We start from the raw sequence: 144,179 nt of genomic DNA on the forward strand, positions 1-144,179 counted from the left end.
CACAATTCCTTTTGTAATCATTGAAAAACGATACTAAAATTTGAGGGGGCACATTATTAGTAATGGGTAATGAATACCTCCCTTCATTAACAAATGTATTCTCTATATTAATGAAACACTTTTTTTTTTGAAGAAAGGTACTGTACCCTACAAAATTATTGCAGTAAATTGTGCAAGCTGGTTTTTTTTTTTTTTTTTTGTAGAAAAACAAGATTAGGAGATGTCTCCAATGATGAAAAAATATTACAGATTTAGTTTGCTGATCACAGAATTGGGGTGATACTATCTTTGGTGAGCTACAGAAGTTCTTCGGGCCATTACTTCCTCATAGATATAACTTAATGTTGAGAATCATATCCAGATCATAAATATCAGATTTTGTTGCATTTTTTAAAAAATTATCTTAATATAGGCTTCAATCTTGTAGATTGTATCAGAACATTTGGGCCCACATCTTGCTCTCAGAATAATGGGTAACTATATAAGATCTACATTTACTACATGTATGTTTGGCAGAAAGCTATAGTTAGCTACAGCTTCCATGTAAATGTAATATATATATTGCTGATTTCCATGCATTTGTTTTATGTTGTTTACACATACTGTCTTGCATAGACATCTTTCTTGTAAGAAGTGGAAATCTGAAGAATCACTTATTCACTGAATTATTTAAGCCATGTATCACTTGTGGATGTTGGCAACAAATACTGCTGCCTTATGCCAAGTTATATTATCTGAATGTTTATTAGAGCTATCAAGCATTATACTCCTTGCTCTGATTTTTCCTTCTGCTCAAGCTACAGAAAGGATAAAGAATAACTCAGTAAGCTTATATCTAGATTGTCCAATATCTTGTAATTGAACAGTATGAACATGTATATATTTAACACTTTGTAGAGTTGTGAAGATGGGTATAGCATCAGAGCATTCTTGGTGAAAGAAGAAGCCATAATGTATATTCTCCATAAAATGGAAAGTATTCTAGGTCATAATAATGGTAAGATGCACTCATTCTTTTTCTGATCGTATATATAATGCAGTTAGAGAAAAGGATTGTATGCTGGCTAATGCACATTTATGTTGAATAGTTGTAGTTGTGACAATAATAATACAACTAGTAGTAGTAATAATAACAACAACCAGCAACTTATTCCTTTAATTTCTATAGTGTATTCTAGATAGCAAATAGTTTAAAATAAAATATTAAAAACTGCTAAAAGCAACTAAAATTATTAATTTTTATATTGGATAGATTTATCAAACATATTTAATGCCATGGAAGGATGTATACAAGTTTTTGTATGTAAAATAGAAAGACTTGCCAATTCTAAGGCAATATGTAGATGCAGAAACAAATGCATGCTAAGTCAAAGCTGGCAATATAATCATATCTAAATGTAGAATTATTTCAGCAAATAACACTGGGAACTGATAGAATAAACTGGGAGAGAGGATGAAATATATTAATGAGATGCTGCCAACAGACCTGCTGACCTTCCAGACTAGTGGCAGGCGAGTATTCTGCCATTATGCAAACAATTTCTTCTTTCAGCCCAATCAAAAATTTCTCCTTTCAGCCCAGCTCAAAAAGTTAAAGAAAACTTCTTTGGATCTTCCTGCTTAAAGCCCCCAAATATAGCACTTAACCAATTTTGTGTCAGGCATAAAACACATGGGAGCCAGCTGTGCAACACACAGCCTTGCATGTATGGAAGGTTATTAAATTATTAAACCAATGAAGCCAAATCTCTAGTTTACTGGGGAAAGAAGAAGATAGGAAAAACAAAGGAAAGCTGCAATCATGCACCCAGAATTCCAAATAACTGCCAAGAGTCAGATTTGATTGTGTTGGTGTACAAATTCAATAAACAAACAGAGTGGTAACCTTCAGCTACCCATCAAAGAAGGCTACCGCTAGAAAAACCAAGAAAAAACAACACAGATTTGGACATTCCATGCACAGAATTTCAGTGATGCACCCACGGAATGAAGATTGAGTTCTTTGCTCTCTGTTGTGCAACCAGTTTCCTTGAAACAAACCCACAGTGGTCAGTAACGGCCAGCTAAAGAGAGTCAAGTTGGATCATTAGAGCAGAGCTCCCTAATGAAGTGAGTCTCTTTTTGTAGGAGTGGGTGCGTACTGGCTCAGGAAACCCGACTAAGGCGAGCTGGGCCAGGAAATAGTGGGCCACCAAGCCCTCAAGGTTTTCATCTGCCTATTTCTCTTGGGATCCTTTCACTGAGACTGCCTACCTGTAGGTTCCTTCCCTATCAGACCAAAATCAGAAAACTCCCAAATTTCCTTCAGAGCCCACAAGTATTTAGTAAAAATAACCTTCCATTTGTGAAGGGTGGGGCATCAAGCGCTTATTTTCTCTCCCCACTCACCTTCCATCCTAGCATTCCAGTAATGTTTGTCTCAATATTTTTAAATTATCCCCAGAATCCTACTGTATTTTCCTGCCCTCCTAAACATCAGCATCCAGTAATTCTCTTTATTATCCTAGGAACGCATTTATGCAAGGCTTAATCCTTAAGCAATGTTCTAGTACGCATGCCTGCATTCTGTCTTGATCTGTGACATGCAGAGGAGACAGGACAGCCACCTGACAATGAGCAGCCCCTCTTGCTCCTTCTGAGGATCCAGAATAGCCTGCCTCTTTTGACATCTCTGTGCTAAGCCTGCTGCCTGGTATATTCCTTCCCCACCAGACTAGCGAGGCTCGCTGAGTTAAATAAAGCTTATTGTACAGGATTTCAATCTTGGTCGGTTCCCTATTTGTTTAGATTACATTACTTTGAATGTGGTTTCATTGAATTATTGTAGGCTTACCAAAAATCCTAGGACTATAGCAGAATAACCATTCCCTGGGTTCCTTGAAAAGAAGCCCAAAACGTTCATATGTGCAATGCATCCATGACCTAACCATTTTATTGGGCATAGCCTAGCAACTAACCACAGTTTCTGAGGTTAGTCAAAACCACCAAGAATAAGGAATAACGTGTTTTCAGTTCCCCAAGGAACTATTTAAGATACTAAATAATATGTGCTCTGCCTTGCATGAAATACTTCAGTTACTTTAAGTTCATATGTTTTATTTGGTCATATAATTAGTTCCCAGAGGCAGGAGAAACTCATGAGCAACATTACCTAACTACTCAACCATTCAGGTATACCCCAAAGTGTAATCTCTATAAACATAACATTTAATGTATTTAAATTTAAATGCCAACATTTTAGCCTCTCCTAAGAATTTAAGTCTTTCTACCTTTAACCCTTAACACAGAATGAAAAATCATTATTAAATCTATGTTATCTTTTCTTCTTGCTTTGCATAAAAGTATACTTGCCTTACCAACAACATTCTATTCTATTAGAATAGATAAAAGGACAAGATATCATTTCACAATAGCAAATTTCTAAATCAACCTAGAAGATATGATTAGAAATCCAAGGAACAAGTTTAAATTTCATCTAGTTGAACATGAATTGGTTTTCATGTTGAAGCAATGTAATATTTTATGTAAATATAATGTACCTGCCTTAATACTGTTAATAAAAATCTGTGTTTTCCTATTTCTTCGTAATGATAACTAGCCTCTTTCTGGAAAACAACTCTTCCTCCATGAATTCTACAACAGTTTTAATGAACCTAGAAAGACAAGTGGCAAGAAAAAAGAAATGTTTTTAAAAAACGGTAAATAATGGTTGGAATTTAAGCGTAAATGATACTCGGTGGAATTCAAATGGGGAAAGCATATCAGCAAAATATTAAAACAAGCTGGCTCAGCATGTGTGTTCCATCAACAATGTTTTCTTCTAAATTTTATCCTTCATCTGAGAGACAGTCTATGCCTACGATGAGGGACTCCTTTGAGCATCCATTGCAAGGTAGAAGGTAAGTTTGTATTGGAAGAAAAGGTACTGTCAGTGATAAAATCTCAAGCAGAAGCGTATTTGGAGCGGGCAGGCAAGCAGGCACAAAGGAGAGAAGGGATGGGCACATGCGTTATGCATTGAAAAATAAGTTTGGAGCAGAAATACATAAATACATATATATGTAAATACATAAATACATAAATAAAATCTGTAACAAAGAAGAAAGCAGGAAGTAGAATCACCGAAATGGAAGCTGGAGGATGATGGAAAGTTGTCATGAGTGAAAAAGACAAACAGCGGCAAAGGGCAACTGTTGCTACTTCTCCAGTGAGGGATGATAAGTTGTTTTACTGGCTAGGGGTCTGGAGAATACTGACTCAGTACAATCACAACACAAAACTGGGTTTATTCATTGGCTTTAGGTATATAGGCTAGATTTTATGGAAGAGAAATGCTAGCCCTTCTCCTTCGTGTATTACCATTTGCGCATGCTAATGAAAAGTGGGGAAAAAAACCAGAATAAGTGAGAAGAAAAGGAGGGCAAAAAACCATTCTCCACTGCATAAGGAGGAGAGCTGAAAGATTAAGAGAAGTGCTGGGAAGCCAAGAGAATGATACAATAATCTTGGTACATTGACACAGTAATTGCTTTTTGAACGGGCTCTAAATGCCTCTTGAATCGTCTGTAATAATGACAACATTGTAGGGAGATAATAATCGTGATAATGAACACCAGATGGGTGGGCAGGCAAGACATTGCTAGGATGAGGCTGCAGCGAACAGCTTTGAATGTGGAAGAAAGAAAGCCCATGAAAAGGCAGGGCTGAAGGATGGAGAGGTCGGAGGGGCAAGTGAGACACAGCGAGAGATTTCAGGACAGGATAGTCCCCCAGGTTGCCAACAGCTGAGCCCTGCTTCCTTTTCTCAGGATTACTGGGTGGTCTGGATAATGTGATCAGGATGTAGCTGGGATTATTTTGAAATACAGCTGTTGGCTAATATTAAAAAAAAAAAAAAGAACCCTGATAGAAATAAAGAGCATGATTTGATCCAACACGAACATGGAGCACCTAGGATTCTCCACTGCTTGGCTGATGTTATTTCTGTTGCTCTGTTTCTTAATCTCCCCCTTCCAATGCATGCATGGCTTTGAGTACTGCTCATACACAAATGATGAGTTTTAAACCCTTGTACTGTTAAGGGTGAATGGTAGATCTCTCAGTTTGATTGATTTTAATTTTCCCTGTACGTGTGTATAGAGAAGTCCTGGGCTGGTGATGACATAGAATATTGTTATCTGTCCTCTGAGACATCAATTTAACAGATACATAATTTTGTGCAGGCCAAATAAATCTGGTAGAGAAAAAGTTATGTGTTCAGCTGCACAAGGAAAACCATAAGTCATTGCAGCAACTCCATGGAAGAGAAGGAAGCTTAAGAGGTGATAAATATGCAACAAATAGTGAAAATCTACATATTCCTAGGAGGGATTCTACATCAATGGCAAAAGCTATATAGTCATTTCTATGAACCATCCAAGACAGTTAGGGATAAAGCTTTGCTATGTCCTTGGCTAAAATAAGGGTGAAATGCATATCATTTCAGAGTATAGGGCTGCCTCAACAGTGAATTCATCTTTGTATGATGATGAAGAGCTTCCCTTCCTACCTCATCCATTCCACCAATAAAAAAACCCAAATCTGTCAACATAATAAATACAAAAAGATAGTGGCTAGGCTTCAAATACAACACAGGATCATGATCCCCTTAACTTAACCCAGTGAGGTCCATTGCGAGGACAAAAAAGTCAAGATGGTGTCTGTAACCAAGTCATTGAAACCCTTTCCCCCTCCCCTCCCTGCTTACATGCATCCATGACATATGTAAAAGGGAACAGGGCTTCAATCACATGGTCACAGACACCATCTTGACTTTTTTGACCAACTTTTCAGACACCCCTGCTCACACTGGAACCCAATGTTGCAGAACTTATTTATTAATTTAAAACTTCCCATTTTAAAAAGGTCTTATAGCAGTGGACATTATAAAGAGCATTTGTATATGAATAGGTACAACTAGCTTGTATGCAATCATAACACAGAATTATGCATCTGCAATAGGATCTATTTGGGATTTTAGTATTTGGTCACACTATATCCAAAGCCAAAGAGAAAACAAGTGGAATTCCTCTTTTGTTTGTTAAAGGAGACATTTGGTCAATAATGGGTAGAATTTTTGAAGTCTGTATGTTTTTCAGTTTCCTTGTGTCCAGATCAACCCCTTATGTGCTTGCATTTAATGTTAGATTCAGGATGCTCTGCAAAATAGTTGTCAAAAAACCACAAACCTCTTCTTTGTTATGGGCTTTTAGGAAAAATTAAGGTGGGCCACTGGAAAAAGTGCTGGATTAGGAGACCAGGACTTTCATTTGTCTTAATCATTAAGTTCTGCATCTGATTTGAAACAAATCAACACTTCAATTTAACGCTATGCTACAGGGTTTCTATGATGCTGAGTTAGTTAAGCACCTGGAAATATTTATTAGTAATCATTGGCCACCCAAGTGATAAATGAAAAAAATACTCATCAATTATGAGAAAAGTAATAGAGAAGGAAAAAATCAAATCCAACAAAATAAGTGGTTATGTAGAATGATGGAAGTGACCAGAGAGACAGCCTTATCTCAAGTGATCACTGCAGCTGAAGACGTGGGTCTTTATCAATCTAATTGGTTCACATAAAGAATGATGAGCTTGAAACTGCTTTGCTTGTATTTTTTGTCACAGTGTTTTATAACATAATTGCAGAGCTTTGGAATACTGATGCATGTTAATGTGATGGACCATGAGCATCATTCCTCATAGAAAAAAAAAATTCCCACAAAATGCAGTTTACATTGTTACTCTGACCAGCTCTTATTCGGCTTGTTGTGCTATCGCCAGAAATTAACTGCTAGAGAATCTTGTTATTCACAAGCTCAGGGAGTGACATTATGTGGAAATATGATGGCCAGTAAGAGGTTCATCAGCTGATTCTAATGTTTCTACAGCATTGCTACTCTTGTTCCAGGAATGCTTTTTTTCATCTACAACCATATTGCATCAGTCTTTGGTCGTCTTACGATTGCATGCATGCTTTCCCATAGAAAGGAAAATGATTTATTGATGTTCCATTTTTGTAACCTGTCTCAATTCACAGATTCTGGGTGGCCTACCACAGAGTAATACTTTAAAGAGAAAGACATAGAAATAATCATTCCCCCTCAAGAGTTCCCCCATTGGGGGGAGATGGGTGGTTGAAAAATCAAATAAATAAACAAACAAACAAACAAACAAATAAATAAATATGGCTGCTATTAAACTTTTATTTTATTTTATTTTATTTTATTTTATTTTATTTTATTTTATTTTATTTTATTTTATTTTATTTTATTTTATTTTATTTTATGTGCCTTTGAGTCAGATTTTTACTCCTGACAACTGCCTGGATGAGTCCCTGCAGTTTTATTGGCAAGGCTTTTTGGAAGTGGTTCACCATTGCCTCTTTCCTAGGGCTGAGAGAGAGTGACTGGCCCAAAGTGACTCAGCTGGCTTTATGCCTAAGGCAGGACTAGAACTCATGGTCTCACTGTGCCTTAACCACTATCCCAAACTGGCTCTCTACCAAACAATTAACATGGGTTAAAAGTCTGGGCTTTTCTGATAGCTTTACAAAACGCAACGGGGAGCACCTTGCACAAAGTTCCAGGGACAAGAAGAGCATGAAGGCCACAACAGATCATCTGGTTCACATCCCCTTAATGTCATGTCTCAGCAGTCCTTCTCACTATGTACTTACTGGCCGGCCAAACTGCATCCTGGCAAGATAATGTGTGATGTAATCCAATGCTATGTCATGTAAGTCTTTGTAGGTGATGACAAGCATTTTGAATTAGGCTGGAGGCCTACCTCTAATTAGTTCAGTGACTGTCAACACCCTAGTCACCACAGACTGGACCAACTGCAGTGTCTGAGCTGCCGCCAAAGGCTGTTAATACAAAGAACTCAAATAACGAGTTCCAATTGCCTTGTGACTGTGTCCTGCTCTTGCAAATATAATCGATGTCAGCCCTTTGCAGTTGTCCACATCAGGAAACAGACTCCACAAGAAGACTAGAATGATACTTTATTGAGAAAGGCTATTGTACTAGAATCTTGCAAGCCTGACTTCATTTTCCCTTCCTTCCCTCTTATAACTTGGGGAATCAGGGAAGACCCAGTCTGAGTCTCTTTTTAATACTTTCCCTGTTTTCTGGGCTTAAAGCATGTTTTGGCACCTGTTGTACCAGTTTCTGAATAGTTTCTCCAAGGTCAGCTCTGTGGCTGCCTAGAACTGGCCAGGAAAGTATTCACTTACAGATGATGAGCCCAAACTGAAATATTGCAGAAATGCAGCTATCATCAGAATATATTTGCCGAATGTTGAAAATATAGCTTTCTTTTCTTAAAAAAACCCTACTTTAATTTTCCTGTAAGATTATGAAATGTAATCCACCTAATATAAAGATGATCGATATACTTACCAATCACATATTTACCAAGAATCACCGTGTGAGATGGGCAGCCATATATATACATTTGACAAAATAAATAAATAATAAATACATTTACACAGTGTTAATTACATCTAAATAATAATTAAACATGTAGCTTTCTTACAGATTAAGTCATGATGCCAAATTCTGAATCTAGGTTTCTCAGCTGAGGATAATGATGACTTGGTAGTAAACAATTGCTTCATCAGTTTGGATATGGAAATCCAGCTTAAAACCTTTGCTTTCAGTAAAATAGGGTATAATCTTGGTATGCACACCAAAACCAGAATGAAGTTCTTATTCATCTCCACTAACCAAATTCTGTAAATATATCAGGGAAACAAACCCATGGTATACATAATTATCTACTGATTCTTGCCCAACTCAAGACATTTCTTCAAACATATATTGTAAAAGGCATACTTTGTAACAAAATATTCTTAGAAATAGATCTTTTTAGAGAAAATCTTTCACAACTGTTTTTAAACAGCTTTTGTTTTAACTGGAATGTAATGAGAAACAGACCTGCAGAAAACAAGGAACCAGAGGTGTTCACATGGTCAGGGGAATACTTTTCCTTGATGAAGCCTTGAGCAAAACACCCCTCAAAGCTGCCTCATGAAGCAACCCAGCTCCCTCATGTTGTATGAGCAAAGCAAAATGACCACACTGGTTTATTTTATCTCTTCCAAGGGCCTCCTCAGGTAGTTGCAATAGCTGGAGGGGGTTTCTGTGTACCCACTTCACAGCTGCGACAATCAGAAGCAACTTCAGCCATGGCTGAAGGTAAGGCTTCAAGCTTTACCACAAAGCACCTCTGGAAAGCAAACTGTGTCACCTCTTTGCTACTGGAAGGAGAATCATGCTACCTCCATAGTGTAAAATGCTTCACTAGGGAAGGTTAGAGCCACCTTGCTCAGCCTAAAATTATCATAGATCATTCCTACTTAAAATATACCAATGGCTTGGGCTGGATATCTCTGAGAACCCTGGTCTTGGGTAAAATCTGTCTGTCCATGCACTCATAAAAGAACTGCCAGGGGTCCCTGCCTATTGCAGGGTTCAGTGGGAGGGGGTACAGAAGTAGGTATTCTCTGCAAGGACTCCCTGTTATGCAAGAACTTGCCTCAGCTCATCCACAGGATCCTGCTGCTTTCATCCGAAGGACCAAAGAAGTGTTGTGGTGTAAGGTTCCCCCTGAGATCTGAATGGCTCCCACCCTGCTGGTGTTTCGAAGGGCCTTCAAGACCAGGCTCTTTGCCCAAGCCTTTGGAGAGGATGACTGATGCCCCTTTCTTTCTGTCTGTTCCCCTCTGAGTTTATTTTCTTTGCCATCATTGTTCTTCTGTCTTGTGCTGTTTTTCTATGGTTCTTTGTTTTTAAATGTTTTAACAATTATAAACGGCCCAGAGTTGCTGGGAGGTGGGCGGCAGATACATTTAATAAATTGTCGTTGTTGTTATGCTGCAAGTTCGGTCTCTATCAGAGATGCCTGTAATGTCACAACAGATGTAGAAAAGGGAGCGGGCATGGGCCACAACATCACAATCCTCTTTCAACAGACTGACTCTGCCTTGGCCCCAGAGGTGTGAGTAATGCGATTGTAACTTCTCAAGACCCAGCTCTTTCAGAAAGCCTTTGGAGTGTAATTTATTTATTTATTTATTTATTGTTCTGAGTGAGATGTGGCTCCGAGGACATTGGACTCTGAAATATTTATTATTGTTGTTGCTGTTTATTTACCGTATTATTTTTACTATGCCGTTTGCTGATCATAACCCTCTTACAGTAAGGTAGGAGTAAATAAATAGGGATTGGGACTTTGAAAAGCCTTAAAGCATACTATCTACCTACATTGAAACTGCCTTTTCTTAATTCCCTAATAACCACACATTTGGTCAGGAAGGAACAAAGAAGAGAGCCAGTTTGGTGTAGTGGTTGAGGCATCAGGCTAGAAACTGGGAGGCTGGGAGTTCTAGTCCCACCTAGGCACAAAGCCAGCTGGGTGACGCTGGGCCAGTTGCTCTCTCTCAGCCCTAGGAAGGAGGCCATGGCAAACCACTTCTGCAAATCTTGCCAAGAAAACTGCAGGGACTTGTCCAGGCATTAAAAAGGGAAACAAACAAACAAACAAAAAACATCCAGCTACTGCAATCAAAGGATTTATGCAGCAAAACTAAACACACCTTATTGCTGGACCATAAAAAATGGCTAAAAATGGCAACATCAAAGAAACATGTAATCACACTTTATTTTGTGATGTTTTGCATTGTGGATTCCATTAGAGTTATACTATTTGTCTTAAATTTGACATTTTCTCAAGCAAAACCTAACATTTCCATTTTGTCGAGTGATTTCTGATCTTTTCTTGGCGACAGTATAGCAATAGTTTGCCTTTACCTTCTTCTGACAATTTTTTCAACTTCCCAGTCGAGCTTATAGCCTTGGGATTTTCCGGTGGTCTCTCATCCAAATACGAACCAGATCCAGCCCTACTTAGCTATGGCCTTGATGCTAATTGTCTGTTGGGATATGTCTGGTGCTGCAAATCTTGCTAGAGAGTATATGATAGTCTGGCCAGAGTTATGCTCATCACCAAAACAGATTCTTACAGGTTTAATAACCTAATTGTTTAGCATACATGAACACAGACTGCTACATATTTTCTCAGAAAGGAGAAGGGGAAGAAGGTACATTGATAGAATCTATTTCTATTCTAAGAGATTTTTGTATCAACTACCTTGGCAAGACTCCATATTGAAGGTTTATTTTTTCATTAAATCTCTGATTCTTGACAGAATAGCTTACTAATAGGAAAGCAAAAATAATTTTCAAGAAGAATCAATGCCCTTCAAATGTCCTCAATCTTAACAATATTGTCAGCAGCATTTTAAGTCATTTCAGTTTTCCTTGCAGGTCATGAATAATTTTGTATACTTCATCACTTTTTAAATGTGTGTGTGTGTGCGTGTACATACACACACACAAATGAGAAATAACATGGAAATGTCAAGTTGGATACTGATTCACTGCTTTAACAATAAGGTTTCTTAAAATGATATAGTGAAAACAGACATGGAAATAAACAAAAATAAGCATCATTTGATCCACATTATTTATATGAATGTTATTTATAGGAATGAAAGGTAGATTAAAGGTTAACAGTGATTTTCTCATGAACAAGAAATCTATGTAACTAGGTGTTGATAAAAGACAGACGGCACAGTGACTTAAAGTTGCTAATGTAAAACATGCGATATGCAGCGTAGGAGTTGAAAAGAATACATCTGGGCCAGATCAAAATGCCAAGATAAAAATGTATGGATCACAAGGCCGGAAGATAAATGGCTGTTTTCTTTTTCCACCATTATATAAACTTCTTAACAAAGGTGCATTATTTTTTTTCTGTCCAGAACCTTAAAATTAAAGCTGTTTACCTGAGCTGAGTATTTTGATGAGTTGCCCACTTAAAGTGATGTATAAATGAAGAGGTGTGAGAACATTGGGCTGTATCAGTACCTGGGAAACAGGACTGCATTTCGTTTCCACCTCCAGCTTTGTGCCAAACTGATTTTGAGTGAATCTAGTTTTCAGATTTGTGTTTTTGTTTTGTTTATTTGTTTTAAGGAACTGCATATGACAGTAGGAAGATTGTAGTATAGATTTTTCAGACTTCAGTTTTCAATTAGATGGTGAATGGTCCCTCATCTGTCTGTGCAACGATCATTGTAGTATACGTGGTGTAGTCTTTTCTGGTTATATTGAAAGTAACAAGTTGAAACGGCCAGGCAATTATTTTTGATGGGACAAAACTGCCTGATTCTTCTCTCAGTTTAGCCTCTAATATGCTATTGTTCACACCATTTTGCAGCAAGGAGATATGACAGCATAATAGCACCTGGGGCCATTGTGCAACACTGCATCTACATTCCTTCTCAAAGGGAATGACACAACTTAACCTAATTCATTAATTGGATCAAATGGCAATACGAATTTTTGCAGCAAGTCCTTCTCTCTTATGCAAAGCTATAATTTCAAATCTTCAAGTATTGTCAACCTGCCAGAGCCTGCTATTCACGCACAAATGGCCTAGTAGGGTGTTCCCAACATGATATTGTGATAAATCACAGAAGTGCCAATTAAAATGGGACATTTATTGTGTCAGTCAGGTGGTACCAGAGCAGCCTTTCATACTGCTTTAAAACAGGAAAGAAAGGATAATAAATGTTTTATGCTCAGTGCTTGCTTTTCATATATTGGTCTGCTGGTATTGAAGTTCGGTCTATAACCAGGAATACAATAGAAATTTGGCTGGTCGTATTTCATTTCATGCTTCAGATACCATTGATTTCAATAGTGGACTGAGGTATATTTTGTTTCTTTGATTACCAGCTTTTACTTCTAAGCCGTTTTTGTTTTTTAAAGGAAAAAGAACTTTACTGAAACATGTATGTGGCTGTCTAAGAACATTTTTGGAGAATTTTTTTAGTTTGTTTAAACCAGAGACCAGCACAATTTTACTGAAGCACAAATTGGTTTATTGATCAGTACCTTAGATGAAGAAAAGCCTGAAAAGGGGAGGGATTTACAGTCGCTCTTTATACATGTATGCAAATTACAATATACATTTAATTACCTTTTGATTTATTGATTGGGTTACAGCATAGGTGGGTTAATGTGTACGGTAATGAGATGAGATAGATGAGATGATGGGTCTGAATACAGTGGCATCCTTGACTTAAAGGGTTGAATAAACCATATTTGAAGCTGTTACATTCCTCTAGCCGCTATCTAAAAGCATTGAATTTCCATCGCTATTTGTTATTTTCCTAGTTGCCCTAGTTAACATTCTGTGCAGTTAACACTTTCACTATCTGGTTACCACTTACAGTATTCCTTGTGCTTGAGTGTTCCTTGTGTCTAATTGATTTTTAACTGAGCTAGCATTTTTGTTTTCCTTGGAAGATATATTTGGGTTAGGGGCTTTTTATCTTAAATCCAAAATTTCTACTTTAATATCAACTTTAGAGCAAGACAGTCATAAAGTTTCCCCTTTGCTAGAGGATGAATACATACATACAGACACTTTTCTTTTTTTTAATTAAAAGATAAGGTGAACATTTTGTTGATGGCAGAGTATTTGTATTATGACCTGATGCCCCTTTTAGATTCCCAGGTGCGTCTGTGCTGTTGCAGTAGAGATTTCAATTCATATACACTTTTCCTAATACATATACACTAAAAATATGAATATATTTTTCTACATTTTTTTTCTGTTTAAATAATAAAATACATCACAACATTAAGAAAAGAATTATGAGGGAAAACTCAGGTTCGATTTGCATGTTGTTTCGGAAGCGAAATATTAGGTATTGAAATGTAAGGCGAATAAAGATATCTTTAATATTTGAAGACTCACCCGAGTCTAAATGTACTATCTGCTGACACCACAGCTTAAAATTGTACAAGACCTCACATAAACAGCTTGTTTTCAAAATGGCTGCTTTGCAAAGCTGGTAGACAGAATATAAAGGGTGTTTTTCTCTTGAGCTACCGAAGTAAGCAACGTCCCAGCTGCTCTTCTTTCTGTTCTACAGTAATTCCATGTAGTGGAAAGAGCAGAGGAAGAATAAGGGGACACTTTTTCATTCCACTTAATAATTACATCAGGGCTTTTTGAACTATGGCCCAGCAGTGACATATGCAGTTCAAGAAGGGAAATATTTAACGTTTGTTGAATTTTAAAAAACTGAAACTCAGTCAAGGAAAAGCTGATCTGCCAGTTCACTTGCAATTGTTGAACTAAACCCCCCTCTTTGTTGCAATAACATTGCTGTGATCATCCCCGATGTTCCATACAGGGGAGATATCCCCAAAGCAGATTGATGCTCCACTGTTATTAGCGTCAACCTTTCCAAACTGAAGCCAATAAAGGGAAAAGAAGAAATAAAGAATAAATGTTTACTTCTTAGTGGCCTATAAATAACAACAAACTTTAAACCGTGATTTGTGGGCTACCCACAATCAAGTGAAAGAAACTTGCTATATCTGATTAGAAGGGGAAGAGCGGTAGAGGTTCTTTTTATTTTCAGAAGTGGGGTGTACCTGGCAGCCAAAGTAACATGGGAAGAATTCAAAGTGTTCTTTTTCTGACAGTCTTCATTGTATAGCATGAAAAACAGCCTTTTATGTCATAATCTTTCTCACTTCTTACACTTCCGTCCACTTTCTTTTGTTTGTTTGCATACTGTTTTTGATTCCCTTCCATTTTTAAAAAATTCTGATCCAGTCAAATCTTTTTGTATTTCTCTGGGTTAAAATCATTAGGGAAGAATGAAAGTAAGGTTAACTGGCGTTGAGTGCCATGTTTTGAAAGAGATTTTAGTGGCTTCTAAGGGTAACATGGAAATCTTCATTAACAGTAGATGTTCTTGGAAACTCTAGCTCATTCTTATTCTTCCAAAGGCCGCTCCTAATAAGTGGCACAGAAATAGCCCTCTTTTATAAATAATTTCCAAAGCCATTGGCTTTATCTAGATCAGAGGTTCAAATAGTTTATAGACAGTAAGGTGGGGGAAAAACACGTATTAGCTGAATGTAGCACTTTTTCACCTTTTGGAAACTAATTCCAAATTGAATTTTCCTTCAAACATGAATACAGATTTGGGGCAGAAATGATTGTACATCATACAATGTACAACCATTTCAGTGCAGAACTCTTAATGAATTCTGAATGAATGAACAGTGTCCTTCATCATACAGGCTTCAATCTTGTAACAAATAAATCTGGAACCATTGTGTCTATGTGTATGTATGTGTGTGCATATATGTGTGCTTTTCTTGGGATTACCCATAATTGAAGGCTTGGGCCCTGTAAAAGCACTGACGAAGGCCTTGTTCAAGGCCTTATCACCATGAGAGTTGAAACAACATGGCCCAGAGAGGCCTGCTACGGTATCTTCAATACTGTGAAGAATACCCTCTTTGTTCTTAGCATTCTTTGAAGGATCTCCTTTTTAAAGTGGGCATTTGATATTTTAAAAAAATAATGTCATGTAGTGGGTAGTGAAGGGGGAGAAAACACCTCAAGAGGAGATGTTTGAAGGAGTTAATGAATCAGACCTAAAGCTGTCAATCTAGATAGTAGTCTAGGAAAGGCTTTATTACTCTGAGTAACCAATCCAAAGCAGGAAGTTTTCCCTTCTCAAGTGGGCTTTCAAATGAGGATGGAAATGCTGTTTTGTCTTTGTTCTTCTGCGTTCCATCCCTCCAGGAGAGGGCATGTCTTCTCAGACTGGCTCCTGTGAGGGAAGGAAAAGCAACCCCACCCAGAGGGAGGTTGGAAAATCAGAAGAAAATAGTAGTCTAGGGGAATATTGAGCTAGATATGAATTAGGCTCAAATGGATTAATCTGTGCAGTGACCTTAACCCCTTAGTCCTATTTTGTTCTACTTGTAACGTGGGTGTGGGTGCCTCCTTGCCTGGAAGATTCATTATAATACTGTAATTCCTTTTTTCCTTTGTCCCATTGTCCTCAACTCTCAGTTAGCTCCTTAACCTTAATCTACATAATGAATGATTTGTTATTTTTTCTTAAATCAATATTCTCATTCTGACACAGCAATTAGCATACTACCAGGGAACAAGGGGAGATTTCATCAAAGTGAGGACACATCCATTGTGACATACTGATCCCAGCTCTGCCTGTTAGGTACTTGCATGCAATGTCACAGCGCAAGTACAAAATTGGCGCTAACATCCTGAAGCATTTTTGTCATTTGCCTCCTTCCTTTGCCCCCTGTGGATACCCATGCCTACCACATATCCTGGCCACTCTGCTAGTTATAGAAAAGGTAAGGAAAGATAACAACAGAAGGCTTCACCACTTTCTTCCCACTGAGCAAAGGTGCAGAGAGGAATTTCCTCTGTAAAAAAGTGGTTGGTAGCCTGCCCAGAATGGTAGGAAGGGGCAATAAGGGGCAATATGGAGGAAGGAGCCATGCTTGAAGAAGCCAGAGTAGCCAACTTGCCACATCCATTTGTGTGTGCACATGCATGTAAGTATACCTTCCATTACAGAGAGGCCTGAGTTTTAATTTAGTAATTGTTTTTTAATGTTTTTAGTCTTTACTACCCAGAATTGATTGACTGGAATGGTATAAAGTATTGCAGATAAATAACTATTCAGATGTCTGTGCTGTCAAAATCTGGATGACATGGATGGGAATTGGGTCCCTGTTTTGACAAAAGCCTTTCAACACATGCAAAGTTCTTCATAAATGGGGCAAAAATAACACAAGGGTTAAACCATCTGAATGTGAAAGAAAGCAGAATGGATAGATATGGCCAGTCAGAGCACTTTAGAGCGCTTAGATCTGAAAAGCCTGTGTTTGTACCCTGGTGAGTTCAGTCACATTTGCTGTGTTGAATTAACATCAACACCTCTCCCCCCACTCCCCCCCCCCCCACAGATTGGCTCCTTATCTTTAAGAACTCCATGGCAGGCCATACAATACTGTGTGTTCAATTACGTACTTGGAAAAACCATTCATATTGACTTTGGCTGGTTCAGATAAGGAAGAATGTCATTCAGTACTTTGTTACTAAGAATGTACTAAATTTCCCAAATGTTCTTCATAAGAGCTTGCAATTTTTTTTAAAAAAAAATTATTTATAGGATATTATCTACCCATTTGCCTTAACACCTCAATACACCCTGAATCTTCTGTAAACTGAAACCCAAACTCCCTCCTTTATTCCACTTGATTTCCAGAGACTTATCTCTATGGAGAGCTGGAAACATCAGTGGTAAGTCTTGGATACTATTGCTCTTCTTAATAACATCTTTGCTGAAGTTTTCTTGTTTGTATGCTCACTTTCTCTTAGTCCAGTGGCCTTAAGATGCAAATAAACAAGTATGTGAATAATTCAGATTACAGCAGGTGGTGGATGCATACATAATAACATTTTGCACATGTAAATTCATCCACAGTGTTTCTGGGTTTTGATGCCTTTTCTTAATGTGTGACTGTTCCGTGACTGTCAACTATGTGGTTTGAGAAAGGGAAAAGAGCAAAGGTGGATCTGATGACTGCTCCAAATGTCTTGGAAAGTTCTAGCTATGACCAAAACAATATCAAGAACAAAACCTATTATGGTTTAGCTTGTTGCACAATTGGCTTTGGTCATTGGTACTCTAATATTGCACCCTGATCCTGAAGGACTTGTATTCTGAATGCATTTGAAAGTGCATTTCAATGCAGGTTTGGAAAGACGTTCCGTTGAGTGAAAAGTACAGTTCACAAGCATTAATGCCTCCAGGTACATTCCAATCTTTTATTTCATTCTGCATTTAGAGTGGTACAGGAGATGGTACTATGCCCTTAGAGAGGGTCACAACCAAAAATTGTACTCAGTGCTTTAGGAACGTAAGTACCCAAAGAACACTTTGCATACACCCCTGATTTTCATGCACTGATCACACATATTAACAGAAGTAACTGGGCAGAACAAAGTGATGCTTTAACTGTGAATTTGTTTGCTTTTGCACCTCGCTGTTAATATTACAAGGAATCAAGCAGCTGAATCCCAGCACACGGCATTGAAAATACCCCCTTAATGTTATTTTAATGAAGATCCTTGTATGAGTAAATTATTTCAGAGTCGCTGAGCAGTTATTATCTTCTTTAGTTTTTAGCGCTCCCCCACAGGGTAAATGTTCTTTTATATTATGTTTCAGGCCAGCATTTTTGCAATGCTGTTGTGGGGCTTTTATAGTTATAAATGATTTTTATAGAGCTGTACAATAAGAGACTAGCTGAATAAAGCAGCAGGGCTTGGTCTAACCTATTGTAACCACACATCCATGGAGACTCTTTAATTTATTAAACATATGAGATAAGCATGCATATGTGTATGGGTTTGGGTTTTAATTAGCATCATTAACTCCTTAATTTTATTTCATTTTCTTTGCTGTTACCAACATCTCATTTTTAGACAAAGATCGCATCCACCTTCCTACTAGTCAGCCTTGTAACAGTCTGGGACATCTTCTATAGAGTGACTTATCTAGGATGGCTATCCTTAAAGACTGTCCTGAAGCTCCAATTGATGTAAAATTAGCACCTGTTAACTGTTGCAAGCTTCCAGGATCACATCATGCCATTTTGAATGATCAGCCCGGGTTGCTTTCCAGACACAGTTTAAGGCTTTGGGGTTAGCTGTTAAAGTCCAAAATAGCTTAAAGCCTAATTAGAAATTTGTCTGGGCAGTAACTTCTTAGATATATAGCAGAGAGCCTTCTGTTCTGCCACTTTCAAGCTGGGGATATACTATTCCTCCTGTAAAGATATCTTTCTTAACAGCCGTTTAACAATAATGAATTAATCATCTACAGTTTTTCATTTTCATGCTGCCTTTCTTGTATTTAAGATATTAGCTACCTTGGCTACCGAACTTAAATACAGAGAATACATTTAAATAATACATCTGCCTGTTTTGTTAGGTCAGCAAGGGAAGGCCAGCTTACAGTGCTACTCCAACATGAAAAGAAAGGGCTGTGGGTCAGAAGAAAAGCCTTTTCAGCTATGCCCCCAATTCTATGGCACATGTTGCTCCTGGAGATATGACTGCTCTCTTTGCTCTGGCTTTTGAGAAGTTTAAACGCTTCCTATTAAAATGAGGTCTTGTGTGGAAGAAGGATGGTGATCTTTTCATTTCTTTTTTATTCTTTATTACGAGTGCAACAGATTCTTTTATACTACCCAGAGTTGTAAGATACAAATAGTATAGAAATAATATTTTTAAAGGGAGTAAGTAATAATAATAGTAATAAATATATAATGTGCCATTATGAATCTCAGAGAGATTCAGTGTTTGTAAATAGGGCTGGGTCTAGACATTTTGGCGCCCTAGGCAAATTCATATCCTGCTGCTCCCTATGGTTTGGCTCATCTTCTGATTTTGTTAAGGATTTCAAAAAGGTGCCCTCTTGTTTCTTTTTTTCTTCAAGTTTTTGAGCTCTATACTTTTGACTTTCAGCCTCAAACAATTGTTGTTGTTGTTTTCCCCTTTTGTCAGACATTTTCACCCTATTTAACACTGTGAAATTATATTTTACCCTCGAATGGGTGCACTGGCTCACAGAGTGTGCTGTTACTGCTTTTTACTTTTTTATTGTGTTTTGCGGAAGTCTTTTCAATTCCCCCCCCCCCAACTCTTGCCTACTCAGCCTTAGCCTAGGGCCGACCCTGGCTGAACTGATATAAATGTGGTCAATCAGCATTTTCATGGCTGTATTGAAATCTGAAATTTCAATTTTTATAATCTTACCCCAAGATTGTAGCTCAGCAATCCTAAACTGATTCTCTTCAGATGAGACAGAACTACAGTTCCAAGACTTCCTAGTCAGCTTTGTCAAAGTTCAACTCTGGCCTAGAAATTAGGAAAATCATCTTAAGGGTTTCAGATTGGAACAGGCCCTCTATTTTCTGGACTACTTATTGTTTTTACTGTCCTCTTTTCTGCAACATCCTAATGCCCTTTATTATTAATCCAAATACTCCTTTGGTCACATTTTCTTTTATGCTGGTCAACAAGTCCTAGTCATTGGTTCAAAAATTCGGCAGTGGATCAGCTCCCTCAACGTTGGACACCCATCACTCAATGGGCCCCCTAGCTGAACATACCCACTTAGCACCATTAAAATTGTTTGGTGCTGCTCCCAACCTCATGTTCATATAATTCATCCCTTTTGTTCCCCAAAGCATCACTAGGCAAGAAAATTATCTCCTGGTCTTATTACAAGGAATGTCCCCATATAGGAAGGCCATCTTACACTGTAGAGGTAATGTGATAGAAGGCATTCTACAGAAAAAAGGTGTTATTTGGGTTTTGACTTCTAGTGATGAACCAAAAATGATGAGCCATTTTGACCTCCCAATTCAAAGTGGCCTGGCATTTTTGGTGATTCCTTTTAGGAGAAATCCTAGAAAAATGGGAATGGTAAAAAGGGTAAGGACATTCTAGGACAAACAGTGGCAGTTCTTTTTTATTATAATTATTATTCTGGAGGATTTTATGCTGGCATTTTCCTAGTATTTTACGCTGTCTTCAGAATATATCTGAGACTAAGAAAAAACAATGTTTTGCTGAACACTATTTATCCTGAAACTATTTTTTTTTTTTTGTTATTTATACAAACTAACATCACTATAGTAAGCAAGGCTATGTAAATTTCTTTTTAAAAAAAAATCTCAATGGCTCAAGTAAGCTGTGGTCTACTTCAGCTAAGCATAGACAAAATTCTTTATGTGCTGGAATATTTACAGCAGTCTTTCCAGTGCGGTATTCTTGAGCTCAGCTCCCATAATTCTCAGGCAGCAAACCACGCTGTCTAGGAATTAAGGGAATAATTAGAGGAATTATGGGATCTGAAATTCAAACATATCTCCAGGGCACTAGGCTAGAAAAGACTGATTTGTAGATTCTCCTTCCAAGAAAATAATAAAGACTTTGCATTTAAACTTTAACCCAGACTTGCAAATCAATATTTGACTTTTATTAGTTGGCTTAGAATTTCCTTTTGGTAAATGTGAAAAAAAAATAGGGGAAGCAGTTTGGGCAGATGAATACATGAAGACTGATTAACTCTTATCGACATTGGTGAACTCACCAATTTACTTCTTGCCACTTACTAATTAGAAGTTCATGTGATATGCCACAGCGTATGATGATGGTAATGAGGACTAATCTAATTGTATGCCCCCCATTGACTTTGTATCATGCTACCCTTAAAGGCTGCCATCTAAGAATACTGAGCTGAAAAGTATGGTAGGGGGAGAAGTATTGGGGGGAGTGCTTCCATCATTCTCAGGGGACAAAACCTCAGCTACTAATACATTCAGGCTCATATTTGCTTTGGAGTGAATGAAGGAGTCTAATGCTAATTTCAGAAAAAAGGCAGTGAATTAAATACATAGATTCACTCTACCCTGTGAGACTATATAAATATATATATATATATATATATATATATATATATATATAGTATTTCTAAAAGGCATTCTAATTATAAAAATCCATGTTTCAGTTATTCTAGTCAACCATGCCTAAATGAACTCACTTTAAGTGTGATTTTGCTTGCTGGATTAATTTCAGACACTCTGTCTCCTTTCTTTGGTTTCCTTTATTGATTCTTGGGGAAAAGGGAGAGAGAAAGAGAGAGAGAATGATATTTGATTAGAAGAAAGTGTATACCCCAGCCAATTTTGATATTTTCATTTGCAAGTAGCTTTGTGTAATGCCTTGCTCCTTTGATCTAATAATGAAAATGTGTCAGTAGATCCTCATTACAAAAGCAAAGTAAGGCAACCTGAAACCCTTGGGGTCACTTGGACTGCAATGCATGAATTTGAAATCTTTAAGCTCTGCTCTCAGTGGCTGGTAAACAGTGTAGTGTGCCCCTTCCCTCACTCTTTAGCTGTAAAGAGCTGAGGATTTAAAGGCCATCGAAGCAACATATGTTCAATTCATTACGTAATCCAATATTAAAGGGCTGATCTTGATTTTCTTTCCTTTTTCTTTTTCTGTTAATTCCATGACAGTTTTTATATCTACAGTATTGTTCATCTGATATTAAGAAATTTTGCATTGTCTTATATACATATAAACCACAGAAAGAAATCAATTGGATGTCCAGTATAGAATATATTCACATCTTACAAAATCCTGTTTTGAACCTTACATACTGGGGTGCCGGGTGAGGGTGGAGGTAAAAAAGTCAAGATGGCAAATGTAACCATGCACATAAAAAGGGGCGAGGCTTCAATCATGTGACTGCCATTTTGATATTTTTGACACGCCCTCGGCAGATACCATGACTTCTGTAGAAAGCGGTCTATACAAAACCAGACTCTTACTCCATCTAGGCTGGCATATTTTTACATCAAGGGGGATTGTAGTCCTGCTGAAATAAGATTGACAGTTGCATGCGGCCTTAATGCCACCGGTTGCCCACTCTTACCTTATATTCTCAGACTCTGGAATTATATGAATCACATTGTTGTAGCCAAGATGGGTTGTAATCAAGGCATAGGCAACTGCTGCTCAGACAGGCCAGCTTAATCCAGGTTGCAACAGGCACACAAGCTGTAGCTGTGCAAACATGCTACTAACTATGAATCTGGTGCCTGTGGCATTATTCTTTCCTCAAGAATGCAGCTCTTTCTAAAAGAGGCCATCTCCAAGACAATACTTGGATGGGAAACTCTCTGGTGGTTCCCAGGAGGCAGCCTCATCTTGAGGAAGTCTAACTAAATTTCTTTATTTCTTCAGAATGTATAAACATAGCATCTTTTGTTTGTGGGACCTGCAAAGAAACTGTACCTCTATTATAGGGTTTTACATTTGGCTTAGCCCAGTATTTCTCAATCTCAGAGCCTTTAAGATGTGTGGACTTCGACTCTTGGAATTCCCCAGCCAGCATGCTGGCTGGGGAATTCCAAGAGTTGGTCCACACATCTTATAGTTTCTGAGATTGAGAAACATTGGCTTAGACAGAATGTGATCGGTCTTGTTAGAATGGATGAACCATTCTGGACTGAATCATGGCCCTATGCCTTAGACCCCTTCCAAATATTGGCAGTTGTTGCTGGCAGAATGTGCCATGTGCAAAAAGGAGAGAAGGAGGCATGTTTGAGTTCTCTTTTTCATCCTTCAAAAATTAACTGTTCAAGGGACAGGTCTTATGAGGCCAATGTAGCATCATTCACCTGCAAAAGATTAAAATATATAAGGTTGGGAGAATGTCAAAGTCTGTGGAAGGGCACAAACATTCTTCAGGACAGTTAAAACTTGAAAGAAGATTATATGTGGCAGAATTGAATAGGCACTGACTAGCATCTTAAAGAAAACTATTCCTACTTGTGTTATATGTAACCTAAAATATTATGAGTATTTACTCAGAAGCAAGCCCCAATCAGTTTTAATGAGAATGATGCCAAAGAATATGTGCATAATGTGTAATCTTCTGTTAAGGAACTCTGAAATCTGTGAGATCCACAGCAGGATCTCTTACTGTTTTCTGATCCTTTATATGTTCTATCTTCTAAGGTGCTAAGAAGGATATGGGGTAAAGTGAAAGGGAGCTCTCCAAATGATCCCCACACTCCTGCCTCAGCACCTGTGACTTGTCAAATTATTTCTGGTTGTTCATAGCACTCAAGAATGCAAAACCCTATGGTAAAAATTTGCCTAATTGAAAGGGATGAGGCGGTGAAGGGTTATGAACTGAAGTAGGGGAGAGTGACTAATAATGACGAGCTCAGTCCTTGACTAGGGCTGCAAAGGAATGACACTGCTGGTAGCAAATGACCAAGGAATCCAGTTCTGACCAGTTGTGGCCAGTGATTGGCTGTGGAGAACACACACTTGTGATTGGCCCAGCCATAATAACAGCAGTCATCAGCAGGGTACCTCATGCCACCAGTACCAGAATGGAATAAGCACAATGGAGTAGGCTGCATAGACAGCCACAGAAATGGCTGCTGATACTGGTACAAGAATATTAGAAGAACTATAATGCACCCAGTGGTGACAGAATGAGCAAGACAGCAATCTTTCCCAGTTTAAACTGAGCTTTTGTGTAGCCCAGGACAAGCTATGTTTCAAAAATAGGCTTCGTGCTCTCTCAGAAGAGAGTATTTATATAGAGTCTGTGCTAGACAGGCAAACTCATGGGCAGATGCAGTAGCCAAAAGTCTGGTCTTTCCTGCAGACCAAGCCCAAATGCCCAAGGACACCAGGGCTCAGCAGCATGTCCTCAGGGTATAGTAAAAAAAGTCAACATGGCAGCTATGATGCACATAAAAAGCAGATAGAACTTTGATTGCACCATTATGGCTACCATTTTGACTCTTTTGACTACACCCTGGGATACCCCTGATACCCAGCAATTGGAGGGAGAGAGCATGCCCACCCACATGGTTCTGAGCTGGGCAGATTCAAACTCTAATTGCATCAGCAACAAAATGTTCCATGTGACATGCCAGGTCATATCCATGGTAAAATTGTGTTGTGAGAAGACCGAAAACACTGCTTCACTGGAACAGCTAAGGCTGATTTTATACTGGCTCAGTTATGGGTTAGGGCTGGGGATGAGATGGAAGCAATGTCATGAGGACATGAGAGAAAAAAATGTTGCTAACAGAGCATGTTTGTGCTATGGTGAAGGGCCACAAGGCCTAATGCCCTGAGTCTGTGAAAGAGCTGTCTCCTGGCTGTATTAGCACTGTTGATTGTGATGTTTTCCTCAGCTGCTATGCATTTTTATTTTTATATTTATGGTGTAATTGTTTTTATTTTTACTTGATACTGTTTGCTGCCCAGAGTCACTTGTTGAGATGGGCGGCTATACAAATTGAGTAAATATATAAATAAAAATCCAGGGATCCTGTTAGCTAGCTTCTGGTGGCTAAAATAAGCTTTTAATGAGTGGATTGTTTAAGTGTTTGGTTTTGTTTATTCTTACACATCAGCTTTTTTTAAAAAATAAAATAAATCAGCTTTCTTAGACATAAAGAGAAAAATAATTGATATTCCATGTTCTTTAGAAAGGGGAATGCCTCAGAAAATGCATTTTTCTTTTCTGTTGTACACTGTGGCTCCCATCTTTTAAATCTGCTACAGTGAAATCATGAATATATGTCATCATAATCTAAGTCTTATATTTCAAATTCAGATTGCAGGTGTATAAGATGAAGAGATTCTTTTACAATTCCTTTTAAAGTGTGCAGATTACAGATGGTAACATTCAGGTCAGACTCTCCTTTTCAAGTTCCAATTAAGTTGAGATGGCCACTTATGCTGTGTGTTGGTCTCACAGCCCTGCTGTAAGGAAACCTCAACCTTCTGCAATTGCCTGTGATTGATTACTTCCTGAGAACTCAAAGCCAGAGCAGAAATCATAAAATGTCTTCAACTCAATGAGATTCTCCAACACGCCCTTCAAGCAATGATTTGAAAGGCAAAGCAATAGCATTCATGGCCTCTACACTGCTGCACTGTATCAGTAAATATTATGTTTGTCGTTTTTTTTTTAATAAAAAAGCCTTTTTCCCATTGTTTCTATGTATAAATAAAATTTCATGTTGTATAATTAACTTTCCATAAATAATCATCATCCTTCGTAGAGGTGTGCAGAACAAGAAGTCTCATGCAAAACCTCTTTTAGTAAATTGATCTTTATTTAGTTAAATTTCATTAGTTAACATATGCGTCACTTAAACAATCTGCACACTTAAAAGCCCTTAAGTATGCATAAAACTTCCAGCATTTTTTAAAAAAGCTTATTTATTACACTTTTCCATGGCCCAGTAACCAAAGTTTTCTGGGCAGTGTACACATAAATTAAGACATACAATATAATACAAATCAATAAAAATAATAAAAATAGCACATGATTAAACTAACTTTAGCATATAATAGAAGCAAGATTTTTTTTTAAAAAAAAAGAAAAATAAATAAAACATATAACATTAAAGTAAACCCACTCACAAAGTTCTAAGAGCATTAAAACCCTATCTTGAAACACCTGGGAGAAGAAGAAGAGAGAAAGAGAGTGAGAGAGAGAGAGACAGACAGAAAGAGGGAGAGAGAGAATGAATATATAGATGGAGGATATACAGTATATACAGTGGTACCTCGGGTTACGAACGCCTCTGTTAACGAACTTTTCGGGTTACGACCAGCTCCGGCCGCAAAAATTTACCTCGGTTTGCAAACTCCGCCTCGGGGTACGAACAGGATACGCGGCCATTTTCCCTCCCATGACACGGTCTGCGGCCATTTACACCCCTGACACATGGTCGTAGGGAGGGGGACTCTCCCTCCAAGCAATAGCCGCCTCCCTGTCCTCCACGCCAGAACGGATTAATGGTAATTACATTGAACCTTATGGGGAAATTTGCTTCGGGTTGCGACCAATTCGGGGTGCTACCAGAGTCACGGAACGAATTAAGTTCGTAAACTGGGGTTCCACTGTATATAGAGAATATACAGATATATGTATGTGTGTGTGTGCATATATGTATTTGTATGTGTATATATTGCTGTAGTCTCCAGGTGAGCCTCTCCAGAAGTGTCTCACTTAATTGGAAAGAGCCTGTTGAAGCTTCTGAGATGATGAGCTTAGATGATGGGTCTTGGGTGATGATCTGAGAGCATGGGCATCTGTAGAAAGGTCCTGCTTTTGTCAAAATGATGAAAGTGGCATTATACTGTTGTGCCACATGCTATGCCACTTTGGAGCATACAAAAGGGGCATGACTTGAATCACGATAGCCTGACACTGCTTTTGTCATTTTGTGCCCCCTACCTGAACCTCCCTGCAATGCCATTGCCTTAGTGGTCCAAGATCCATATCCAGGAGGTGGTATTTCTTCAAGTCATATAGCCTCAAGCCATTTAGGGGTTTAATGATGAAAAGCAGCAGCATTTTGAACTGGCCCCAGGAACAAAGTTTCAGCCAATTCTGATGTCAAATCCATGTCATAATCAGATCATATCAGCCAGTCTCAGTTAACTATCTAGAGTAGCTTTTCTGTTCTCAGCTGTTTTCAAAGATAGCCACATGAATTACACTTTGCAATCATTCAAACGGGAAGCTATCAGAGAATGAATCACTGTCACAAGACTATCTCTTCCAGGTAGGGTTGTAGCGGGTATATCATCCTGAACTACTAAAAGACATGCTGCGATATTAAGGCTCACTCCTGTGTCTTTAGGACAGAGAGCAACTGTAAAACTGATTCTATACAATCACCTCTAAAACACAATGAAAACCAGTTCAGCAGATTAACAAATCTTGAACACACAGTACCTCCATCTTGCCTGGGTTGAGTTTCAATTTATTGGCCTTCAGGCAAGCTATTAACCTGCTGAAGGCTTGTTTTACAACCTCAGCTGACTCACCTATAGGAGTTGGAAGGAAAAACAGAAATTGATATCCACTTTTGGGATGAACCTCAGTCCACATCCTCAAATAACCTCTCCCAGAAACATCATGTGGATGCTAAGAAGCATGGCAGATCAATTTGTGCTTTGAGATCAATTTATTGACACTGGGCAGAGTAATTTGTGCCATGCTTACAAACAAACAAATTGTCCTGCTTTTCTTCAACCAGTTCTTATTCTATTTCTTGGAAGAGAATTGTTTAGAAATTCTTTCAGGACAAATTCACATGAGTCGAATAGAATATTCTTGTGCTTATTGCCAAGATGTGCCTGTGGGTGCCCTTTCTTTGTTCTGAAATCATGCCTTTAGTGAGGTGTGGCCTCCAGGACTTCCTGCGCATAAAGAGAACACCTCACCAGGGAATTCCTCCCACAAACCTTTTTTTAGTAAAGGTATCTTTGAAAACTGTTGGAAAAGTTCTCCTTCCCCTAGAGGAATCCTGAGAAATCATCCACCCAATCTCCCTGCTCTCAAACTCTGTTGTGCCTTTGATGCCTAACAGTAGCATTTTATTCATCATTTCTTTGTCAGATTTATATCCAGCCTTTCCTCCAGGAACTCAAGGCAGTGTAGATAGCACAACCTTGTGCAATTTTCCCCCACAACGACTCTGTGAGGTAGTTTGGCTGAGAGTTTCTAATCCAGAGTCATTCAATGAACTTTCTAGTAAGTTAGCAACTAATAACCTTCACTTAACTATGGTTAAACCCCAACTTAGACAAATATACTATGGGCAACAGTCTTGAAAGTCAACGACAGGTTGGAGAACCAACATGATCACATTCTCCTCTTTCACCACATCGTCCTACAGGATAACTCTGATGGGGGTGGTTTCAAAACCAGGGCTGAAACCAATTTAGGGAGCCTTGTGACTTCCAGTTTTACTATGAACAAATAAAAAAGAAGAACAATGATCAAGCCTCCTCCGCTCCACCTGTTTAAAATTAAGGTAATCACAAAGCAAAAAATATAGTCTGTCCAAATTTGTGGTGGAAGGGAGCAAGTGTCAGGCTTTCAAAATTCTGTTATTATACCCTATAACAATATAGTAGATCTTGTGATGTCTATTTCCCTGACCCAGCCTTCCTTGAAAGATTTCAGCAAATGACAAAATATGCTTCATGACATTACTTATCTACTTTTGTCCAATCCTACGATGCAAATATGAAAGTTCAGGGTTTGCATTATGATGTTGTGGATCACGTTTCATCCCACTTCCATCCTCGTGCTTTGTAGCAGATGCCTAACGTTAGAATCTTTGGCAGCAGCCTAAAACTGAAAGTGATTTTTTTCCAAGCGTGATTCACACAGAGTCTTTTTAGCAAGATTTATTGAGAAGAGAGGGAGAGGGCCACAAACTTCCAGCGACTTAAATTGTTTCCCATTTAGAAGCAGTGCTGTATATCCCTGATGTCAAACCCAAGAAGTGGAAATCACATGGACTTCAGAAAGGCATCTTTAATGCTAGCTGGGGTAAAAACAAAACCTTGAAAATTGTAACAGTAGATTCCCAGGCAGATTTAAACTAAGGCAACTAAGGTCTCTTCAAAATGTTCCCTTCCCACATTTGGGATGTGCTGTCTCTTCTCACACAAACTGAACTCCTCATTCCCCACCTGCAGGGCATCTTCACAGGCAGATTTTTTTCAGTGTTAACAGAGAAGCTTGCAATTAGCTGTTTATGTAATGGTCTCCTGAATCTTTATCAGTTTGGGAACCCACTGTTATAACTAGGCTGGTAGACCTTCTCAGCGTAGTAGTGATTTGCTGCTAGGCTGATGAGGAACCTGGGGGTGGCCTAAGGGTGGCTACATGCTCAGTGTAACCATGCCTTCAGGCTACAAACTGTTTATGCATACACAGAGACATCTGTGGTGTGTGTCTGTGTCTGTGTGTGTACAGTATGTGTCAATGATATCCAAATGGTAGGTGCAACAATCTCTTTTACATGTGCATGATCAACACATGTTAAAAGAGGTGGTGCTTTGATTGCCTGGTCATCAATGCCACTTTGACTTTGTTGACCCCTACTCCCACAGACTCCTCTACCCATACTTTAACCCTTTATTGTGGTTACTGTGTTTACTTTGTTTCATTTTTAGACTACAGCATTTTCCTCTCCAGTAAAGAAGGGATGCCTTTCTGGATGAATTTCTGGATGAAATTACTTTCCATGAAATTCAGCATCTCACTGCTGTAGATTTGAGTGACACTTTGATAAATCCGTTTCTCTATTCTGTATTGGGACAGAGGAGCCAAACTATTCTGAAGGGGGAAACTGGACTTCATGGTGTTGTCAAAGCCTTTCCACTAGGTTTTCCAGCACAGGATATCTTTTAAATTTCCTTGGTGTGATTCATCCAAATGCTGTGTCGGATCTTGTTAATATCAGCATGTCACTTTGGATTCAGTGCTGTGAAATGGTAACATAATAAGGTGGCTTGCATCACACTGCTGCAGCAGCTGTAGCAGCAACATGATTGTAAAATATTGCCTTTGCACTAAAGGGTATGAAATCCTCTCCTCCCTCCCTCCCTGCCTTTTTTTTTTAATTGGACGAGGAGAGGGAGGGAGAGGGAAGAAGGGAGAGAATTTAATCTTACATTTAAGGCATTTAATCTGTACTGGAGATTTTTTAAAAAAACCCAAAAACGCTAATATCTTGTCCTGGGCCAGTGTTGTCTGTAGTCAAGGATACCCTAACCTGTGAAGGAAAAACCCATATCTGTTCCCAAAGTAAACAATATCCTGAAACAGTTCAGATCGAAAGGTCCATAATCCAGAGCCAGCCCATAAAAACAAAAGAGTTATGCATCTCATTGATAATAACTTGGGAAAAATCACACCATCTGGAATTCTTTTGCTTTTCAATTTATTTACTTATTGAATGTATCTCCCCCTCTTTTCCCTTCATTATTAAATGGGATGAAATTTACAGAAATATGAGATTGCCCAGTGAAAATGTGAAGACTGCTCAGTTACAGGAGAATTTGGGGGGGGGGGGACAAAGAGAGAAAGAAAGAGAGAGAGAGAGTTTGTACAGAATTTCAGACCAGGTTAACAAGGGGTTTGTCCAAAGGGAGATTCCAAAATTTGGGGGCTATTCATTACTACCCTCAGTTTCTTGTTTAATGAAGACTACAGACATTGCATAATTGGCCTTTGCTAAGAAATATATCCTTAATCAGAGAATTCCGGGAGGGGGGGTACGTATGCTTATACATGTTGGGGGGGTGTATTTTATAATAACATTTATTACCATTTTATTGCATTTGGACAAATTACATTATACTGGTAAACATTGTCCCTTCAAAATGGATACATTCTACTCAGTTTTGTGTAGATTGGTTGAATGAGTTCACAAGAGGAGTCTTTTCAACTTTGGGGGAGAGGATTCCTTGTCCACTAAGGTGTTGAAAATTGCAAAACTGGAAAGTCCTGAAGAAACTTGGCACCTACGAGATACCCCAGAGACATGGTGAAAGCAGTGCAGTGCATGATGGATGATGATACAGTAAGGGCTGCTATCTCCAGTCTACTTGGGAAATGTGCTAGGGAGGGCCATGGCACCTGTGGCTACATGAACTATCTGCTCCCAGGAGGAGGGAGAGGTTAAATGGGTCCAAATAATGAAAGCGGCATTCCACCATCCATGCCTTTTGTACATGCATCATGACGTTGCACCCATGTTTAGCAGGGTGGAGCTTGCATCACAGTGACACTGTTTTTGTCATTTTGATGAGAGAATCAGATCCCGCACGTGCCTCTGGGTAAGCCTGCTCATCACTTAATTCTATTTGTTCCCTCTTTTCTCTACTTTGGCATGTTACTGAAAAACAAAAAGAATTTAGTCGATTTTGCTGATGCCTCTTCTGCCATTTTGCTGTGTAGAAAGTGCCAATTCATCAATGAAGCCTCTCCATTTGTTCTGGTTCATTGAGTTATGGTGCCATCAAGTCAATGTCATCTCTTAGTGACACATAGATAGACCTTCTGCAGGATCTGTCCCCAACCTGGCCCTTCAGGTCTTCCAACAGTGCACCCATCATTGCTGTAATCAAGTCCACCTACATCCCTTCTAGTTCTCCTTTTCTTCTCTTTCCTTCCATCTTTCTCAGCATTATGGGAATCAGCACTGTTTCTGAATAGCTCATAAGTATTCTGCTTTGTCTTGTACAGCCAACAATTTAGTCTGAAGCAACCAGTTTTGACTTATTTTTGGAGTGTAGCCAAAGTCAATGCGTATTCCTACTATTTGCATTTAAATATGTACACACATCTTAAATACAAAACTTATTTAAAAATAATTTCTTTTGGCCTACAGTGTGTTTTGCTTCTAAGAATATATGAAAGGAGAGGGGAAAAAGTGTATTTTCAGATACCAATAAACAATTCTACTACTGAGAAATTGTGAAATATCTCTATAAAATGACAATTTTCTATATTTATCATAGTCACAGACAGAAACTGCTGAGAAGCGATAGCTTTGTTACTGAATTCTACATGGAGTGGGCAAAATAATGAATGTATACCAATGTTGTCACTTGGAACTAAGTTGTATTCTTAGAAAAATAAGGTCTCTCAAGATCCAAGCATTTCTCACCTTCATATTGATTTCCTCTCTATGAAATTGGATGGGCTTTACTATATGAAAATCACTGTACCAAATGAAGTAAAGGTCACCTATTTTAAAAGCATTGTAACAGAAGTATGAAAAACTTACTAAAAAAACATACATGCAAACATTTTAGTAAATGTCTTGCAAACAGTGGATATCGCCATTTACAGTGAGTAACCAGCAATTTACATCAAAGAAGTTTTACCACATAAGAATGCATAGAGTTGTAGTCCAAGAGCATGTGTGAATCAATGTAAAAATGGCAAAAAAATAAATTTACCTAGTTATAATGATATAACTTTAATAATTAATTTTAAATTAGTTTTAACTAGATTGGATTGTTAAGTGTTGTATGTCAAAGCATTCAGCTGAGCCTTTGATCTGAATAGGAACAGAAACAAAATTTGTTACAGTCTTCTATGGTAGCTAATTTTCAAGACATGCCAAAATAAAGCCAACAATAAAACATACAAAAATAGGGGAGGTATTTTGTACATATGCACTATTTATAGGGACAGCTGGGTGATAATGATTATTATGATTATGTGCCATCAAATTGGTGTCGACTCTTAGTGACCACATAGGTCAGTGTTGTCCAAACTTGACCACTTTAAGATGAATGGACTTCAACTCCCAGAATTCCCCAGCCAGCATGGCTGGGGAATTCTGGGAGTTGAAGTCCACTCATCTTAAAGTGGCCAAGTCTGGACAACACTGACATAGGTAGATTTTCTCCATGATGATCTGCCCCTAACCTGGTCTTTCAGGTCTTCCAACATTGCACTCATCGCCACTGTAACTGAGTCCATCCATCTTGTTGCTGCTCGTCCTCTTCTTTTCTTTCCTTCTACCTTTCTCAGCATTACAGCCTTCTCCAGAGAGTTAGGTCTTCATATAATATGTCTGAAGTAGGATAATTTGAGCCTCTCCATTTGTGCTTTGAGTGAGAACTCTGGGCTGATTTGTTCAATGATTCATTTGTTTGTTCTCTGGGCTGTCCATGATATTCTCAGGAGTCTTCTCCAAAGTTTTGAACCAGAGTTCAAAACTATCAATAGTCTTTCTATCCTGCTAATGTGAAATCTTTTTCTATGCATCCCTTTTGGTGTGAGCTCCTAAGCTCGGGGAATGCTGGTGCTCTCATGCTGTTCTAGCCTTGGATTTTCCTAGTGTTTCATTATGATGTTTTTCACAATTACAAGGATGCTTAAGTAATGTAAAAGAGGTTCTGTGCAATTTGATTATATTGTAGCAAAGTTGTACAGCATTTATATATACCAGAAATCTCATGCTGTTGAAATAAAGGTCAGAAAAACTCTTCTCATTCATGCATTTCCTTACAAGATATAATACTGAATTTTGGAAACAAACCATTGGGGAGAATTCAAGAAAATGTGCTTTCTTGGGAATAATGTAGTCCTGGGAGCAATGGCTTTTCTGTGAAGAGCCTGACCAAAAGTATTAGGTTAACTACAATAGCATGGTGCTTTCTTGTAAGGATGTATCATATATAATAAACTCTTGATTTAATGGACCTTGGTTTAACATCAGGGTTTTATAAGGAATAGAAGGAATGTTATTGTGGCTGACACAGTACCGCCCCAGTTTTAACAGACATTTAAATGCAATAGACACTTCTTTCCTTCCATTTTATTGTAGATTTGTCAAGATTGTTTCCTTAAGGTTATTATCCTTGTATCAACACTGGCATGTATTTATATTAGTTGTCTTTTTAATTCTGGAACATTCTTTGTTTTAATATTCCCAAGCATGAATATTTTCCAATCTCTTAAGTGAAAACTAATTAGGGTCAAACAGTTCAGTTACTATAATTTTTATATCAGCCTTCATCAAATTCAGATTTCAGGGCAATATACAGTCAACACTCAATAATCCAAGCAGAGATAGAATCAAAATCATGAATGCATTAATGCAGAAATTTCTTATCAGGAATTGGGGCAGTAGGGAAGCTACAGAAGGAGGAAAAAGTATGCAGAAAAAGCCATCACCACTCCCTGTTAACTCCAAACAATAATATTAAAAAAACAGTGAGTCTCTTCTTTAAGACAGGTTCATCAAACATGAGTCTCTAATCATCAAAACCATAAATCATATGTTCATTTTTTTTCTGCTTTACACAAAAAGTCCATAAGGGGTTTCCATTCAGCAGTAAACGTAAATATTATCTTTTCTCTGATAAAAGACGTCAGTTTAGCCATCTCAGCAAGTTCCATCATCTTCGCTAACCATTCCTCTATTGTGGGTAGTGCTGAATCTTTCCATCTTTGTACATACAATAATCTTGCTGCAGTTATCATGTACAAAAACAAAGTTCCATGACTTTTTTTCCAAATATTTGTCCATCAGTCCCAAAAGAAAAACCTCTGGTCTCAATTGTATATTAATCTTTAAAAAAGATGAGTCTCTTCTTTAAGACATTTTAGATTTTAAATTCTTAATTTAGTGATTTTAAGTGCATATACAATATTGGGTTAACATCCTATGTACTTTATTTCTTTATTCCCTGAGCTAATTATTATTATATCATATTTTATCTGTCTTACTTATTCTTTTTGGGTCTTTACTTTCTACTCCATTCAATGAACTTTTGTTATGGCTAGATTTAAAAGGCAATACATAAATAAACAACTAAAATTGTTTATTGTACATCCCGTGCTTTTCTCTGAATATGGGACATTGCCTACGAACATCAGTACATGCATTCATAAAGACAGATCCTTGCTTGTATTATAATCAACACTTTTTATATAGAAAGAATCTTGTTTCCATCAATGTTTTTATACAGCTGGATTGAGATACACCAGGTGGCCCATCTAAATGAATAAATAATAATACGAATTTGACACATGAATTTCTTAACAGTTTGTTGCTCTCTCACCGGTTGCATTTGTACCTAGATGAAACTTATTTTGTTTTTGAATAAAGCAACAGGCACAAGCACAAATATGCTTGTAATGTGAATTTCACTGCCTGTTTGTCATGTACTGTTTCTCTTTCTTTAGTATTCTTCTCCAGCAATGATATGTTCACTTTAGCAGTGGGAATCCACATGCCAAGCCTTGAAATTTCTCCTCCCAACAGAAGCAGCATCTGGATTTTTGTGTAGGAGTGTATTCAGACCATTCAGCTGGCCTTCCTGACATTTTGTTTAATCTCTGCTCATATAATTTTGTCAATTTATGAGAGAGTTGAGAGAGAAGTATTTGCAGGAGTTCATCCATTAACCATTCATAAAACCAACATGTTGGACTGTTATACAGTGTAACAGGTTAGATTCCCCAAGATACATTTTTGGTATAAACATATCAGTTGAAAGAATGGTTATTCATATTACCCATGTAGATTGTCTTATTTTCTTTACTAATATTCTTGGTATTCTGAGATCCATATCCAACCCTTCCCAATGAGATGTCTAAGATCACAGCTTCAAGAAATGGTCTGATTCTTTTCTAGGTCACTTCAGATGGAATCCAGTCTGATTTCAGTGCCCTAATCTGGAAGGAGATTCAGGAAAGGGAGTTTTGTCTTCCCATAGTTTAGCACAAGGAAAAGAACAAAAGGCTGTTACTTTTTTTTAAAATGACCTAAGATGACACTTGCGGAGAAATTAGAACAGTAAGAACATAAGGGCTAAGGTTGTGCATCAGGAGCACCCAAAGGGGGGATCAAAGTAATTAAGTTGGTGGGTGTGGCAGTGCAATCGAAACTTCTCATGCAACATCAATGCACATACAAAAGGGATGGGGCTTTGATCATGTTGCTGTACCTGCTATGCTGCCTCTTTTCTCATAAATACATACACACACACACATACACACACACACACACACACCACTGCAGCTGATGCCATTGCTGTGTATGCTTCAACATTGTCTGGAAGAATGGCTTTGAACCATGCACAAGGTCCAGATATAACACTCCTCTGCTGTTCATTACAACAAGCCATAATTTTTCAGGCTTTGGTGTGAACTAAAAAAGATATGTTTTTGCTTTAAGGAACTGGCTTGTGATGCAACTCTTCAAGTAGCCACAACTTTTTACAGGATCAGACAGAAGCTTGGAAAAAGACTGGCGGCTTTTATAAGAAGCAGAGAAGGGTGGTGCCTGCAATGGAGGAAGTCAAAGGCATGTCTTCTGAATCATTTTCAAAATGTTCACTGCTCTAGCAAGAACTATTCCAAATGTTATCAAAATCACCAAAGAAGGGGTTGAACTATACCATCTATTTTCTTGTTTGGGAACTACAGTGCAGTCCTTGGAGAAAGCAGCCCCTATACAGTAGTAAGGGGTTATAAGAGCTGAGGGTTAATGGTGACAGGTGGTGAGAGAACCAGAAGTGGAGTCAGGCAGAGGGAGATATGATGGGAGGTGTCCCCCCACTCTTGGGGAAGTGGGGTTTGGTTTCTTATGTTGATCTACCCCTTCTGGCCCCCCTGTTCTCATCTCATGTTCATGGATGTGGGCTTTTCAGCAGCCCGGGTCTTTGGCTGTTGCTGGTCAGTGTCAGATAGGGCTGTCATAAGTCCTCCCTTATCCATGAGAGGCTGACCTGACATGGTGGGCACAGTGTCCATCTCTCAGAAATGTATCCATCTGGGTTTGTTTTGGCTTCAGTCAAAGTCATGACTCCAGGGCATGTGGATCTGTGTGTGTGGGTAGTAGTAGTAGTAGTAGTAGTTGTTGTTGTTATTCAGGCTGCTCTTATGGTAATCAGAGGTGCTGTGCCTCCTAACCAGATGTGAGACTCTTCAAGAAGGTGGACATTAAGGAAAGGTTGGTATTGCTCCTGCTGCTGCACTGGCCTTCCTGCTGTGCAGTGGTGTCCCTACCTGACTTGCCCTTGCTGGATTAGTGAGTGAGTTCCCCAGACTGATGGCTCTGTGGGATTTCAATCTTCTCTTAGTGAGACATTTGATGCTGCTCAGGAGTTCATGACATCCATGAACTTGTCTAAGGCTATTGAGGGCCCCACACATATAGGTGGGGCAGACATAAAGTGATCTGAAGGGGGGGGGCTTTAACATCTGTCCTTTGTCATGGTTGGATCATTCTTGATGTTTTAATCTTATTGTGTAAGCTGCCTAGAGTCACTTTGTGATTGAGATAGTATGCAAACTGATCAACCAGCCAACCAACCAACCAACCAACCAACCAACCAACCAGTACATTCTCAGAAACTACCCAAGGCCATCAAGCAACTTGCCAAGGGTCTGTTGCAGTGCAGGAGGAAGAAACCTAAGGTTTAAGCTCTGGAGCGCAGATATGTAAGGTTTCTGACTTTTTTACAATGCAGTAGATAATCATTTGTTGTGATATGAGGCTTCATTCTTGGCTTCAGTAAAGTTTCTAATCTAGGTGAGTTGTGTCTGGAGTCTTCTGCCAAATCCCTCTGAGAGCTGAATTGATGTTTATGTGTCTGGAGACTTGTGATTTACCACCAAGCCTGGGTATGAAGCCTGACAGGAGGATATATTTCAAAGTTCAAGCCCCAAGATAGGTTGGGGAGTTTTTTCTGCAACACAGTTTCATAGCATCATAGAATACATGAGTTGGAAGGGACCTATAGGACATCTGGTACAGCCATCTGTTCAATGCAGAAATCCACAAAGCCATCCCTTACAAGTGGTCATCCAGCTCCTGTCTGAAAAGCTCCAGCGAGGTGGAGTCCAGCACAGAGTGTTCCACTGCTTAACAGATTTCGCCCTCATGGAAGTCAGCATGAATTTCCTTGCTTTTAATTTCAGCTTTTAGGTCCTTGTCCTGTTCTCAAGTTTCAGCTGAAAACAGGTCCATCCCTTAAAATGTGACCACTTTTTAGGCACTTGTAGACCACTCTCCTAACTCTCCTAGTCTTCTTGTCTGCAAGCCAAACATGTCCAGTTCCTTTATCCATTTCTCATAGGATTTGGTTTCCAGATCCCTTATTGCCCTAGTTTCTAGAGTATTATATTATTTACCCATGCTATTCCACCCCCAGCTTTTTCACTGTTTCTTCTGTATTTTTCCTAATCACAGAAAAACTGCTAAGGAGGGAGAGATGGATTAGCTGTACAATTTATTTTGATTGGTTGCACTACAATCCATCTAAAACCATGCTGAAACTGTCTGTTTTAAACCATTATTTTTGCAGTGAGATGATAGCTATGCTTCTTCTTGCAATACTTTTAACTCTGCATAGGCTGTAAGCCATATCTGAAGACACCATTTTTGTTTTGCACTTTTCATAAATATTTGTATCTGGACTGGAAATATACTCTTCGTTTTGTTGGCAAAGAAGTGGTTAAGGTTACTTATTTATTTATTTCTGTATTTACAAGAAATTCCATAGTCTTAATAGGGCTGCTGAGATAAGCAGTCTTTAGAAGCTCACTAGACTCTGTTGTAATTAAAATACAGTATAATCAAGTAAGCATTTTTACTTCTATGGCCATTAGAAAGTGAATAACTGGTCTCTTAACCATGCTAAAAAACTCCTGAGGGCAATTCACATGGCCAAACACCATTACCTTCAAATAAGTACTGCTTTCCAGAAATTCTTGAAGAGAGTGGTTCATGAATGCCAGGCGAAAGGGCTTTTTAATGTGTAAATTGTTAATTTGCCACTAAACCTCATTATTATAAATTATGCACATAATATTCTACTATTCCTGGTGACTGCAGGTAACCATTTAAGCTGGTCAAAACCTACTTATCATTTTCTCCTAACTGCTACCGAACCATTGAACACCAAGCAAAATATCAGCTTGTACTGAGCATTTGATTTGAATAGCGTGCTGTTGCTTTCTATAAGAGCTGGCATGAAATTCCAGCTTTATTAGCTTAGCTGGTTTGGTAGCCAGCTCAGAATGGCTGTTCATAATGTGACTTGGTGCTGAATCATGTGAGAAAAAAAAAAAATAACACTGTGTGCTGAGATCAGTTTGCATCATAGCTGCTGGACTCTATCTGTCATCAGATTGCTCTGTTGTAGGCCACACTTGTGATGCACTCAGCCAAATGCCACACATTTTGGCCTGCAATATGCCTATCAAGATATTGATTTCCTTTTTCCCTCTTAGGCAGGGAATAAGAGTAGGCTATGCTTGTTGCTTATGGCTGGTGAGAGCAATGGGTTTAAGCATACTTAACTTTGTCATTGCTCACAGCTAGACCAGCATCTTGATCATCGGAGTTGCCAAATGCAAAAGAAGATGCAAAAGTGAAAAAGAAAAAGAATTGTCTTCTGGAAAATCCATGTGATCAAATGTTCATATGGAAGAACAGTTTATTCCAGAAGTTGGGGAGTGAGGGACAGGAACATGCTCTGTCCTTTCTTTTTGGCAAGTTTGGGTAATCTGTAGTGATATATTCCTAGGTGGCAATTCCCATCAGCCTCAGCCAGCCTGGTTTCAGATAGTATTCTTACCCTAATTCTCCTCATGCCATTTATTGAACTGAGAAGGAAATTAGAGTAGAACTATCTATATGCTACTAAAACTCTCCTGTCTGTTGTCTGTTTGTAACCTTCAATTGGTTGAAATAGTGCATCATAGGGCAATAATTTTTGAAGCAAGGTACCTCAAACAGGCTAACTTAGAGAATGCATCCAAAATCCAGGACCCATGTCTGCCATGGAATTGAAATTTCAAGGATCTTCATACCAGTTCTATTTGCAAAGTTGCGGCCACTGCAATGTCACTATGGTTAGTTGCAGTTATGTAGTCGTGATTTATGATTACACTTCCCAGAAACCTATAGGTTGCATGGTTCAAGGGAAGATGGGAAAGGCATATCCCTGCCCTCTTTCCCACCTCCCTCTGTCCCCTGCACCCAATTGGCTGGCAGCAAGGCCCAACGGGTGAGTGGCGACTGGCTGCTTTGGAACTGAGGCCCAAAACTGAAATCTGTTGACAGTAGTAAGTGGTGAGGGAAGGACGAGGGAGCAACTCAGATACCTGCTGGTGAGGTAGGGTTGGCTGGGGGGCGCTGGCAGTCGATGGGTGAGCCCTCTTCCTCCCTGGAGGGAGAGGGCCCCTGAGGACATGCTGGGATGGGGAGTTGGGGTATAGTTTTCCTTGCAGTCTGTGGTCCCCTTTGTTCCCCATTCCCCCAGCAACATGGGAGGCAGTTCCATGGGTCAGCCAAGGAGGAAGAGAAGGAGGAGGCTTCACTGGGGCTCTGCTGAGGGTCATGTGGGGTGGGGAAATGGCACCAGCCTATATTATATGTGGAAAGAAGGATGACCCAACAGGTCATGGGTTGTCTAGTACACACTAATGTTGAGCCTGAATGGTTCATTCAACATTCCCTAGATACTCAGCAAGTAATACTCACCTTTGGATATGGTGAAGGTAAACATGTTTCAGCTGATACAGACAAAGTTGTGTAAATGATGGAACCTAGCATAGTTTTGTTTGCAGGTACACCCTGACAGCATTACAATGGGATACTATCAATAGTTGTTTTCCATTGGTTAAAATGTCCAATAAATTAAGTTTCCTCCATGGTGCTATAGTTTATCTCATGGCTCTGTAGTTGTTTCCCATCACTGCTGATACAAAATAATTCCCCCTCCTTTTCTATAAGGTCAGATCAACTTCACTTTACACATATAAACGCGCATAGTTGAATGACAAAGGAAAGCAATGCAATAGCAGTCTTTGTAACATTTTTACACCATGCTGAAAGCTTGCTTCCCTTTTTTCTTTGATAAAACCGTAGCTACTGAGAATGAAGATGGTACAGATGATTTATACAGCTGTACCACAATGCTTCATTCACATTTATTCATCATTTTATATTAATTCACATTGGAAAAACACTAAGATTTACTTGCTGAGTATCTAATGTCAATAAAAGATCTTTTCTTTCCAGAGTAGACACTATCTTCAAATATGACCTATTCATTACATTCTCAATGCCTGCTAGCTATGGCAGCTATACCTCGGATATTCAATTACTGGAGAAAAATAATGGGAAAAGATTATTTTCTCTATATCCTATTTTTGGGTCTTCAAAAATAGACACCTTGGTGGTCACTGTGGAAAAAGGAAGCTTATGTTTCTGATGAAGGAAATCCTAAGCTTCCATGGAGAAATTGGCCAAAACATCTTTGTTTTGTGTATGAACACGTTTGGGTATTCTTAACAAAAAAAAAAAAAAAAGGAGCATCTGCAGGGATGGGGTACCTAAAAAAGAGAAGAAAGTGGATTTAATTACAGAGCCAGGGCTATCATTTTCACTTTTTTGACCCTCCCCTCCCTGTACACCAGTCTGAAAAAGTGTTACCCGCCATTTGTTTGCATTCAGCTGCTAGAAATGAGTCCTTGCTAGTTATTCTGCATATTTAATTTCTCCCTACTAGATAGTCATTAATAAACTGGCTGATGCAAAGAAGAGAAAAATCCTTGAATTCAAAGGCTGCATTCATACAGAATGCTGGACCAGATATTTTTAACTGCTGTTTCTTGAGCAAGGCCTACCTACCTGACTCACATATGATGACAACTGCAAACCAGGCCAAAGTATAGTTCTATGGGACTCACTGAGCATCAGCAAGACATAGTGATGTAATATGGCAAGCAGATATTGATACTAGAAGAGGCAGTAAAAAGAACTAAAATAAAAAGGAAGTGATAAAAGAAGGAGGGTCTTGGGATCACCGTTGTCAAGGATAGCTTGCCTCCGTTCTGACTATTCAGAAGAGCTCAGATGGCTTTCATTTCATTACTCTGCTAGCAGATTCTCCAGGTAACAGATCAGTTGATTTCTCAGACCCCCAGGAAGCATGTGCTGCTTCCCCATTCTGGTCAATTCTTCCTTAGCTTTCAGAACATCTCAGCATAGCTATAGGACCAGGAAGCCCTACTGCTTCCTTTGGTACACTGTATGTTTATTTTGAGAGATGAAAAAGAACATGGGAAATGCTACGTAAGGCTTATTGCCTCCTTTGGTGTGTTTCTTAGTTTTTGAACCTACTGAAAGATATAGGTGATATTACTGCATGTTTAAAAAACAGGAAACATTTATTAAATGCAGTTATGGATATTTTAATGTATGCTTCTTAAGTATTTTAGGCAGAACAATAAGGCCACTTTCCTAGTATACATTCCCATCATTTATGCACTTTTATTTGTTAGGTGAATTCAGCTTGTGCATTGTAGACATACTCCCAAGCTCTTGCATGACCTATTTTCATTTGCCGTTTCTTATTGTAGCTGTAGGCTTGTGGTTATTTGTGTGTGTGTGTGTGTGTGTATTATATAACCACACAATACACAGCTGCTACACACACACGTAATGTTTAAACATTGTGATTTGCCCTGAGCTAATAGGTTAAGTTTGTCTCACAATGTGAACAACTGAGTTGAAGCAACCTCTGTCATACACACAAAACCCCACAAGAAAATATCTATTTCAGCACAATTTATTGTAAGATAATCAAACACAACAGAGATATGTTCTTATTAATTTCAGGATTTATTCATTTAAATCCATTGTCAAATGCTTACCAGAGTGCTTTCTTGATGGCCACATTAACATGTACTTCTTGAGCCCTTCATTCAGGAGAAAAGTAGACCAACTAAAATTGTGTTGCTTTAATGGCTGAACTTTATTCTGCCTCAGTATTGAGCCTGGCAGCTGGTGCTATCCTTTTTAATGTGGGAATATTAAAGGATAGTGATTAGTGCATTCCCCTAGCTGTATTTCCTTTCACACCCGGCATTACCTGGTGCCAGCAGGTGGGAATGGGTTTCCCCTGGTGGGAAAACTACTAAATCATGGTCCTTAACATGTGGTGGGGCAGGCTTAGGCAACTATGGGTGGGTATCTGGAATGGAGGCTTTAGCCATCTTTCAAATTATCTGAGTGACAGGTTGCTAGCATGGAGAGCCTTTGCACCACTGTTCTGTCACTTGGACTATTTCTGAATGTGGGTCTGGTGCTCTTCTGGAAGAATGCTAAAATCATGCTAAAATAAAAATTGGCTGGCTGGCTGGTCACATATGTGATCAGGGATACTGGCTGAAACAAGGGAGAATCCTTCTGGGAGCTGTCTCTCACTTGGTCCTCTGTATGCAACATACCAGAGAGGCTGTTTTTAAGACACAGATTTAGCACTCTTCCAGAATAACACTAGATACATGTTCTGAAATAGCTTGACTCTCAGGTTATAGGTGCAATAGAGGGGTTGCAAGAAGCTTCAGGAAAGTTCTGTCTTGCTTCAGCCAGCATCACCCAATGTGTCTGCGATCTGACAGTCAGTTGTGAAGTGAAGTGGGAAGGAGTGATCAATAAATGCTACAAGGAAATGGTAGCAGTGAATGGCTATGGCTGGCAGTACTCAGAGTACCCCTTCAACATGCAAAACAGCACTGGAGTAGGAAAAATGCTGCTCTCCCCTCCCCCCGCCCCAACTAGCAGAAAGTTTGAACAAGAAAAACCTCTTATTGGCAGAAAGAACAGCAAACTTATAAAGCAGTCATTTGAGACAAAATCAAGGCAGGTCCCCATCTACCCTTTTACTTTTCTTACCCAGATGCAGAACTTTATATTCCTCCTATGAACTTCCATCCTATTCATCTCAGTGCACTACTCCAGCCTGCCTAGTTCTTTTTGGATCTTCTCTCTCTCCTGTAAAGAATTTGCTACCCCTCCCAGCTTTGTGTTATCTGCAATTTATCCAACCATGGATAAAAATGTTGAACAGCACAGAGGTCAGGACATTCCAGGCATCATGTTTTGTAATGAAACAAAATACAGTATATTTGAAATTGATGGGATGAGTGGACTTTAGGGCTTTATTAACTCTAGGACATAATAGAATTCAGCTGTGGGACAAGGTTTCACCTTTAGCACAAAAATACAGGCTGGGAAATTACTATAGTTCCATGAACTGGTTTAGTCCTTGAGAGTTTCCCATATAACAGTTTTGTTACAAAGGTTGTTGAGTCTAAGATGGATTTCAAACTTTGAATAATACCTGTTCTTGTTGATGGAACATCCTTCCAATTAGCCTTGACCTTACTAAGCCTGCTTAAACCCTTGTTGCCTAGCAGTTTAGCACTGAATAATGATAGCAAGAAACACAGAAAACATTTTAAGAAGAGAGCTTGCAGTTTATTCATTCTAAATTGATAATAACTGTTTTAGCTAAAACAAGTGATTTTTCAGAATCCAGAAATCTATTTCTGGGAGCCAGGCAGGATTTGTTTATTCAGGAGTACTGACAACATTTTTGGCACAGTTTCATTTTTCATGCAGGTTTCAAAATCATGCCTTAGAAAGTGACTGCACATTGATAGTATTGGCAAAAATATTGTAGCATCTTTTACAATTTATAAGTATAATGAACATATTTCAACCACTAACCAGCAAGAATCCTATTGCCTGAGATATATCATAGATTGATCATATGTATATTTTTGAACACATTCAGATTTGGTCCAACGTTGGATTGTGTAATCAATTTTTCATACAGGATCATTAAGATGCAATTTATTTTGGAAAAGCTTAATGCCAATCCTCTTCCTTCTCCTCCTCCTCCTCCTCCTCCTCTCTAGACGTTATCTGGGAGCTGGGAAATAAAACCTTTTTAGTTTGCATGACTATAAAAATGGTAAAATGGTAAAACTCTCGCCTTACTAAAAACAAAAAACAAAAGAAAATTGAGGGGAGAATGTCTCAGTCCAGAAAAATTGTAGTTTTAAAAATTTTCTGTTGGCTTTGGAACCAGCAACCTTCTCTAGGCTAAGCAAATGTCTTAACCACTGTGCTATTTCTTTAGTGCTGGTAAAGGAAGGTGTAGAACCTTTTAGAGTACATGCTGGCAGGAAGTTGTGTTTGTTTGTTTAAAGCTGCTCGTTGTGCCTGTGTATTTGCATTTGGATTCTTTAACCTTATAAGTGTAAATTTAACTTAACTTTGTAGGTATATGTTTATATAAATGTGTGAATAAATGTATGTGTCTATACACACACACACCAACACCCAAAGGTATATAAAGTACATATATATGTCCAGAAAGACCACCCACAGGAAGAAAAGTGATTGGCTCTTGCTGTCCTAAAGCAGAAAGGTGAGAGGGCACAGAAGCAGAGGAATGGTCCAGTGGGAGGATATGGTAGCCTACAGTTCAAACTGAATAATTTGCAAGCTGCTACCAAAGCATTTTAGTCCACACAGGATTTTCTTAAACTACCTTATATATTCCCTGAGACACAGGATCAGTTAGGCTTTTCAGCAAAACTGCAGTTAAGGGGAAAAAATGCTTTAATAAAAAAATACACCCTTCTTTTTCCACATAGGCAACTGTCAATCCTTCAGCATTATACACAGGGTTTCCTTGCAGATATGCAAATAGTGTACTACTTACTCCCATCATTACATGGAGGATGCTCCTTCCTTAAGCTTATAGATAAACTGTTATCATCATCATCATCACCACCACCACCACCACCATAACAACATCACCAGAAGTGGCAAGGCTGATTTGAGAGAGGATGGTCCTCATTTTTTTTTTAAGTTGGGAATGGGACTAGTAAATCTTTGAAAAGAAATAACCCCCCATTCCCACCTTTAACCCCACTCCCTCCATTCCCTGAAAAATAAGCTGAATCATGCCACCAGAACTGGGCTGCAAAATGGCTGAAAATGTTTTCGTGGGTATGGACTTCCGCGGGAAATATGGCAAACTGAAGACAATGACTGCAGCAAAGACCAAGAAACTGGTGAGTAGACTGGTTCCTTGGAACCTCTCCAGATAAGGAGAGATTGCCCACATGTGCTCCAGATGTCTGTTTCTCACAAGGACACCACAGGAAGTAGTTTTCCATGGGTTTGAGTGCTGGGAGATCAAGAGATTAGCCATCTTGCTCACAACTGTGGTGGAGCCTTTTAAAGGAAAGTTTCCAAACATCACTTTCTAATTACTTTTGGAAATTGCCTATTAACTACCTTCAAGCTATTAGAGACCTTCAGAACAATGTAAAGAATATGAAATAAACAGCAACAAGCTAAACACGATTTTGATCTAAGAAAGTTATAAACAAATTAAGGGTCCAGATAAATTTGGAATATTGACTTTTACTATAAGATTTTGGAATTAATTATAAACAAATAAACAGCTTCTCATGGGAAATAGACTTATTTTGGCTATCCTGGTTATTGTAAGCCATAGCAAAAATAAGCTACTTTATGATTTTAGAAGTGAACACTAGAGGGGACTAAAGATTCTAAGCATAAGGGAAAAAAAAAATACAAGCCTGTTCTTGATGTCAGTTAATACTGAAACTTACAAAATGACACTAAATGTTATAACATCAGAATCATTAAAGGAGATCGTTGAAGAACGGAGCCAGAAATTAGTAACTACAGTATCAATAGTGTCAGTAATGATGACTGCTTCTAGGGATAGACTATGTGCAAAAGACGTTAATGAAAGAATGACAGATGGTGAACAAATTTTATCTGACAAGAAGAGAAAGTACCAAAAGTGGAACTACAAATAACAGAGAATGATTTGGAAAAGGATGTTTTACTGGACGTACAAAAGAAATGGGTTGAAGCTTTAAAAATTAAAAGGGAAATACAAATGATAAACCAAGAGAACAATCTGGAAATGTTTTCTTATTGGATTTACAAAAGAGGCTTGTTGAAGCCTTGAAGAAATCTGTGCGATGGGTTAAAGAAGATTGAAAAAAAATAAAATCCTACGACAATATTTTATTGAATTAAAGATTAAGACTATTAGAAGTAAAATGAAGAAATATAAAGTTTGTTTATTTTATCAAGGTTAAAATAAGACTTTTTTTGCAAAGTTCTGGCAACCCTTTATGGACTTCTTGCTGACACCAGGATTGAAAAGTTGATGTTTTATGGATTTGCTTATAGATAAGGGATGGGATTTGAGATTAAGAGATATCTGTTTGTAACCTTATAGGGGGTGAAGAGTCACTACATTTCTGTGCACTCGTCCTGATGAAGCTTGGAAATCACTTCTTTATATATATTTTTTCTTTTTCTTTATTCTTTTCTTTCTTTCTCCTTTCTTCTGCACTTTTTATTCTTTTCCTCTATTCTCTTTCTCTAAGTTTAGTTTGTATTAGTTTTTACTATTGTAATCAAAATCCTTAATACAAATTATATTAAAAAAAATGTTTTTGTCAGTTGGAGGATTTAAAGGATAGAATAAGAGTAGTTTTCCATTCAAAGGCATCCTGCTTCCATTCTTATGCTTATCTTTTTGAAAAACAACAGAGAAAAGAATCACACTTGCAAAATCATCCTTGAATCTCAGCTCAGTGTGATGTTGAACTGCTGGATGCCATTGCTATAGATTGCCCACCCTGGTCTAATCCATTTCTTTGTATTGTTATGATTCAAATTGCAATATGTACTAACATGGGAAAGGAATAGATATTCAGCTAATATGTATGTATTGATGTAAGTAACTGTGCTCTTCAGTTATCTTACATTTTGGGGATCTTTTGTCTTACGTTTAGACTGAATTTTATTTACAAATTTTCCCATATGATTAAAATTCACTTCAGTGTATTAAGAAGAAGGGGGTTAGGGCATACTACAATGTTTTTGCTAATATATGGACTTTAACAAATTATTTTAAAATATATGATATACATTGATTTCTAACATCCCACATAATTTGTCTTTAAAAGCCATAATACATCTGCCTTGGTCTCCTCCCATTATACATGTGTTAAAAAGAAATGGGGATCATTGTACTTTTGTGTCAATTATAGTGAATTACAGAAACTGTGCTCAGAATTGAGAGCGCTACATCGCTAATAAATTCCTCTGCGACATGTCCCTCTTGCTTTTGATTCCTATATGGCTAGCGCTCAGCATTGTTTAAACTGACAGCTTTCGTAGTATTAGTCATTTTTCAATGTTTTAATTTAGAGTGGAGTCGCTTGTTAAAATTTGAAGCACTGAGTTCTCCGGAGTGGTATGTGGGTTGACTACCTCCTGTACCACAGAAAGAAATTCCATCTCCGTCGACTTCCCTGTGACCAGACTCTGCTTTTTCACAGTACGTTAACAATATCCCTGTCATCCCCACACACCCCTCCCCATACAGAGTTTTCTGCTGTTGTTATATTTACGTGGCTATTTAGATTCAGGTGTAGGTAAAGTAAAGAAACACAAATAAAGCTGGGCCGGTGATATTCCGAGTGGAAGAACATTCCTGCGATACTGTTTATTCCTGCGATATTGTTATTGTCTTTCTGCAGCAATGACCATGTTGTATGTGAGGTTATATGTTACATCTCTTAACTGGTCACAGGTCTCTCTACCCAGAAGCATTTATCGGTTTGTGAAGAAAGAGTTTAAAAACCCACATCCATACAAAGAATTCAATCTAACCTTAATAAAAGGCTCCAGTAGAGAAATCGTCTGCAGCAATTATCTGCCTAGTTTAATAACACTAAGTGGTTTTTCTGCTTTCTTTTTATCTAGGTTTTGTCATTTGTAAGTTAACATATTTGCCCCTGGGATTTGTTAGTTTCAGTTCCTGTTGATTACCATACTCTAAATGCTATTTTAGATACAAAGCAAAATAAAACAAAGAAATGGCCATGACTCCCGCTCACTTCCAAATACAAAATACATAGCAGGAAAACATGTTGATGTTCTCCTCCCAATGATTCTAAAATTGCTTTTTTTTTTTTTTTGCACCCCCCCCCAATTTAGTGTCTATGTTCATTCTGCAATCATGTCATTTAATACTGAGCTGCATTTTAAAAGATTTGCCTTGGGCAAATTAGCACTCAAGTGAAGACAGCAATGATCTGTACCATGTCTCACGTAGCACCAAGCTGACAAGAGATAAATCTGTGTGTGGCATTGGAATGATTCGCATTGCCATGTTTAAAAAGTGTGCCACTGAATCCTTCCCTTCCCCCTTTGCGATAGCTCTGGATCAATAGCAAAACAGAGCAGACCATCCTCTCACAGGGCAATGGCCCTGGGGCTGTGTGAGGAAGAAAAGGTGGAAAGCACTGCCATGTTTACAAGCCAGGAAGAATAATTTGCTCCACTGCTGTTACATCCAGAGTTTATGAGCTGAATAAGCTGGTTTGTTGTAGGCCCGAGGGCAGCCAGGGTGTGAATTATGCTTTTACGCGTCCTTGCTGTAGATGTTCTGGGAGCACCAAATGTCAATGAGACAAGAGTAGATGTTTAAGAAATGGGGGGGGGGAGGGGAGACAGATGTTTAAGAAAGGGGAAAAAAGGGGAGGAAGTTTTTTTTCTCCTGAAAAAAGAAATCTTTGTAAATTAGACCAGCCTAAACTGAGAAACAAAGAGACTTGCTTCCACTCTATTTCAGTGCCACTAACTATTGCACAATCAGAAGTACCAAAACCAAGCCACGTGGCTTTGTTTCTGTGAAGATTGACAGCTCCCTCTGCTGTTTCGTGTTGTACCGTGCCAGTGAGAGATTCACCCTGTGTGTAATTTGCTGCACACCATGGTGGACTTTTGCAGCTTCTCAATTAACAGCCATCAAACTGGCTGCCTGCAAATGCTGGCTGTTATTCAGATGCTTGATGGCACCTTCAGGTTGTCTGCGTAGAAGGCACAGACACTTCAAAACCAAGTGCGACACTGTTATTAAAGTGAGGCAGGAGAATCACACTCTTTCTATTTTTGTTCTATCCCATCCAGTCTATTTACAACAGAGGCAAGCTTATGAAAGTGGTGCTGAACTTATATCTTCAGGAAATAATTTCACAGAACTACTCAGGCATTTGAGGACTGAAAGAATTCTATACACAAGACATAGACAAAGATGCACAAAGGACATGGTTTTCACCTGCCTCCATATGAAACTCCAAAAGTATGGTATCAACCATGAATATAATTATGGAGCTTTTTATTTTATTGTTTTCTCTTCAAGGTCATGCAAACTGCTAGTTGTTGGCACATAAACCTGAACAGAACACAAGCTTTTACAAAAGAACATGCTAGAATGAAGGGGAAGCATGCATGAGAAATGGGAATTAGTGTAGATTTATATACTGAATTGGTCTTATGGAAGACATTTTGATAGAATTATGGAATAAAAAAAAATGGAAGGAGCCATTTAGATTACCAAGTCCAACTCTCTGCTTAGTGCAGAAATCCAAATTAAAACATCCTTAACAGATGGCTGTCTAGACTCTGCTTGAACACATCCTGTGACAGAGAGCCCACTACCTGTCATTCCACTATTGAGCTGGTCTTTCTGCTAGGAAACATTCAATAGCAATCTGTTTCCTGTAACTGAAATCCATTAGTCTTCTATGTCTTGCACTTTGGGATGATAGAGCACAGATTGTGACTTTCTTCTGTGATATGCAGTTATTTAAAGAATGCTTAGTTTTTTCTCATGGCTAAATGTACCCGGCTTCATCAGTCTCTCTTCAGAGGACTTCATTTCTAGTTTATTGTTTATCTGTGTTGGCCTTCTTTGAACCAATCTGAGGGCTTATCTGCATTGCCCAGTGGCCCCAACACCAGAATAAGTAGGAAATGTTTCTGGAGGGCAGAAGCAGATTATGTTGCTCTGTTAAGCTTCCCTTCTCTTTCAAAGTGACTTCATGGTGTGCTTCTCTGCTCTGCTTCCAAAGTACCCTTCTCTTTCTAATGCTGTTCATTTGGGCTAGAGTTCTTCATTTGTTTCAGACTATCCTCAGATGTTCACTGGTTACTTTGCAGAGAAGGACTGCCCTTCAGCTGAGTCAGTGTTTATCAGGTGCTCCACCTCCTTTTACCAGCACTGCTGGCATGACATAGTGGTTAAGATCTTCATTTAGGAGAAGGTCAAATTCCAGAAAAAATGTGGCTTTTGTAAAATTATAACTGACTGTCCAGATTTCCCCCTAGGCTTTTAAAAAAATGATTTAATGTTTTACATTTTTTCTAGTCACCTGAGGGAGAAAGGTTCACCCTCAGCTCCCAGATAGTCCATAGTTTATCTGGAAAAATGATAAAACCCTGGATGTATCTTTTTTTAAAAAAACGATACATTTCTATTCATGAAAAGAAAAATTGTAGTTTAAGAAAACAAAATGCTTCTGCTCAGTTTTGAACTTCTGTATGCTATACGGTCTTCCAAAAAGTGTTTAGTAATTAATGGTGGGCACTGTGTGATTACCCCATTCTTATATTTTACATGTTTTATCATTTTTATTGATTATATATGTCTACCATGGATGCTTTAAATCTATAGAGTGGCTTTTTTAAAAATTAAGTTGTTTGTATTACTGTGAATAGCTAGGAGTTCTTAGTAGATTATGGTAGTGGAGAAAGTTAATAAATAAAGTGAAAGCGATTTTCTTCTGTAATATTCAGGTATTTAAAGAATGCTCAGTTTTCTTCTTATGCCTAATATACCCAGTGATTCTTTGATTTTGAAACTATACTTCTATTGATGCATTTGCCTTTTTTGCTGCTACATCTCACTGCTGACTTATATTCTGTTTATACTAATTTACTATTCCAAGATATTTATTTGCAATTACTAGATCAATTTCTATGATACATATTTGACTTTTTTTTTAATCTGTTCAATTATATCCGATTCTCAGAGACTGCCTGGACAAGTCCCTGCAGTTTTCTTGGCAAGGTTTTTCAGAAGTGGTTTGCCATTGCCTCCTTCCTAGGGCTGAGAGAGCGTGACTGGCCCAGCTGCCTTTGTGCCTAGGTGGGACTAGAATTAATGGTCTCCTGGTTTCTAGCCTGATGCCTTAACCACTACACCAAACTGGATCATAAATAAACACTATTTATAAAATAAAAAATAAACACAGGTTTATTCTTGCTTAAAATTAGAACTCCAGCAAAACATGGTCACTTTTTCATACTACTTAGACTACAGCTACCACCTAGAGTTAGACCTTCCATAATGGTTAATAAATCAAGGATGATTGGTTTGATTGTTTATGACAAAAGATTGAGAAAATTAGTGAAGAAAGCAGAAGTGGATTTGGGAAAAAACAACAGCCATAAGGGGGAAAAAAAGGCAGGCATTGCCCGCCCCCCACCAACCCACTCTGCAAAAAAGGGGAAAGATGGTGGGGGAGAGGAAGTATCTCAAGTGTCAATGAAAAATTATTTATTGTGTAGAAGTCCAACACATTTCAGAAAAATCCTTTATCAAGGGCACTATGAAACCACGCAAAGAGCTTATACAGTTTTGTACATGTAAAAGCACCTGTATCTAAAATAAGAAACAATAAAACCAACATTCAGCACAAGATACTGTTTGAGTGATGGGACTCATGGAACACAATATATTGTTTGAAATGTTTTAGCTGGTAAGCACAGGTAAGATAAATGTATTTTTAAAACAAAGTGTCACCCCGCCCCCACTCTCTTTCTCATGATTAGGAAAATAGCAAGAACACTGAGGCATTTTTGAGGGACCTGTTGGAGGTATTGTGGGTTTATTTTGTTTTAGTATGAGACTGTAAAATATAAAAAAAGCAAAACTATTATAGGAAGATGAGGCAAGAAGATATTTTTACGACATAGATTTAGGTCAGCCTTTTCTTCCCTAAAAGTGGATATATTTCATTTCTGCAAAAGCTGCTCTTTTTATAGCTCCAAGTTATTTGATATGATTATTGTTCTCAGTATTTTAGAGATAAAATAAGAAGAATCATAAAATCTTATTCATTTTAAAATGTGTTGTTTTTGTTGTAGTTTTAAACACTATACTCTGTTAAACATTGGTTTTATCATTTGTCATTTCAGATATGGATGTTTTTACATGGATACAATTACATCAGCTGTTTATATAGTTTTGTTTTGTAGTGCCCTTGATAGATAATTGGTCCCAAATGCATTGAGCTTCTACCCAACAAATTATTTGCCAATGGCATTAAACATACTCTCCTCCATGTCTTACATGGGTGGGGGAATGGACACAGAAGAAAAGAAAGAAGTGAAATAATTGAAATAAAAGTGGAATGACTGGAAAGTGGAAAATAAATTATGAGTCCTGTATTAAAATGTATTAGCAGACAGATACATTTCCCAACAGAATGAATGGAAAGTGGACATAAGGAAAGATGATGTGAAAGCAGCTGGAAACACAATAAAAAGAATTTTGTTACACAGTGCAATAGAACTGCGTGGAATAATGTTAATGGGAAATATGAAAAGGATTGCCTGATGGAAAGATGAAGCGAAAGGAGCCATGGATGAGAAAAGCATACGAATGGCTGCTGAAGAAAATGAGGACAGTGGAGAGATATTGAAACATGTACTGTATATAGAGAGAAAAAGTTACAAAGAATATAGTCTATGAGAGCTAGGAATGGATAAGTTTAAAAGAGGCAGAAAAAACACAGGGCGATTTTGATGGAATAAACATTTGCTTTGGAAATATGTGAAAAAAGGAGCCTCCGACAGAATGAATAGAATTAAAAATAAAAATGATGAAATTATTTGGGATGAAACTGAAGCAAAGAAATGAGGGAAGAAATATATAATAGATGAATGATAGTGATAGTGATATGTTGAAGTGTAGAACTGAAATGAATGCTATCAACGTTAGTCTCCAAAAAAGAATCATAAAATGGAAGTGATAAAAGCTGTGGAATTGTTGAAAAATGGTAAGATTGTCAGTGTAAATGTTGTAAGTAGCAAAATGTTAAAATATCATTTCCTATTAATTGATTGTGTGACTTGTTTAGCATGTGTAAAGACTGCATCTGTGCCTGAAAATTGAAAGGATGACATCATTTTTCTCTTATACCAAAGGAAGTTAGCAAGAGTAAATGCAAACATTTCAAAGAGATTTGTTTCTTAAGCAGGCCTGGGAAGGTCTTTGGCAAAGTGAGCAAAGTTTAGGAAGTGCAATGCAGCTTTCTGCAGACCACAGTTTTGATACTTAGTTAATTACTGCAAAATATATGAATGTGAGAAAGAAATGGAATGGTATGTTTGATGATTTAGAAAATTGTATGGTGCAATGCGTACTCTAGGTTAGAAACATGGAGTGTTTTGTGTTGTATGATATTCTTTTGATTGTTAAATCTATTTATTGATAAATGTATAAGGAATCTTAGAGGTGTTTTGGACAGAACGTGAACATTTGTGGTTTTGTATGCAGATGATGCCATTGTCATGGGAAAAGTCACTCAACCAAAATGAGAACCAGAGCGATGGAGATCTGAGTTGGATTTTCTTTATTAAGATACCTCTACAGTGATCACTGGAACCCAACCAAAGCAAACTGAGTGCCCTGAGCTGACATCAGTTAGGATTATGTAGAAACAGAGATAAGTATGCTAATCCACAGTGCATAATTAATGACATAGGATAGCCCTTACATCATTAACGGGCAAAGACCTGGATCCAAATCTTGAGGCTGATACTTAGTTTTATTCTTTCTCTGATCTGCCCCACTAAGCATGGAAGCTGGGCATTCTGTTTTTTCCTGATAAGGTGGCCTCGTTCCATGCTTCCCCTTGCCTGGCAGATTTAGCCTCATATTTTCTTATTCAGTTCTTTGCCTCAGGGTCAACTGTGGTTAGTTGCAGTGTCAAAAAGCATTCTGCATTCCTTGCTTGTTATTTGTGTTACTTGGGTGAATATACTATATTACTATTAGACAGAAAGGATCAATTTCTTGTTTTCTTTGCTGTGCTGGCTCAGAATAAAATCCAAACTTCTAAACCCCACATCATGTTGTTGACTGAGAATCCAAATTATATGTTATATTGTATGATGCCATAAGCAGTATGGATTCGAACATTAATGTATCAAAGGCCAACATAGCTGGGTTTCATAAGGAAATTGGAGTGATTATTGCAAGTTATACATCGTGAAAAAGGGAAGCAAGTAGCTGAATTTAGGTACCTTAGTAGAACATTTATAAAACATGAAAAAATGGATAAATGTTAAGACATGCAAAGGCTGGTAGAATAAAATGGGTAGCATGTGGTCTGTTGCAAGGAATGAATGTTGAAATAAGTGAAAATGGCTGTGTATAAAAATGTGCTTTTCCACACTTTTTTATAAGGAAGTAAGAGTTGAGTATGCAATGAGAAACATAAAAGTAAGTTGAATATAGCAGGAACAGGATTCTTAAGAAGTGTGTATAGTAAAAGAAGAAGTGATAAGACCAAGTTTAAATGAGGGATGAATGAATGTGATTGAATAAAAAAGTGAGTGAGAAATATAAAGAATGTCTCTCGTAGGGATTCCTTGCATTGAGTTGATAGATATTTATCCTTTTTTAGCAGATGAAGTATGGTCAGTCCCTGCTCCAGTCTTTTTATTGATGAGTGATTATGGCTTGTACTGCAGATAATCCCAAAGCCACCCAGCCTTGAAGTTCATCAGCCAGTACTAGGGGAAAGGCTGAGAAGAACCTGTCAGATGGCTTTGCCAAGGTGAATTGAGGTGGCCTCTCTCTTTGCTGGAGCAAATTACATCACCCCCATGGCCCGAATAATTTTAATGAAGCAAACTTCAGTCACTTTACATAGTCATACTATATTGGCCCTGATGCCACTTTCACACAGGGTAAGGTACACTAGCAAGAATGATTAAAACCTTTAATCCTGAGAAAGTGAAGTAATACATGAATGAAATTGTATAAATCAAGTAGCAGAGTATACTTTGAATCAAGGGGAATATGAAGTTCTTCAGATTGCTTGAAAATACAACTCCCAGAAGCCCATGCCAGCCCGCCCACCCTCTAAATCAGTGTTTCTCACCCTTGGGTGGCTCTGGGCAAACTTTAAGATTGCCAAAGTCACTTTTTTTGTGAAATGGGCAGCTATACAAATATGATTGATAAATAAAATAAAATAAAATAAAATAAATAAAATAAAATAAAATAAAATAAAATATGTGTGGACTTCAACTCCCAGAATTCCCCAGCCAGTGTGCTGACTGGGGAATTCTGGGAGTTGAGGTTCACACATCTTAAAGTTGTCAAAGTTGAGAAACACTAGAACTACATAACTTATCTCCAGGCAGGCACCTAGAGATGGAAAGTAACTTTCCAAAAGTGTTCTGGACGTGTGGGAATAGATGCTGAGTTCTCCATGATCCCCTATTCAAAAGCGTAATTTAGCCATTAAGCCTACTATAATTCTGGAAAGATGGAAAAACAGAGGCAAAATGTTGTAATTCCATCCTCAAGCCTATTAGATTAGTTACTGATATATGGCTTAGAGAGAGCAAACAAACTGAAAAGCAGCATGGAAATCCAAGGAAGCTGTAACAGCCTGCTGCTATTCTGCCTCACACCTTACAATAATAACTGTTTAGGTAAATGTGTTACAGATCTGCATCAATTAATCACATAATGTTGTAGGTTGATGGGCTAGTTCAGTATAATAGTTTGGTATCCTGTAATACATTCTCATTAGAATAATAATATTAGCAATATAGCTGAAGAACTTAATATTGAACCGATTTGCACACTAGCTCTTTATTGGTGTGTTTTGCAGATAAGGGCCTGATAGTAATCATTTGCACACAGTAGATTTAGAAAGACTTATGGATGTGTTGCATTTAACTATACATTTATGTAATCTCAAGCGCGTGTCTCATTCTCTTGATAGGGATTAAACCCCTCCCCCTGCCCCTCCCCCTATCTTTGTAGATCATTGGGCTCATAGGGAATATGTAGGATAAAAGTTGAAACAGAATATAAAGCAGGATTCTATGGCTAAAAGTGTTGCTTTTACAGAACATGCTGAACCAGATGAGTTTTTATCCATTCCTTGAAATTATGACTTTAAGAGCTGTCTCCTCTTGTGTATCATAGTCCAAAGCCTCTTAGTGGGGCCGCTGAATTGTTGCTGATCATTGCAGCCCATTTCTCATTTATCCCCCTTTTCCTGCAACATCCATCTTGGGGCCTTCAGATCCAATAACTTAATTTTTCTGATTTCAGGAAAAGGCCCCTCCAAGCAATCAAATTGTAGCGCATGACAGAAATGTATCTGCCCGTTCCAGAGAGACTTGCAGCACTGTGCTGTCTCTCTAGCTGCGTGACCCACTTGAAAGGAGCTGCAGTGTAACGACTAAGTGTGCAGAATGTCAAAGATTTATCTACTAATCCTAGTGATAATTGCTATGGAAGGATATTTATGGACCAGCTCTGTAGCACAGCAGTTCACAAAGCCATTTATTTATTTGCCAACCGGAGCAGCTGTTTCCTGAGAAAAATGCTCAGCTCTTCTCAGCCTTTTTACAAAAACTGCATTAGAAGAGCCAGATGAAGTTTGGCCTCCTGTGCAATTTTGCCCCACCCATTTCCTTCCCTTTGAAATCCCTCTCTCCTCTGAAGGCAGTGGGTGGTAAACAGAGACGCTTCAAATCTGGTTGTATCCAGCATAAAACTGTCAAAGCCCTCATGAAATCAAACCAAAACTTCTTCTACAAATAAACCTCTTAACATTATGCTTCTGTGCCATAGATTGCTCCTTGTTACTGAACCCTTGTTATATTCCAGCTTGTAGCCATAACATTAACTTTTGGGGGGAATTGTCAGAGGCTGCCTGATTTGGGTGGAGAAAAAATCTAAAGGTCCAGTGAGTGGAGTAATGATGGGGTTTGGAGAGGGCTGCATTATGAATGCAGATTATATAGGGCTTTCCAAGGTTTGAGTGGGAAAGACAGTTGGTTTCCTGCATGAAATCTTGTTTAAGGTTCACTTCACAATGGTGAAAATTGTGAAGTGAATCAAATTCCATTGATTTTTGATAGCATGATGAGAGAGAGCTCCAGGGGCTGCAAAAAAAAGGGGGGGGGAAGGGATGCTGCAGAGAGTTGCCCACTTCTATTCCACCATTCTTACAAATGTGTCATCAAAACAGGGCTCTTTTGATGCAGGGAGCAATTTCCATCAGGGTGAGGGTTCCGTAAAGCTTGCAAAAGATATCAAGGACTGTACAGGGGGCCCTCAGTTAACGGCTGTATGTTCAGTAACAGTTAGAAGTTACGATGGTGCTGAACAAGGAGACTTACATCCAGTCCTCGAACTTGCAGCCATCACTGCTTGGCAACCAGCCCAGATTTCTGACCGTCGCAGGGTCCCATGGTCACGTGATCGCCATTTGCCAGCTTCACTGCCTGCTTCTGACAAGTAAAGTCAATGGGGATGCCGGCAGGAGGTGACAAATGGCAATCACGTGGCATTGCACCTAACAACCACACAGGGTTCATGTAACAACCATAACTGGAACTGCCAGAACTGCCATCGTAAGTTGGTGCAGTCATGTGACATTGTGGTTGATGAGTGCGTTACTTAGCGGCAGAGTTCCCAGTCCCAATTACTGTCATTAACTGTTTGAAACAGGAGCGCTTGAGGCTCACTGGCATCCCTTTTGAGGCACCCAGAGTAAGGGGGCCCCAAAAGCTAACTCTCTGCTTTATTGGGGGGGAGGTTGGTCATTTTAAACCTATTTATCCTCCTTTCAAAATCCTCCCCCCATAAAGCAGAGAGCCAGCTTTTGGGCCCCCCTTACCCTGGGTGCCTCAAAAGGGATATCCATGAGCCACAAGCCCTCCTGTTTTCAAAGAGGTGAAGGTGTGTCCTTATGCACGTTACAAATAGTCACCCTCTCTCCAACTGTCTTCAATTTTGCAAACACATTTTTAAAAACTCATGCAGCTATTCCTGCTCTTTGTTTTTTCTCTCGGGGGCTGATCTACAAGGAATAGCTTTTTTCTACAAGGAATAGCCTTGATTTACAAGGAATAGCCTTGATTTTTTCTGATACATGAATGACCACCTCCCAGATAAATATAGCTTCTGTGGTAGTCCTTCAATAGGAGAACTGGCTGCAGGCATGCAGATATATGGTACGTGCTTTTCGCTTTCCGACGTCTTACAGAGGTGGCCCTTATCCAGCACTGCTGGAGTGCAGCCTCACACTGTGCATTGTCTCCTAATATAAGTGGCTCCCAATCCAATTAAAATAACACACTGTATTTTTTTTTTTTTCAAGGGGGACAGAAAGTGAATTGCAAAGCCTGTGAATAGCTTTTTCCTTGGAGCATTTTCTCTGCATTTGGACTGATAATGAATTGGATGAGTCATGTGATGACAGCTTCTAGTACAGTTGCTGTGCATTAAGGGAGACTGCAACATGCTAATCTGTTGGTCTGCCTTGATATGAAAGGAACATACAAAAAGATCTTTCTTTCTTTCTTTCTTTCTTTCTTTCTTTCTTTCTTTCTTTCTTTCTTTCTTTCTTCCTTCCTTCCTTCCTTCCTTCCTTCCTTCCTTCCTTCCTTCCTTCCTTCCTTCCTTCCTTTCTTTCTTTCTTTCTTTCTTTCTTTCTTTCTTTCTTTCTTTCTTTCTTTCTTTCTTTCTTTCTTTCTTTCTTTCTTTCCTGCCCTGAATACTGATGTTTGCACTGCATGGCTCTGTTCTGCATAGCTCTACATTAATTGTTTAATTCTCCAGGGATCACAAGTAATGCATCTTGTATTTCCATTACACTAAATGTGAGAGAAAGAAATGCAATTGCTTACCCATTTGCATCCCTTACTCTGAGTAGGTCTCAAATATAGGCTTTCCACTTTTGGTTTATTTATTATATCAATTTATAGAACCACCCATCTCACAACAACTCTGGACAGTGAGCACAGGATTGAAACCAACAGAACAAAAAGAATAAATAAAAACAATGACACAATGATAGCACAATGGCACCCAAGGGCAATCAAACTCAGACCATATAACTACCATCAAGTTGGAGAAAACCACAATGATGGGCTCACTCAAGCTACAGTATAGGTCCAATGCCTGGAGGAATATCAAGTCTTCAGGGAGTTACAAAACACAACAGGGTCAGGCCAAAAGATGTTGGCATGGTATGATGTTCCAAGGAGCTAGCACTGCAACAAAGAAGATCCAATCCCCACCAGATAGCACTGCTTAATAGATGGGACTTGGCAAATGTCAGATTTTTTTCCTCCTCATTTTATTCTACTTTAATTTTCCCTCCTTGCGACTGGATTTTGCTTACTGAGATCTGGGGTTACCTCTCTTCAAAATAAAATTCTATTACTAGAGATTAAGGCATAGAATACCCAGGCTGCAAAAGTCTAAATGACTGCTAGAGAACAGAAAAATCTGGAATGGTCTACATTTCTTTGCTGCCATATAGAGGTTGTTCAGAGTTTTGCAATCCAGATATGTTAATGCCTACTCCAGAAAAATCTTGTACCCTCCATTCCTACCTTACACACACATTTCTGTATTCATTTATCACATTATGCAGGCAAACTAGCTCAAACTATCCACTGATATTTGGTAAGGCAATGATGAGCCCCTTTTTTCAAGCAGATGATTTTCAATCCTTTTCTCTTCATAGGCATATGATAAAGTACCTTACTGCTGCCTATTGTTTTGCACATCAATTGCTAGTTTATCATTATTGTACTGTCAGTATTACACGATAATCCTTTCTTCTATTCTATATTCTAAGGCTCACCAAGTCTTAGGGTCATGATAAGCAAGCCATTAATCATTCATTCACCTGAACCTGACAAATCCTCTTTCATTTGGATCTACTTCTGTTGTATTTTGCTTCTATTTAAAAGGGGACAACAGGTTAAGATGAAAGGGATTGAAGAAGACAATTATACAAGCAGAAATCAGACAAGCACCCAGAAATACCAAACCAACTGCCACCTAACAAATTTAGAGCTCCTTGTTTTAATAATTGATTATATTTGAAATCCTGTTGCATGTGTTGATCCCTCTGCTTAGACATCATGCTGAGAATTAATGAATAGCAATGAATAATAGGGGAGAACACTTGCTTACATTCCCATCTAATTTTGTTTAGTTTTAGGGTATACTAATCCATGTGCTTCTTGCAGGATTTACCACATATTCATGTCTGCTTGTGTATGACATATATACATAGAACACTACTACAAATCACGAAAGCACTAAGATAGATTGTTCTCTTAGCACTCTCAAAGCAGTAGCAACATAGGAAAATCAGAATATAAGAAGAGCCCTTATGAATCAGACCATGGGCCACTTGGTACTAGACAGACATTTTTGAATTTGTTGCTTGCTTTCTATGTGGATCTTTTATTACCTTTACAGTGACACAATCCTAAACATGTTTGTATTGTGCTGAAGCTCAAGAAGATAAATTATTATAATATTTTTGCCCTGTTGATCCAGTATTTGCATCTCTCACACACATCTGCCATAGACCAAGCAAGGATCCAGTATGGAATGTCAAAATAGACCAAAGATAGGAAATAGTGCATTGACATGGAAAGAGGTCACTGTGGTTTTATACTCTGTTGGTATCTCAGAGATTTTAGAAGTACAGAAGAATACAAGCTGTTGAGCCAGGCCTTAGGCCTCCCTAAGCTAGCATTCTGTGACAAACAGAATACCTTTAGGAAGCTTATGGGCTGAGAATGATAGCTGCTTTCTACTGTTGCTTCCCAGTGGTGAGAGAAGGTTCATGGAGGGTTTGGGTTCATGGAGAATGGATCCAAGAGGAGCCCAGTTTGTGGAGATTTGAGAGATCATCTACATTGGCTACCATTATCACAATTGCTGGCAGAGTTGCACATTTTAATTGTGCACTGTATGAAAAAGTATTTATTTCTCTTGGCCCTCAGTCTCCTTGGATTTAGTTCACATGGATGTCATCAAGTTTGAAAATTGTGAGAGAGGGAGAAAAATATCTCAGTTTTCACATTATTTATGCCATGTACAACTTTATATCTCTCAATCATGTCTTCCCTTACTCTCTTTTGTTTCAAACCCAAAGAACCCCAAATGCTACAGCCTTTCCAGGGAATGTATTTTTTAGTTTATCCATTTGCCACTTCATCACCCATCACCTCCCTTTTTTTCAGTTCATCTGATCATCTTCCTAAATAAAGTCCTACAACCTCAGCAGAGAGGACAAAAGCAAATATACATATCATTCAATTACCTTGTTATTTCCTTATTATCCTTTAACACACCTTTACTGATCTTATCATTCAATGACTCAATTCTGGTCAATTTCCCATTACAAATACTGACATATTTCAGATTTATGAGACTCAGTGGTCAGCCATTAATTTGTCCCATGTTAAGAAAGGATTTTTTTTTTCAGAGTCCATCACTGATTTTATTATTATTGAGTTCACATAGTTTGATGGCTAAGCCCATCTTAACTCTCCTTACCAGAAGACATTAACTTCATAAAAATGAAGTTCTAATTATAAGATGATGTCCGTTTTATCATTATTTATATCTTTTGAAGGGTTAGTTTGTTTTAGTCTGCACCCTCTGCTGATTGGAAAACACAGTAACCCTGAACTACATCTGCCCACTGCTCTAATAAACAGATGAACCAATGATTTCCAGTTAGCGGCAACTGTTTTCTGAGTGAACCCTCTGGCAATCCCCAGGGAATATCTGAGAAGGAGAGGGAATTCTTGTTGAAGAAACATAAATCAGCAAAGCTTAGAAGACCAGTTCTACAAAGTAATGTTAGTGAAAAAGCAAGGAAAGAAGATACATTGGTCAAGAAGAAGAAGGAAGGAAGGAAGGAAGGAAGGAAGGAAGGAAGGAAGGAAGGAAGGAAGGAAGGAAGGACGGAAGGAAGGAAGGGAGGGAGGGAGGGAGGGAGGGAGGGAGGGGGAAAAAAGAAAGAAAGAAAGAAAGAAAGAAAGAAAGAAAGAAATAAAGAAAGAGAGAGAGAGAGAGAGAGAGAGAGAGAGAGAGAGAAAGAAAGAAAAAGAAAGAAAGAAAGAAAGAAAGAAAGAAAGAAAGAAAGAAAGAAAGAAAGAAAGAAAGAAAGAAAGACAGCATCACTGCATTTTCATGTAAATTATCTGGCTGCACAAAGTACTATTCTGTAATAGTTTAAATTATTGTGATGGGCTTAGACTAGTGCAGAAAATCTAATAATCTGTCATTTTCATTCCTCATTTTATTGCTTGTAAGGAGTATTGGTTTGGTCTCTCTTTCTCCTTCTCTCTCTTTCTGAATCGTAGTCTTCTGTTCTAATGGAATAACTTCAAAATAAGCAGAGAAAGATTGACCCATTGTGTTTAAATGGTAAACTATTGTTTCTTGATATGAAAGTCTCTTTCTTTTTGTTATTTCTCCCCATTTGGAACTTGGCCCAGGACAAAAGCTTCAAGGTGTGGTTTGATAGTTCATTTCTTTTTATCTGCTGCCACCATTCCTACCGTTCACAAGGAAGGTTTTTTTCCAAGCTTTCCTTTTGGAATAGGGCATAAAGCACTCTGGTCCATTCTTTAGGCAGCAAAGAATAACTACATTTTAAGCAGTGATTTGAATAAGGTTTAGGCAGTGACATCAAGAAAATGGCTAACTGTACTACATTATCTATAAAATTCTACCTTCTGACTTTCAGATGACTTCTGTTCATCTGTGCAAAAACATTTAAATAAATAAATAAATAAATAAATAAATAAATAAATAAGGACAATTACTACAATTACTCCAAAAGCATTTCCACCCAGATTATACCCAGAGGTGTTGCCAAGGTTTCAAGGGTTCATTCTTTGGATCCCCCTGGTCGCCTAAGTGTCGCCTTCGTTTTTCATCTATCCCAACATCCATATTGTCTCTGTTGCCACTATTGGATTCCTCACTTTTTCACTCTTTCTTTGTATTTACTTTCTGGACCAGGTGGGGGATATCAGGGTGGTGAAGAGCATGGGAAGATATGGTGGTAGACAGGGGTTAGGCTACTCTGGGGGAAGGTGGCCTTGGTGTTTAATACTGATGCCATATTCTGGCCTCCTGTGCTTAGCCCTAAGAACTGCTCAGCACTTTGGAGGCCCTGGTCTTTGGCTGCTGCCATTTAATAAAAGGTGGGCTTGCAACAAAACTCACCTCATCCATGATGTAATCTTGGAAGAAAGGACTGGCCTAATATGCATTTCCAAAACCTGGTTGGGCATGGGGGTGGGGGGCTCTTTGAGATATGCCTTTCCTGGCTTTGTGTATAGCATCAGTCACGACTCAGGGGCAGGGGTATGGCTATTATTATCTGGGAATCCCTCTGGTAGTATTCAGAGGCACTGCTCTGGACAAAGACAAAAGTGAGACCATATTTGTGAAGTTGGGCTATAAGGTTCAGAAGGGGTTGCTGTTAGCTTACCTGCCTCTCCACAGGATAGTGTCTTCCCTGTCTGAGCTTCTTGACCCTGTGGCCAGGTTGACAGTGGAGTTCTCTAGACTTAAAGTGCTGGGGGACTTCAACCTACCTTCTCTGGGCCTGGAATTAGTGATGGATAACTTTCATGCAATCTCCCACCTTTTCTTTTTAGAGAAAGTTGTTGAGAAGGTGGTAGGCACTCAGCTTCAAAGGGCCCTGGATGTCAGCCTTACCAGGTGGACCAGACAGGAAACATGATCAAATGAGTTAATTCTACTTTGTTGTAAGACTCCATTAACAGAATCTTGCAAGTCTGAAAGTACAATTCTCCCTGTGTCCTTTACACATCAAGAAATTAGGGAGGGTTTCTTCTGAGCCTCTTGCCCCTCACACTATTCAGCTGTGGACTATGCTGTCTCTTATCTGACAGTTCCCTAGGCAGCATCTCTGTGGCCCATTCCCACATACCATTATGGTGGAGGAAGCAGATTATCTGGACCCTTTTTAGTTGGGAGTCAGGCTGAGTTATAGTACTGATATGGCATTGGATGAACTTGTGGATGAGGTATGGATAGCCTTGGATGGAGGTGGTGTGTCCATCCTAGCCCTCCTGGATTTTGCAGTGGCTTTCAATACCTCTGAATCTTTCTGGACCTGCTTAGGGGATGAGAAGTGGGGGACACTGTTTTGTGGTGGTTCTCCTCCCTTTCTTCAAGGTGAGTTCCAATTGTTGTTGGTGGTGGTGGTAGAGAAAATCTAGTCCTAGGCCCCTTCTGTATCTGGCCCTCAGGATTCTTTCTTCTCTCTACTCCTTTGACATCTACATGAAACTGCAGAGTGGTGTCTTCTGTCAGCATGGGATGAAATATCATTATGTTAATACTCAGTTATACACTTTTCTATCCCAACAAGTGATATTCAGGCTATGATGGTCTAGTTAGGGAAGAAGAATCTGTGATCAACACTAGCAAGATGGTAACTTGCCTCCCTCCACACACACACACACACACACAATTCTTGGATCTTTCATCTTTAATTCTTGATAGGGTAGCATTACCCAAGACAGAGATGATGTGGAATTTGGGAGTCTTTCTGAAATCATGGCTCCTGCTGAAAGAGCAAGTGACAAGGTTTTTGCACAAATCCATGTTGTGCCTATTCCTGAACTGGGAGGACCTGTTTACTGTCACTCATACCTTAGTCACTTCCCAGTTGGATTACATGGGGCTGCCCTTGAAAAATACTCCAACTGGTCCAGAATGCAGCAGCATATTTGGGCAAGTGAGTTTTACACCTCAGTTGCATGAGCTGCACTGGCTTCCAGTATGCTTTTAAGTGTATTTCAAGGTGCTAGTTCTCACCTTTAAAGTCCTCCATGGCACAGGACCAGGCTTCTTGTGGAACTGCCTGTCTCTGAGGACCTCTGCCCATCCCACCAGATCCAAGCCCACAGAGGCACCTCAGGCCCTTCTATTAAACAATGTCATATTGTAGTTGTGCCTTCTCACTCATGGCACCTACCCCATGAAACAGATTTTCCTCTGAAATCCAGAGGATCCTGGTTTAGTTTTTTCCCCAGCACAGGGCTGGGGTGTTAGATGAACCCAGTATAGGTATGGTCTGAGTGGTTGATTCTGTTATATGGTGCCTTGGCTATTATACTATGATTATTTTAATTCTTTTTTTTTTTTTGCTTGATTTATAGAGGTTTTATTTATTTCTTATTCATACACCACACACACATTGTCCTCTCGTGTTCATGCATGTGCATGCACACACACGCACACACACACTCTTTCTCTCTGTATCTCTTATTCTCTCTCTCTCTCTCTTTTAATAATATTTTTATTAAAGTTTAAAAATACAGAAATAAAAAACATACAAACTAAGAAAAATATAAAGAAAAAAGAAAGAATAAAAAGTGCAAAGGGAAAAGAAGAAAAAAAGGGGGGAGGAAAAAATATATAAAGAAAAAAGAATACATAAAGAAATGACTTCGCCCTTCATCAAAAGAAGTACAAACAATTTCAGTAACTTATCACCTTCTCTAATGTTTCATTCAAAGATCTCTTCCTCTCGTATCTCATCTTTTATCTATTAGTAAATAATAAAACCTTATCATTCAATCTTTATCAGCCAAAGTCCATTAAGAGTTACCAGAAATAACAATATGTATAACATTAAACAAGTAAATCAATTTCCTTTCCTTTCCTTTCCTTTACACAGTAACTTATCATTTTCTCTAAAAATACAACAACAAAAGTTTCTTCTTTCCATATTTTATCTTATATCGATAAGCTAACATATCAAAGCTCGTTTTTCAAATTTACTCAAAAAAATTCCATTAAAAGCTACCAGAAAGTCTTAATCTTTAAACCCTTATTCTCTCTCTCTCTCTCTCTCTCTCTCTCTCTCTCTTTCTCTCTCTCTCTCTCTCTCTCACACACACACACACACACATGCTGTTGTCTCAGCATCTTCTATATTTGTAGCAGACACATTGCAACCCCGAACACATTCAGCCAGCACACACCTATCCATATTTCATCTGGCCAAGGCACACAGATAGAAGCTCCAGCCAGTCAAAGTGCCCAAGGACCACCAAGAAGAAGAAAAGAAGTTTTGCCTTCAGCTTGTTCCCTAGTCTCTTTGCTCCAGATTGCAAACAACAGACTGAAAGTGGTGGTGGAAAGAGGCACCTTTGCTTTCTATGCAACAGTGATAATCATACACATAATCACTTTCTTCCTCCTTCCCTCCCTCTCTTACACATGATCTTTTTTCTGCTCTCCCTTTTCCTCTTGGTCTTCTGGAAATAAAAATGACTGTTCCTGTTTCTCTGATTAAAAATGTGCTTCTCTTCATTGAGCAAGAGACAGAAAAATTAAAGACCACTGGTAGACTGTGTTGGAGAGATGGACTCTTTTAGCTGATTGGCTGGGAGGGTTTGACCTGAACAACAGGATTGTGGGATGGGGGGTTGCCATGCTTCCGAAGACCTTGTGCTGTTTTAAGGAGTGCAGCCAACAGGTCAGTGAACCATTGGTCTTCCCATCTCTACAAAGAAGCCACATCTGTCTATGAATAAAGATATAGATCTCCTGCAGGCATAAGTCCTCCAAATCCAAATTAGAATGTAAATCACACAGAGAGAGAGAAAAAATCAAAGTACAAAGAAATCTAGATGGGAGTTAGGGAGGGGGGAACAGGCAGAGTAGGAGGAGATCAAATAACTAACACTGGAATATTTCTGAAAAATATGAGAGTTGATGAGCCTCATTCAGAAGCAATGGCTTGTTCAGTGACATCATACAGCACACTATGTTCTCAAATTTTCTTTCAGGAAGACGGCATGAGAGTCATGTAGACATGTTTTCAAATGTTATCATAGGGATTTACATGAGAAATTTACATGCCAGACTAAAAAAAGTGGCATTTTAATGAGCTGCCTGGAAAGTGAAAAACAGTACTAAAGGAAGACTGAATCAGTGTTAATGAGATTCAAACAATACAGATTCAACTGACTCCAGATAAAAGACAAATGCCGGTATCTCTGCATTTTAATCAGACAGATCACAGTTTCTGATGAACATGCCTGAGGGATTTTTTTGTGTGCTTTGCTTCCAGAGTGAGTGAAAAGAAACAAAATGAGCAGTTTTTATGCTGCACAGTTAGTGACAAATGGTACAGTCTTTAGGATTAGTGTTAGAAAAATGGGGATAATGATCTTTGCCCCAACTTAATAAAGTGCTTGCAGCACATTGCCTAAAAAGTGATGCCAAAGCAAATTACTATCTCAGAGAAAGCAGCAGGGTCCAAATGTTTATTTGAGATATGAGTGATCTTTTCTATTGCCGAGGTGCAACCTGTAAAATTTAAGCAAAATAACTGTAACCACTTTGTAAGATACAGGTTGGGCATGGGATGAAAAATAAAATTTCCTCCTACAGAAAACTTGTATATGAATGCATAGAAGTGATCCATTAGCATTTTAAAACCAAGACTATCTCTCTCTCCTTCTCTCTCTCCCTCCCTCCCTCCTTCCATCTTAATTGATGTGCCCCCCCTTGCAAATGTGATAGCTAACATAGGGTTAAACACTCAAATACAATGATGTATACATAATATCAATGGAGGACAACATAAATAATCAGGAGATGACATGTCAATCTCATGGACCCAGTTAATCCCCTGATCCCCATGCCCAGGAAAACAGCCATGTAGCTGGAACTTTAAAAATGCCAGCAGGGTTGGAGCCAACTGGATCTCAGGGGATGGGGTGTTTCAGAGGGCAGGTACTGCAACAGAAAAGGCCCACTTCCTATGTCCTGCCAGATGACATTATTTGATAACATGTCCCTTCTGTTGGACCTAATGGGATGTATAGAAACAATCAGAGAAAAGTGGTCCTGCAAAGAACCCAGCCCCATTCCATGAGGGATTTTCATGGGTGACAACCAGTTCCTTGAATTGCACCCAGAAGCATGCTGGGAGCTAGTGCAGTTGACAAAGGGTGTACCAAAGTGCACCCATAACTATCATGCTGCTGCATTTGGCACCAGTTGCAGCTTTTGGATGGTCTTTGAGAGATGCTCCATGCTGCAATACTCCACTCAGGAGGTGACCAAGGTATAAGTGGCTATGAGCAGTGCCTTCTGATTCAGGAAAAGGCACAACTGGCCCAAAATATTTACATCTTCAACTGAAACATAAAGTTCTACCTTATTCTGAAATAGAATCTCTCTCTCTCTCTCTCTCTTCTAACCATCAAGTCATAAATGTCCCCCCCCCACTATCATATGCATATTAAGAACATGTTATATTTTATTATAGTTATATATTATTACATTTTAAATTATTATATTATTTCTGCATAATGATGCATATGACTGTTTAATTTATGGCAAAGAGAATTCCGCAATAGTTTAACCTGGTAAGATGCAATGTATTTATACTATCCAGGAGTAGATAGTATTTTTGTGCCAGTGAGAAACTATGTATTTTTTTTCTTCAATGACGTTTGTGCCAATGAGAGCCTATTTTTTTTCTTGAATAAAGTAAGTGTGTGTTTACTGAATACATACTTTGTTTAATAAACAAAAAATCAAGACAAAAGCTAAAACAAAATTGAGAACTTTGAGAACTGAAAAAAAAAAGTTGAGTCAAATATGAGAGAGAAAAACTTGGCATATATATGTTTGTGACATCAGTATCACAAACTGTGATAAGAACTATACACATTTAAACATCTGTGTTCAATATTAATCTCCAGAAAATATTATACAGACCAAGATAAGTTATTAAGAAAATACTGTGTAATATTTGCATTATTGTATTCTATAATATAATCAGCAAATGGTGACTAAGCTGGTAATATCTGTGACTTTGCTTACAACCCAACCAACACAATCTAAAAAGCTTAAAGCCTTTATAGTGAAATTTTAAGGTGGTGCCATATATGGATTCACATCATGATCTATTCCTGATGGCTTATTGAAATAGATTTAAAGGGAATTCTGTCCAATAATGAGATCCATCAAATTCATTTCCCAAATTATCAGCCCAGAAGTTGAAATCTTTTGAGAGAATCTGCCATGCTTAATTTAAGAGTTTGATAGAAAGTGATTAGATTCCTTTGGTTTTCATTGAAGGAGACGTACCCTATTCTTCAAATGCTGTTAATGATCTGATTGATGAGATATAGATCATTTATGAAAGAAGGATTTGTCTGGATTCATCTGAAACCAAGCTGTCCCATTTAGAAGACTGAAATCATCTACTTGCAATGTGACTGCCATGTGGCTTGGGAGCTGTTGCATTCATAAAATAACTGCCGATATGTATGTGGCCAGTCAAAAACATTGACAGGCCAGATGGAAAATTGACTCAGTTGCTTTCTGCCACCTGCTTTAGCCTTCCAAGTTTCTTCTTACCATCCATCTTACTTTTGACTTTGTGGAGAGTGGGGCACATTTCCACATAAAGCACAAAGTTGTAGCTATCGAACATTTTTATTTTGTAAGAATAGCTTTGGGTTATATGATGCATTGAAGCATTCTTGTATGTAAATATGATCTATTTATTTGTGATTTATTGCATTCACATCCCACCTTTTCTCTGGGAACTCACAGTGGTGAACATGGAGAAGGGCTATTATTTTGCCCCTCATTTTGCCCACAGAACAATTGTCTAAAGTTAGTTGGCTGAGAGAGAATGACAGCCTAAAATCACCTGTGAGCACCATGAAAGAATGGGAATTTGAACCTGGGTCTCCATGATTAAAGTTCAACACTTTAATCATGACACCCAGCAGCAGCCAGACTTTATTTTTCAGTTAAAATAATATTTTAAAAATTAAAGTTAATTGGGAAAGAGAACTTGGTGACTATCAAAGGAGGTTCCAAATAGTGGGTCCAAAGACACCCCATTTTCTATCCATACCCTAGAAACTTCTCCATAGTGACATTTCATAAAACTGTGGATTCTCAAGGGCCAAGCTAATAACAGCCTGTTCACATAAACTTGCAGATAATTGATTCACACAATTGATCCTATCACATAATAGTGATAACTTGCATATGCACATACATGCCATATTAGAACAGAATATGAGTGAAATCAGCCTAAGATCTACTATCTTTAGTTTTGAATAGAGTTGCACTCTTCCAGGTGAAACTGTATTTTGGGAATCCTTCTGGACTCTCAGCAACTGTTCAATGGCAATAGCCAGGAGGGCCTTTGCACAGATCTATCTTGCTTGCCAATTAAAATTTTCCTGAATTTAGAGACCCTTTCTATAGTTACCAGTGCCTTAGTCACACCCTACTTGGATTATTGCAATGTTCGTACATAGGGCTACAGTTGAAGACCAGTAGGAAGCTACAACTGCTCCAAATTGTGGGGAAAAAACAAATTGTGGAAATATGAGTAGTCATAGAGATGTCTCATTTTGCTTATGTAACACCTCTACTTTGTGAGCTGCACTGGTTACCAATGGGCTCCCAGGTACAGTTCAAGATATTGGTTGTCACCTCTAAATCCCTTAATGACTTAGGGCTTTGATACCTAGGAGGCCACCTTTCTGCTGTTATCTCTGCCTTGCCAGTAAGTACTGGCAGAGTTGGCTCCAGGTGCCATCTGTAAAACACTGTAATCTTATAGAAGAGATGAACCTTCTCTGTGGCTGTGCCTACCCTGTGGAACTGTCTTTGTTTTCACCAATCTTGAAAGATCAACTTTTCTAGCAGGCCCTGAGACAAGGGGGATTGGAATGCTCCCTGAAATTAGACTGAAATTTTGTCTTGCCTTTCATTGGACTTTAGTCTTTATTCTCCTGCAACAAGCTATTGGCTACTATGGTTTATCACTGTTGTTGGTATGATGGTGATGATGATGATGATGATGATGATGATGATGATTGGTCGCACAGTCAGCCAGATGTTTAGACTGGATTTGGCATTTTTATCCACCTATCAAGTCCCCTATCAAGGACCTGGGAGAGGCAGAAGTTGTTTGGTGGTTTGATGGTGTTAAGGGTATCGTCCCAGGATATAAGCTGTTCCAAGTAAAGCTGCCTTTTGCAGTTGACTGATGCTGATTTTGTCAATGCCAATGGTCTTCAAGGGGTGCTCCAGATGTTTTGGAATTGCACCTAAGGCACCTATAACTATTGGTACTATCTTTGCTTTCTTTTGCCATAGTCATTCTACTTCTATTTGCAGGTCTTTCTATTTTGTGATTTTCTCCAGTTCTTTCTCTTCTAATCTGCTGTCTCCAGGTATTGCAATGTCCACTCTCCAGACTTTTTTGTCTTTCTTATCAACAATTGTTAAGTCTGGGGTGTTGTGTGGCACATGCTTGTCTGTTTGAATTCTAAAGTCCCAGAGGACTTTAGCTTCTTCATTTTCTATGACTTTGTCTGTTTTGTGTTCCCACCAGTTCTTGCCTGCAGGCAAATGGTATTTCTTGCAGATATTCCAGTGTACCATTGTTACTACTTTGTCTGTTTGTAGTCAGTCTGTGCAATCTTCTTGCAGCAGTTAACTAGGTGGTCCACCATTCTTCAGCTTCTTTTCAGAGCATTTGCTGTCTGTTACTGTCTTCTCAATTCTAGCTTTATATGCATTTGTTCCTGAAGCTTGGTCTTGTGCAGCCAGAATTAGCCCCTCTGTCTCTTTCTTCAACTTTCCTACTCTTAGCCATTACTAAATCTTGTTATCTGCTTTGTCTGCTAGTTTTTTTGTGTACTGTTCATGTAATAATTTGCCTTGCTATGTCTCTTTTCTATTCTTCATTTGGTCTTTCTTATAGGCCAGTTTGGTTTCTTTGGTATTCAGGAAGCTTTCATGGTGTACTATCTTCAGTGCATCTTCTTCACTGTCCTTCAGATATTCTTCCAATGCCCTTTTTTCTTCTTCGACTGTCTGGTGTATTTGCAACATTCCATGCCCACCTATGCTCCTTGGTAAGTAGTCTGTCAATGTTGCTGTGTGGATGAAAGACATGATTCATTGTCATTGTTTTTCTGATCTTCCTATCCAGGGCTTTTAGTTCAGCTTGAGTCCAATCCACTGTTTAAGATCTTCTTCACTCTTCTGATGCATTCACTACTAACCTTCTTCTTGACTTCAGTGTGCTTGATTTTGTCAGCCTGAAGGATGCCCAGGTATTTGTAGTGATGTTCTTTATCTAGACTCTTAATGTTATTTCCACTGGGCATCTTGATTCCTTCAGTTTTCCCTATTTTTCCCCGCTGATGGTCAGGGTGGCACATTTGTCCAGGCCAAACCCCATTGCAATATCTTGGCTGTATATCTGGATAGTGCTGAGCAACATTCCATTTCTGACGGTGTTTTTCCATACAGCTTCAGATCGTCAATATAAAGGAGTTGGGATAACCTGGCAGATGTTTTTGATGTTTGATAGCAATGGCCTGACTTGTTCAGTATTGTTGACAGAGGAATCAGTGCAATGAGAAACAGTAGTAATGATAGTGTGTCTCCTTGAAAGATTCCTCTTAATGTTAACCTCTCCCAGTCTATCACCATTGACCAGCAACTGCGTCTTTGCACAAAGCTTCTGATGTTTCAGCTGCCTCCTGTTATTTCTAGCCACTTCTTTATCCAGTCGTGTGGCAGGGAGTCGAATGCTTTCTTGTAATCAATCCAAGGTACATTCAAGTTCATCTTCCTTCTCTTACAGTTCTCCAAAATCACCTTGTCAATTAGGAGCTGATCTTTTGTCCCTCTGCTGTTTGAGCAGTTTCCTTTCTGCTCAGATGGAATTAGTTTGTTTTCAACTAGGTTGGACTGCATCAGCTCCTACACCAGGTATCAATGTGAAAGTTGTTGGCAAGCAGATAATTGGCCTGTAATTGCCTGGTGCTGCCCCTTTTGCTGGATCTTTCATTATCAGGTAGGTTTTGCCAGATGTTAACCCATCTTCAATTTCACCTCCTTGCAGCATGTTGTTAAATTGCTTGGCAATGAGTGGATGCAGACTAGTCAGAAGTTTCAACCAAAAACCATGCAGTTCACCTTCACTTGGTACTGACCAATTCTTGATCTTCCTTGTCCTTTTCTCTACCATTTCTGCTGTTCTTGCATGTTCTTTCATTTCACCTTCTTTTTTATTATTATCTACCTCCTTTATGCAAGCTGCATTCTTATTGTATTTCTTTGGGTTTATTTATTTATAAATAAATAAATAAATAAATAAATAAATAAATAAATAAATAAAGTGACTCTGGGTGGTGTACAACAATTAAAAAGAATAAGTAAATAAATAAAAACAATTACAAATTAAAAACTATAAAAGCACACAAAACAGGAGGGGATTATATTAATAAGGGAGCCATTGCAAAATCTCCCCGGTCCCCTGGGAGCCCCAGGCCTGATCACATAGCCAGGTCTTGAGGGTCTTGTGGAATGTTAAGAAGGATGGAGCTAATTTCACTTCTGGGGGGAGAAGATTCCACAAGGTGGGCACCACAGCAGAGAAGGCCCACCATCTGGGACCCGCCAAAAGGAATTCTCTGGCAGATGGGACCTACAGCATGCCTTCTCTGCCAGACCTGATGGGACGGGCAGATGTAATCGGAGAGAGGTGGTCCCTCAGGTAACCCGTCCCCATGCCATGAAGGGCTTTAAAGATCAAAATTAGCACCTTGAATTGGACCCGGAAGTAAACTGGCAACCAGTACAGCTTGTGGAGCAGGAGTGTAACATGTACCACCCCAGGGGAACACACAATTGCCCAGCCACTGCATTCTGCACCAGCTGAAGCTTCAAGGGCAGCCCCATGTAGAGCGCATTACAGAAATCCAAATGGGAGGTAACTAGGGCATGAGTGACAGTGATTAGATCCCTCTGATCTAGGAATGGGAACAACTGGCACACAACACAAAGCTGTGCAAAGGCCCTCCTAGCCACGGCTGCCACCTGCTCTTCAAGCAGGAGTCGTGAATCCAGGAGGACCCCCAGACTGCACATGGGATCTGTCTAGGGCAGTGCAACCCCATTTAGTAGCAAAGATTGAATAGCCCTAGCACCAGAAGGCCCCAAAACCCACAGCCACTCAGTCTTGCCAGGGTTCAGTTGAAGACCTTCATCAGCCTCCAGGCACCAGGATAAGACATTCATAGCATTGCTTAATTGCCAGGGGCAGAGATGTATAATTGGGTATCATCAGCATACTGATGATACTTCACCCTGTGGCGCTGGATGAGCTCACCCAGTGGTCTCATGTAGATGTTAAATAGGAAGGGGGGAGAGCAGAGAACCTTGTGGCACCCCACATAACAGGGGCCAAGGGCAGGATCTCTCCTCCCCAACCACCACCAACTGGAATCGGCCCTGGAGGAAGGAGGTGAACCAACACAACACAGTGCCCCCCACCCCCCATCCTCTGAGCCGATCCAGAAGGATACCATGGTTGATGTTATCGAAAGCTGCAGAGAGGTCAAGTAGGGCAAAAATGGATGCACAACCTCCATCCCAACCTCACCAGAGATTATCCAAAAGCATGACTAATGCTGTTTCCATCCCATACCTAGGCCTGAATCCAGACTGAAAGGGATCCAGATAATCTGCTTCATCTAAAGTCCTTTGGAGCTGTTGTGCAACCACCTTCTCAATCACCTTCCCCCAAAAGGGGAGGTTAAATACTGCATGAAAATTGTCCAGTATAGTGGGGTCTAGCAATGGCCTCTTGAGGAGGGGGCAAACCAAGGTCTCCTTAAGAGGTAAGGGAACAACCCCCTCACTCAAAGATGCATTAACCATCACTGGAACCCACTTGTACAACACTCCCCGGGCTGCTTTCACAAGCCAGGAGGGGCACGGATCTAAAGAGCAGGTAGCTGAGCTCACAGCCCCAAGGACCCTGTCCACTTCCTCAGGTCCAACAGGTTCAAACCATTCCCAGATAACAGGGCAAGACTCCTTCCTAGGCATCTCCACCGGACCTGCAGGAAAGCCAACGTCCAACTGAGAACAAATCCAAGCGATTTTATCTGACAGATGCCGAGAAAATTCCTCCACACGTCCCTGCAGAAAGTTCTCCAAGACATCCTTACCCAGGAGGGCTCATGTCACCTGAAACAGGACTGCAGGGCAGCTATCTGTGGACGCAATAAGAGCGGAGGAGTAATGATGCTTTGCCATCCTTATCACCACTAAGTAGGCATGAATAGCAGCTCTAACCCATGTTTGATCGAGTTAATCTCTCTTTCAGTGCCAGCGATATTCTAGACATCTCTTCTCTCTCTTCCTCTCCCTTAGCTCTTCCGTAAACCACAGAGAGTACTGGGATCCCCACAAGGAGAGAGGTTGCATGGGTGTGATCCAATCCAAAGCCTCAGCTGCCCGTTTATTCCAAGTGGCGACCAAGGCTTCAGAGGGACTGCGCAGCAGATCAGCAGGAACAACCCCCAGCTCCCTCTGGAACCCATCTGGGTCTATTAGTCACCAAGGGCAGACTGATCTAATCGGTCCAGCCTCCCTGCAGTGGATAGTGGTGCTAGGGAATCCCATTGTAATTAGAGTGTGATCTGACCATGACAAGGAAGACACCAAAAGCTCCCCCAGTTTCAGATCACATAGCCACTGCTCTGACAGGAACACCAGATCTGGGGTATGACCACTGTTCTGTATCTGGCTTTGGATGATTTGGGATGGGCCCATGGGCATCATGGTGGCCATGAGCTCCCAAGCCACCTCAGACCCCATTGCTAGAGAAGGCAGATTGAAGTCCCTCAAGACCATAAGCCTGGGGAACTCCACCGCCAACCCAGAAATGGCATGAAGTTGCTCAGGCAGGGAAGTTGCTGTGCAGCCGGGAGGCCAGTACAACAGCAGCAGTCCCAACTGATCCCTAGAGCCCAACTTAATGAACAGAGCCTCACATCCGGTGACCTGTGGTGCAGTGTCCCTGAAGGCTGTAAGAGATTCCCAGATGACAATTGCCACACCTCCACCTCTGCCCTGGACTCGCAGCTGATGCCACACTCGAAACCCAGCTGGGCATAACTCTGTGAGGGCATAACCCCCTCCGAATCCAGCCAGGCCTCCCGGCATTTAGAAGCAGCAGCCAGAGACCAGAGCCTCTGAAAGTCTGCTGACAAAGTACCAGGGCTGAGTCTAGAATGTGGGGCTGGTAAAAAATGGTCCCATGGTCCCTGGGAATGGTCTGCTGCCCATCTCCCACCATATCTCCCCATGCCTGTCACCACCATAATATTTTGGCCTGCCCCCATCCCCCCAACAGCAGCCCCATCCCTATGTCCAAGCCCCTCAATTCCCAAGACCGGGGAGCATCTGCTATCCTTACCAGGAATACCTGGGAGGGAGGCTGGGCACCCTGAGGCTCTTTAGCTTACTAGTTCTCAGAGCCATTGGAACCCAGGAACCACCTCCCCCACTTCATTCCCACAGCCTCACACACAAACATACACAGGGATCCCTCCCTTGCTGCTCCCACCAGCAGGCAGTGGGCACCCTACCCATTCACCCTTCACCAAATTCCTCCTCCAACTCTCACCCAGAGAGAGGATCAACAAATTCAAACCCACTCACGCTCACACACACACCACCTAACATCCAGGACCCCCTACCTTGCTGCTTCCACCAGCTGGCAGAGCCTCCCAACCATTCACAACCCCCCCCCCCAAAAGTCCACCTCTGGCTCTCACCCAGAGAAGGACAAAGAGGAGGAATAACATTCAATTCCCATTGGGAAGCCCACAGTCCAACTCCCAGGTACTTCACCATTAAATGGGAGTAGTGGTGTTTTCTTCTTTGTGAGGCTACCAGAAGGAAGCAGAAAGGCCTCCACAGGGGAGGGGTTCCACAGCAGTCTGCCATTCCACTGCAACCCCTGCACACCACCTGGCCCCCGCCCACACCTCTAGAGCCCTAGCATCCAGATGACAAGCCAATGATAGAAAGATGGTCAAAGCTCCAAACACCCCAAAGCTCCAAAACACAGTTGGAGCAGCTCCTCAGTCCACTCCCCAAAGAAACAGCTTGGGCAGTCCTCCAAACCAGTGTGAAGAAGTCCCTCCAGCAGCAGACTCCTCCAGCCATGCCAGCTAAGCCAGTCCAAGAACGGTGCTCCCAAATTCAAAAAAGCTGCCATGGTCACAAATGTGGCAAATGCTGCAAACATAGCAAATCCGAGCAGCAACCACAGTAGCATAGCAGCAGCCAAGCCAGTCCCCAAAATGCCACCACCAAGTTCAAAGGAGCTGCCAAGTTTACAAATGCGGCAAACACAGTCAGGGAGGTAGGCATGGCATGTGCTGCAAGATGATAAGGGCTGCTGTCGTTCATACTCCTCCAGCCAGAAAAGTCCAAACAGACCCGAGCAGTCCAGCTTCCATTCAGGTGAGTGCCAGTCCACAGCATCCCTCCACACAACAACAGTTCCATAGCTGCACCCAGAATTGCACTCTTTCTTCTTTGTCAGATGTTGACTGCTTCATTGCAGTCTCTCCATTGATGGATTGGTAGAAACATTTCCAATTCAGCTGAAGTTGGAGATTCTGCCTGTAGTGTGCAATTCGAGCTTTGTATCTGCTGATCTTTTTGGCTATGGCTGTTATTTGCTGCTTTATTATTTCCAGTGCTTCCTTGATCTTCCTTGTTTCTAGGTGATATTTCTTGATCAGTTATTCTTTGGTCTTTCTGTCCTTCAGCTTCTTTTCTTTCATCAGTTCTAGCTTGCTTGCATCTGATCTTAGCATGCTGATCTCATTTTCCAACATGATCGTCCATTTTGGTGGTGCACCGTTTGGCTTTTTTTCTTGTTTGTTGATTTTGCATCCAAGGTATTCGGTTATAACTGTAGCCGTGTTGTACATTAGTTGGTTTGTTTCTTGCAGTGAGCTGCTGCTTATATTTGATATTATAGTATTGGCTCTTTTAATACTTGTGCTAACTGTTTCTTTGTAACAAGCTTCAATGCAGGCAACCTTATTCTATTCTTTTTGTGCTGTTCTACAGGCTCAGTTAATCTTTATTTTAATTCCTCTTGTTTTTTTAGTTAGAGGGCTTTGTTCTTTCTGAGTTGGAGGCAGAGAGGGTGCCTGGTTTGAGAATGAAAACGATTCAGTAGCTATGCTGGCTTCCTCTAATGCCAACTCCGTTTGGTTTGTCTCTACTCTCTGAGCTACTTCTGGCAAGGCTTTGATTTTTTTACCCTGGGTAGACCTTTGCAGCTCTTCCAATTCTATTTTTGTGAATACTTTATTTTGTGTTATAAATTGATGTTAATCTGCTAGCCTCTGTTCTGTTGTTTCTTATTCTGGATGTTGTTCTTTCCAGAAGTGGTGCATTCTTTCAAGATACCCTCCAGTAATTTTGCAGCTGCTGGCACTGGTTGCTCAGGCAACAGTTCTGAGTACTGTAGCCCACTTGTCACCAGATGTCCAGGAACTAGAACACCTAACATGGTCCTTGTTGACCCAAGTGACGACTAATCTGGTATGGGTTTCTGTAAATTATGTTTCACCATATTGTTTATGGGAGAGACACTGTTCTTCTGGCTCCTCTGATGAGACTTTTCTGGCATAGCTCTCATCCTCCTCAGAGCACACAAGCCCCACAACCACATGAAGGTAGTGCCTTACTGGGGGATTATTATTATTATTATAATTATTAGGTGGTTGTATTATTTTTGTTGTCTCTTTTTTAATCCTAATATGTAAGTCACCTAGAGTTACCTTGTGATTGAGGCAGTACACAGACTTAACAAACAAACAAACAAACAAACACTCCTTTTTGCACATTGTCATTAGCATAGGATTCTGGAATCTGGAAAATCTAAGCAGGGAGGAAAGATAAGGATTTGTTTTTCAAATATGAGCCTAGATGTATTCAAGGTTAGGTTTTCATCTTCTTCCTTTTCCTCTTTTGCTATCAGTTCAACCAACAAGACCCACTGTCCTTCTGGTGCTAGAGGAAGAAAAGCTGGAGACCATGAACTTGTAGTAGACACAGGAGTGGAATATAGAAACAGAATAGGCCAATGACACAATTTCTCCTAGTGCCCTCCTTGGAGTTGAGGAGCCCAGTGTTCTGGGGAGCTTTGTGCAATGAAGCAAATTAAGACCACAAAGAAGGCTTGTCTTATGGCCTCTATTGCATCCTTTTTAGAGCTCATTTCACCCAGAAAAGCCAATCTGGGCTCCTTCAAAAACTGGCTGTTTTTGCGAGGTTTGTAAGGCTGTTGAGGATAAAATTACTTATATTGGTGCCAACCTGCACATTGCTTTGTATACAGTATATATGAAGTACCCAGTCACTGTCTTGTCCATTTGTATGGGATCACTTTTGGTTTCCTCGGCCTGAAGATACAGACAAGACTCTTATAGTTGCCTGGCCTATTCCATGGTCTCTTGACTGCCATATATCTTGAGTCATTTGAGCCAGACAAAATGGGGTTCTCTGGCTGGATCCAGGGAGTGGTGATCATGTCTGCATGATTGGATGCTGCTGCTGGATGTAAAGGTGGCTGTAATCCACCTACACCTGAAGCAGTATTCCTTGGATCCAGAGGATTTTGCTAATTCTTCCGTTCCCATAATATTTAATATCTATATGAAACAGCTGAGGGTGGTCATCAGGGACTTTGGAAATTGGTGTTGCCAGTATGCACATGATTCTTAACTCTACTTGTCCACAGTATCTGCATCAGGAGAAGCCTGAACCAGAATCTGAATGCACTGGTGGGATGGATAAGAACCAATAAAGTGAGACTGAATCATGTTTAGATTGCTCTAATGCTCTGTTGTGAGGCTATCCTTGCACATGGTCTGGAAGCCAGAGCTGGTACAGAATGTGATGGCCAGGTTGCACATGTTATATCACTGTTCAAGCATCAGTATTGGTTCCCAATTAGCTACTAAGCCAGCCTCAAGATTTTGGTTATGACATGCAAGGCTTGGAACAACTTGGGACCAAGATTCATGTCAATTGCTTCTGCCGTTATAGACTTGGTTGGTCATTGAGATCATCAGGGCAGGTCCCCTACATGTATCATAAGCTCCAAAATCTGTCAAATGCCATCTAGCAGCTGCTGGAGCAGGAGGTGGGGGCTTCTCTGGAATACTGTTCCCCATGAAATTCAGGAGGTGCTTCTCTAATTTAGGAGGTGCTTCTCAGGCATTTGTTGGAAACTCATCTGTTCAGATAGGCCTTCCTTAGATGAATACCAAAAGTATGGTTTCCCCACCATCATTTAATGAATATTATTGAATGTGGTTTTTATATTGTTTTATAGCATTATTTTATGTCTTATACTTCTATTTTTACTTAACCTGCCTAGAGATGTTTTGGTATAGGAAGATATACTGTATGTATGTATGTGTGTATGTATATATATATATGTGTGTATGTATATGTGTGTTTGAGTGTGTATCTGTGTATGTGTGTGTATATATATATATATGTATATGTGTGTGTGTGTATGTGTGTATATGCAAACAAATTTCCATGAGTGGCTTCTCTGCTGTTTCTTTCCATCCAATTCTTTCAAGTTGGCAATATCCTTGAGAGATGCCTATGCATGCCAGAAGTTTTGCATAATGGAAATTTATGATATGCACTGTTATCAATCTGAAATAGATGAGTTCATCTGTTTTTTTTCATATGAATATAATACATGAAAAGAACCAATATATATGTACCAATTACATCATCATCACATTCGTCTTGGTTATTAATTAATGTGTTGCAAACACTTAATCACTTTCCTCTTCTTTTTCCCCCTTAATATTGCTTACTGGAAAAAATATCTGACAAAACAAACACATGGAAAACAGTTGGGGGATGGGTATTTGATGTCGTTCTAATTAGAAAGAAGGCATGTTTTTCTTTTTAAAATTACACTGACTTCTTCCAAGTTATAAAATAGGGAGTGAGAGCCGAAGAGGAAGCAAATTAATTTTCTATTTGTGTGTTAGAATCCTCCTCTTAAGAACAGTGAATCACTACTTTTACAAATATTATAAGCAGATGGGCCATCACTATAGCAACCACAAAAGACATCAGGTCAAGTGACAGAAAAAAAATTACACTTGGAGACCTATCCCTTACATTCCTCACCTACAAACATCTAAACAAGCTGCTGCCTATGTAAAACCACTTGAAAGGTGAAAGGCTCAAAAACTGAATGACAAATAGCATGCTCACATTTTAGCAAGCTTAAAGTTTCCCTTTCATCCAGTTTCAGCCATAGTCAGAAGAGGACTGCACAGAAGGCATTTTCATGCCTGATTGCTGTGGGGCCCTGTTTCTTGGAGTCCTTGGGGTTCTCTGAACTTGGTTCTTTTCTTGCAAACATTTCATTACCCGGCTAGGTAACATCTTCAATGCTAGAATGGGATGGGGTTTGCTCTCTGTTTAACCCCATCCCATTCTAGCACTGAAGATGCTACCTAGCTAGGTAACAAAATGTTTGCAAGAAAACAACCAAGCTCAGAGAACCCCAAGGACTCCACAGTTCAACCCTGAGCTACACATATTCGCCTCTATTGGTACCTGTTTCTTGGATTATGGATATGTTTCTGAGGCGTTGCATGGCCTAGGAACTACCTTTGGTTGGTGGAAAAACATGGCCTACTTCTTCAAAATAATTTCACAGGAGGTCCACATGGGCACTTTGTTATATGAGTACTGGCTTTGGGGGTTCTGTCCTCTCATTTATGGTAGAGATGATTGTACCATTGTAGAAAATTATTTTGTAGAGGAAAGCAGCCTTCTACAATGTGCTGATAAATATTAGATCAGAAATTCAGATGAACTGGTTATGTTTTTCTTTCTGTCTGGGTCCTTTCTGTCATTATTTCAGGTAGGGAAGCAAAAAATGTGAAACCACAGGTGGGTTGTTACCCGTTAATGTGTAGTTGTCAGGGGACTCCCAGGGGAGTCACATGGGCAGAAGGTGTAAAATTCAAGATGGTGGTGACAGCCACACAATTGAAGCCCTGCTCCTGGGTATGTGTGTGCAACGTCGATGCACATGCACAAGTGGTAGGAATCAGTTGTGCTGCTGCAACCACCATTCTGACTTTTTTGACCCCCACATGCAGATGCCAGTAGGTGTATCTTAATGTGGGTACTACTAGCCCTTGCACAGCATGCCAGGGGTTCTCCACCAAAAGTGGGGATGCCAAGACAATCATTGAATTATTATTATTATTTTATTGGGTTTGTTAAGACTCTGGGTGGCATACAATAAATCCAATACATATATTAAAAACACAGCCAAAAACCACATGACTGCCCGGACCAAAGCAACATTCCCCAACAAGCAAATTGCAACAACAACAACCTCAACAGGACTGGGAAGATAATTGCTTCCCAATCAAAGGCTTTGAGAACTACAGTTTTAAGGATTGCATCGGATTGAGGCCTCAGATTAACATCTCAGATTTAGAAGGACAAATTATCTGACTTGTTGTAATACAGTTTCCTTTGGCTTCTGGTAAAAAATAGACTAGAGCTGTTCATATACATAGGAACCTATTAGCTGATTGGAAAATGTAAAAAAAAATGTAGTAAGATGGACTAACCAAAAGGTTGGCCTGGACCCTGATTTGGTGATTTAGGAAACAGCCCAATTTGCTGTTGGCCCCAAACCAATGTGGAGGCCACTGGATTTGACACAGTAGCCAGTGTGAATCATAATTTGGAAATCTAGACCTTTCACCTCCTAATTATCGTTACAAATCAACATGAAACCATACAACAGTTCTGTTCAAAGCTTGCATGTCCACTGCAATTTTCAAAACAAAGACTTCCATTTGAGGAGACAAACAAGTGTATCCTCACTGATTAGCAAAATGCTATTTTAATCTCAGTTTATTTTTTTTTCATTGCCCTACTTAAAGGTAGCAACAATGAATTCTTCTTTCCCCAGGGATTGAGGTTTGGGGAAACTGAAATGAGAACTGCTGTATGCTGAAAGAAACTCTTCCTCCTTGTCTTCATAAATAATTATTCCATAATCAATGTTTCCTGACTTGTGGATGACATTTTCCCCTCTTTGATGATGATCTGTGAGATTAATTCATCCCGGTTTAGCATGATATTTGATTACTAAAGAAGTGTCTCCCCATGACCTGCTGATGCTGAGATGTCCCTTGAATTTTATCTTCTGTTACTGATTGGGGTTTCCTCCATCACATCCATTAATATTGGGAGAAATCAGATTACCTTGAGATCCTGGGAGAGAGAGAGAAAGAGACACTCTCTTTTTTACTTTAAGCCATTTGAATGAAACAACAACTTCCACAAACCTAGCATTGAGCTTGCAGTGGGGATGGGGTGAAGACAGAAAATGGAGACAATTGAATTCCCCCACCTCACCAAAGAGTACATAAGACCAAAGGAGTCTTACTCAAGGGGGCAGCCTTTTCAATCTGCCTGACCACACTGTGTGGCGCAGCTGCTCCTTTTCTTATTGTCTTGTTGTGGCTGTTGCTTCTCTTTGAAGAAACAAGTCTAAATCGCCTGCTGGTGGGGTAGGGGGACCAAGAAGAGAATTTAAAGAAATAAAAGGTCAGGAGGACAAAAAGGTTACATTTATAGAGGAACAGAACAATACAGCTGAAAAGATGGATGGATGCAGGATGGATGATAATTGTGTGTGTGTGTGTGTGTGAGAGAGAGTGTGTGTGGAGTGTGAGAGAGAAAGAGAGCGAAGGAGAAACATCAAAATAGATAAGGAAGTAACAAGTTTTCTGAAGGGAAGAGGAGTTTATTTCGTTTCAGAAATAACAATAATAAAAATTGCTTCCTTTATGTTTGGAGTGCTGTTAGATTATAAATACATCTTATAAAGCAACCACGATGATAAAGAACCTGGAAGGAAAAATATACAAGCGATGCTAGATATATTTACTGTGGAGAAGAGAAGATTTTAGGAAGACATGATAGCTGTCTGCAATGCTGCCACCTACAAAGTGGAGCAGAATTTTTCAGAGTTGTTCCAGAAGACAGGACAAAAAACACTGGATTTAAATGTTAAGGATGTGGATTGTGGTTGGACCTCAGAAAACATTTCTTAGCAGTGAGAGCTGTTCAGTACAGTGCCTTGGATGGTATGAGCTCTCTTTCACTAGGGATGCTTAAGCAGAAGCTGTAATAATAGACTTCTGCTCTGGTCAAATGGTTGAGCTAGATAATCTCCCCAATCCCTTCTAACTCTTGCATCTGATTCTAAATGTTATGATATTCTTCCCCATGTGGTTGGGGAAGATGCATGCCAGATAAGAAAAGAAGCTATCTCTTGCAATTTAAGGCCCAAAGGGGAGCAAAAGAATGTTAGTTGGAATTACAAAGCTGTCTCTCTCTTTCTCCCTCTCCCTCTCCCTGTCTTGATCCCACCTCATACATCACTCACACCTAGGGCTTTGAAACTGAAGTAGAAGCTAGCATGCAATTGGCTGTTTACATGAACAGGCTGGTGTGATGAAGACATCCATCTCAATCTTATGGAGCCCATTTCTTTGAAGAGACAGATTCTGCAGACAAAAGATATCAGAAAGGTGTCAAAGCAGAGTTAAAACTGCAACTCTGCTCCAGCATCAACACAGTAAGGCTTTTCACATGAGCTGCTTGTGAGAGCAGAACTTCTCTGTCAACCTATATAGGCATTCAGCCTCATGTAGGGAATGATCTATGAGGAAGGTGGGTCATACTTCTGACTCTGCCTGATTCTTAACTGCATGGCCTGCACTTATTGGACATGCTATCTATCATTCTCTTCATGGGAGTAGGTTCTAAAGAGAGGAAGTTACTTTCCATTCATGAGGCTCCAGAGTTTTGATTTACAGCTCTGGGTTCTATAACTTGGAGAAATGTAAGTGTGAGAATCCACAGCACAGCAAGGAGAAAAAGTGGCGTCACTCACATTGCTATGTTATTGCATTTTTTTGTGATGATATTATGTGTGTGATATCATCATGGGTTCCTCCAGACACCTATGAAACTAAATGCTTTCTATTTTCTGCAGTGAATGCAGGATTGAGTTTCTTATTCTACTTCTTTCATGCATACGTGCACACCCCTCTTATGGGGCTGGCAAGAAGAATTTTCAGAGTCTGATGGCTTAGATTTCTTCTTACGCATTTACCACTGAATGCAGGCTATGATTTAAAAAATGCAAAGTTTTCATTCAAACACAATTCAGTCAAACCACCTCTTTGAAACTGAAGAACCAAAAAGATGGCTGTCTTCAGGAACCCATGAAGACAGCCATCTTTTTTTGGGGGGGGTTCTGGAAAATAACCCTGAATAAAGCAACACATCATGTTCCTTCCCCCCGCGCCAATATTTTAAAAACATCATCTCATAACATTCATTGTACTTTAAATTAAAAAGAGATGCATTGTGATATAGATTTATTTTGTGGAGGAAAAGATCAGGTAAGTTTGCACTGGAATATAGTCCCAAGACATTTCTTGAGCATCTTTGATGTCATGAAACTAACAGTGATGGGTGGTAATATTGTACATGTGTTTAAGCTTTTAAAAATAACTTTCTTTAAAATTACAAGTGTAATATTCAACTAAATTATCTCTCTGATTTCTTGCCACAGTAATTTTTAAATTAGTTTACTAAAACATTCATTGGAACAAGAATGCATTGATATGATATAACATTGGGAAGGGAAGGGAAGGGAAGGGAAGGGAAGGGAAGGGAAGGGAAGGGAAGGGAAAATATATCATTCTTTTTAACTCAAATGCCACATTTTTATTTAAACCTCAGACTTGCAACTTCAGATCAACCCTATATGGTAAAGGTGTTAATTACAAACAAAAACAGGTGTTTCAGATAATTAGAGATAACTAGCAGTTCCTCTTTTGTCTCTTGGGCTATGCAATAAAAAGGGACCTAAATAATGTAAAATTACATTACTTATTTTTGTAACTTCTTTCTTGTCCCATCTTAGTTCAATTATCTATTTATTTTTTAATATAAGAACTTGATGGTAGATGATAATGTAAAATTATATTTATTCCCAAGTTTGGTATAACCCATTCCAAAATTATGCCCTTCAAATATAATTATTTCCCTTTTCATTGAAACCAATGGACTCAAAGGTGCCTGTCACCATTATGCCCTATATTTCTGATTAATCCCAGATGTTCATTGATTTATGAAACATCTCTGGACAAGGGGTGTGGGAATCACACAAGGAACTATGCAGCGAAATATATTATTTACAAATGAATTATTTTCTACTTACATCATTTCTATTTACATTTCAGGTTGTTTCTCTAAACATAATCTAATAATTGAACAAACTTTAAATATACGAGGGAGGACCCAAAAAAACCCAGAATTATCTTCTGGAGGGCGGGCCCCTTGTAGTACAGGCTTCCCCCGCTAGGTGAGTGCTCTAGGAACCCATCCGCATCAGTGTACCAGCTGGGTTGTTGTGAGAGGCTGCGTTCGGCTTCAGTGAGGTTTCTTTTTAGAGACTCTTTCAGTGTGTTTGCCTATTTCGTGATGGGTGATTCATGCCTCGCTTGCTCACGCCTGAACAAAGAGACAATCGCTTGACTGCGTGCTGTGCTTTGAAGAAGCAGTTGGACGCTGACCCTGATGTTTTTTTGAAAGTCATAACTGGACATGAATCTTGGTGTTACGCCTACAACCCCAAAACAAAACAGCAATCCAGCCACTGTCGCATCCCCACGACCCAAAAAAGCACAAATGAAGTCAAACGTGAAAACCATGATCATCTGTTTCTTTGATGTGAGAGGGATTGTATACTCGGAATTTGTTCCTCCAGGTGAAACGGTCAACCAAAGTTTTTATCTGGAAGTTTTGAGAAGGTTGCATCATGATTTGAGGAAGAAATGTCTTGAGTTGTGGCATGGTTCTTCCACCATGACAATGCACCTGCACACACCACACTGAGTGTTCAGCAGTTTTTGACCAAAAACGGCATGACCCTTGTGCCCCACCCTCCCTATTCACCCAGTCTCGCCCCATGCGACTTTTTCTTGTTTCCCTGGATGAAAAACGTCCTCGAAGGGAAATGTTTTGCCGATGTGGAGGAGGTGAAACAAAAAATGGCAGAAGCACTAAAAGGCATCAAAATCAACGAGTTCAAAACCTATTTTGACCAGTGGAAAAAGCATCTCGATAGGTGTATTGCATCAAACGGAGATGCAATACTTTGAAGGTGACTGAAGTTTGAACATGTAAAAATAAATACATGATTTTTTTATAAATAAATTCTGGGATTTTTTGGGTCCCCCCTCGTATGACTCTTCTGTTTCTGATGAATTTAGTGGTGAAGGATTTATCAAGCTCTACCCAGTCCATCCAGATTTCTAGACTGTGTTTTTCTACAGAACAACAAATTAGTTTTACTTCTGAATTTCCTATGGAAACGTTTATTTGATAGGATATCCATCTACATAACTCACCACTGCTCCAGTTAGATTTTTTGAATGGAAACAAGTTATACAAGCAGGGCCCAAATCCTTGCAGACAGATAGAGAGGTTTCATGAAGTATTCTGCTAGGGTTTGGTTATTTCTTCACTAATGGGCTTCAGCCAAAGTTCCATGACATAAATTCCACTTGTCCAACAAGAATTCCCCATCCTCTTCACCTCCTCACCCTGTGAGTTCCCTACATGTCCAAGAACCTGTTGCCTTCTGGAGCTGAATTATAACTCTTTCCCATTTCACAGATATTTTGTTTGCTTGCTCTAGAAGTAGAATAATTGTTACAATTATTCTTGCTTCACACTTACTCCATTCTTGATTGACTTTTTTCCCTATCATCATCATATAGATAGATGATAGATCATTTTCATTAAAAAGATCAGAGACAAGCAGAAAAAAAAAATAGTATCATCACATATTAATCACATATCCAGAGCCATCTCAAGGCTTCTCATATAGTTTAGGATGATGTTAACCTCCAGGATTGTTGCTTTGCATTATTATTGTCTTACTGCTATTTTACAATATAGTATTATTGCAATAACACAGTGATAGCTGTATATCCGTCTCGGTGAGGAAGAGACTGTAACATAGCAAATGTCAGTTTAGAATTCATAGGCAAGACTCTGCATATGATTATTCTAACTGGAGTTCCAGCTCATTTCTTTACCATTCCATTGGGCCCTCTTGGAATGGAAGATCAAACTGGAAATCAATAAAACTGCACATAGCTGTCAGTTTCAGTTAAGCGTCAGGTTAACTTCCAAAGCCAAGCAAATAACTGTAAGTTGCAAGGAGTCATCCTTGGGTCAGCCATTTCAAAAAGCCTTCCAGAACAGTTTCCCTAATCAAATTTAATTTTCACAACAGTAGTTAATCTTAGGTATCTTTGCATTTACAAACCCAACTGCAAACAGTTTGTATCTTTATAATGTTTCTAAATGTCGATATGTTGACCTGGACTTTTTTATTAAATGTACGTTTTGGTTTATATAAACCATAAATTCATCTGCCATCCCACCCAGGGTGAAATTTAACACTTGTAAGTGGATATTGAACAGTATCTACCACAGGGAACAGGCAGAGCAGCTTGAATCAATTTCCTTATTTCCAGCATACAATATGATAGTCTAGAGTCTATATTTAATATATTTTGTGTGTGATAAATAAACCTTACAGTCCTTCTTAAAAAAAAAAAGGGGGGGGGGAAAGCACAGTTCTTGTTTTAACAGTTACTTTCTCACTGTGGTTTTCTTTTCTTTTCTTTTTTTCCCACCCTTCAAAAATAGTCTAGCTGGAACAGCATGTTTCCTCTGACTAACCACAGTTTTAGCTCCAACACCTCCAGAGACAAGTTGCAATAATCTCATTCCAGAGGAGGCTGGGACTGATTCCAAAAGACTGGAGCATTCTGGGATACATTGATTCCTTCCTGAAGCTCTCCATTGACTAAAGGTAAATAGGGCAAGGGATCCTGCCAACCATAACTGAAGCCACTTAATGGGGCTGGGCAGAAAAAACAGCAACATCTAACGCTTGCATTGCAGAATGTTTCCTTTGATTCAGGAATGAAAAATAGGGCTAGAGATTCTGCTGCACCCAGTTCCAAGCACACAAAGTTTCAGGTCTTGTTCACACTAAGTTCAGGTGATAAGTTACAGGGAAGCTATGGGCAGGAGTTAGTTTGAAAGTTCAGATGTACAGCCTGGGAATTGTCTTGATTCTGTGCTGTGCCCCAGTTTTGAAGTGACTGTGGTGAAATTACATTTGGAATAACAACAGTGACCAATGTGGAATCATTCTGATCAGACAAGATTTATCCATACTTTTGTTAAATCATTTTATCAAGCTCAGAATTAAGAACTCCAGAAGCATAAGATCAGATCACAGGAGAGAGGACAAGTGACTTCTTCCTCTCAGATACAGCCTTCTAGTTTGAACATTATATCCATCCCATAGATCCCCAGCAATCTCACTGTCTTTTTCAGATACCTCCGTGACCCGGAGGATTCTAGGAAGCACCCATAATGAGATCCCCACTCCACAGAACTACTACCAACCAAATGGGGAAAAAGTACTAGTGCTTGAAAAAGCCTGATACAGATGTTGAGAAGGTGACACTCCTAGAATACCAATCAACTTTAACCCAGGGTCTCAAACCATTCTGGGCAAAATGGCATATCTGTGACTTTGAAAGCATGCCCTTGGTACTCCCATATCGTGACTGCCATGGGGTGCAGCTAGTCGTAACTATTGCTTTATGAAACCTGAGAGATTGTTCCCCACTGCCTTTGTAGTTTCCTCATATTTACCCTGGGCTTCCCTTTCTCCTTTTTCTAGATGGGGTGGGAGTGGGAGCACTGAATTGCTTCATTTTCATTTTTAAAGAATGCTTATGAGAGTCATGTGAGGCCCAAAGGTATCCCTTGAAATAAAGATGATGATAGAGGCTGGTGTTTTGTTTTGTAGCTTATTAACTTCCCTTTTCTAAAACAAGAAAAAAGTGAGTGTAAGTGACTTGGTAAAAGTCAGTTGAGCAGAAAGCCTGGGAATTATCAAAAGATATCCGCAAGCATGATTTGTCTATGGACATATTGAGCAGGCCAGGACTCAGCAAATTATGGTGACGCACAAAATGATGACATGTGTGCAGTGATGTCATGCTGGAAATCTTACCCTTACATATGTGTATCCCAGTGTATAACACATGTATGTCAGACATGGTGTTTGTGTCACGATGTCCTGACATACATTTTGCATTCTCCAGGGTACGCCCATGCTAGGACAATAAAACCTTGTCAAGGATGGCAGGTGAGTGGGGAGTAAATTGTGTCAGCTGAAAGGTTGTTCTCCATGTATTTCAATCTAAAGTACAAAGCTTGTAAAGCTATCAGCATATTGTTCCTGTTTGCCCCAGATTTGCTGCCATCAGCTGCCCTAAATCACATCCTATCATCTGAGCCATTGTTGGCTGAGATGACAGATGCTTTAATGGTGTAGGAAAGATGTCTAAGCTATCAAATGTGCCTTATGGAGCATTTGGAAGCGTCAATTAATGCAAAAAGCGATGTTAGGATAGCAAAGAGTTTGGGGATACTCTCTCTCCAACACTGAGACATTTGCAGTAGCTGCCAATTTTTCTGTGGTTTAAATTCAAAGTGCCGACCTTAAGCTTTAAAACATGGATGCATTTTCTGCATCTCCAAAAGTCATCACCAAACTGTAATTCTTACAGGGACAGAACAAAACAGATGTTAAATACATGGGAGCAAGCATATTAACTCATTGAATTCATTGAATTTAATTTTAATTAAATATGAATTAAAATACATTTCATGCTGGCTCCCCAACTTTTATTTTAGCCCTGCTTTTTATCTTCTTTTTGATTGTGTCTTTTGGCACATCACTCAGGAATTAAGCATGGCCCTCAATCCTATCCCACCCCAAAGTTGCACAGCCTTGCATTAAAGCTTTAAATAGCTTAGATCTGAATATCTGTGAGACTTCCTGTTTATGGTAAACTGTCTGCTACATGTACACAACTATTTACACAGACAGCAATATCACTATCACTGTTTACCTTCAGGGTGCTGCCAGAAGCTGCATAAAGAACACTTGTGTATTGTATAAAGAATCTGGGTTTCATGTAGGTATGTAAAAAGCATGGGAAAAGGAAAAGAAATCATAGAGAAACTCAGAAACACTGCTATATCCCCATATCCTACATCAGTCCTAATCAGCAGAACAGAGCAAAGAGATATGTACCTTCATTAATGTTTTGGAAGGGCAAATCTTTAAAAGATACATTTATCACCCTTATCATCAAGTATATTAGAAAAGGGGCAGATTCTTTCATAGAATTGCTATAGGTAACAATGGTGGGCTGCAAAGGTAATTTACTAGTGGGTGCATAATCACTTTGAAGAAAATATGAGTAGGATACCCAATATTAGACATAGGCATTTAAAACTGGGCTGCCAAATAAGAAGATGAAATCCTATAGATTGAATCTACTCTCCTTTCTTCCATTCTAACTGAGCTTGACATTGCTTCAAAAGCCCTGTTGGACAGACCTAGGTGATAATTCCTCCAGCTTTGCTCAACAATGTCTCAGAACCGATTAGACAGGCATGTTCTTTTATCATTGGGGTTAAAACATTATTTCCATTGGCAGCCTGGCATTTCTCAGTAGCATATACTGTTGTGATATAGACATGGATGGATGGATGGATGGATGGATGGATGGATGGATGGATGGATGGGTGGGTGGGTGGGTGGATGGGTGGGTGGGTGGGTGGGTGGATGATGGATTTATTTAATGTATTTAATTTATAGACCACCCAGCTCCCATACAATTCTGGGTGGCTTACAACTAGGAATACACACACACACAAAAAAAAGATACAACAGACTGGAAAAGCAGAGTATTCAAACAAAATCAAAACAAGCAAGAGGACAAAAAGAGGGCTCTACAACCACTCTTGCAAGTTTTAGCATTGCTACTAATTAGAGATCAGACAAGGTGAAAAAATAGTTTTTTGTGCTCAATATAGAGAAATAAAACCTATTTGCCAGAGCTTTGATGTTACACTTGGTGAATACACTTGAAAACTAAGCCAAGATATGTTGACTTGTTTAGCATATTCTATACAATATTCTTGTGGTTTGTTATTCACATTGAAATAATGTGGATATAGACCTGAAGTTGGCAAGAAATAAGTGTCTGCCGTATTACTAAAGAAATAGCTGCTCCTAGAACACCAGAGAGTTAAGGAGCTGGTAAATGGAAGCTTTTCAGGTTAGTTTTTTTTCAAAAAAGAGGTGATAAAAGAGACAATTAATGCATTACCTGCTTTGTGTACATTTAAAATATTATAAGTTTTGTTCAACTTAGTTTTTATTTAACTTTAACAAAAAGCAATTTTATTAATACAAATGTGGTGTGAGTTTGCAGTGACATCTGTGAGGCATTGTGTAGTGACTTGAATAATCATTGTAATCTACAAGATGGCAGATCACGAGTGAAGGCTTGTCATAGCTCACAGACAGTCTGATCTCTAGTAGAGCTATCTTATCTGTGCTGCAAAAATACAGAAGACCATGCGATGGCAGAACAGAGATCCATGAAACCTCTACTGATCATCCAGATTTTGCAAAGCAGATATGTTGCCCCTAAACTCTAGTAAATGATCATACATAGTAATTTCCCTAAAACAGTGTTCCTCTAGGTCCAAAGACAATGTATCAGTAAGTACTAAAGAAGCCTGCCCACCTAGAAGTAATTTCAACTTTAACCTGAAGGTAAGTATGAACAACTGTACTCTGCCATCAATCCTTAGCAATCCTGTTTCCAAGCGAAGGGCTGAATTGGATATACATCTAAAGGCTTGAAATAGGGCTCTTAGAAGTTTAGATTATCTTCTCTTATGCTTGGCATATGGGCTTTTTCAGACAATAAGATACTTGAAGCTAAGTCCCAGCCTTGAACCTAGGAAGAATTGGTTCAGTCCTGATTGCCTACCCAAGTATTTTTAACACTATATAAAATGTCTTCTTAAAATGGAAAAAAAAAGGGGGGGGGGAATTGAAGGACTTTTGCTTTTTCCATAGGTACTGCGATTTCTTTCTCTCCCCCCCCCCCTTTAATTTATATCCTAGGAGGTAATAAAACACTGGACAATCTCTTTTCCGTTTTATACAGATTGACACTGTGTTACTCTACACTCTATTCAGTCTCTTTATCTCCTGTAAATAGTGTGCATTCTGACTGTTGTATTTTGCTTAGAATCAGAATTTTATCACTGGGTCTTACTGTAAAAAAACAAAACACAAGTCATCATTTGCATAACAGATTGAAAAGTTTCTGTGGCAGTCTTATTTCCTTACTCAGCAACTTAAGCTCACTTCAGCCAATTCTTTGTTCACCATTTTACAGTAACTTCCAGTGGTTTCTTCATATTTGATTTTTTTTTAAAATCACACTATTTCATAAGCCTTTTTTGGCTCTTGTGCCTTTTTTGCCCACCCTACCACTAGTGATAAAATCTCATGCCCAAAAAGTTTTTGCCCAATGGCAGATAAATTCACACAAGCAGGTTCCGCAAGCATTTCTTAATCAACAACTCAGATATATCATGCAGAAGGCATTCAAAGGTATCTTTTTTCTGATTATGGAGTGCAATGGTGGGCAGAAGAGGAACAAAAGCCATCCTTTGACTCAGAGAAGCATTTCCCAACTTCCCATAGCTAACATTCTCTGTGCCTGACCACAATTCACATCCTGTTTAAATGGTGAAGCTAGTTAGACTAGTGTTTTTTTCAGGTGGTATGGAAGGAGAGCCTTGCAGGAGTCAGCATGAACCCTTCCTTCCCTTTTTATCTCTCTCCTCCCCCCTCCTTTAAGACATCATGAGTATTTGGACCACACCTATTATCCAACTGTAAGAAGAGGATGCCTTGGGGATGGGTGTGCATGTTGAGAGTGCAGTTGTAGGAGAAAACAGGAGGAGAGATGGTTGCAGGTGAGACAGGAGGAACTGCTAGAGCAATGTTTCTCAACCTTGGCAGCTTGAAGATGTGTGGACTTCAACTCCCAGAATTCCCCAGCCAGCACGGTGGCTGGGGAATTCTGGGAGTTGAAATCCACACATCTTCAAGCTGCCAAGGTTAAGAAACACTGTGCTTGAGAAAGGCAGCTTAAAGTAGAAGGTGAAATGGTGAGATGAGAAAAACGGGTGCAGAATTCAGATGCATAAGCAGCCAAAAGCTGAGCAGAGTGCTGGAGCTTGGCAGCCACGCCAGCTCCTCCAGAAAGGCCAAAACAATCAATAGCTTGCTGGAAATGCTCTTTTCCTCTCCCAGCAAAAAACTGATGACTGTGAGATGCTGAACTCCCTGCAGCAGGTCAGGATGGCAGCAGCTGGCATAGGGCTGGTAATAACAGAAAAGCTGGCCGGCAATAAAGTCAGCAAACCTAAGAAAGCTAAAGTTTGGCTAAGAGGTGGCTATGATTCTGGCTGAATAGTTTCCCTTGCAGGCCAGAACTGAAGAGCAGCCAGGGACAAGGGTAACTAAGCCTGTGATTTTACACAGCTCTAGGCTACTCAAGCCGGCCTGAAATGAAGGTGGAAAAGAGAGAAATTAGTTTATGAAAACCCATAGTAATTGCAGAGTCCTTAGAATTAGACAAGGAGCACATATATAAATAGGCACATTGGTAAATAGTGATAGGTAGAGTGATAAGGATTAGAGATAAGCAGGTATTATAAATTTTCTTTAAGTGAGGGTTATTTTTCGTATAATGAAACCTTCCTTGTAACAAAGGGAAGGAAAAAAAAAAACCCTACACTCCTTGTCTGTGCTTTGTACCACTGCCCCAAAACACCCTGTCAGAGGTGGGTATATAGGAAGCCATTAGAGCAGAGTATAAGCCTTATTAATAAATAAGTTTGAACTAGATCCAAGTATGTAAAAGAATTCCACCAGGAATTTCCACAGGAGTGAAATGGTGCAGCTTTCCATCAAATCTGCTGGGGTCCATCATTCTCCTCTGAAGAATTCACCACACATGTACTGTAAAAGTTAGTTCAAGTAAGATGATCCCCAAAAGACATCCAGTTGTGAACCTTCTTCTATCCAAGGGGCCGTTCCCCACTGCTGATTTACAGTGCGATCCGCTGTCCTTGAATCTGCTAGAAACTATACTGGCTTGGTGCTGCTGTCTTGTCTCTGTTGCTTTTGTTCTGACATACTGCTGAATGGTGCAGTCGTGGATGTTCAGAACATGAGGACAAATGACTAGTTGGATCTTCCACCTTTACTGACTTTTTCAGTTGGTGAGGAAACAGCTGCCAATTACGGCACTGCAGCAGAAGTTGGATAGACCTCTGCCAGTCATCTCTAGGTTCTTTTTCGTCGCTCTCCTCCTACACCAAATTCTGCTGCAACTCAAGCTGAACAAAGTTAAACACACACACACACACACACACACACACACACTCACAAAACCAGACCAAAGCCAGGAAGGGACTGGGTCATAACTAGCATCTTTTTCAAGTTTTATTTCCATGTTTCTTTATATCGGCAACAATTGCTAACTTCCAGATTTCTCTGTATTCTGTTCTAGCAATACTGGGGAACAGACCATCATTCTACAACCTTTTTGCTAAAGTAGTACCCTTCAGTACACCTGAGTGAATGGTTCAAGGCTATTGTGCAATTGTGATAGGCAGCCTTTTAGGTGTACTGGCTGCAGGTTGCCTCCACATATAGAGGTCATCACTATAAGTAGCTTTGTGGTTGTGGCAGGAAACAATCCGCATAAGCTAATAAAGGGTTGCAGAGGAACATGATGGAAGGCCCTGGGCTAAAAAATACAGCTTTACAATTCTTGTGCAAATCCACAGGACCACTGGAATAGCACTTCTGGATCCACCATTTTAGGAAGACAGTAGAGAAGGGTGACTACAGATTGAAGATGACAAGCTATGTCTTCATTAACCTGAAACAGCCAATAAGCTTCCTGATCCCATGCACTATTGCTTGTTGACACTAACAGATTTCACACACTTGCAGTTGTTTAGAATGCTCAAGGGGGAAAGCACTTCTTTAACATATGGGTCTGGGGTTGACCTGAAGGCAACATCCTGTGGACCTAACAAAAAAAAAGCTGAGAGATCAGAGTAATATTAACCCACTAAAATAATTCATAACGATCAAAAGCTGGCCAAAACAAGAAAACATATAACCATATTGCCATTGCCTGCTTAAGTCTTGGCAGAGCTCCAGTAAAGGAAGTTAGAGAGCAGCTATCAAAAATGAACTCATTGAAGATAACCTAGAAATGATGCTATTTCATTTTGTCTTGGGATTTGTATAATACATTTGAAAAATAATGCTATGTGGTTGTTTTTAGATCAAGGTAACAATCTTCTTTTATAAGCGGAGAGCAGTATAATATTCTCCTCTTTCTCTTTCCCTTGCTGCAATTATTGTTGTTATTATTAAATTTAATCCAATTTATAAATCACAAAAGACAAATCTTATAATAATATATAGATATTTGCTCTATGTATTTTTTTTTCAGTCAGCCACTGGTAAATCTTGGTTCTAGAGCATTTGGGGAATTTATATGGAATTTTGCCCACACATGAAGCTGCCTTGTTTTTATCAGTGACTTTGGAACATTTGTGCCTGAAGCATCAATCAATTCTCATTAAACAAATGTGGCAATAGACAGTCCATTTCTTCTACCCCAGCATGTGGAACTCTCTGCTGAGCAGTAGTCATTCAAGTTTATGTTTTTTTTTTCTAAAATTTTTTTGCATCGTGGCTCTTCATATTCTTCCAGAGGAACCAAGTGCTGCTAGCAAGCACTTTGCTTTCAGTGGGTAGAAATTGAACTAATCAGAAGGTAAGTGCTATCTGCCATGCACTAGAAAATTCAGCAAGCTTTGTATGAAACTCAGGTGACATAGCTTTTTTTTTTTAAAGATCATATATATTATATATATCTTTTTTTTAAAAAAATGAAATATTGTTAGCTTTGGCACACAATGCAGATATCTGGTTTCTTCTTATGTTTGCACAGCTGTGCATCATCCCTTTAGTTGTCCCATTGTTCTCCTTACTTGTTTTATTTCAGCAATGTTTTCATAAATCAGTGTTTCAGAATCACTTTCAGAAGACTTATGCACTCCACCATCAAGCTCAAGGACCTACGAAAGTCATACTTGCTGGGTACTGAAGTAAGCAAACATTTCCTCAGCTACTGACAGCATTATAGCCCCTGCAATGGATTCTAAGCTTCTCCAGAAATAATCAAAACAACATTTGCACAGCCCCAGTATGATGCTTATATTAAGGACTAGGAAGCTAAATAAAGGTAGCGATGTATTTTCCTCAGCATAGAAACAGGTTCACTCATGGAATTGGCTCAGTCACTGTATCAGCTCCTGCAACAGAAGGGCACAAGTTGGGAAGCTAGGAGGTGCCTGAGGCATCTCCCTGCGGGCAAATGATTGCTCAGTGGCTAGCATTCTCTTTGGCATCAGCTTCAAGCCAACCAGGAGCCATGCATGCCCTGGCGTCACTGATGCTTCTTGAGGTTGAGAGAAAGAATGTGATTCTTCCCTCCTCCAATTGCTTGTCCTGTAATAGTGGGCAATTCCTATCAGCAAACAACCTCACAGTCCTCCTTTTTCTGTTGTTAATGTTATGAAGGACCCACTTGATATACAAGTATAAGGCCAATGCATCTGGGTTTTGGTGAGGGAGACTTTGATAGTCTCTCCATAACAATGTGATTTGGAGGTCAATGAGGTGCACCTTGATATCTCCAGAAACCACTTAATACTGTTAATTTACTCATTTGGTTATTTACTGACATGTTTATTCATGTCTGACTTCTCCAATCGGTCCCCTCAGAACAACTTTGCTAACTGATAATTAGAAACCACGGTCCTGCCACTCTAAAAAGACATGGCACAGAAGGGAAGGAGATAAGGAGGGAAACAGGAAACAAAAAGTAACTTGGGCACTACTTCTTCTGTTTTGTAGCTCCTAAGCTTTCTAGCTATTATGGAAATCAGCTGCTTGGAGAAGTCTGGAAAACATCCTCCTCCTCCTTTCCCTACACCAGCCTCAGCAAAGAGTCTTGCTGTTCTTCCTTGCAAGACAGTTGTTCTTCATAGCCTCTGTGAGAAATTAGATTCTTTCTCAGTTAGACAAAAGGAGTTCAAAGCCCAGCAGAAGGTGCTCCATCCACAGCAGGATGGACACCTTTCCTCAGGGGTGGAGCGATACTAGAGACAGTAGAATGCCATGCCAGTAGGAACATCTCCCACAAAGATTGGCATCATCTAACTGGCTGGTAGAAAGATAAAAATTGATATTTGATACTGAAATTGAGTTCCCATTTCTCTTCTTTTATAAACTCCTTGGCTTAGCGTACAATGATTTCATAACCCCAAGAGTGGCTTTTTGTCATGGTCTGGATATACCCTTACAGAGGATTAGTCACGAGGAATCTGTCAACTGTCATTTTGCTCACTTTTCTCCCCCATTTTTGACTGTTAAATTCCTTGCTGCCCTGCATGAGTTTGTCATTTTTAAAAAGTTTGCATGAATTTGTTTTCCCACATGAATTTCCTATAATGTATCCTATTTTGTGTGTAATTTTGGAAGCAATTTCTTCAGATGTGCTGCATTTTTCTCCATTATTATCATAAATAAATGCATTTTTGTGTATGTTCTTGCTAATATACACATTTTAACACATTCTGATTGGGCAACTGCACTGTGAAGCAGAGACGTGAAATTACAGTACCTAGGGATAAAGTGGTTCATTTTGTGCATTGCTTCAAGAACTAAATTATGCAGGTTCACATTAAAATCAAACAAATTTCTTTTGCTTCCTAGCAACAATAACTGAAACAACCTATTATTACATTTTCTGTTTTTAGATTACATCCTCAATCCAGAGATCAATATAAGTGCTCTAGTCAAGTGGGTGACAGCATGTGCCCAGCCTCAGATTACTTTTTTGGCCTAGTATTTCAGGCCATAGTGCTTTCTGTAGGTGATCTTTTGTTTGTGCAGAAATATACTAACAGTCAATCATCCGATGGTGAAAAAGGGACTTCCGTTATTAGCTTCCTCCTCATAACTTTTAGGCTGTATTCTGTACAACTGACAGAGCATCTGCGGATGTCCTTTAATTTCTGCTATGTAGCTCTCCAGACAGAAGTGGCTGTGGGGTGTGGTAAAAAACAAACCAACCTGAAGATGGTAGCCACGACAACGCAATCAAAGTTCTGCCTTTTCTGTGGGAGAAAAAAGTTACCTCAGGTTACCTCCTGTAGCCTTGACTTTTCTTTCAAAAAGCAACTCTTAAATATATTGTCTTTGCAAGTCCATTGGAATTGGGCGGCTAATACAGTAAAATAAATAATAAATAAATAATTGTGAGATCTTGCCAGAAACCTGCCTAATTTCTCTGGAGCTATACCACAGGGAGTGTGTGTGTGTGCATGTGTGTGTGTATACATGTATGTGTGTGTGTGTGTGTGTAGTTTTTCCATTTCACCATCTAGTGTGGTGTATGGAATCAATATGCTTTAAAGTCCTCAGCTGTCAGGCCCACAAGGTAGGTAGAATTAATTCCTCCCTGTATTTTCAGAAAAACGCTGCAAAAGATGGTATATGGTTTTGAGGAAATGCAAGTCTTTGGGAAGGCGGCAGGTTGGTGAAAATATGATTGTACCATGAAAGGCAAAGCAATTATGCATACCTCTAGACCAGCGTCTCAGTGCAAAAACCTCACATCACGCCCATAACTCTTCTGAGATGTCATTTCTCTTTTGAAAAAATATTTAAAGGAACTTTCCCCCTCCCTCCATATGATGGAATGAAAATAATTGAAAAAGATAGTGGAAATTTTGACCCAGCTGCAATGTCTTCTTCTCTACACCATCTTTAAACATTAGCAGCACTACCACCAATATACCTTTAACTACTTTCTAGATGTTGTATTTTGGAACTACTATATCCCACTCTTTCTGTCAGATATTAGGATATACAGTAGTTATCCTTGATGCAAAATCTACTGAATAGATTGAATATTATTTATGTAAGATAACTAGAAATTCTGTATGTGCAGTAGACGAACAAATTCATATGCATGTTCCACAACAGAATTAAATGTCACTTTATATCCCCAACTTACAGTTTATATTTTAAAACAGTGAGATTCTAGCTTTAGAGGTCTTTCTTATCCTATGGGGAAGTGATTTGGAAAAAAAAGGTATATATTTTCTGGGCTAACTAATGCATTGGCTGAGCAAGAAAGAAGCCATTAGGCATTTGTGTAAATTACACATTTATGCTTGCAGCTAACAGAAAAGGATAGGTGTGGTATGGTGGTTCAATAAACTATAGCAAAAAATGCTTCCTTCTTCAATGCTGGCAAACCAAAATTAGCCTGAACTTAAGCACCATATAGAGTTGCCATGAAGAATATAGAAGAGGTACTTGATGGAAAAGAATGAATGGAGAAGATGTAGGGGGAGACTTAGGCAGAGTTAAAAAAGGAATAGGAGTTGCAGCTGGCTCAGAGATCCAGCAATTATCACAAATTTAATTTGTCACCCTTCTTCCAGAACCAGATGTAATTGCTGCTGAAATATTGGAGGATTCAAAATCTCTGTCATTCTATTATTAGCAACCATCATTTGGTAATTAATCTTATTTGTGGGCTGAGTTGTCTTGTGGATAAAGCTATACAGGAAAACACTTGTGGTGATTAGGGAGGTAAAAACATTTCATCACAAAACTTGCCAGGATTCTTTTGTTACTAGCAGATTCAAGGCCGGATGAAAACTATCAGTCCAGGTGGTATCCATATTTCTTTCTCTCTCTCTTTCAAAAAAATAAAGTGTGAGGGAGGAGACTTTTGAAAATGTATGAGATGGCACATGCTCTTGGCCTCTCACTTTCTCCCTAAGCAGAAATTCCTTGCAACTCGCAACACTGTGAGATCTCTACAGAGACTGTCTCCTTTACAAGATTTTTGGAACTAATCATGTGACCATCCTGCTCATTTCATGAAGGGCTGCAAAGATAAAGCAGCCTTTGCAAAGAGCTTTATGGTCCCATGAGTGCATGAAATATATTTGCTGTTAAAGAAAAAGCCAGTGAGAACCAGCTACCATCACTTTTTTAAAAGGAGAAGATTCTTACCATGCCTAAATAGCCCAGCAACTTTCTCTCTGGATTTTTTAATTAAAAATCTGTGTTTAAAACTCCTAGCACAGAACGCCGCTCTACACAGCAAGCCTTGAAATAGATGAGGATTTTCATGATCTGAACATCCCTAATCATGAATAGAATTTTATAATTTTCTGACCATGATTGCATCTCATGGTTGATTAGATGGCTTGGTTAATATTGAACGTGACCTGGATCTATCTTTTAAGGCAGACATTATGTCCTATTGTCAGGAAGCCCTGTATAAATCCAAGACCACACTACACAACTAGTGATTGTGTGATGAACCCTCAAATATGATTAATAGAGAATATTCTGGAATGTTTTGCCGAATATATACACTTGTTATAACAATGCACATTGCTGTTCATTTCCATCTGCTTTTATCCTAATAAGATGTGTGGGAAAGAAAAACAGCAATATCTCTTCAACAATTCCAGTAATAATCTATATATAAAATAATAAAACTTGAATGAGCAACTTTTAAATTAATGATTCCTTGGTGTATCATACAGTAAAAATGCTAGATGGTTCTTCAGAAACTTAAAACACCTCTAGATCAGTAATGGCAATATAAAAGAGAAAACAAATCAGAACAATCAGAACATTAATATGAAGAATGTCTCTTTTTTAATTTCTTGGCCAAATTTCAAATGATTTTCAAGGGCAGACTATGTTTCTAATGTGATGGAAAAATATGTTTTCAAGTCTGTACTACAGAATTAGTCATTTCGGTGTTCTATGTTAGTTATGTTTGTTAACAGCTTGTTTTTTCTATGTATATATGGAAGGGAGCATAAACTTACGCTATGTTATGCTATGAATCTGTCTGTCTATCGATCGATCAATCATTTTCACCCTGTTTGAAATGTTGGTTCATTTGAAGGAATTTTGAACTTTTCTGTTACTTTCTAATTAATCCAACTTCTTGCTGCTGTTGTTTTTGTGTTAGAATAGCATTTGGTATACAGGACTTCCAAGAAAAAATAATTAAGAAATAAAAACAATAGATTAAGAATTATGTGTCTGGCCACATATTTCCATATAACGGTGTATATGATCACTAGCTTTCCCTTCTCCCTTCCTGTAGAGCAAAATGTTCATGAATGATAGATATGTTTAGAGTCAGCATTCTCTCTCAGTTAATTTGGCAAAGGAGCAGATGCTGCTTAGGTACCGCTGTTATGATTTTCTATGTATATATGGAATCCATCATCTTTTGGAACATCCTAAACCCTAAGACATTTACAAAATAGAAAGAATATTGAAAGTTTGAAGGAAGAAGAGTTGCTTTCTATATGTAATATTATGCAGTATTTTTTCTCCTCAAACAGTAATTGGTAAAAGTTTTAATATTTCAAGCACTACTTCTTTTGCATTTATCTTTTCTCATTTATTTTACTCTATCTGCTGATAAAGTTCTGGGCTATGATGGATATTTTGTGCCTTGTACTATTTTGTGCCTTGTAGTTATAAAATTAAGCATGGGACTGTCTGTTTGGAAGCAGAGCACTTCTAGATACATACACGAACAATAGATGTACAGTATTATTTTTATGTCCTCTTTGGGTTATATATAGCATGGAGGACAGTAGTTAGTAATGGGAAAAACTGAAAATTGAAAGTTCTGCCTTATGCAAGTGGCTCTTTTTGGTAGCTCAGATTCACAGTTGGATTCAATTCAACTGAAATAAAAAGAGTTATTAAACATCTCAAATCAAGACTTTAGAAATATTTATTAGCTCAAGGGCTTTAGAGAAATACTGAGGTCTAATGTTTTTAGAGAGGAGTCACTTCAAATTCTAAAATCCTCAGAATTTTCTCTTAGAATATGCTTTTTAACAATAATAATCTACATATTAAAGTGTATCATTGTAAATAGGGCATTAGTTAAATGCACTTCAAAGTTGGCCAGCATCACAAGAACATTGCCTAAATTCATTTTAAAGAAAAATAGGTGATTCACAGAGTGGAACATGCCCCTTACACAAGAAACCCTTCCTTATGTTTGTTGTCTAAATTAGGCAACAACCAGTTGCAAATATTAATCAGGAGGAGGAGCTCATAGAGGAAGAAGGACCCTCCCCATTTTACTTTTAGTTTTAGAGGAAAGCTTTAACTTAGGATATTTGATATGTGTCAAGGTATCTGGAGGGGTCAATATAGTGGTGAATATGATTGTCATTGTTGTCTTATTACATTGTTGATATTAACATTGTTGTTGTCCTTGTCATGTTCATTATTTGTTCCTCTTATTATGAACAGATGGACACTTTGGTTTTACTCTGGCCAACATTCCATTGGAAATATTCTCCCACCCACCTTGATCTTTGTTGAGGTAGCCCACAATACCTCAGCAAGACAAAGTGTCTCATCAGTGCAAATTCTGGCTGATTTATATAGGCTTAGAGAAATTATTATCCATTTCATAGCTCTTCAGGGCCCTCCTTGTGATTCTTGTCACATCTTCAGTATTTCACGTATGAGACGGCACAGCTCAAAGTCATGAAAGAGGGATTTTAGTATGTTTGACCTACATAACCATATCATGATATGCCTCCCTGAAAGGAATAGATCCTGACAGGCAATGGTTCTTAGATTCAGTTAATGTTATCAGAACTCAGATTTTGAGAATAAGATCCTCTCTATTACTACTTTAGACTTTGTAGTACTCCTGGAGACATATAACTTTTCCAGCAGGTTCTCTTGGCTAGAGTTGGAACATCCATCCTTATATATGAGACTCAGTAAAGAGCTCTGGAAAAAGCAGAGGCTGTGTATGTGAAAATATTAGTATCTAAAATTCTAAATAGAATTTGCTTAATTCTGAAAATGGTTCTCATTTCTTTAGAAGTAAAACAAAAAGAGCTTTCCTGACTGAAGTATGGATTTATATAACTTAGGAAAAGAAATGAATTTCCTACAACCCCTATAAAAAGTAACCATGTGATAATTTAATGGGCAGTTCTAGTGTGTGGAGACAGGTTTAGAAACCACCACCACTTTATCAGGCAGATCAACCATCTCTGACTCAATTTCAAATGCTATGGAAAATGTGCTCATTCCCTTTATCTGTAGATTAATTAAATCCAAAAGTGGCTAAGAAATTAGGATGGCTGGATTTAATGTCCATATAGGCTACATTGCAGTTGTGACCAAAGATGGAATCCCGCAACTCTCGGCTGCTTAACTCAGGAGCCGACTGCAAAAACTTTTGTTTCCTGCAGCTCACTCCCAAGGAACAGCTGTCCGGAGTACAGATGGGTTTATCTCATAATCTCTCCTTAATCCAGAGAGATTTTGCCAGCCAGCATCTGCCCTCTGGCCAGGTTCTTGGCTGCAATGTCATCCCCGCTCCTTTGGAGACATTTAATCCGCCATGAATCCCCACTGGAAGTGGGATAAATAGAAAGTTTTCCTTTGCAGCAAAATAAAGACCACTCTTGGTGAGTGTAACGTTTCTTCTGGATTACAAAAATAAAAAGAGACTCTAAGATTTAAAGATTCAAGAATTTTTGGCAAAAAGCTTAACCAATAGATGATTTAAGAAAGTTTAAAAAATGGACAAAAAAGGTAGTAACTTTTTAAATTTTTACCATTTTTATTTTCAGTGGGAGTGCTTTTGTATAAACTTGAATTAAATTTATATTATATATATACATATATAAATGAAAATATGCTCATTCCCCTTCTCTTTCCTCATATGAAAGCTATGATAGATAGCTTCTCAGGTTCAGCTGTTAAAATCGTTCTCTTTTGATCATCTTGTATAATAATCTATGGTTAGTGTGAGGGACCTGTTCTCTAGATCATCTAATCTTCTCCCCTGCAATCCAAAATCCTTAATGGTGTCCTCCAGGAATTGATCCTGAGACAAACAAATTCCTGTAAACTTAACATATGGCTTATCTATCACCCACAACATAAGACTAAAGTACACAGTTGTTGCAGTAGATTGGACAATTCATGCCTCAGACCCATATGCTCCTAAACATAACAGAATTTCCTTTCTTACTGTTGTATCTTCTCCTGAAACCTATTACTTTCTTATTCTCCCTTCTCTGGTGCCCCATAATACCTGTGGCATTATACCAGACTATGAAGCGTGAGTAAAATAGTTCCTACCTAATGCTTTTGTAAACCTGATAAGCAACTTTAAAACAAAAGTTAAAACACAAATCACCAGAACTCCACAGTCTTTCAGTTGGAACCTATTTGTAGAAATGAAAATGTATGAGTGAAGTTACTCAAATGGGACTATTTTACAGAAGTCTGTATAGGTGTGTACATGCTGTCTTAGCTACTGTTTGAAGCCTGTTTCTGGCACAGCTGAATGATTAGGACCTGCCACATTTTTGGTGGCAATGGCAGAGGCTTCAGTTATAGAATGCCTAGGAACTGAACTTCCAGCAAAGCAGGGTGATTCAGCTCCATGCCCTGCTTGCTTGTTTAGAGTTATATTGGATGAGGTGTGATGTATTTGGATCCTGCTATCTGCTTTGCTTGTGGAAGTCAAACTCACTTCTAAAAAGCTTAGGGAGATGGGATCCTTCCTGGATCGAAATGGGACTGGATTATGGTTAATGAAATGCAGTACATGGGAGAATGGGGCCTTTTGCAGTTCCTCTTGCAAACCAAAGTTACAGTGTAGTGTAATAAAAAATTTCAGCCCACAGCTCTAAATGATAGGCATTACATCACAGCATTAGGCAATGCCTACCTCATGACCTGCCCTAGTAGTAGGTGGCAACATTGTCCTTTACTGCCCTCTACTGAATACCCTTCCGGCTTAGGTGTGGTCAAACATGAGATGACAAGACTGAACATCAACATCTTGGGAATCAGTGAATTAAAATGGACGGAAGTGGGTGAATTAATTCAGGTGACCATTATATCTACTACTGTGGGCAAGAAACCCTTAGAAGAAATGGAGTAGCCCTCATAGTCAATAAGAGAGTGGGAAAGGCAGTAATGGGGTACAACCTCAAAGATGACAGAATGATCTCAGTGAGAATCCAAGGTAAACCATTCAACATCACAGTAATCGAAATCTATGCCCCAACCACTGATACCAAAGAAGCTGAGGTTGACTGGTTCTATGAAGACCTACAACACCTTCTAGAACTAGCACCAAAAAAAGATGTCCTTTTCATCATAGGGGATTGGAATGCTAAGTCAAGAAATAATCAGAATAACAGGCAATTTTGGCCTTGGAGTACAAAATGAAGCAGGGCAAAGGGTAATAGAGTTCTGTCAAGAGAACAAGCTGGTCACAGCGAACACTCTTTCCCAACAACACGAGATGACTCTATACATGGACATCACCAGGTGGTCAATACCGAAACCAGATTGATTATGTACTTTGTAGCCAAAGATGGAGAAGCTCTATACAGTCAGCAAAAACAAGACCAGGAGCTGATTGTGGCTCAGATCATGAGCTTCTTATTGCAAAATTTAGGTTTAAATTGAAGAATGTAGGGAAAACCACTAGACCACTCAGGTATGACTTAAATCATATTCCTTGTGAGTACACAGTGAAGGTGATGAATAGATTTAGGGGTTTAGATTTGGTAGGCAGAGTGCCTGAAGAACTATGGATGGAGGTCTGTAACATTGTACAGGAGGAAGCAACTAAAACCATCCCAAAGAAAAAGAAATGCAAGAAAGCAAAATGGCTGTCTGATGAGGCTTTACAAATAGCTGTGGAAAGAAGGAATGCAAAAAGCAAGGGTGAAAGGGAAAGATATAACCAACTGAATGCAGATTTCCAGAGAATAGGAAGGAGAGATAAGAAGGCCTTCTTAAATGAACAATGCAAAGAAATCAAGGAAAACAATAGAAAGGGGAAGACTAGAGATCTCTTCAAGAAAACTGGAGATATCAAGGGAACTTTAGTGCAAAGATGGGCATGATAAAGGACAAAAAAGGCAGGGACCTAACAGAAGCAGAAGAGATTAAGAAGAGGTGGCAAGAATACACAGAAGAACTATAAGAAAGATCTTAATGTCCCTGACGTCCACATTGGTGTGGTCACTGACCTTGAGCCAGACATCCTAGAGAGTGAAGTCAAGTGGGCCTTAGGAAGCATTACTAACAACAAAGCCAGCGGAGATGACAGTATTCCAGCTAAGCTATTTAAAATACTAAAAGATGATGCTGTTAAAGTGCTGCACTCAATATGCCAACAAGTTTGGAAAACAATAGTGGCCACGGGATTGGAAAAGGTCAGTTTACGTTCCAATTCCAAAGAAGGGCAATGCCAAAGAATGCTCAAACTATCGCACAATTGCACTCATTTCACACGCTAGCAAGGTGAAATGCTCAAAATCCTACAAGCTAGGCTTCAGCAGTACGTGAACCGAGAACTACCGGATGTACAAGCTGGGTTTCGAAGAGGCAGAGGAACTAGAGATCAAATTGCCAACATTCGCTGGATCATGGAGAAAGCACGAGAGTTCCAGAAAAACATCTACTTCTGCTTCATTTACTATGCAAAAGCCTTTGATTGTGTGGATCACAACAAACTGTGGCAAATCCTTAAAGAGATGGGGGTTACAGACCACCTTACCTGTCTCCTGAGAAATCTGTATGCGGGCCAAGAAGCAACAGTTAGAACTGGTCATGGAACAACTGATTGGTTCGAAATAGGGAAAGGAGTACAACAAGGCTGTATACTGTCACCCTGCTTATTTAACCTATATACAGAGTACATCATGAGAAATGCCAGGCTGGAAGAATCACAAGCTGGAATTAAGATTGCAGGGAGAAATATTAACAACCTCATATATGCAGAAAATACCACCCTAATGGCAGAAAGCGAAGAACTAAAGAGCCTCTTGATAAGGGTGAAAGAGAAGAGTGCAAAAGGTGGCTTGGAACTCAACATTAAAAAAACTAAGATCATGGCATCTGGACCCATCAGTTCCTGGCAAATAGAAGGAGTAGAAATGGAAGTAGTAACAGACTTCATTTATTTGGGCTCCAAGATCACCACAGATGGAGACTGCAGCCATGAAATTAAAAGACACTTGCTCTGTGGGAGAAAAGCTATGGCAAACCTAGACAGCATGTTAAAAAGCAGAGACATCACCTTGCCAACAAAGATCCACATAATCAAAGCTATGGTTTTTCCACTAACAATGTATGGCTGTGAGAGCTGGACCATAAGGAAGGCTGAGCGCCGAAGAATTTATGCCTTTGAATTGTGGTGCTGGAGAAGACTCTTAGGAGTCCCTTGGACTGCCAGAAGGTCAAACCAGTCAATCCTAAAGGAAATCAACCCTGACTGCTCATTGGAAGGATTGATACTGAAGCTCAAGCTCAGATACTTTGGCCACCTAATGCGGAGAGAGGACTCTTTGGAAAAGACCCTGATGGTGGGAAAGATTGGAGGCAAAAGGAGAAGAGGACAGCAGAGGATGAGATAGTTAGATAGCATCACTGAAGCAACGAACATGAAACTGAGCAAACTCCGGGAGGCAGTGAAGGACAGGAAGGCCTGGTGTGATATGGTTCATGGGGTCATGAAGAGTCGGACACAACTTAACAACTGAACAACAACAACAACTGAATACCCTAAAAAGCATTATGTATTACTTCTAAAGACAACTACTTATATGCTACGTTCCTTTTGCAGTAATGAGAGCCTGAAAAAGAGACAAAGAGATTCAAGAAAGAAGACGGAGAATTTATTTAAAGGAGCATCTTAAAAATTGCATCAGCTTTTAAACAACTATACATTTTAAGGGGAAAAAAATCACAGTTCCAGAAACTAAGCAAAGAATAGTAATGTATCAAACACCTATAAGACTTTCCCTGTAAATTACTTATTTTGACTTCTGGAAACCATGTACTCATGTAGTTATTGAAAATTTGCTAAGCCTTGTATAAAGTTTCAAAATTATGACCCTGAAAAAGCACAATTATACAATATATAAACTTATTTTGCATACATTTCCTCCTCAAACACTATCTTTCTCATTCCATCCATCCATTTTACCATTACTATCCTAGCATTCCATACATGATACATTAAGCACTGTATTGATTAGTTTCCTTCCCTTCTTTTTCTGTAATTATCCTGCTGTATGGATGTATGAATTCTTTTCTCTGTTGTAGTTTTTGTTTCAAAAATAAAATGTCATATTAGAGTGAGGTTTATTACAGTATTCTACCATGAATCCTGGAATGCAACTTCTAACATAGATTTAACAGGTCCTATGAAGTCCCCAGTCTCTTAATTGCCAACAGAAAATATAAATATGGAAGCTGCAGTAATTAAAAGTGTCTAAGTAAAAGTATTTCAAATAGAAACTCTTGATGACTTCATGCACACATCTGTAAAGTTTTCTTGGTAATAGTATAGAAGTGATTTCCTGTTCACTTCTTCTGGGATTTTTTAAAAAACTTCTTTGTCTAACCTGCAGCCCTGGTATTTCTTGGTGATTTCCCATCCCACTAAGCTCAACTTTTCTTAGATTCTGAGCCCAGACGAGCTCAGACAGATGCTTTCAACTGCTAGTTTAAGCCTCATTAGCTTTACCAGTTTAAATATTACTGTCATCTTTATCAATGGGTTAGATCAATATAATGGTCTGCATTAAGATTGGAAAATATGGTCTTTTCCAGATGTTGCTGAACTGTAACTCCTAGAATCCCACACTGTTAATTATGCTGCATGGAAGTGTTCTGAGTTGTAATTCAACAATTTCTTGAGGCCATACATTCTTCAGCCCCCGTAGTGTGGTGTAGTGTTAAGATGTTGGACTAGGACCAGATTCAAACTCATCCTTAAATGTGAAGATTCATGGGTGACTGAGCAGTTCACTTTCTCTGATCCCAAGCTTATGTCACAGGATTGCTGTTGTGAGGAGAAAATTAATAGAGATCCCCATGGAAGCTGCCTTATTTGAGGATAATCTAACAAATAACTAAAACAAGTTATTAAGCACAAATGATTCTATAACCATCAGAACAATGGTTTTCATAAATGTAAACCCATGTCTCAACTCAGTTGGCTTTAAAATTATATTTCCCCACTACAGACTAGCTTCTTCTAATGTTACCTAGTATCACTGAGAGAATGTGAAGCTTGTCCTGTACATCTGTACAGCGACGGTGGGCTGATTCTAAAAGAAACTGTAAGGATATGTACGTCATTCTCTTTAACTCAGACCATATGCAGCTAGTAACAGTTTTCAAATCCTGTCATGTAAAAGTTTGCATTTGGATTTAACTGAACTCTGAATAAAGAAAGAGAGAGAGAAAAAGCAAACAATTTCAGACTGAATTTGTGGTTATATCTGGTGCCACCTAAGCCTTGCAAAGTGATTTGAACTGAACTGGCAAATACTGTGAATGATTTGATGCTGTGGAACACTAGTAAAGCTATGTTTACACACAAAAAAAAGTGGTCTGTGTTGTTTCCACATCTTCCCAGAATGTCAGAATGAGGAGAGAGGGAAGGAAGAAGGAGAAGAGGAGTAGAAAAAAGAACTGACTGTTCTAGCTTCAGGAGTTTTTATTTATTTATCACATTTGTATAGCTGTCCATCTCATGTAGTGACTTTGGGTGGCATACATAATAAAACAATTCAATACATAAAAGCCATTAAAAGCAACCAATTTAAATTAAAATACAAATACAAATGAAATGGCAGAAAAACATACAAAAGAGTATTCAATTAGTTATTATATAACCATCTAGCAGGCTCCATTCTACCATGGGACCCCAGGCCAGATGACACAACCATGTTTTAAGGGCCTTCCAGTTCCACAGGGCAGGGGCCATGGCAGAAAATGCTCTCCTTTTAGGTCCTGCCTGATGAAATTCCCTGGCTGACAGGACCCATAACATACCCCTCTGACTGGACCTGATGGGATGGATAGATATAACTGAGGAGAGGCGGTCCCTCAAATAACGTGGTCCCATGTCATGTAGGTCTTTAAAGGTCATAATCAGCACTTTGAACTGGACCCAGAAAAATGTAAGGAGTTATTCTAATTGAAAGCTTCTAAGGGAAGGACTGGTCATCTCAGCCACTCAATACCTTATGTTGTTAACTTTGAGATGCCTGGGTGTAGAAAACTATAGAGATGACCTTGGAGAAAGAATGTAACAGCTAGCAAAACATGATCTAACCCTGGGGGGCGGAGAAGAGAACATTGGAAAGAAACTTAAACTGACTCTGCCTTAACTCTCTTTGGTATAAAAAAGGAAGGAAGGGGAAATTCTGTTAGGCTTTCAAGATTGATATCAACCTTTCAAGGTAGGCCAGATCAGGAAACTGATTCCACAAGAATACTGGAGCTCTCTTTTGTTGATATCTTCAACAAAATCTTGAAAGCCTGACAATGTGTTCCCTCCTCCCTCTTATAACAAACAGAGCTAAGGCAGAATCAGTATAAGTTTCTTTCTAATGTTGTCTTCTTTTCCTGGGTTTAAGCCATGTTTTGCTAACTGCTGTATATCTTCTCCAAGGTTATGTGTGGTTCCCTACACCACAACTAAACAGGGAACTTTAGCCTGTAAAACATACCCTCTGCCACTGACTCATACAGAGTTATAGTCTTAATCCCAAATGATTGTCTTTTCATCATCTCCTTGTTTTACCAGTCTACTAGTGCAGTTTCCAAAACCAGACTGATTTGGAAGACTAACTGAACTCTTGGCAAACATCTTGCCAAAACAAGCTTCATTACATATCTCTTACACTTCTTTTCTACTATAAAGTAGAAAAATTAGACCACATATATGTTGTCCAAGGGGCAGCACATTTCCCTTTCTTTGATGCTGCAGAAAAAGAAATACTTTTCTTCACACAAGATGAAAAGAAGTGAAATTATGGAATAACAACAATAACATCATTTTGCAGCACTTCCACATATTTGGTTATTTGGATTATTATGAAATATTTGGTGATAGCCACCAAGATCAATCTTTATTTGAACAAATAAATTAGTAATTTGTTTTACTAGTTTAGCCATGGGAAATGCTTCTATTTAATGTATATAGTTCTCATTTGAATAGAGCTCATTTACTTTTACTTCTCTCAGTCCAGCAATAAAGGGTTTAATGAAGAGCATCAAATTCACTTTCCTCTGAACTTCACCATCAAAGAGTTGTTATAATTCAACAATGGGATTAGCTGTTGAAGCAGGAAAATGTTTGTAATGGGGACTGTTCCATCTTATCCAGTAAAATACACAGCTGAGTATGGAAAAGTTGTAAGATATAACTGCAAAAGTAGAATATTAACCTCTGAAAGGGCAGAAGGGGAAAGAGTGACCCCTTAGAACAACCATAAACTCTACAAAATGTAAGGCAGCAATTCTGTGAAAACACACACCTAGGAATAATGATTTTTTCTTTACTGTTACTCCTCTAAAGGTTGCTCCAGTCTGACCCTGTCCCTAACATTTTCTGACTAACTACAACAGTCCCCTGATATCCATACAATAAGGATATGGAGAACTGTGCAAAGAGTATGAAGTTGTAAGCAAGTAAGATTGGACACAAAGGATGACAACATAGACTCAGTGTAGCCTGATCAACAAATAGTCATGACACAGTATAGATTTTCATATGCATCATTGGTCGGGAATCACAATCCAAATATGTCAGTGGTTTTACTTTTAGCTCATTAAGCTGCATACTTCCTGATGATCAATTTCACTGAATCAAAATTAGCCAATTACCTTTAACATTTTTTAATACATGTTTATGTCTATGTTTCAGAAAATGAACATGCTGGTCATCAAATGGCCCCATGAATGCAATAGGTTCATTTGATTCTTACACATATTTATCATAGGATTGCATTATATTAATTCTAGAAGCACATGAGCTAAGTGATTTAGGAAGATAAAAATCTAAAGTCAGTTTAGAGTTGAGCTTGACTACTTTAACCTTACTTGGACACTTCCATGCAGCTTCTTGGCATTATATGATTTGCAGTTTCCCCTTCTGGATTTTTCCCAACTTCCCAGTTTTGCCTACACCGCTGGACCTCTTAGAACTGACAAGGGCCAGTCCCTGTTTAGCTTTCTAGACCAGAAGATATGCCCACCATCACCACCACCAAACCTATTGGTGGAAAATAAAATCTGGAAAGCGGCGCAGAAAATGGGAAATTCTTGTTCTTGGTCAGCTTTCAGTAGTCAAATTACCAAGAGGGTTACCACATAATCTATGGTAGATTAAACTGCGTAGTGAGCTCTATTATCCTGGAATTGCAACAATTGAGCAGATAAAAATTAATAAAACATTCATAATCAGTAATATGATTTTATTTATTTCATCATGAACTTGGTAAACTTTGCCATGTGAATACTACTATATATGATATCTCTGCTTCTGAAGCCAAAGTATTATGTTAAGAGTTGAGAAATATTCAATTTTTGAGGAAACTAGTTTAAAGACAAAAAGGCTATGAAGAGGGTAATCACAGGAGAAGACTGTTCAGCACACTCTCTCTCCAGGCATTGCCTTGGATGGGCCAGATTCTGTTTGGCCCCAGGCCTCAGAGGCCATGTTGGACTTTCAAGGTGATAACCAGCACCTCCAATTAGTCCTGGAAACAGAGCATGAGAATTCTTGCCAACACCTCCATTCTAAGATGCCTTTGCATTTCAACCGAATGAGGTGAAATCTGAGGCAAACAAAACTTTGCAAAATGCAGACATGTACAGTAATTGAAATTATTGCAAGAGTTTTTGAGTTGCTTAATACCTGATTTATTATTAGTATTATTTCAAATGTGTGTAAATTTATCACAAAAGGTACTGAAATTTTCCATGTTAGTAGACTCTGAGATGGGGAACATTACAGCTAAATTTCAGACAAGGAGGTTCAGGAAGTTTTGGGTAATTGTGTGGGCATTTATAATGCATGATAGATCTCCTCCTTGAATCTGATGGACATGATTGATTGAGGCTGGGTGGCTGTATCAGGAATGAACTCAGTGATTTTGTCCATTAAATCAGTCAGTCAGCAGACCACGTTAACCAGTTAATGTAGCTCAGGGGAAAAAAAAATCAAGATAAGAGATTGAATGATGGATGACAATGAAGTGACATTGTGCAGCAAATCTATCTATCTATCTATCTATCTATCTATCTATCTATCTATCTATCTATCTATCTATCTATCTACCTACCTACCTACCCACCCACCCACCAAGGCTTCAGATCAGGTGACCAATGTTATTCTAATTACAAATTACTTTGACTACCCATGGCTAAAGCTGTTCCCTTGTTTTTTATCTAGGTTTTTTTAAAAAATGTGTCTGCATTAATGTAATATCCCATCAGTCCAGGAAAATAGTTTTCTAGGGAGACAGTTCAGAACAGGACCTCCATAGAATAAGTTGAAATGTACCTGACTTATCTCAAGGAAGTGAAAATCTGTTCCAAAATGGTCCATGATATTTTATGATCGGCTAGTCAAAGAAATCTAATATATAACCATAGCATATAGTAGGATTGTGCAAAGGAGATTCAGTTGAATCACCTCTTCAAATAGCACATTTAAACTTAAACTCTTGAAATGCTTTGGAGAGATCCAAAGAGAATTTAGACATTCAGTAGGTTTTCTATTTTTACAGAGCTTGAAAAATTGTTACAGTTTTGCTACCTTATATGGATAAAATTGAGAGCAGGTTGACTGATCTGATGGATTCTCTGTTATTTACATGAATACCTGGCCAATAATTTCATCACATCTTCAGATTCTACTGATCAAAGAACTTGCAGGGAAGGCTACTTTAGTGTTTTGTCTCATTTAGCAAGGTTCACTAGGAGGGAGAGAGAGAGAGAGAGGGAGACTCAAAATAATTCATTGGATGAGTGAGTCTAAGATGTTATGGTTGTTATTAGATTATTATATGTTAGATAGACAATTCTGGTGCTTTATGCATGTGATAGAGATAGCACATGCACATAAATGGAAAATTATGTGTAATCTCCGAAAAGGCTAATCTTCTAGAAAGCCATTACAAGTCTGCTAGCCAACAAATGGTACGAGGGTATTGGAATATTTAATCTATAGTAAGTGTTTACTGTTCAAATAATGCTTGAAATTATTTTCCAAAGGTTGCCAAGTGGTCTTTTCTTCAGTCCTGCTATCTCTACCTTTAATTGTTATATGACCCTCAAATGGTTTGCGTCTAACTTCCTAGAGGGACAAGTGGCATTCAGTGAGCTGGGATTGAGCAATGGCAGGTTGGTAGGCAGACTGACAGATTGATAGCTCTTCCTCAATTCTGTGGGAGGTGGTACATGAGTGTTCTTAGTTGATAGAGCAATTTGTCTGGTTAATTCCAATAAGTAATAAGCCTCTGGCATGCTAACCAGTTATGCAACCCCTAAGCCTTTAAAGGAATGCAGAGGCAATATCAAAACACACACACACACACACACACACACATACACACACAGACGCACACAAAGCCCTCAGTATGGTGAAACCTATAAAACAATCTTGCTAAACTTTACAGGGTTAAAGTCCACTGAAGGTCCACCATCCCTGTTATTTTCATTCCATCCCATCAATCAGTGGGGGAGCAACAAATATTGTAATGCAGTGCACAGTTAAGCTTTTTATGATATCAAATCTCACATTTCAAATTGGTTCAAACTGAATCTTGCCATCTCCAAATCTGAAGAAATGAATCTTGCCACCTTTGAATCTCAGATCTTAAATCTGAATTTGATCATGGCTGATTTGCATACCCCTAGTAGCAGAATCTTACATATCTTAAGGTATAAAGAGCTCAATAGAATATTTGCATACTAATGAAGCATTGCTCAAGGAGAACAAGAAGATATTAATCAGAACGCACACAGATCTTGCCACCAGCACAGTAACACTGTCTTCTTCATATGCATTCCTTAAAAGTTAAGGTAGAAGAAGAGATGGTTGAAGAGCAATACCCATAAATTACCATGACAGTTGAGGTGATTAAAGCACATGCTTTGATTGCAGGCATTAATCTCTAAAACTCTCCCCATGTTTAATTTAATTATACCCAGGTGTACATTTCTTTTTAATTTATTAGTTTTGTCAGTCACCACTTTCGTTGTTATGATAGTGTTTGTAAAGGGGTAACATAGCTATACAGACTGACATACCGGAAATTAAAATGCAAAGTAAACACTGCTTCTCAATGTCAAACAGGCTTTTTAGGGACATTTCATGCACAGTGCTGCAAGACACCAACATTGCCACCGTAACCACAGTTTAGTATCAAATTAAGTGGACTCATCTTACATGTGATTGTTTCTGAAGTATGCTAATATGTTTCCTTCTTCATTTCTTCATTCTCCAGGCTAATATTTTCCAGTCTTATTTAGCTTTTAAGGCCATTTTATTTTATTTATTTATTTAACCATTTTGAAAGTGGCATTTTTTCCCTAGTCCATATGGCTCTGGGTGTCACCCATGATCAAACTCTAAAACAAAGTAGGGCAGGAAGGTGTAATGGTTAATAAAATTGCACGCTATGTTATATAAGTATTACCTGTCTCAAAAAAAATTAGGAAAATATAAAAGGAAAATGGACTTATTCAGTGGTCTAAGCACTGAATTTGGTTGAAAGAGAATTGACACCCTGCCTCCTGGGGTTTTAATGCAAGTACTATGACACTTCATATATTTCTCCAACTCTTTTGTCATTGGTATACATGGATTTTGCATTTCCAGCAATCTTTATCCTCAGTGTTTTCTCATGTCATACAGATACAGGCTGCGCAACCTGATCCGGATAGAAATAATAATTCCCTATATGAACAGAGAATCAAATGATTCTCATTATTTGAATGAGAAAATAATAGCTAGCAAAAATAGTATCTCTAGGATTGTTACAAAACCACACATTTGTGGCAATAGATTAAAATATTTGGGATAAAACAGTCTCAAGATGCAAAACTTCAAAGGGTTGAAGGTCGAATGAACACATTAAGTGGTTACAGATTTCTGTCAAGAGGGAATGGAATTTGGACTGGGAAGAACAGAATGGAGTATCTTGAAAAAGCTCACTGCTTTCATGTCTATAGCTGCTTTGGCATGTGTATTCACTTGTAAATAAGCCTCATAAGGCAGCTGCAGATGGAGCCTGAGTGAGGAGACGGAAAGTCTGTGGCTTGATCAAGGTTCATCAGCAAATCTGTGGCAGCGCCTTGAAGAGAAGGCATCTGAGTTTACCTACACCCTTGATGTATAGCTGTGTCTCTTCACCAAAGGTGACTCTGTAATCCAATCTCTGTCAAGCTCAGACTGAGAATACAAAAGCTAACAGCTCACAACTGGCTAAGCTTGTAGGATGCTGGTAAAGTGAGAATGGCGAGTCAGGCAGAGGCACAGTCTGGGTACTGTGAGGTCCAGAAACCTTTTATTATTTAATTAATGTATCTGTTCCAGCTGACTGATGTGTCTTGATTCACAGTTATGGAATTACTGATATATATTTTTTACTCTAATTATTCTTGGACTTTCCAAGGTAACACCATGTTTGGTAACTTAAACTTTCACATTTTGTTCTCGTTGTTGTTGTTGTTGTTGTTTTAATTATTATCCTATATGTTTTGGCATACACAAAACATTTCCTTCCTGAATTTTTGCAACCAGCCTTATTCTAAGTCATATCATTGATCATCACTTTATAGTGCTTTCTCTAGGGTTCTAGCCCAATCTGGAGGAACTACCTTGGCCTGCAGATATATTCCAACCTGTTAGATCAAGTCTCTTGCTAAGATGTGGGCAACTCTTCCTATTCAGAGAGCTAGATTATCCCAGATCATCCAACTCATCAGCCTGCTGCTTGGTGGAATGATTGGTGGCTTCTTTCCACTGCTAATGGCAACTGGAAACCATTAATATTGAACAGGATTATTGGGATGATTGGGGAGGGGGATGTGTGTGGTGTTTGCATGTATATCTCTGTGCTGTGTGTAGGAATGGAAAAGCAAGGATGTGTGGCTTTGCCCACCCCTGTTTTAAAGCACTATCATTTTCATAGAGGTCAGAGCACATGTCCAAGAAGAGAAGGAAGGCAATGGTCTTAGTGGGGCAGAGCAAAACAAGAGTGAGGATACTTCTTTCCTCTGACTTCTTCTCCCCTTTCTAACATTCCCTTCCCTCCCTCTCTCCTTCCCTGCTATGTAGCAGGAAAGGAATAGATAACTTTTACTAGAGGGCTGGGCAGTTCTTTTAGATAGGATTTTTCAACCTAGTCAAGGCTGGGGCTTGTCCACTCTGGGATTAGTCATCTGCTAGTTAATGGCACTGATAATAATGGAGTAGAAAGTCTCTGTGTAATGAATTTAAGCCTTATATATATATAAATCTATATAATCATATAGCCATAGAACAGCCATGTTTATCCTATTCATGAACTTTACTAGGAAACTCACGTTGCTGGTATGTAAGAATGTTGGAATGTATGCCCGACCTGGTACGAATGAGTTCTCAACACTGATAGGGCTGGAACGCTGGTGGGTGTAAGGAATAAACTGACACATCATGAATTTCTGAGATAACGGGACGAGAGGTACCATTCTACAAGTTGCCTTACCTAACTGAACAGACACGAAACGTTCCTGACATGTAACGTACCTGGATGATGACTTGGATGAATTCTAAGTAAACAAGTTGGGTATAAAAGAAAGGATGGAAACCATGCCCATTTGGAAGTGCGAGACGACTCTTGTTGGAGCAGGGGACGCCCTGAGTCTGATTCCCAGCCCACTCTAGCACAGCCTGATCAACTGTGTTGAGAGTGTATGTAAGTATTTTGTGTGAATGAGTAGCCTTGTTGGGCAGGAATATTTACAGCAACTTGGGTAGCCTAGTAGGGCAGAATTGTTTATTGATATACTGTTGTTAGCCTAGGTGGGCACTTACATTTATTGATAGCCTTAATGAGCATATATTTTATTGTAATAAATATTACAGGAAATTAGAGAAATTGTATGTATTAATCAACTTTGGTTAAACACTGATTAAACACTTGCTTTGTTTTCTGTCCAAATAACACAAGAATAAAAGAACTAATTTTTAACTTCAATTTGGAGTGGATTCAATCAATCATTTTATAACATACTTGGCGTAGTTGGCAGGATTCTTGGTTTGCATTTGGACAGAACATAATGGCAAGTGGATTTTTCTTGGGAAAAAGGAAAGAGAAAGAAAAGGAAAAGAAGGATAGGAGGCAGACCATTTGGATCTTACCTCCTGATAGTGAAGGACAAGCTGATTGTTATGATGATATGGTACATAATGTTCAACAAGAAATAACTAGAACTCGAGAAGTAACAGAATTATTAGAAAGAGGAAAAAAAGAATTATTAGGAATAGTAAAAGGAGAAAAAAGTCCATTAGGAAAAATAAAGAATACAGTAAATAAGCTTGTACAACCTATTGTCAGTAAAGAAGAGAATGAGGACAAAGTTGAGCCAGTGACTATGGTCTTTCTAGATTATGTTATGAAAGTGGCTTTAGAGGATGTTGAGGCAACCAGACATGTTTTGATGATGGTGCAGGAGGAGGTTAATAGGAGAAATGAGGAATTAGAGGAAAAGGGTGTGCAATATAGACAAGCTTTAGAACAAGTGCTTGAAAAAACTGAAATAGCTAGAGGAATGAAACAAACTATGGAAGAACAAACTAGACAAATACAGGAAATGAAAACAAAAATACAAAACTTAACACAGCTGACAAGTAAGATTGCGGCTGTTAAAAATAAACAGGGACGGGTTTCATGCATGAATACACATGACTCATGTGAAGGGTTTGGCACATCTTGTTGTGATGAACCCGAATATTATAATAACCCTTGTTGTAGCCCTTTTGGGTCTCACGTATCTGCTGTAAAAAAGGTTTCAATCAGTGCAGATACCGGTAGGGGATTTAAACATCAAGTTTCTTATGAGCCACTTTCTGCAGGGGAATTAAGAGATTTAAAAGGAAGATTAGGACCCATAAAAGAACCAATTGTATGGGCCACTAATGTGGCTCTCGAAATGGACAAAGAAAATTTAATAATTTTGGAAGTCCAAAGGCTTTTTAGGATGTATGCTGAGACAGCAGATTTTAGCCAAAAATTAGATGATGAGTCTTGTTTCATAGTTTTGAGGAATTTTATTGAAGAAACAGATTTAACAGGAGCTCGAAGAATAGTGATGAACTGGACACAACAATCAGGGGAAAGTCCTGAACATTATGTTAAAAGATTTGTTACAGGATTATATTTGGCAGGATTATATCTGCCCCCTTATGATTGCCAGAGGAAGATATCAACTGTAGGACCTTAGTAGAAACAATACATGACAATAGCACATTGAGAATGATGGTTGATGGACTTATTCCTCAACTAAGACAAATCATCGGAATCCAACCAGTAGAGTGGCCAGGGACTTCTAGAGAGCTTTTGCATACCTTAAAATTAGCAAAAAAACAGGCTAACCTTACTAGCAGAAAAGAGTTTGAGGAAAAAGATAAAGGAAGGAAAGCCCAAATTAATGAGGCCACAGGAAAGTTACCCATGAGAGTTGGTAGGAGATTTAATACTTATAGTGGAACCCAATTTTCCAATAAAGGAGTAGGGGGTCAAAAATCCACACAATCTAATAACATAAGAATGACAGTATGGAAACTGCTTAGGCAAAAAGGAGTTCCCCTTAATAGAATGGATGGGAAACCTACAGAGGAGCTTATTCAGATGTTGGCATCCTGTGACTCTAAATTACTGAATGATCGACCACAGGGTGAGAAGGGAGAGCCAGGCTTAAAGTTAAGGTCAGAAACCACGGCGGAGGCTAAAATTGACTGCCATAGCTCCCCTTCTGCCCCCCCTTATGAGGAACTTTTGCAAGAAATTAGGGAATTGAAATCAACTCTTCAGGGACCTTCTGATTAGGGATGCCCGGCGGGTATAGGGCCCCTCAGTTATTTCAAGCCGCTGGGAAAAATTACAGGGGTCCCAGATGATAATAGATCTTTTTATTTTATACAAGATGATTCTTTTAGGGAGCATCGTGCCCTTCTGGATCCCAGTGCTACTGATTGTATAGTTAAATTCTGGCCACCAGGGGCCAGACGGGTGGGGCACATGACTGTAACAGGTTATTGGGGAAAGCCCAGACTTATTCCGATTTTATCTTTTCACTTGATTGTTCAAGGGGATAGAATTTTGATTAGAGGGTTGTGGGATAAAGAGAGCAATGAAAACCTTATTTTAGGAATGTCTTTCTTTAATAAAGGGTTTTGGTTTACCCCAAAAGGGTATCTTTTTCGATCAGTTCCCTTGACTGGAAAAATCCATTCTGTTAAAGGAAAAATGGATGAGGAATATTCCACCTTAGAATGGTGGAAGAATCAGGTCCCTGGAATTCAACAAAGTAACAAATATGAGGCAGGAAGACATGTTTCTGCAATGGTAGAAATAACAGGTCCTGCTGTGCCCCCTCAAAGGCAGTATGCTTTAAATCCTGCTGCCGTCCAAGGTCTTAAACCAGTTGTAGAGGGACTTCTAAGAGAAGGTATTATAGAAGAAACAAGAAGCCCTTTTAATAGTCCTATATGGCCAGTTTTGAAATCAGATGGTAAAACATACTGGATGGTAGTTGATTTTAGGAGAATTAATAAAGTAACTCCCCTTATGGCTCCTATTGTGGCTAGCATTACAGATCTAAAGACACAGATTTTGCCTAATTCTAAATATTTCAGTGTGATTGATTTAGCTAATTGTTTCTTTGCTTTACCTTTGACTGAAGAAAGCAAACTGCATTTTGCTTTCACCTATGGGGAAAAACAATACACCTTCTGTCATGTTCCCCAAGGTTTTCATAATTCGCCTGCAATAGCACACAAATATGTGAGAGAAATGTTGCAAATGTTGCCAGGAACTGACCATGCTTATGTCTATTCTTATGTGGATGATATTTTAATTCAAGGGGAAGATGAAAAGGAAGTACGGGAGCGTACTTTACGTGTTTTGCGTTTGATTTGTGACACAGGTTTCAAAGTAAATCTTGAAAAGGCTCAGTTAGTAAGACCTCGAGTGCGATTTTTGGGATTGACAATTGACCAGGGTCTTTGTGAAATAGATGAACAAAGAGCACATGCCCTCTGTCTATGCCTATACCTACTGATGTTAATTCCTTAAGGACTCTCTTAGGAGCTTTTGGTTTTGTTCGAGATCATATTCCGAATTATGCTGATTTGACTGCTCCTTTTTATCATTTATTGAAAAAGAATGTGTCTTGGGAATGGTCTGAAGAGCTTACAAACCACTTGGATATGTTAAAACTATGGGTCCAACGGTCTATTAAGTTATACCCTCCAGACCCTAGTCGTCCTTTCTTCTTGAGACCTTCATGGTCACCCAATGCATTCTCTGCCTCTCTGTTTCAAAAAAATGCCAACAATAAATATGTACTTGTAGGTTTAGCATCCTGAAAGCGTGGAGGTCCTGAAAGACGATATAATGAATGTGAGTCTAGTGCAGCTTGTGTTCTTTGGGCATTACAATATTTTGAGAGTTCTATAGGATGGCAACATGTTGTTGTTCAATCTACTCATGGTTCTTTGAAGTATATTTTACAGGGCAAGCATTTTCCTCATGTTAGCAATACCAAGCTTGCTCAATGGCTTTTGTATTTGCGCCTTAAAGGCTATGATTTTGAATCTCTTTCTTCACCGGACCCTTTAATTAGTCTAATGGGAACAGGTGATTCTTTTTGCTTTTGTCTGGGGGAAGAAGTAACACCATTAGTTCAATGTGGTGTTCTTCCTCCTATTCAGCCTGATTTTGATTTCTGGGCTATTGATGGGGGATTTTGGTGGGATGGTAATCATCGATTGACTGCAGCTGCAGGGGTTTCTACTTCCGGTCAGGGTTTTTGACATGAATTACAAAATAAAAGTGCTCAAAAGGCAGAAGTTACTGCTCTGTGGATACTTTTAGAAAAAGTGGATGCTTCAGGTCTGAAATCCGTACATGTCTTAACAGATAGTTGGTATATTTACCAAGCTTTAACAGAATTTCTGCCTTTTTGGGTCAAAGATGGGTGGACTAATAGTTTGGGCAGACCATTGAAACAATCTGAAGAGTGGCAGCGAATTTATAACTTAATACTTAACATACAGGTTACTGTTTACTGGATTAAGGCACATCAAAAATCTGGGACTTCATGGGCAGTTGATTTAAATAGAGCTGTTGATGCTTTAGTACACTCTGCCTCCTCTGCTGTTAGTATGATGAAATCTGATATAGAAGACCTTGTTTTTGACTTACATGCCATAGGACATGAAGGTGTAGAGAAAATTCTCCATAGAGGAAAACGATGGGGATTAACAAACCAACATCGCCCACTTATTTCTCATGTTGTTAATAATTGTCCAATTTGTCTATTTGAAAAACGGGATTACTCACAGCCACAAATTCCCATTTTACCCCAAAGGCAATTCGAACTATGGGCAGTGTTATACACTGATTATATTGACAAACTTCCAGTAACGCAGAGAGGGAATAAATATTTGTTAGTAGTAATCGATGGATTTAGTGGATGGCCAGAGGCTTTCCCTACTAAGAATAATGGAGCAGTAATTACAGCTAAGAAATTATATCAAGAGATGTTTTGCAGGTTTGGTACCCCAAGGGTCTTGAGCAGCGACAGAGGGTCAGCCTTTGTGTCGGAAGTAATAGAAAAAATGACGGAGGCTTTGGGTATCCATAGGAAGTTACATATTAGTTGGAGGCCCCAGAGTTCAGGAAAAGTGGAACGTTGTAATGGGAAAATTAAGGAATTATTGAGGAAACTGGTTAAAGCAAATGGAAAAGATTGGGATGAACGATTACCAACAGTTTTGGCTGTTTTAAGGAGTTCTCCCATTAGTGGATTGGGTGTCAGTCCATATGAAATTTTGTTCGAGCACAGATGGAATTGGGATTTCCATCTATATGGGTCCAGAGTGAAATAGAACAACAATGGTTTACAGTGTTGAAAGATAGGGAAGAAATCCGAGAAACAGTTAGACAAGAAATGGAGAAGAAATATAAAGGACTAGTGAACACTGTTGAATGTTTACCCATAGGATCCCAGGTAATGTACAAAAGCTTGGGAAAGAAAAAGCACACTTTGGCACCGCGGTATAAAGGACCTTTTGTAATATTGAATTGTATCCCACCTGTAAGCTATCTTTTAAGTAACCAAAAATGGGTGCATCGTAGTCAAATTAAACCTGTTTCTGATGATGCGCATGTGTAATTTTCTCCTTTCTTCTAGAAATGAAGTCTTTTCTACTACAGTTCATAACAAAAACAAAAATCATGGAGATATCTTAAATATATTATTTCTTCAAAGAATAAATGGGTGGTGATCTTACACCACAACCTTTTATAACAATCCCACTGAGAGTCCTGGGAAATCCCAGAAGAGGAACAAAGGTGTTGGTAATTACATACAAGAAAAATAGGAAAGGACTGTTGCAAGTGAAACCTATAACTGAACTTGAAGTTACACCTTTCATTAAAAATATAGATCTATCGACAATAAGAATTAGATAGAAATGTGCAATTTTTGCAATTGCTTATGTTGCTGTTGTTGCTGTTATTCTTGTTATTATTGCGGTGTATTTTGTGATTGTGAAATACCATGTGTTTATCATTTATGTGAGGACTCCATATATGTAATTGTACATTATATGTATCGAATTATGCATGATGTGTAACAAATAATAGAACTGCTTATGTACTAAACATTATACTTTACACATGATTATTATTGTTTGTATTTTACTCTTTTTTTCTAGTACCTTTTGGTTTTTTTGTTTCCTGTTCTATGTATTTTATAGATTCATTTTCAGGATGGCTTTGATCAAAATGGGAAATAATTATCGTTTGGTAATATGTATACTATTGATTCATTCTGGTTGGAATATTGAATGGAAAGAAAATTATTGGTATAAGGTAACATCACTCACTAAAGATGCTGTGAACATGAAAGATTGTTGGTACTGCCATCTAAAGGAGAAATCTTTATATGATGGAGTACATGGTCATTTTATTCCTGTTAATATGTCTACTTGGCTTACTTTGCGAGCAACTATTGGGCGATACAGTAACCCTAATGTTCCACTGGGAACTGTTACTGGACAATTTGTCTTCTTTCCCAAAGTTTTGATTTACCAACTAGAAGGCTTAGTTAATGTGGGATTCTTATCGCAAACTTTTTATCATTCTTCCCAATTAATGATGCAATTGGATAAAGATCAATGGATTGCTCGTGGAAGTAACATTTCTGTTGAACAATGTCCAGAAAATACATATTTCTTTCCAGGATATATTTCTTGGCACTCTCAGTCTCCTATAGACCCTTATGGACGATGGGGATATATGGAAAAGACAAAGATCGAGATATGTGATCTCCTTGGGAATAAATCTAAAGATCTTTTTATCACTCCTTGGAGAGATGTTTGTAGTCAAATTTGGAGGGCTGCTCAGTGTACCAGTTATAGTGGGTCCTTCCATAAACAATTTAGTAATATGACAAGACTAAATCCACATTGTCCCTTCATTGGATTTTTTAAGGAAGTATATCATAAACATTATGGTACTATTGCTCCTCCAGGTTATATTTGGGTATGTGGTAAAGGAGGTTTTAAACTTTTACCAGGAAGTTGGAAAGGATCATGTACTCTTGCTCAATATGTGACTCCTGTTTCTGTGCATAAAATTTTACATTCTAAATATATATATTCTTCATTAAGATATAAACGATCTTGGGCTTGGGCTGATGTTGGTGATTTTCTAGCTCGTACAATCTTTCCAGGTTATCAAACTTTGCAACGGATTAATACAGATCATTTTGTTCATAACCTTTCTATGCTTTTGGAAGCAGGTTTGAATACTACTGGAAAAGCAATTATTGACCTCCAAGAAGAAATTGATTCATTGGCATGAATTGTTACTGACAATCGAATTGTCCTTGATAATATGTTGGCTGAACAAGGTAGAGTCTGCATAGTATTGAATCATTCCTGCTGTATGTATGTTAACAATTCTGGATTAATTGAGGAGGACGTTGATAAAATCTATCGTGTTGCTGGTCTTACAGCTGAGGCCAGACAGTCGTGGGAGAAGATACACAACTTGTTTAAAACTGTTTGGGACACATTTACTAGTTGGATACCTTTTGGATGGCTAAGGCGCTTATTCATTGTAATTGTTTTCATTGCATTTTTTATTCTGATTACTTTTTGTTGTATTCAATGCTTTCCACTTTGTATCAATGCTTGTTCTTCATTTCAATTGACTCGAGCGGAAAAGTAACAATATAAAGTAGTGAGCTATTACTCTCTTCAGTTCGCAATAGCTCAAGAGAGGGAATATGTAATGAATTTAAGCCTTATATATATATAAATCTATATAATCATATAGCCATAGAACAGCCATGTTTATCCTATTCATGAACTTTACTAGGAAACTCACGTTGCTGGTATGTAAGAATGTTGGAATGTATGCCCGACCTGGTACGAATGAGTTCTCAACACTGATAGGGCTGGAACGCTGGTGGGTGTAAGGAATAAACTGACACATCATGAATTTCTGAGATAACGGGACGAAAGGTACCATTCTACAAGTTGCCTTACCTAACTGAACAGACACGAAACGTTCCTGACATGTAATGTACCTGGATGATGACTTGGATGAATTCTAAGTAAACAAGTTGGGTATAAAAGAAAGGATGGAAACCATGCCCATTTGGAAGTGCGAGACGACTCTTGTTGGAGCAGGGGACGCCCTGAGTCTGATTCCCAGCCCACTCTAGCACAGCCTGATCAACTGTGTTGAGAGTGTATGTAAGTATTTTGTGTGAATGAGTAGCCTTGTTGGGCAGGAATATTTACAGCAACTTGGGTAGCCTAGTAGGGCAGAATTGTTTATTGATATACTGTTGTTAGCCTAGGTGGGCACTTACATTTATTGATAGCCTTAATGAGCATATATTTTATTGTAATAAATATTACAGGAAATTAGAGAAATTGTATGTATTAATCAACTTTGGTTAAACACTGATTAAACACTTGCTTTGTTTTCTGTCCAAATAACACAAGAATAAAAGAACTAATTTTTAACTTCAATTTGGAGTGGATTCAATCAATCATTTTATAACATCTGGCAACTGGACATGGAGATTCAGCTGAATAGATATTATGTACCTAATGGCCATTGCCAGATCAATTCTCCATAGAGTTGTCTGTTCAGGTTCTTAATCAAAGATGATAATCAGTCCAAAGCTATATCAGCTTGCTGTTCATTGAATAAATATTTTATTTTTTCAAAGGTACAGATATTACGATCTCTCTTCTGACCACTGTACCCTGTGTTTTTTAAAGTACAGGGCACACAGTTGCTGTTGTTTATTATTTCCACATTGGTACTGATAAAGGATAGGGATGAAAATGATTATATGCTGGTGTGGTGTGTAACTGTTAAGAGCTTGGTCAAGTAGTTCTAATTTCTCATCAACAGTTGGTAAAGAAATCTATATAGTAAAGTGACTAAAGTGAAGGAATATTTGACAGAAGAATTTTTATTAATCTTAAACTCTAAAAATTGTCCATGGGCAAATATTAGTTTTGTAAAAATGAAGAGGTACTTCATTATTATCCTAGGTACATAGTATATGTGTGCAATTTGCCAAACATATGTTGTGGCACCAATGAACAAATGACAAAGCTCTTATATTAAGAAATGCTAAAATAACAAAACCTGTTTCAGAAATACATTTGCCTCATCATCACTATTGGCTGAAGTATTGGGGGAAAGCAAAAAATGGGGAGGAGTATAATAAATACATATTATTTATGATCTGGAATGAAAAGTCCAATGACTTAGTACCCCTGGGATGTGATGATAGGAAAGTTAATTATAATTACCAAATGGAATGATGATTGAATCCATAGCTGGTCATATCATACTGGCGTCCTTTAAAAAAAAATTAGAATTATAAATGGAAAGAATAAAAGCCAATACAAAATTTTTTAAAAATACAAACATCATCATCATCATCATCATCATCATCATCATCATCATCATCATCATAATGGAAGGGAGGGGGGTGGAAAGGAAAAAAGAAAGAAAAGAGAAAAAAGGAAAAGAAAAAAGAAGTAACTTCCCCCTTCATCCCAGCAAGTAAAAACAAATTTAATAGCCTATCACCATCTCTAAATACAGCATCATCTCTCTTCTCCTCCTAGCTCATCTCTTAAGTAAAAACAACAACATTCAAATGCTTTGTCAATTGTTCTTTGTCAGCAGAAGTCCAGTAAGGGCAACCAGATATAATTATTTTCCTCTTTTAGCCCTGATTAAACAAACCAAACTTTGTATTCCTTCCCAGAGTTTTTAAAAATATTCTTTAGCCCCTTCAAAGAGAGCCCCAGAGGTAGTTTTCTGGTCATGTGTGTTTCAGAACAAAAAACCTTCAGAACTTTAACAAGTTTCTTTTGTATATTCAATAAGTAAAGTTTACCCTTTTGTTTGTCACTTGTAATAAAGTCCTTCAAAACCTTAATAGAGCTGTTTTGTATATCCAGTGAGAAAAAATTATCCAAATCAATTTCTTGGTTTTATATTTGTACCTATCCTTTAGGGAATAAGTCATCCATCAGATCCATTTGTGTTACGCTTAAGTCCCCCTTCCAAGTAATTTCATAGACATCCATTGCAATTTGTTCTTGTTCTATAACTTCATTACAACACGTTCTGTCCATCTTGTCAAGCAGTTGATCCATTCTATTAAGAAGCTTAATAGAGAAATATTCAAAAGTTTGCAATATAGATTTCTGCTCCATATTCTTTATCCTCTCGCTCCCTCTAGTGTCCAGCCTTCAAGGTCTCCTGATCGTAAACACAGCCAAAACATTCTTCTTATTGTAAAAAAGCCACAACAGTCACCATTTTCTCATGAGAAAATATCTTGTAATTAATTCAAAGCTGTAATTCTAAATTGCTCTGGCCCCTTAATCCATTGTTAACTTTCCAAAGTCCATATATTGAGCACCCTTTTGCTGTATAATCCAAGAAATCATAAATTTTCAAAACTTTTAAAATCTAATTTACACCATCGTCCTCTAAGGAGAAGGAAACTCACCAGATTAATACAGTAAAACCTTGCCAGTCTGAAGGGTCTTAATGTCTCCAGTAAACAAACAAACAAACAAAAATTAATAAACCAAATTGAAAAAAGTGACTAAGAAATAAGGCTTACTCAAGCTTAATGTCCGTAAAAGGCTGCTTTGCAAGTATGAGCTTGATAAATTCCTGACTCCCATCCTCTGAACTCATAAGCCAACCACAGAACAGCAGTTTCCGTGGTCTACTCATGAGTAGCGGCTATCCAGAGTCATGTGGATAATCTCAACAATGTCTCCTACTTCCAGAGAAATTTCGCCAGTCTGGATCCAGCATCTAGCCACGACTCCCCTTGCAAAGCTGTCTTGCTAATGAGCAGGACATCAGCTTATCATGGCGCTAACAGGAAGTCATCATACCAGTTTCCAAAGAGGGAGACAGAGGCATTAAATAGGACTGGAAAAAGCTTTCATTTTGTCATAGGTATCTTAGCATTCCTCCCCCAACCCTTTTTTTCTTTTTTTTTTAAAGCAGGATACCAGCTCTTCCTATTGCTTATGCAAGTTTCCTTTACTTTTAATCACTTTATAATTACTAGAGATTGTTTGAGATATTTTGGGATTGTAGTTGTAGCTTTAATTACTCAATTTAGAAACTTCTGATAAGTAATAGAATTGAACAGATGCTGAAATTTGTATGGTGGGTGGCTGGCAGTGCACATACCGCCTTTGTATTTGATTAGGTACTATTTCAAATGCTGAGAAGGAGAAGGAGCTTTTGATGGTTCTATAGATTAACATGAAAGGTGTGAATTGGAGATGAATAATGCCAGGGTGTCTATAAGTAAGACAACTTACATTCACCAAGGAGATGGCTTTCTTTTTATATAGTTTTTTTTTTCCTTTCCTTTCCTTTCCTTTCCTTTCCTTTCCTTTCCTTTCCTTTCCTTTCCTTTCCTTTCCTTTCCTTTCCTTTCCTTTCCTTTCCTTTCCTTTCCTTTCCTTTCCTTTCCTTTCATGGGTTAGTAATGAATACTCAATGGATGTTTATTTAATTAGAGGAATTTATCAAAAGAATACATTATAACGATGGCATGAATATCATCATATTTCAATATTATTTCAATATAGGGATGTAATGCACAAGGTAACTATGATATATAACGTTCAAGTTCCATTGTTTAATTACAAAACACATTTATTTTTACTGCAGAAGTATGTAACTCAATTATTGCAAAAAATGTCAGACAGGCATTTCCATGCATTTACCTGGGAATATGTGCTATTGATCTCACTGGGGTGTACTTCTGAGTAAATATATAGAGTTGGGGCAGTTAAGATACCATGAAAGATCAGACCTAGGGGGCTCCAGAATCCCAGGCAACTGAAAAATCTTGGTTGCAATCCAAAAGTTGCAGCCAAATGGTAATTTTAATACAACAGGTGGGAGAAATTAGTAAATATATGGGGGCAACCATATTAGCTGTATTTAAACAATGTGATTTCATTTTAATTATATTTAAAAAGCAATTAAATGAAATAAAATTATGTTATTATCGCAATCTCCTTATGCTGGTCCTTTTATCCTTTGGAATCTGATCTTTGACAGCTCCTTGGTCTGAAGAAGGCAGCTGATTCAGGGACACTTCCCGAAAGGCTGTGCTTTTCAGCAAGCAGTAGATTCATTAAGGTAGCTGTGGACTTGCAATGCCAATTATTTTTTGAAGGAAGGCTGGGGAAGTGAGTGCAATTTTTTCTTTTCTTTTTGAACTTGTCCTCGGAGAAGTATAACCTCTGCCGAATCCTCAGGCTTCTTGGAGATTCTCAGAATACCTTTTCTTTTCCAATTACTGTTTGGTCAAGCTGGCTGCACATGAAGGGAAAAGTCATAAGCTAGAAATCAACTTCCTCTGGAGAAGTCCAAGGCAGATTTCCCCACTTAAGAGTTCAAACAGAAGTTATCATTATTTTCATGTGTCTCAGGAACAGGATATTCCTATCACAGATTGCACTTATATTCTGGATCTAAGGGTGGCAAAAGAGTATTTAGGGCTGCCATTTAGTATCAACTTTGGGACATTCAGTTAGCTCTGCAGACCTTTCAGACTTTGTAGAAGGACATTCTGTCTGTGTAGAAAACAGTGATGTGTTTAAATTAAAGAAACTTTCCCTTGAATCACCCTGTGAAAGTGGTTGGTCAGATTGAACAGCCAAGGTGACTCAGTGTATGGAACCCAGTTGGGTGCCTTCAAAGCACATCAAAGCCTTGTGATAATTGAAGGGACTTTTCTGGTGCTTCTGAGTTAGTCAGACTTACCAAGGTGGCAACATCTCTTCCATACATTGACTAAGTTAAAGAGGTGGTTTGAGTGAAGAGATGGGCTCTGAGACACTGATGTAAATAGCCTGCCAAAGAGATTCATCCCCTCCACAAACCTTGCCAATCAACATGCTGGAGAGGTCCTCTGCAGTCATTCCTAAAAGGCATGTCTTTCCTACTTTACCGTCTTACTGAGATTGAAAAGACAACTGCATTGTCTCAATGGCAATGTCATTCCCTCACAGTCTCTTCCGGGGAAGCTTTTGTGTGATCTGACTATAAGATATATTGAATTTTAAATGCAAAAGTACCTTTACTCTTCACACGGCATTTTGATACTGTCTTCAGCAGTAACTTACTAGAATGTGACTTGTGAGGAGGGCAAGGGGAATAATTGTGTTACAATTATTAGGCAAAATCTTAGGTCATGTAGTTTATTTCAGGTTTCTGTGGAGAGATTTCGATTATCAATGGCTTGTATATTTTAAGAAACAGAGATTCAGCTTTTTATTGCTTAATCCAAAAATGCTAAGTATAATCTGATAGCTGTAACACTTTTTTAGTGGGTAATTTATTCAGCCTGTAAACTTGACCTTTTAAAGTCTAATATAAAGTGCAGAATTTATAACAAGAAATCTAGGTTAATTTTTTTGGACTTTTCAACTTCTTTCTATTTCCCCCTTCCCCCACCACTGTTTTTTTTTTTTTTTTTTTGTCCCATCCAGCTAAGGTAAAACTCAAAAGCCTGTATATCCTTTTCTGGTAATATGGTTGGTCCTAATAAAGGAATCTGATTTTTCTCATGATCAGCAGAGCTGTCTTCCCTTTATGAGAGCCAAAGGGCTGTAATCACTGGGGATTCCTATATTGACAGCTTGAATAAAATAAGATAGCATAGATTCTCATTCCCCTGATTACCTCTGGGCAATACTATTGGAACCTGCACTCTAAATACTGGCAGCTATTAATCAACGCGAGTGTCAACCAACTTATATCATTCTTTTTCAAGGGATGGAGTTTCATATTTGGGTGACATATACATTAAAGAATTATATGAAAAAGGATTAGCAGAAATACAAAGGAAAAAAAGAGACCTGGGGAGGTTCAGAAGATGTCCATAATGTTCTTCTTGTGTCCTGAGTTATATTTTGATCGTCACTCTTCTCTTTCACTTATTCTACTCGTATTTTCTTACTAATTATGTGGAATCCAATGGTAAGCAAATTGCTTTCACTACAATTTAAGGTCCAGTCAGGAAGAAACTTCCATTACTAATAACTGAGCAGCACGTGTCATGAGTGATACATCTTTTTTTGGGAGGATGACAGGGTAGAGTATATGATTTTTTATTTCTTTCTGGCTGTTAACATGAAGAAAGCAACAAGCAGATTACAGTCATCTCGGAATATCAAAGTATAATATGGAAAAGTCTGCCTCAGGGCTCTTCATTACTTATTTGGATGAATGAAAAATGTGTGGTGTCAAGTATTAGACCTAAATCACCTTGTCTTCAAGCTTTTTTTCTTTACTTTTTCCTCCTTGTCTTGCTGTTCAATGGTCTACGGGTGAAGGGAAGGAGAGATCATGATGCAAAGAATGATTGTGAGCTGAATCCATTTTTCCTCAGCAGGTCTACGTAATACTTAAATAACATTTTTCTGGGATTTCTTTGCTGTACTGAGGGTTTCTTTCAAAGGATTTAAATCCAAGCGCTCTGATAGGGGAGGCTTGACTTTCTTGTGATTTAAGGATGTTGACAGCTCCGCTTGGAAGGAAACTATTTTGCATGACAAAAGGAGGACAGGCCTTCTGTGGTGAATCATACAAATCAGAGCTGCACCTAATATTATTTGGCTAAAAGGTCAGTTAAACATTTTCAGAACAGTAGGAAAGTCCTGGAAAAGAGCCACTTCTAATGGAAGAACATATCTGTACCTCCGGGTTGAACTGTGGAGTCCTTGGTGCTCTCTGAGCTTGGTTGTTTGCTTGCAGACGTTTCATTACCCAATTAGGTAGCATCATCAGTGCGAGTGAGTGTGGGATTTGCTGTCTGTTACCTAGTTGTGTTTTACACACACACACACACACTTTTTTTTTAACCTAGCATATCTTTTTGATATCACTTCTTTCAGAAACCTGTTCATAGATGGGATCGGATGATCTTGATGTAATTTAAAAAGGAATTAAATAAGGGAGAAAAATAAAAAAAATGATAGATTTATCCATTCCTATGCAGAAGATGGGGATGTTTTTCATGCTCTAATGACCCATGGGTATTTTTAATTGATGCTGTTTATGATGCAATGATAAAATTAGACTTAGAAGTCCTATGAGGGGATTTCTAGGTGAAAAGATAATGACTCTCATGTGAACTCCAGGATACATGCTGCTGTCCCCTGGCTTCTGACTCTGCCACATTGAATGTGAGTAGAACCCCTCATTCACTTTCTATAAGAATTCCTGATTGCAATATAATTCTACTTACATTGAATGAATGTAATGAACAAGAATATAACATCCCACTATGCTCTCAAATCTGCTCAAAATCTGTTCAGAATATTTTGCCATGAACTGATAATGTTGTCCTAATATAAAGGTTTCAAACAAGGTGCTGTGATTGCACAGGTTAATAATGCTTGCATAGTATGGCTTCCACACTACCTGGAGATTTAGGAATTATTCTATCTGGGTCTGGTAAGTCTTAGATTGAATGGCATCCACATAAGGTTGGTTTAATTGGGTGATAACTTAAGATGAACTTTGTTCATCTAATTCAGTACTGTATACAAACTATTAATGATTATTTAGGATTTCAGGCAGATTTCTTTCCTATCCTCCCCTCCTGATTCTTCTAATAGGATTTCTTCATGCAGATCATATGCTATACCAATAAGCTATTGCTCATGTCTTCACATGAACCCAATCCCCTGTTTCTCTCCAACATACCAGCCATGCCATGTGATTATATTGTGGCATAAATACAACACAAAAATAAAATGTTTGGGTTGTTTCTTTAATTTATCTGCTATGCATGTATTAGTCATCAAATGAGATGGAAGTGAAGATGATCAGGTTTCAACTGAGCACCTAGTTAGGTGACAGCTGATGTAAATCAAGACTTGGTGTATAGTTTTTTAAAAAAATACTTTTTATTAAAAAGTTTTACAATTCTAAAAGATAATACAAACTGAAATAAGAAAAAAAAGAGAAATACAAAGTGCAAAAGAAAAAGAAGAAAAAGAAGAGAAAAGAAATAGAAAAGAAAATATTTAAAGAAGCCACTCCTGATCTTCCTTGCAACAAGTACAGGCATATTAATATTTTCCCACCCCAGTGAAATTACATTCTTCATTTCTTCCCATATCTCTCCCCCCAACACACACACACAACTTATCCATTTACAAATCTAAAAATCATTATCATTTCTGTCCAAGTGTCAGCAAAAAGTTCATAATGGGTTTCCAGAATTTTATAAAATTATTCCTTAGTTTAACCCTGATCAAATAAGTAATCTTTATATTCCTTTCTTTTGCTTCTGACAATCTTAATCTTTAGTTCATCAAGTTGCTGTCATAAGATTGAATCTCCATTCAGACTTTGTTTCTCCCATCTCAAAGATTTCTTCAAGGTTTTAGAAACCCTCTTTCACAAATCCAAAGATAAGTCCTTGCCCAGGTCCTTTTTCATCTCTTGGTTTATCATTTGTATTTCCACTCTTCCATCTTATTATCCACAATTTCTTTATTTTCCAATATTTCTACATCAGCTAGGATTTGTATCCTCTTTACATACTATCTGTCCATAAATTCTTCCAGATGTCTGTCACATCTTTCACTTCTTCTTGATACTCTTCTTCAAAAAATACATTTACAGATACAGAAATTATTGCTGTCAGTTTAGTTATAAGTTTCTCTCCCAGTTCTTCAAAAATCCTTTCAAATGTCTCAAGTGTCATACCTTTGTTTGTCATTTTGTAAATTTCATTTTTCTTCTTCCTGCCTAGAACTTTAGCCCCCTCTAGTGTCCTATTTCTATACTCACAAAGTCTCAGGTTTCTTTGTTGTTTTATTTTCAACTTTCAGCCAGTGATCTCTTTCCTAATAGACTAAACATTTTGTGTTCTCATGGAAATATTGTTTTGTTTACTCAATTTTTCAGAAGTCTTGGCAAAAGTCCTAATATTCCAAATTCATCTGGTCCCTTAACACATTTAAAATTTTCTTAAATTCTTATTTGGCTTTTTGCCATTTGTTTTATATTCTTTAAATTCTTTAAGCTGTTAGTTAGCTTTTCTTCTATTTTGAGATGAAATTTTACTCACCAGTAGTTTTTCAAATTTGTTGTTTGAAAGACCTCTTTTAACTGAAAAATAATTGTAAATCCAGAAGTGATTAGAAAGTGAGGTGGACAAATCCAGTACCTTTAAAGGCTCTGCCATGGTTGAGAGCTTGATGGCTTTCCTCATCTCCTGGTGCTCAGACCCGTGGGTCAACCACTGTCCTATGGTCTCCTTGTGAGGAGAAACCATCCACAGCACAAGTGGGCAATCTCTTGTCCTTTCCTTGTTCCAAGAGGTTCCATTGGACTAAGTTTGCCATTGGTCTATCAGTCATTGCCATGGTGACTTCTCCTCTCTTTTGGAAATGTCTAGTTCACCATTTTTCCTCACCCAGAAGTCCAAGACTTGGTGTATAGTTTCTAAAGTTTTTTTTTAAAGTAATAACACTTATGGCATTCAGACAGTAATATTAATATCCTCCCCTTAATGTCCCCACTGCTGTTCTGCATAGGCTTAAACCCCCTCAGCCAGATAATCACAAGGTCTGGATATGGGTACAAGTTCAAGAGTGGAATCACCATCAGCCACCTCCTCTACATGGATGACATCAAGCTGTATGCTAAGAGTGAATGAGACATCGACTCACTGATCCACCTGACATGGATCTACAGCGAGGACATTGGGATGTCATTCAGACTGGAGAAGTGTGGCAGGATGATAGTAAAGAGAGGGAAGGTAGTTAAGACCGATGGAGTGGAACTACCAGTGGGCCACATAACAGACCTAGAGACCAGCAATAAATACCTTGGTGTCCCACAGTCACATGGGAACCATGAGGAGGAGGCAAGGAAGACAGCAACATCCAAGTACCACCAAAGGATAAGACAGGTCCTGAAGAGCCAGCTCAATGGGAAGAACAGGACCCATGCCATCAACATGTACGCCCTGCCAGTCATCAGATATCCTGCCGGCATAGTGAGCTGGCCAAAGGAAGACATGGAGGCTGCCAATGTGAAGACCCAGAAGCTCCTCACAATGTACAGAGGTTTCCACCCCAAGTCCAACACCCAGAGATTGTATACCAGCCGCAAAGAGGGCGGGCAGGGTCTAATGAGTGTCAAAACCACTGTCCTGGACAAAACCTGGAGCATCCAGGAGTACATCACTAAGATGGCATCCAAAGATGAGCTGCTGAGAGAATGCCTGAGGCAGCAGCAGACATGGGAGGAAGTTCAAGTGGAGGAAATACCATGGCAAGACAAGCCCCTGCATGGGATGTACCATCGACAGATAGCTGAGGTGGCTGGCATTGGGAAATCCTATCAGTGGCTGGAAAGGGCTGGACTAAAAGACAGCACTGAGGCACTGATCATAGCAGCACAAGAACAGGCACTAAGCACCAGATCCGTAGAAGCAGGGGTCTACCACACTAGACAGGACCCAAGGTGCAGATTGTGCAGAGAGGCCTCAGAGATAGTCCAACACATAGTGGCAGGGTGTAAGATGCAGGCAGGAACAGCATACACTGAACGGCACAACCAAGTAGCTGGCACTGTGTACAGGAACATCTGCACAGCGTATGGGCTAGACCGCCCTCCCCAGCCCAGATGGGAGATTCCACAGAAGGTTGTGGAGAATAACAGGCCTAAGATCCTGTGGGACTTCCAGATCCAGACGGGCAGGCAGGTACTGGCCAATCAACCAGACATCGTGGTAGTAGACAAAGACCAGAAGACAGTGGTAGTGATAGATGTAGCAGTGCCAAGTGACAGCAACATCAGGAAGAAGGAGCATGAGAAGCTGGAGAAGTACCAGGGCCTGAAGGAGGAACTAGAGAGGATGTGGAAAGTAAAGGCCAAAGTGGTCCCAGTGGTGGTAGGAGCACTCGGGGCCGTGACTCCTAAGCTGGGAGAGTGGCTCCAACAGATCCCAGGAACAACATCCGAGCTCTCTGTCCAGAAGAGTGCAGTGCTAGGAACAGCTAAGATACTGCGCAGAGCCCTCAAACTCCCAGGCCTCTGGTAGAGGACCCGAGATTAAGGAAGACACGTACCACCTGTGTGAGGGGAATTTATATATATAAATTGTATGTATATACATATATATACATATACATATATACATACATACATATATATATACACACACACACACACACATACATACACACACACACATACACACATATATATATATATCAGAATATTCAGTTTGTGGGGTGAGCATAATGCAGGAATTTTTTTTTTAATCAGAATGCTTGTCAAAGAATTTAAAGCAAAATATCAGTGCAGTATTTACTGCAACTAAATAAAATCATCTAACTTTCTTGCTCTATCTTTTTGATGCTACTTCCAAGCAGTTTTAATGTTCCAAGACAGAAATGTTCTTCTGATGAACATCTGAGGATTATTTTCAACTCCTATTTTAATATTTCTTTTCACAAGAAATGTAAGAGTTTTGGTTCCCTGGATGATAGAGTAAGGCATATATTTAAAAATCTCACAATGCAATAACATTTTCCGTTATTCCTAAGCTTTAATAAAAATTAATGAGAGGATGTCTATATAATGCATGCACCCTTCAAATAAGCACAAGTTTTTCTTTCTTCTTTCTGGCAGTAAAACAGAGGCTTCTGGATACTATTGTTAAATAAGGAAATATGAAATCTTTTTAGACTTACTGCTACCTACTTAGTTATCACCTTTGTATATTTAGACAGAGAATTTTATAAATGGTGAGTTTATGCTGCAGTTGTAATGGGCAAGACTTGCACTGTTTTTCCCTTGAAAGAAGGTCACAGATGTTCACTTTTCAAAAGAAAAAGAAAACAGGGTTAGTTTCCTCCAAGATGCAATTCGCTTTATTGTATACCATTTCTCATTCAAAAACACTGACCTAGTTTTATTGCTTACAGTCTCCTATTTAAAGAAGACACAGAACAAATACAATTTCTCCAGTCCACCTTTATACCACAAAGGCAGACTTAATGCTGATATAAATCAGAGTTTAATAGTTAGCTAAATGACACAATATCCAAAATAATTATTTATAATTATATATGTGTATATCATTATAAGCTATAATTATATTCTACTTATACATAATATATTCACTATATTATTTTTGTGATACCTTCGCAGTTGGCTACTTGTCTGGTATTTATCCATACAGTGGTACCTCGGGATACGAACACCTCTACTTACGAACCGGATCCGCAGCCATTTTCCCTGCTGCCACGCGGTCGCGGCTTCCTGTGGGTGAGGTCGCGGTAGCAAGGAGACGTTCGGTGAGGCTTGTGGTGTGTTTTGCGGTGTTTTGCGAAGGTTTTTGGTGTGCGTGTTAGCATGGCTCCAAAGAAAATGCAGAGCAGGCTTGGCGGGAGTAAGGCTCTGAAGAGGAAATTGCCTCGGGTTGCGACCAAATTCGGAGGGCGGAACGGATTAACCGTATTTACATTGAACCTTATGGGAAACTTTACCTCGACTTGAGACCAACTCGAGTTGCAACCAGAGTCACGGAACGGATTAAGTTCGTATCCCGAGGTACCACTGTATTACTAAATCTGGTTTCTTTTTTCTTTTTCTTTTTAAATTGGTAGCAGAAAATTCAGTAATGGGAGGCAACTAGAAATAATAGGAGTGCTTTTTAGGTGATTTTTCAAGCTTTGGGGAGGGGCAAGAGTAGAAAAAGTAGCTGTTTGTCATCCAAGGCCCATTACAAGCAAGCAAGCAAGCAAGGAAGGAAGGAAGGAGAAATAAACAAACAAACAAATAAATGCAGTTTGGCTATGCCCCTTCTGGTGATGTCACCATTTCACTGGATGGCATCTTGCAGCCCTCCACAATTTTAGGAGGCTAGATTGCAAACTTCATTCCTCAAAAGTTTCCCATCATATATTGCTAGATTATGAGGTCCAGGTTAAACAAAAAAGGAATTATTTTGGTTCTGTTATAAATATTGCAATACTATTATACACACATACACACACACACTCCCCGCGACGCTGTGACTTCTCACACAAGCCAAATTTAAGTATTGCTTGGCAAGACTATGACTTTATTCTAAACAAATAAAAACAATTAACTAATCCCTATTTGTTCCTGATTAATTTCTAGGATTAACAGAATAAAATGTAGAGATAGGGAAGAAAATAAATGAATATTTTTTCATTTTCTCTATTTTTAAAAAAAAATTTAAGGAGGCATTCTTGAAAGAGACACAAGGCATTGAGTTCCATTTTCTAGTACAGTAAGTCAAACTGAGAAATTTTTGAAAGTTTTAGAAAGAAGATCTTGAAGTCCTCTGAAAGTTCTCCAAAAATCCTACCTTATTAATATTAATAAATCTGTGAAGTTCTCTGCAGAAAATAGTGTACAAAATAGAATGGAATAGTCCTGGAGGGTGTTACAAAAATAAAATAAAATAAAAATAAAGTAGAAGCAGAATTAGATTTGTGTAGCCTGGTTCTCACAACAGATTCAACCAAAATCGAACAAACCTCTTTTCAAAATAAGTATCTGTAATTCTACCCTTTGCCTGGTAAATTCTAGCAAATGTTTGTATTTGCAGGTAGCTGTGATTGGAGGGTGGCTGGTATCTCAAGGATAGAAGATGGATTTTTACCCTATTCCTAAGCAAGTTGTTGCATAGGTCACTGGTATAGTCCAATGCATTCTAATTATACACTTGGAAAAGTGCTGTGTTCACATTAGTTTCAATTAGTCAGCTTGAACCCATTAGTTGGAATTATATTTACTACTGGAATGTTATCTATCCTATGTGGTTTTACGATTTATGTTGCTGTTGATTTGTTTTTGTATTTTTAAATATTTTAATCCTACACATCTGGGTTTCGAGTTGAACTGGTAAGACCTAAGGGTAAGAATTGTTCTAATTAAAATATTGCAGTTAAGAAAGAGAATGTTTAAAAGCTAACATTTCCAAACTAAGAAGTACCGAACTATGTACAGATGTCCAGCTTTCTTATTATAAAATTCTATTTCAATATAGTCATCCATTAACTTATTCAAAAACAGTGGTATAATTTTGTTTTGCAACATGCAGCACATTTCAATATGTTTTATCTCGCATGAGGACAAGAATAATTAGTGTAATTGATGATGAGACAGAAATGCTTTGATTTCTCCAGAGCATTATTCTGTCTTACGATACAAAATTACTTTCTTGAAGACAACAGATTCTCCCTTTGCATGTATACGCTGTGGCAGGGTAAGCTGCCATGATTGAAAATGGGTTGTAGTTTGTATCCAGGTTAGAGTTTTGTCTGCTTGCCAAATGTATGAAAAGTGTCATGTTGACACCTAGAAAATCCTTGAATTAATTAAGACACTAGCGAGCCAGCATGTCTGCCTTCCGGTGCAGAATTTATAAGGGATAGATTTGACAGGAAAAGGGTGTTTCTTTTGCTGTGTTTCTGCATGGACTGCAAGTGCTAAACCTGTTCAAAGGGTGGGACAACTGAAGTCCCTGGATGAAAGCAGACAAGGGAGTTGGAGACAGGATCTGCAGGGGAATGAGGAACACAGGACTAAAGACTGAGGAGTGAGCAGAATCTGGAAGGGGCACCTGCACAGCAGACTGGCTGGTGAAAACATCTGAACAGCACTGGAAAAGACAGACCAGGAGTAACAGCCTGAAGAAGCCTGACCAAGGTGCTGGCTTTCCAACTGGCTCAGAAAAAGTGTTTTAATTTAGAAATGAAAATAAAGCAAAGCTGTCTAAAGGAGGAGTTAACATAACAAAGCACTGATAAAGTTTAGCAACTACCTAAGATAATGGAGGGATTGAAACAGTTCAGGGACTATAAGAAGTTCTCTCTCTCTCTCTCTCTCTCTCTCTCTCTCTGTGTGCGTGTGTGTGTGTATTTGGGTGCCTTCAATCAGTATTGATGCCTGGCAATTGCCTGGATGAGTCTCTGCAGTTTTCTTGCCAAGATTTCAGAAGTGGTTTGCCATTGCCGGCTTCCTAGGGCTGAGAGAGAGTGACTGACCCAAGGTCATCCAGCTGGCTTCGTGCCTAAGGTGGGACTAGAACTCTTGGTCTCCTGGTTTCTAGCCTGGTGCCTTAACCACTATACCAACTGGCTCTCTCAATGCTTATTGTTATAGCACAAATAAAGTGTGTGTGTGTGCGTGCGTGTTTGTTAACATAAAACAACTGTATATTAAAAATATAAGCACTAATTATTTACTTTATTTGTGCTATAACAACAATAAAAATATCACAATGGGAATTTGAATGGGAGTTCCCTGAATATTATACTTAGATAAAGTTGGTATAATATGTTTTATCATTGCTGTATTACTCCAGTCCTGACTGCTAATATGGATAATTTAGTCATCAAAAATTGCTGGAAATGTAACAAGCAGGTTAGATCATGCTTTTATATCTGGTGGCAATGTTGTAAAGCTCAACAATTTTGAAAAATGATTCATGCCAGAATGAAATAAGACTTAAAATGCATTCAAACTGGTATTTTTATTAAATAATACTAAACTATATTTATTAATTTTAAATTAATAAATTTTATTTATTAAATTTTTATTTTTAATTAATTTTTACTAAACCATATGAATTAGTTTTATCAATCCTAACTATTGCAAGGCTACTGTAAGTCTTTTATTGGGAAGGACATTTCATCCCTTTATCATTTGTTGTTGAAAATAACTTCGAATTCTAAAAGTAAAGCTGACACAGAATTTAATTCAGACTGGAAACCATTCCTAGATCACAATTTAATACACGGATTTGTACCATATCCAAAATTAGGGTTTCTGTAAGCATAAAATCTATCCTTCAATTCTATAGGAATTCTAAATTACAACGTACTTTGAATAATATGAGTAAAATATACCAAATGATTTCATTTGGCAATTTATACTGTGCTGACCACAGTTCCTGATATTTATGCTTTGTTTAGAATTTAATAGCAATTTTCAGGCATTTAAAATGATATACTCAGTTTTTACAAGCAGCTAATTATATCCTGCTCATGGGAAACAGCATACTTCACAAGCCAAGTGAAGTGGATGACACTCATAGTAAAATCCTCGTCCTTTTCCCTCCACGGTCGTGTAGCCCCTCTGTTCTCCAATCTCCAGTTTCTCATTGCTTGTCCAGTGAAGTGTGCAGTAGATGCTCCTATGGTGGGTAAAAGTCAGAATGGGAAAGTTACTTCTCAGTTCCAGTTAAACGAAGTGCCTTCTCAGCATCTTGCCCGTGATTCTCACTCTTGTGGTTTCTCTACTTTCTGTTCTTCTTGCTCATGAGACACCTTCTCGTGAGCTATTGATGAAGACAGCCCATCTGAGGAGAGACAATCATAAGAAATCTCAAGCAGTTCAACATGCCTGGTGATGTGGCTTTGTATTTTGCTGGTATATTGTGCAGCATGATTATGACAGGAAAGAAGCAAGCAATAGTCTTTAATTTGCTGCCTTCTCTGAATGTGAACTCAGCTTTTTCA

The sequence above is a fragment of the Python bivittatus genome, unplaced genomic scaffold (assembly GCF_059951505.1).
Source record: "Python bivittatus isolate LINGU-HERP-01145 unplaced genomic scaffold, Pbiv_v1 ctg000850_np1212, whole genome shotgun sequence".
Taxonomy (NCBI): domain Eukaryota; kingdom Metazoa; phylum Chordata; class Lepidosauria; order Squamata; family Pythonidae; genus Python; species Python bivittatus.